The 144,179-nt window shown below is 40.1% G+C and overlaps 1 protein-coding gene and 1 pseudogene across 2 annotated transcripts; one reads left to right on the forward strand and one right to left on the reverse strand.

Annotated features, from left to right (window-relative positions):
- Positions 1-3,035: 3,035 nt before the first annotated feature.
- On the reverse strand, positions 3,036-3,300 carry LOC147826200 (Nuclear RNase P; annotated as a pseudogene).
- A 15,714-nt stretch (positions 3,301-19,014) lies between these two features.
- Rnf182 (ring finger protein 182) lies at positions 19,015-75,091 on the forward strand. 2 transcript variants are annotated; one of them, XM_087181794.1, is made up of 2 exons: positions 19,015-19,240; positions 72,015-75,090. In XM_087181794.1, the coding sequence occupies exon 2, from the start codon at positions 72,222-72,224 to the stop codon at positions 72,963-72,965; it is 744 nt and encodes a 247-aa protein (XP_087037920.1). In that variant the 5' UTR covers positions 19,015-19,240; positions 72,015-72,221; the 3' UTR covers positions 72,966-75,090. The 2 variants fall into 2 exon arrangements, with proteins under 2 accessions (XP_087037920.1, XP_087037919.1); XM_087181793.1 differs by lacking the exon at positions 19,015-19,240 and adding an exon at positions 19,583-19,670 and having other exon boundaries at positions 72,015-75,091.
- Positions 75,092-144,179: the final 69,088 nt, after the last annotated feature.

Consider the following 144,179-nt stretch of genomic DNA (forward strand, 5'->3'; position numbering starts at 1 on the left):
TAAAGTTGCCATTTCTCATTTTTCTTGTTTGATTCAACCTACACTAGACTTTTAAATTTACCTCAAATTGGCAGACCAGATAAGTGAAAAACAACGTGTGTGTGTTTTGATGAATCAGAGAGTACATTTTCTATCTTTGAAGAGTATGTTTGGAGGCAGCACTTGTAAATGTTTTATACTTGTTTGCAAAGCTGGGATAAATATTTCAGGACACAATTGAGCTCCTCTCATTAAAACCCATTCTCTTGCCTCTGTATGCAGAAGTTTCTAGTTGTGCAGAGAAAGTAGTATTAAAAATAATTGTGAAGATCCTAATTCCATGGCAACTGTGACAAATGGAATTTTTCTGTTATAATAGGTTTTGATGAGCTTAATTTTAAAGACAATGATAATTTTTGTTATTAAAAACCCGTTAGCTTAATTTGATCTTTGTTTTTTAAAACTTGCTCTCAGTTAAAGGCTTTAGTGAACTAGACAAATCAGAATATATTTTTCAAACCAGTAGCACAATCTGAATCACTATTCTCAGTTACATTTGATGATATTTATTATAGAGTCTTTAGATAGCCGAAATCTCCCTTCTTACATTTCTGCATACTCGGAAAAGCAGTGAATAAGTCAAAAGCTCCTTTGACGCTCTCTGTAGAATTATATTTAAATACGCAGCAACAATTGGGTGGAATTTTAATTTCTCTTTGGGTCACTTTTGACATTCTACCGATAGGTGGCAGCAAGTGATCGAGCTCTTAAACCATGAGGCAGTCTAGAGTCCTTTGCAGGCGAATCTCTCCCAGAACTATGGTAAGGGGAAGAATGCAGAGAAGAGCAGATCACGCCCAGGGAAGGGCTTCATCCAGTTGACTGACGTGTGGCTCTTCTCTTCAGGTCTGGAGAACTTTGTTCCCTTTGGATTCTTTTTCTGAGTCTTAAGAGAAGAACTTCAGCAGCATCCAAAAGATGGGCTTCCAGGGCAGACCTGGAGCTCAGGACCTCTCTGGATTGCTCAGCACCCTCAGCAGCTCTGAGCATTCTGACACGAAGTTCTTCTGGAATCTCAGCCTCGTCTACTTGATTCCTGTGGGTCTGGAGTCCAGTTCTCTTCTTTCTCAACCTTCCAGCATATGGTACCATTGGGCAGCCCATACCTTAAGTCCTGCTGTGCCTCACTTTCTCCATGAGGTTGGAAAGTCAACCTGGAGATGACTTGAAAATAACAGCAAGCATAAGCCAGTTGACGGGGCGCATATACATTTATTCAGTGTTACTCATTTCCCTAGGCTTGACTGAATATATATCATCTCATTTACTCCTCGCTACAGCACTATAAATTGGATATTGTGAATCTCACTTGACTAATGAGGACATGGGAATAAATTGATTTGTTCAAACCCACAAATCCAGTTTCAGCTACTTTGACTAGTTTAAGGAGGCTCTTTCTTGGAATATGGTAAGACTGTGAGCTTCTCAACCATTATGTCAGATTACTTCCATGTGCATTATACAAGATATAAATGGTCCATATCCTTGATGACTTTGCAGTGGAAGGCCTTGCACACATGAAAATGACCTCAAGGCAGCAGAATTTGAGAAAACATAAGTTATGATATTTGAGGTCTTTGGAAGTCAGTGGGCTAAAAGGATTGTCATAGTGTTTCTAAGTTATAGTGAACTGGATCCTCAGCCTCATAGGAACCTGGATCTCAATCTTGTCTTAGAGTATCTTGGTGGCATAAAGTCTCTGAAAGCACCAGCAATAGACATTTTATAAGAATCCATAGTTTACTAATGCCCAATAAGCATATTCAAAGATGCTCAGCATTATTAGTCATTAGAGAAATGCAAATCAAACCAAAAATGAAATACTACTTCATATCAGCTAGGACAGCTTAAATAAAAAGTCAAATAAAAACAAATGTTCTGCCTCCCAAGTGCAAGGTCCCAAGTTCGATCTCTGGTACCAAAAAAAAGTAGTATAAAAACAAATGTTGATGAGGATATGGAAAAGTTGGAACCATTGTGCACCACTAGTGGAGATGAAAAGATGATGCAGCTGCTGTGGAAAATAGCCTGGTGATCCCTCAAATGATTAATCGTAGTGTTCCGAGAGGATCCTGCAGTTCCACTCATAAGTTTGTACCCAAGGACGTGTGCATATATGTCCACACAAAAATTGAATGTGAATGTTTTTGGAGCATTATTTATATTGCCCAAATGTGGAAACAACCCAAATGTATTTCAACTAGTCAGTGGGCATATCCAGACAATAGAATATTATTCATCAATAAAAAGACATGAAGTTCTGATTTATGCTACAATGTAGATGAACTTAGGTTAAGTTAAAGAAACCAGTCACCAAAGACCACATGTTATAGGATTCTCTTACATCAACCAACCAGAATAGACAAATCTGTACAGACACAGAGTAGATAGATTAGTGATGACTCAGGATGGGGTTTAGGGGGTGTGAGAGGATCATGGCTAAAGGATATGGAGTTTCTTTTTGAGGCAATAAAAAGCTCTAGAAGGCATCATGGTGATGGTGGCCTATTCTATGAATATACTAAAAACCATTGGATTATACACTTAAAATTGGTGAATTACATGGTGAGTTATGTATCAAGAATGCTGTTTAAAAAGAAAAAAAAGAGGGCTGAGGATTTAGCTCAGTTGTTCTGCCTCCTGCCTCGAAAAAGGAAAAAAAGAATCCAGAGTTTGTTATAGCTGCTCACGTAGACCTTATTTGCCAGGTACTATTCTAAACACTCTGCACACGTCAATTCTCAATCTTCATAACAATCACTTTGGGTACGTTATTTGACCCTGTCTGTTTTACAGACAGGGAGACCAAGAATGGAAACTTTTGCTCAAGGTTGCTTTGTTTGGGAGAGAATGTGCTAGAATCTCTTATGTGGAACCAGAGAGGCTCCAGAGTCTCTGCTGTAACCCTAGGCCACACTGCCGGGGAGAAGCGATGGCTGGGTACAGCCACCTAGTGAAACCCTCCCTCATGCTATAGATGGACAAATGGGGCCCAGCCAGCACAGAGCCAAGTTTACTGTTCTGGTCTGAACCTCTGTCCATTGCATCACATCACCTAGAGGCCAAAGGGCTGTTAAGGACATGTTCACTTACCCACCATGCCCTCACACGGAGTCCTGCTCTCTGGGAACTGGCCTTCCTCAGGCTCAGAGAGGACCCTGTTAGGGCTTCTGTTGGCCCTAGTCTCAGACCTTTCCAAGGGACATGGTGGAGAGAGACATGACACACTCAGCTTGTAGCCCCACTGATGAGCTTCCCTAAGGACATATTCAGACACACACACACACACACACACACACAAACACAGGCTTTTTTGGTACCGGGAATCAAACTCAGGACCTTGCACTTGTGAGGCAGGTGCGCTGGACAGTTTTTTTTCCTTAGAATTTATTATTATTGTTTTCAAATCTGGAAGACGACTTAGGTCAAAATGCATAGATGGTAGTGGGTGGGTGTTAAAATGAAGAAAATGAAGTGGCAGATTACAAAATTGGTTAGGGATTTGGGAATTTTAGAGGAAATGTGAAATAATATGAAAGGATATCCATGAAATATTGCCTGTTTCATTCTTCATTTTGTATACCAGAAGATTTCAAGGGAACTAAATTGCAGGAGGATCTTGCTTGAAGTTAGAGTGATTCTTTTTCGTATGAGAATTACAGGTTGAGTATCCTCTATCTGAAATGCTTGGGATCAGAAGTGTTTAGAACTTTGAGTATTCCCAGAATTCGGAATATTTCCATACACACAAGGAGCTATCTGGAGGATGGGTTCCAAGTTTAAGCATAAAATTATGTTTCATATATACATTATGCACATAGCTTGAAATTCATTTTATATTATATTTTCAGTAATTCTGGGCAGGAAATGAAGTTTCATGGTGTGGAATTTTCTGCTTATGCTGTCATGTTGGTGTTCACCATTGTGGAGATTTGGGAACATTTTGGATTTTGGATTTTGGATTAGGGATGTGTGTTCCCCTTCTGCTTCACAATTAAATCTAGAGAGGGAGTGAGTAGACAGTAGTCAGTGGAGAAAGACAGGAAAACAAAAACAATCCTTATGTTCTATTAAAGTGTCTTAAAGTCATAGAAAATCAAAGAAAGCCTTCGGAATTAGCATCCGGTCAAGTTCTCCACCTTGTTCCTCCCACCAGCTTCTGCACAGAGCTCTGACAGCTTTGGGACTTCTCCTGTCTCTTTGCAACACTGGAAGTTGGTTGTTCCAAGGTCTTCTGAGTTTTCTTTGAGGCTGAGCTATCTTTCTGCTCGTTGGCATTTTAGTCATCCCGGAATCGCTCAGTCACTCTCTTCATTTCCATCATGTCCCTTGAATGCTGCAAATGGAACACAGCTTCAAAGAGCACGCTGATATTTGTAGTCTTACATGTGGTCTGTGGCCTTGAAGTTTTCCCTCAGGGGAATTTATTTCTCTGTGGACAACATTAGATTGCAATGTCTTCAAAAGGACATTGCTGGTCAGTGTATGACTCCAAGGCATGGGGTGAGAGCAAATCCATGCAAAAGCAGACAGAACAAATGTGAGATGAGAAAGAACAACAACACAAACTAAGGAGACAAGGAGGCATCCTGTGAAGCAATGATAAAAGGTAAATGGCAGCTGCAGTCAGCCTAGGAGGAAGTGATAAAGGTTGGGTGACTCCGTTTGAATGAAAGCTCATGGTGATGGACAGATTAAAAGGAATTTTCCCACAAGTCAAGATAAGCCTCCTGGGCCAGTAATTATAAGTGAGCTACTGTCTGATTTAGCAATCAACATGAAAAGGATGAATATTGATAGCCTTTCAGCTTAATTTAAGTAAATGTAAGATAAATGTTTTCAGTAACAGTGTAAAAATATCCAGGACAATAAAACAAGCTAAAGATTTCATCAGGTGGAGAATCTTGGTCTTTTCTATTCAACCTTTCATCTTCATCCCTCTTGATTATAATATTGAAAATAATAATTTCAACAGTAGGTTATGATTGTAAAGTGACTCAGTTTGGATTAATCTACATACAAAGTCTTTCATTTACTCCTGTAAGGGCTGCTTTGCTGTCTATCAGGATTTTCTGGGGACTGAATTGGCTGGGGAATGGCACACAGCACCTGGCAGGTCCAGGGGACTGCTGGGACAACACCCATTTCCCCCTTCTGAGCCCCAGTGCTTCATTTTTTTTTAGCCTACAAAGTGCCCAGCCCCAGGGCACATGTAATTGGCATATGCCAGTCACGGTTTCAGAGTTTTCTTTGAACAATGATTGGCCCAGGGATTAGCATGCCATCCAATTCAGTCTATGGAGACTTTTAGCCACTGAAGGGATCTGGGAAAAATGTTCCTCCCTGGTTAAAGGAAGTATCAGGATGAGACACGGATTTGGTTGCATTATGTCCTTCTCTTTGCATATAGCTGTATGAAGACAGAAAGTTTGCAGCCTTGCCAGTCATTTTGTACTCATAAAGGGGGCTATGGCCAGCTGACCAAGAACAAAGCAGAGTCTTTGCTTATACGCTGAGCTGCTAGAATTGCCTCCCTCTGGATGTCTTGTTTTATAAATAAACACTTATTATTGGAATGGCTTTTAGTTCATTCTTTCCTTCCTTGTAGTTATAAACATCCTACCTGATACAAATACTGTATAACATTTTCTCCACGAATGTGAGAGCAGCCAACACATCCATCCAGGGTATATGCAGTGAGTTTGTCCCCCTGTCCCCAGAGGCTGAGCTGGCTTCCTGCTGCCTGGCATTTCAATCATCTGATTTTGTGCACACACATTTGAGTTTTTAACAAAGTCTGTGAAGAGAAAAGAAAACCAAATTAAGTTTACTTAAAGAAATTGATCCTGTAAAATCCTTTTGGAGTAAGAGCTAAAAAAACAAATGTGTCTCCAGTGCTAGGGAGTACAGGGCTGTTAAACAGGGCAAAAGTCCAAGAAAGGAAAAAACCTCCCACAAAAGAAGCACACTTGAGTAATTAGGGACTTGGGAAAGAAAGCTCAGATTGCAACTCCAGAGCTGTGCTTTTGTGCCAGTACGAGCACCTTCGGAGCAATGAGGCAAGTTAGTTTCCAGGCCACGTTTGATAAATTGGCACCTCTTTAGATTGTCGGTCACCTAAACCCCCAACCAACCAACCACACCTCCCAGTCAGTACAGAAAAACAAAACAAACCTTTGGTGCACATGCACTCTTGTTTGACAGCTCAACATGATGCCACTGCAGAGATGCTGGTGGAGCTTACACCCGGGGTGGGAGTTCCATGGAGAATGAAATACTTGACTAATTGATTCAACAAACTAACTTCCAGTGGGGGACAGAACCACCATGCTAGGGGCAAGATGGATTTTAAAAATAAGACATCAAACTCTGGTGTAGGAGTTTTTATTTTTGACATATACACTTACCACTCTAAGCACAAAATATGAGGTTGTGTGTGTTATAAGAGAGGCGGAAAATTATGTGCTATGGGTGATTCCACATGAGAGAGATTCCATCTCAACATAAGGATAAGATTGCTTTATGGAAGTATAAGCTTTGACATGAGCTTGGAAGGGTGTGTTAGTTACTTTCTTGTTGCTAGGACAAAATACCCAACACCCACAACTTAAAGGAAGAGAGGTTTGTTTTGGCTCACAGTTTCAGTCCAATGGGTGACTGGCTCCAAGGCAGAACCAACATGGTGGAAGGGCATGATGGAGGAAAGCTATTTAAACCATGACAGCCAGGAAATAGATGGAGAACGGAAGAGGCACAGATGAGAATATACCCTTTCAAGTGGGGCCCCCAGTGACCTTCTGACCAGGCCCTACCTCTGAATGTGAGCCTTCTGAGGGATATTTTAGATCTAAACCATAAGAAAGGGTGAGTAGTATTTGAACTTGGCAGAGAGAAAGAAAAATGATACTCTAAGCCAAATGAATATATCATTATAGAAGAACATTGTATTTTAATTTAGCTGGGCATGAAGACAATGTTGTGGAAATTATAGTGGGAGAAAACAAGTTAGTACCAAATCACAGGGAAAAGAAATCACAGAGTTTGGGAAAGTCATCATTCCATAGGCAATGTGGAGTTGTAGAGTGTTTAGCAGCTGGGCATAACATGTTCAAAACTGCTTTTTTGGAAGATCAAGCCAGCAACAATGAGTGGGATAACCAAAACCACATGCCTAGGTGAGAAGCTATTGTGATAGTTCAGGTAAAACACAGTCCTTAGTAGTTATGTTAGTTAGCTTTCCATTATGGTAAGAAATAGTTGACATGAATCAATGTATATAGTGAAAAGGTCTATTTTAGTTTACAGTTTGGAGGTTTTGGTCCATAACTAACTGGCTCCATTGATTTTGGGCCTGTGGTAAGGAGGCCAAACTGTTCAGCTCAGGAACAGGATGGAGATAAAAAGGAGGAAGAGGAAGGGTTAGGGTCCTACCATCCCTTTCAAGGGCACACCCCCAAGGAAGACACATCTCCTACTAGGCCCCACTTCTTAAAGTTTCCACCACCTCCCGACAGAGCCAAGCTGGGGACCAAGCCTTTAAAACATGGGCCTTTGGGGGACATTTCCTATCCACACTGTACCACTGGAGTTACAGAAATGAAAGCGAGTAGGAAGGTGTATTTGAAACCTAAATATGAAGGTGATAAAACACAGCTAATAGCTGAAACAGGGAGAGAAATTCACTCAATCTTGAGTCTATAATGCAAGTTTCTGAAAGGATGGAGCACTCTCCCAGCCTAAAAGTTTTGTTTTCATTAAAATCAAGCTGTCACAATGGCATGGGTCTTAGCGACACTGGATATCATCCATGGGAACCTGGACTGGGACCAGAAGGCTGCTTAGCTACCAATGCACTCCATTATTAATTACATTCAGCTTTAATATTTGCTAAGTCCCTTTGAAGGCAGTCTTATAAAGAATGTCAAAGAGCATGTGAGAAACAGTGTGTGTGTGTGTGTGTGTGTGTGTGTGTGTGTGTGTGTGTGTGATGGGTTAGCTCTGGGATACAATTCCAGCTCCTAAGTGGAAGAATCTGGGTTCCCTAAGGCCAACATGAAAATGACTGCATATATATCCAGAGTTTCCAAGGGAAAGTAAGATCTAGGAGGAAGAAGGGTCAGATTCAGTGAGGTCCTGGCTCCCAGGAAAGTATATTTTCAGAGCTAGGTTTTACTATCTTGCATTTTAATCTTATTAAACAAAATGAGCTTTCCTCACACAGGTCCTTGCAATCTGATTTTGCTACTGCCCTGATATCATTTCCTGCCACTAGCTCACAAACACCCGATGGAATTGAACCCTCAGAACTTGATACTCCAGCTCTGCATCTCAGCACCATGCAGCTGTTGCCTGGTCTACCTGGAGTGGCTCCCTTGCAGTGTTGCCTCAAGGGCCAGTGTGAACACTACCTTCTCAGTGCCCCTCATGGCCCCTTGTGTGATCTGCCTACTGCTATGGAGCACTTACCATCTGGGTTGTCATTGACTATCACTCCGATCTTCCTCTTTGCACACTGTCACCCCTCCTTCATCTGGCCTAGCCCAGAGATTGCACACAGAGGGGAGGCAACACTTACTGCAGGAAAGAATAAAATCTGGGGCTGTTCATCAACAGGTTAGTATGTAGTGAATTCTCCTTTCACGAATGCAGCCCTTCTCACATTGACAAATCTGTAGATGACATATTGGGCACATTCCCTGGCCTTCATCCATCCCCACGGATGATTTAGCTTCTTATATGTGTTCTGGTTCAGCATTTTCATTGATAAGAAAATTAAAACACTAAAAAGAGATTGAAGAAAAGAAAAATTATCATGAGGACATTATTTTATGGCCTCCAAGGGCAGGAAATAAGCAACATCTGGGAACCAGGAAGCTGTCTGTTGCCACCTTCACCCAGGTTTTTTGAGTACCCATTCCACCAGGTGCTGTTCTGGGGGCTGAGGACTCCACATGGGTAGGGCAGGTGAGTCTCTGTGGTTTGGGAGTTCACATTCTGGAGGTGCAGGGGTGAACCAGGATGACCCACAGGTAACCCAAAAGATGGTGAGGTTCATGAAAACAGTGCGACAGGTATCATGAGATCATGAGAAACCAGGTGCTAAAGTTCTCTTTGAGAAGGTGACATTATACCAAACAGCTGAGAGGTATACAGGAGACAATCTTGTGAACCCGGGGGGCAAGAGCATCCCAGGATAGGCACAGAGGCAAGGAACTCAGAAAGGAGTGCATTTGTTGTGTCCCAAAACAGAGAGCAAGCCTGTGAGGTCCCTGTAGGACTTTTTGGAACAAAAAGCTCTAGTTTGCCTCTCTCTCTCTGTGCTTTTGCTTGTCTTTCCCCCATGCAGGGATCAGCATGACATGCAGCCTAACCTCTGTGCATATCATGACATGGCCGCTCTGTCCACTTCTACCAATTGATCTCAGGCTCCTCTTTCAAGTGCGATAATCAGATTAGCCAGCTCTTCCCCCTCAGCAGAATCCTCCTTCATGACAGGCCAGACAGCAGCCAGGGAGTCTTGGCACTGTTCTTCTTCCTTATATCCTGGAGGAAGTCCCCTATCAAGACCTCTCTGCTTTCCCCTCAGATGCTTCTTTAATCTTATCATCATCATCTCCACTGCTACCCACCTCCACCTCAGTCTAACCCACAAAGGTCTCTCGCCTGATCGATTGAACTAATCTATTTGTGGGCTCTCCCTATCTACAGCTTGCTTGCTGTAAACTCATTCTCCATAAAATAGAGTGGTCTTTAAAACATTGTTAATGGAGGCGAAGGGTGGCCTCTGATATGGTTTGAATGTCTTCCCCAAATTTCACATATGAAACTTACTCCCCGCTGCAGCAGGGTTGCGAGGTGGGACTTTTAAGAGATGATTAGGTTGTGAGGGCTCCACTTTCATGACTAGATTAATGTCACCATCGTGGGAGTGGGTTGGGTTTCTGATAGAAGGGTAAGTTCAGCTCCACTCCTCTCTCACATGTGTGCTCTCCTGTCTTTCTCCTTCTGCCATGGGAAGATGTAGCAAGAAGACCCTCATGGGATGTGGGCACCTTGACCTTCTACTTCCTGACCTCCAGCACTGTCAGAAGTAAATCTATTTTCTTTAAATTACCCAGGCTCAGATATTCTGTTATAGCCACACACATGGATGAATACAGCCTTATTCATGGTGATAATGGTCCATATTTGGGGTGGGGTTTTCAGGCTCCACCTTCTTGTTGGGAAATTTAATACATCTCTGGGGATATGGAAAGTGAGATGTTGCTGATTTAATGGTTGTTTTTCTGAGTGGTACGTAGAGACCACATTTCTATTCTGTCATTTTGGGACTCAGTGTCAGTTTACTCTTTTATTGTGGCCTAGAAAGTGTGCCATTCTAATAACTATATTCTTTTTCTCCTTTAGCTTCCCCTTTTCTTTTGCTGATCACTTATCTGCACTCCTGTTATTAACCAAGGATTATTATTGTGTTAACTGGAGCTCTTGTTCTTCTCACTAGAGTAGGTTTTTCCTCAGAACAAGCCCACATCTGGGTATTTCTTGTGATCTGTGGCCATCTAGAAAAGCAAGGTGGACTGTTATCTAGATGGCGAGGCATCAGGGGAAAATGCTGCCATGTATTTTTCCTTTGACATGCTGCCTACCTCATCCATGAAAAGCCAGTCTGGTCACAATGCTCGGGCTTGCTTTTGATGGCACAGAGTTCTTCATTTACAGTGTTCAAAAGACATAGTCACCAAGAGAGCCTTTAAAATAGTTTTACTATTATAAGGGTGTTTACAGCACACAATTTCCCTTTGATATGTTCTGTAGCTTTTTGCTCCAATAGTCTCATGGCATTAGAGTCTCACAGAACCTTTGATCAATGAGCTTTACTAAATTATCCAATTCACATTTATAAAATCTTTACTGGCAATAAGGACAGGCCTTAACACCCTCCCTTTATACACGAGGAAACTAGAAACAAACCATTTCCATCCTGCTACCAGCTAATCTGCAGCTGTGTCAAGGGTCAATAAGCAAGTGAACTATGGATTTAAAATGGATAATACTGGAATTAGTTTACATTCTGTCACAATTTTTGCTACTGAGATGAAATAAGCTCAGATGCCGAAGGGCCCTGCAAACAGATGTGAGCTTCTCCTTACCAAGAAAAGGAGGCAATGTCTTACACTAACTCTCTGAATTTTCAAGACAGCCAAAAGTTAATTTATTTAAACAAATTTACTTGAACCAGATTAAAGTACATTAAAAGTTTACTTTTATGTGACCTGATCAATGTTAAATTAATACTTTTGGCTGAGCTACTCTGTTAGATCTCTCTGTAGAGAGCTGTTGGCAGAGAACTGTGATGTATTTCTTTAATTGTTTCCATGCCATTTTCCTATTAGGAAATCATATGTATATATTTTTCAACAGGCCACACAATAAACACAAGAAGGTAATAAATGATGAATAACATGCTTCTCAATCCCATTTACTTTCTACTGTATTCTCTGAAGTTTTCAAAGGACACATTTCTCTAATTAGAGGCAAAACTTCTCAACTTATATGTTAAATACCTCAGTGTTTCAATGTATCTCCACTATTGATTATTGACAAGATTTTTCATAATCCCTGGTTCAATAGCAAGGTTGTTTCAAAATTCATCTGTTCTATGTGGAATAGAAATGTTTTTTCCTGGTTCCCTCATCTATAAAATGAGGGTCTTGAGGCTGTCTTGTTCAGTCCTTTAGGCAATTATAAGACTGTCTGGCATCAATGAGACAGCTGCATATCCTTCATGTTCATATTTCTAAAACCATTAGGGCGTATCAGAGTCTTTTGCAAACAAAAATACCACATACAGAGATCATTTTGAGTTAGATAAAATTCTTATCACTTGGCTGCTGAATCTTTTATTTCTCTTAGTTACTAGGATGAAGGAATTGAGAATGCTAATTAGGTACCTCTTGGACTCTTTGAAGCAAATATGGTTTAAACTGCCCTCTATAGCCACAGATTATTGAGTTCAGGGGACCAATGTACTTCTTTTGAGCAAGGATGCCCGTGAGACATTGGAGCAGCGTGGGAAGGAGTGTGTTTTGCTCTATTGCAGGGATATGATAGTCAATATTTGTTTTTAAGAGCAGATTTGCCCAGAGCCGTGGAGGGCCATCAGGAGGAGAATAATTTGTGAGTTCCAAGTTTCCAGCTTCTATTGGCTCAGCCTAGGGTGTGCTTTCAATTTTCAAGCCTTCTGAAAGGCAAGAGCTGGGTTTTCTTCCAGCCAAATTTAAAAAATTTTCCATAAAGAAAATGAATTTTAAGACATAAACAAGTAGTTTTAAATGTGTTTTGAATGTGTTCATATCACTCCATTAAACAATGTCAGAACATGGCTAGAAGGCAGGGGCTGAAGGAGCTGCTACTTAATGAGGTTGTAATGAGGAAATACTGAAGCTTGCTTTCTTCTCTGCCTATCCTAAAATTCATAGCTTAATGGGACAAAACACATTTGGGCTCAAGATTTCAAATAAATTAAAAATATTTCTTAGAATAGTTGCTTTTAGTTTTTGATTATGTCAAAAAGTAAAACTTAAAACATGTTCTTTTTTCTTTTATTGAATCTTTAGTGTGTAGTGGTTAAGAATCTAGTAATTCTGCTAAGTAATTTGATATGGTGACCTTGTATATAGTGTGTGATAAATACCAGCTATGACTATGACTTATAATTAAGAAAAATAAGGATTTAGGTGGATAAACACCCAAATTATGAAAGAGGAAAATTTTTATACAAATGCTTCAGTAGGAATATATTCTTTTTGTTTTTGGTACCGGGGATTGAACTCAGGACCTTGAGCTTGTGAGGCAAGTGGTGGAACCACTGAGCTAAATCCCCAGCCCAGGAATATATTATTCACTTTACAATATTAAGGATTTGATCTTAATAAGTGGACCATAAATTTATGAATATTTGCTACATTTTTTTAAGCCTGAAAAATTTAATAGCTATTGAGATAAAATTATTATGAATGATGATGTGGTAATTGAAATGTTCGGTTTATTTTGCTCACTTAAAATGATTTAAGGAGAAATCCAAAGCATCATCAATACCTACTTTGAGAACCTGTACTCTAATAAAAGGGAAAACACAGAAGAAATGGACAGATTCCTAGATACATACGAATTACCAAAGTTCAATGAAGAAGATATAGAAATTCTAAACACCCCAATTACAATGAGTGAAATTGAAAATGTAATAAAAAATTTACCAACAAAGAAAAGCCCAGGTCCTGATGGCTTCACTGCTGAATTCTACAAGACATTTTAAGAATAACTATTGCCATTACTCTTTAAACTCATCAAGGAAATTAAAAGGGAAGCAAAGCTTCCAAATTCATTCCTGGAAGCAAGTATTACTTTGATTCCAAAACGAGGGAAAGACCCAACCCCAAAAGAGAACCACAGGCCAATCTCCCTAATGAATATTGATGCAAAAATCGTCAACAAGATACTGGCAAACAATACAAAGGGTCATCAAGAAGATCAGACACCCTGACCAAATTGGATTTATCCCAGGGATGCAAGGATGGTTCAACATTCATAAATCAATAAACATAATACACTATATTAACAGAGTCAAGGACAAAAACCATATGATCATCTCAGTAGATGCAGAAAAGGCATTTGACAAAAATCCAACACTCATTCATGGTAAGAACCCTACAGAAAATTGGAATAGAAAGTCTTTATCTCAATTTGATTAAGGCTATCTATGAAAAACCAACAGCCAACATCATACTAAATGGTCAAAAACTGAAAACTTTCATGCTAAAATTAGGAACAAGACAAGGATGCCCACTATCACCACTCCTGTTTAACACTGTTCTTGAAACATTAGCCACAGCAATTAGAAAAGAGAAAGAAATAAAAGGAATAAATATAAGAAAGGAAGAAGTTAAAGTGTCATTATTTGCTGGTGATATGATTCTTTACATAGAAGACCCAAAATACTCTGCCAAAAGACTTCTAGACTTAATTGACAGACTCAGTAAAGTAGCTGGGTATAAGGTCAATACTCAAAAAACAATAGCCTTTTTATATACAAATCACTCAAATCTCTCAATGAGAGAGAAATTAGGGAAACAATTCCTTTTACAATAGCATCTAAAAAAAAATGAAATATCTAGGAATCAATCTAACAAAGGAAGCAAAAGACCACTACACTGAAAACTATACCACTTTGAAAAAGGAGATTGAGGAGGATATAAGAAAATGGGAAGACATCCCTTGGATAGGAAGAACCAGTATAGAGAAAATGGTCATACTTCCAAAACTGTTATATAGGTTTAATGCAATGCCAATTGAAATTCCAACAATATATTTCACAGAACTAGAGAAAACAATCCAAAAATTCATTTGGAACCAGAAGAGACCTAGAATAGCAAAAGAAACTTTAGGCAACAGAGATATGGCTGGGGGTATTACAATCCCCAACTTGAAACTATACTACAAAGCTACTGTGATAAAAACAGCATGGTATTAGCAAAGAAACAGGCCTGAGGATGAGTGGAATAGATCAGAAGATACAGAAACAACTACAGATATGCTTAGCCACCTCATCTTTGACAAAGGAGCCAACCATCCATTGGAGGAAAGCTAGCCTATTTAATAAATGGTGTTGGAAAAACTGGATTTCAACCTGCCAAAGATTAAAACCATATCTATCACCATGCACTAAATTAAGATCAAAGTGGATTAAAGATTTAAATATTAGGACAGAAAACACTAAATTTGCTGGAAAATAAGTTAGGTAGAACTCTTGAAGATATTGGTATAGGAAAAGACTTTATGAACAAAACCTCAGTGGCATGGTAACTTACACAAAGAATCAACAACTGGGATCTTATCTTATTAAAAAGCTTCTGGGACTGGGGATTTAGCTCAGTGGTTCTGCTGCCTGCCTAGCAAGCACAAGGTCCCGAGTTCGATCCCTGGTACCAAAAAACAAAAACAAAAACAAAAACAAAAACAAAACAAAACAAAAAGCTTCTGCACTGCAAGAGAAACCACCAACAGAGCTAAGAGACAACCTACAATGTGGGAAAAAATTTTCAGCAACTGTACCTTAGACAAAGAACTACTATATAGAATATATAAAGAACTGAAAAAAAATCAGACCCCCCCCCCAAATTCAAAGACCCAATTCAAAACTGGGCATCTGAAATGAACAGACATTTCTCACACAAAGAAGTAAAAGTAGTGAATAAATATGTGAAAAAATGTTCAACATCACTGGTTATTCGAGAGATGCAGATGAAAACAACACTGAGATTCCACCTCACCCCAGAAAGAGTGGCTGCTATTAAGAAATCAACCAAGAACAAATGCTGGCGGGGCTGTGGGGAGAAAGGAACCCTTCTCCATTGTTGGTGGGAGTGCATACTGGTGCAACCACTGTGGAAATCAGTATGGAGATACCTCAAAGAACTAGGACTAGAGGTCCCATTTGACCCAGCTATCCCCCTGCTGGGTATCTTCCCAACAGAATTAAAAGAATCTTACAACAGCGATATATGTGCACCCATGTTTACAGTGGCACAGTTCGTAATAGCTAAAGCTTGGAAACAGCCCAAGTGCCCATCAACTGGAGACTGGATAAAGAAGATGTGGTTTTTTTTATAAAATGGAATACTACTCAGCCATAAAGAACGAGAAACTAGAGACATTTATAGCTAAATGGATGCACATTGGGCGATACTCTTAAGTGAAATAAATAGGACACACGTGTAAATACCGAATAGTTTCTCTAGTGTGACAAACTGAAAGTGTAATTAAGGATACACACGGATGGAATGGCCTAATAACATATTTTTTGGGTTGTCATTGTGTGTCATATGATTGTATTGAAATTTAAATTAGGGAGAAGTTTGGCTTATGTGGAGTCTGCTAACTAACTGGAGTTATTTTCCAGATCATTATTTGTTCAATGTTGGTTGTGGGGATCTTTCTGAAACAAATCACGTCCTCTGGTGTCTTGTTGGTGCTTGAGATGCTTTTTTAAGTTATATGGAAAAATGTTTAAGTGCTTTTCAGTTTTGTTTTGGTTGCGTTCTACTGTGTTTGAATATTATTGTGGTTTTTTTCCCCTTGCATTGTTCTTCTTTGAATGGTTTTAATTTTTTGTATGTGTATGTGTGTTTGATAATAAAGTTATTTTAAAAATTTAAAAAATGATTTAAAACACATCTTTGATTTGATGATGTTATAACCAGCTTAAGGGGGGAAGAATTACATTTTTGTGACTCAGTTGCAGTGCCAATCTGACCATTTAAAGGTAAGATTTGTTTTACATATACAGTAACCTAACTGGAGGTTGATAGAATAAATGAGAGATCCAACAAAGTACAATAATAAAAATAATAATAACCAAAATTTATTCAGCATTGCATATGGTCAGGTTAGAAAAGTATGTGCATTCATCTATCTTATTTTTATAACTCAATGAGCTAAGTCAATCATTATGAGAGCAGGACGGACTTATTTTATAGGTGGGTACACTGAGGAAAAGCTGTTTTAAATTGCTTGTGAGGTCATAGATTTGATAACTGGAGCTGGAATTCTGGCCAGATAATTTGACTTTGGTGTCTGTGCTAAAATCTTTTAAAAATATAACCACATGAGCTAATATTTATATATAATAAGAAACCAAAATTATTTAACATAAATTGCCCTATTGTGGCACGCTTATGAATTGGAAGCATTAATTAGATAAGTGTATTTGATATTTAGATGTTAAGGAGAATAGCTAACTTTGGCTTTCTTGACCATATTTAAATACTAATTCTAAAATGAAGTTGTCCAATATGCCACATATATAATTCAAAGTTTTCTAGTAATTATGTTAAAGTAAAAATAAGCAAGTGTTAAAATTTTAGTAATATATTTTATTTAACCCAATATATCCAAAATATTACTTTAATATGTAACTAATAAAAATTATTAACAAGATATACTTTCAAAAAGTCATTATTTCTAGTCTTCAAAATCTGTTGTGTATTTTGCACTTTCTAAAGATTGTTCCAATTAGCTGGTGGTCACTTGCTAATTTACAGGTGTCTAATGGCCACTGGATTGGACTATGAAGCACCAAACAACTTTTTTAGGAAAGCAAATTCATTAATCTCATTTCAAAAATGATGAGAATAAGAAAGGTGAGTTATGCACTCACACAGTCATTTCTAACTTTTAGTATCTTCATCTGAGGTTAGGTAACTGTACTGAAAGTTGACACTTGCCCTGTTGGCATGTGAGGTTACACATTTTAGAATGATGGTTTCCTCACAATCTTAATTTTTTCTAAGAGACAGAATGCAAGCAGACTCAAGATAAAGTTAAACCTCAGGGCAAAAGTGAATGTGTAGAGCAACCCCTCACAGAAAAGGGCAGGACAAAGTGATTAAGGAAGTCACTAAGTGGGGAACCAAGGCAGAATTTCCCAAACCTTCAGCATCCCAGGGCAGAGGTGGCCAACTCAATGGCCCTTTTCTCTTCTGGATTCAGTTCCCAACCAGGCAATAATACATAGGTCAATGCACATTTATAAAGAGTCTTTGAGGGAAGTTTCTTTTGGGTCAAGGTTTGGGACGCTCAAGAGCATCTTCTCTTTCAGACCTCCCTCACTCCACAGACCAGCATTAATACCTCCCCAAGGGCAGTCAGGACCCACTGACCTCCCATTGGCCTCCACCTTTTAAAGGTCCTACCACCTCTCAATACCACATTGGAACCAAGCTCCTAGCACACAACGTTTGAGGGACAAACTGTATTCAACCCATGGCACTATCTAGATTGATATCTAGAAAAATTTTTATACAGATTGGGGTCACCCCACACACTTTCCTAACACCCTCAATTTTCTTTCAGTAGAAAACCAGTACCTTTCTACGTATTTTATTCTTTTCAATGTATTATATGGTATAAATGTGCCAAATTTATTTAACCATGTCACTAATGGTGGGCATGCAATTTGGTTCAAATCTTTACTGTTACAAAACTGCTGCAACATGCATCTTCCTATATCTTTCATTATACCCTTTGTGCTTTTGTGTAACAGATCTCTGAGATAGCTGAGATAGCTGGGGGAAATGTATATGCAGTTTGAATTTTGAAAGCGTCTTGACAAATTGCTTAATGGCTTATCAGAAAGATATCTTTCACTTGACTTCATCTGGAAGTACCATTATTCTCCCTATAGGAAAGTGGAGGACCTTTCTGAGGAATGAGCTGTTTCCATTTTCTTTCATGAAATGGATTTTAGATTTTCCTTGGTCAATATGTGTGGCTTCAATTGCTAACAACATTGTTCTGCTTTGTGGATTCCCCAATAGATAGCGAGCCCAGAAAACATTAGCCATTTAGGGTTTTATTGTAAGTTACTGACATTCCATTGGTGATTCACAAATGACAGAAAATTAATGCTCCCAGAGCTCTAACAGAGGACACTGTAGATTCTGGGTTCAGTATCTGATCTTTCAAGAAAACATAGTAGGCAATGATGACTCACTCACTCACCCCATGGTAGCTGCCCTCCAGCTCTGACCTTTAAAGGAAGTGTGGCCCAGGGTCAGCTGGTTTTTTCCCTCCTCTCCAAAAATTTCCTTGGGAGAGGACTGGACCTCTCTTCTCACCTTGTCAAGGTGAGCATCTCTCCTCTCCAGGACCACGGCCTGCATTACATGGCTGGTCCGTGGCACAGAGTCACACTCAGTGCTCATGGCAGACGCTTAGCAGTCACGGCCAGTCACCGCCGAGATTCATACAACAGCCTGAATAAAAGTTGAGTTTTAGCTTTTGGGGTTCAAGAGTATGCTGCGTCCACAGAAAGCCCTTTCCCCCTTCTCCTCCGGGAGACCCCAAAGGACAGGTGCACCGGGTGGCTGGCGCGAGGCCAGGCCCAGGGCGTCGTGCTGGGTGGCAGAGGGCGGAGGAGGGGAGGAGGAGCGCGTCCCTTGGCAGTCCGGCGCGCGCTGCGGCAGCGGCAGCGGCGACCGGAGCGCCGAGTACCAGTTGCTTAACACTTTATCACTTTGCACTGCTCTTTCTTCTCCCGCAAGTGAATTTCCGCTGGGAAGGCGCAGCTCCCTAGGCGAAGGCGTGGTGGGTGACAGGGCTTTGCAGCGTCCGCTGCGGAGCTCAGCGCGCCCCTCGCGTGGAGGTAAGAACCGGCCGGCCAGCATCCCTCCCGCCAGTGCCCTCCGGGCTGGGAGACCTGCGAGACGTGAGCGAGACCGAGAGGGGAGTGTCCGCGGCGGCGCCGGCTCACCGGGGCGTCCCTGTCCGCTCGGAACACCCGGCGGCCGGGGAGAAGGGCGGGGAGCCGCGGGCCGGGCAGGTGCTGGACCCTCGTGTCTGGGGTCCGCGCTCCGCCCCCGGCCCGGCGGTTGCCATGGTGACGCAGGGTCGGCGCACTGGAGACAAAGCCGCCCGCCCGCCCGCGCTCGGCTCCTCCTCCTCCTGCTCGGCGGGCGCCTCCCGCCCCTCCCCTGTCCCTCCCTCCCTCCCTGCCAGGCGTCGCCGCCACCCGAGCGGCTCCGGCTCTCTCCTCCTCCTCCGCCGCCGCCGCCGCCGCCGCCGCCGTGGACCAGGTGAGGCGCGCGCGCCCGCGGCCGGGGAGGGGTCGGCGGGCGCCTTGGGGTGGGGTCGGAGGGGCGCCGGCGCCGCCTGCACGCGAGCCCCGGAGGGGCAGATCCTCGCCGGTCCGGCCCGCGCCGCTCTCCGCGCCGTCTGCACCCCGCGGCCTCCCCGCGCCCCGCAGCCCCGGTCCGCGCCAAGCTCCGGGCGGCAAACTTCGCGCGCGGGCATCCGCGTCCTGGGCAAGTTGCGGGGCCGCGCGGCGGGACCATCTGGCCTGGGTCCTCAGCGACGGGGAGAGTGAAAATATTTACCTTTGGACTTTAGTGTTTCCTGTCTTACTGTCTTTGAGGATGGGATGGGAACAGAGCGAGGGAACCACACCGGACATTTTTACACATTCTTGAAAAGTCAGCCCATTCGGATGCCGGTGGCTGAGCATTTGGAGGTGGCTTCTGAAGTTCGCTTGGCTTTTGACTCTGAACCACCTTTATCCTCGGACGGTGTCTTGCACCTGTAATTGACTGATGGGAAGGGTAGCCCGCTTCCCCAGCCAGCAGTACCAGAGTTCACAGCTGGACAGGGACTTTGTTGGTGAGGGTGCTTGGCGCCCAGGCCGTTGCTATTGTTTCTGGAAGGTGTTGCGTGCATGCTTTGAAGAACTGCGAAATGCCTCGGTGTTTTTCCGTGTGAGGAAGCCAGCCAGAGCTCCTGGGAAGGCAGGTAGCCGGGCGGTATTTGCATCAGTGTTTATGATGTGGTGGAAGACTTGGGTGCAGTTGCCAAGGGCATTCGGATACTGGGGGGGAATTGTCCAAGTTATGGGTCCACCCTCCTTTCTCAGTGGCCGCAAGCCTGGCGATCATTTCGAGATACTTAGTTTGTTGCACACACAAAGAATAAATTAAAAATGTAATTGTGAAGACTTGTTTGGGGGTAGCTAGAAAGGATCTTACCTGTAATAATATGAACGACAGAGAATAGGTTCATTTTCAGAAATACAGCTGATCAATTCAGACAGGAACTTGCATATCAGTTAATATGATTTAATTGGGAGAACTGTCATATTAATAACTGGAAAATGATCCAACCCATTAAATTATATACTCAGTTTAGAAAAATAATGTATGTGTTGGAATAGGTCAGTTAGAGAACATTATATGGAATGTAAGTAATTATATTTTTGTTAGAAGATAGCTAGTCAAACAGGGGCACTGATCATTTAAAATTATAGTTAAGTTGATTAGAATTCTGGATATTACAGCTACTAGAGGTGTCAGCATAGAGTGATTATCCAATATTCTTCTTTCCTCTTTGGGGATTTCAACACCTGTTAGCTTGCTGATTACTAGGCTCCTAAGTCTATTCATATTTACTAGGAATTTTAAATAATGCCACTTCATTAGAAGATTGTATTGGAAACTAAAGGATTTAAGTTGCCACAATTTGCAGATTATTTCACAATTGGGTTCATTTTTGAACTGAATTTTACCTTCAGAGTGATTCATAGATGCTCAGCTAAATACCCTTTGATGATGGTAATGAAATGGTACATTGATTAAAATGAAGTAGATTTGTTTTGAGAAGATAACCAGGAGACAAAATAAGTATTTTCTCACTTGGGCATGAAAGGCAATCCGTATATTGAAGCGTAGGCATATTAGATAGACTCAGAATGTAGTTTTTTGTTTTATACTAGAAATAAATTATTTTTGTGTTCTTTCTAAGGTACCAAGAGTACAGCTGGATTCAGATCTTTGTTAGAAAACCTAACATTCAAATGCAGGGGTGCTGAATATGCTTTCGGCCAGATGAAACCCACACTACTAGTTTTAGCCTAAACATTTATGTAGAGGCCCTTAGAATAAATGCTGAAGAAGGGAGATAACCCATGTTAATTTAGCACAATGAGGACTCATGTTTTGCTTTTGCTGCCAGCTCACACAGGCACAAGATTCACTATAGTTCAGCATTTTCAAAGATATATCATTTTCTACCGAAAAGTAAAGTCATTAAACAGAAATAAAGTCATGTATGCACTGCTTTGTGGTAGTGGTTTAATTATAAAGGCTCTGAAGCATGAAATGAAGCTGTGTCAGTGCAGTGAATGACAGTCATCTGGCATGTTTATATGTGTTACTAGCATTCAGAGGTATGTGCATAACCAGATAATACAAGAAAAAAACACTATGGTATCCATAGTATCACCTTCAGAAATGCAAATGGAAATGTGCTCTATGCCTGTGGTTTAGATTAGCCACCTGGTGGAAGCAAGAAATGGTCCTACACATCCTCAGTTATGGAGGAGTAGACGTTACTTTCTCGGTTTCACAGAAGTTCTCGTCTTTTCCTGCATTCCTAGGCGTAAGAGTCTTAATTTTATGAAGGAACGCTAGTCCTAATTTTTTATATAAGTGGTACAAATGGTCTGGAAGTACTCACCATAGTCGTTGTTCTACTTGCAGAATTCAATTTATCAAGCATATCCAAAGATAGAAAACAAGCCAAGAAAGGCCCTTTAAAAATTTTGGATTAACATTATATTTGTGCCATTGAGAGTCAGTTTTTTGTCTGTATATAAGCCTGCATGGGCAGCCTAAAGCTACTTAAGCTTCTGTTTGCTCTTTCTGGGTCAAAATTCTGTTTCGATTTCTAGTTGCACTGTGATAACATGATTACTGGTTGATAATTTAGCATGTAGTGCAATGTGTTGTAACATTTATAAGAGTACATTTGTGAAGGATGATTTTTTAAAAATGATTTCTTCATTATCTGAACTCTTAGGATTAGATTTGTGGCTCTGGAGAAAAATGGGAGCCTGAGACCACAAGGAAAAATGCTATAAATATTAGGTATTGTTAACTGACCTGCTGTGCACTGTGGGTATTGATCATAACCATTGTGCTGAGAAAAAGGCACGGAGACACATGGCCACGGTGACAGGAAGTGGTGTGTAGTGGCAAGGATTGTTAATAATGATTGATAGAGGTTGGGAAAGTACTGTGGGTGTGTTTCATTTTTTTGTGCTCTCAATTAAAGTGAGGGTGAGATGTCTTTAGCCCTTTTGTAAACCACAAGTGCTTAGGGGAAATGTATACATTTATACTTGAGTGATATAAACATAGTTCAAGGTAAATGATTGGCTCCATTATCTGCCAGTTATTTACAGTAGTTTTATAGTATAGTTTTGGACATCAGTCAGTAAATGTTTGCCAGTTGTTTTCTTCTGTATGCTCCATGTTATATGATGAAAGTCATCCTGAACTCTTATGGTTGAGGAGTTACTTGTTTTGTAACTGTTATGATTATTTATAGCTCATTATATACAACATCCAAATTTTCTCCTGTGCTTTAGGGAAAAACTTACTTGTTAATTCCATAATGCTTTAAAAAAAGTTTATATCCCAGAGCTTATTTAAAAAGAGTGATTTGATTAATTTGTTTCTCAACCAGAAAAATGTTAAAAACTTAGTTTGTAATGGTGTGCATTTAAAAATGTTATACTCTTTTAATACTTCACATTTTAGACTTTCACAGAGGTGGTATGGTGGACAGAAAAATTTGGGATCCTGTTGGGTGATTGATTGCTTATTTCTCTGTGTCTTGAACTAGATCCCTGCTTACCTTATAGTCAGTTGAAAGTGAAAACCAAAGTTAAAAGGTTTTAAGAAGGGAGATCAGTGCTCATTGAGAGCCTGAAGGCTGCAGGGCGAAGGGAAAGGAGGGAAGACTCTGATGGCTCTAATCATCTCTTAACACCTTCAGAGACTCCCAGGCGATTAACCAAGGTCTGTTTACCTAAGTGGGTTTCTGACGCTGGCCATTCCCACAGCAGGGATGCTGGTCCTGGTGGCAGACATTTACTTTTCCTCCCAACTGAAATGTGACTCCCTGGAATTGTGGTTTACATGTACTTTGAATATTGTAAATCAGAAATTAAGGCCCAGAACAAAAGTTTTCCATGTAGGTAATGGAATCTGATTGGTCAGATACACAATTAAGATAATCGAGACAATAATGCAACTATAAAATAAAACTGTGCTTGTCGAAACTCTGTTTGATGTATTTGGTGAGGAGTTGTGTTTCTGAGTGCCAGTTGATTGTGAACCATCTTCCCTCTCCTCTAACTATAGTCATTCAGGGCAGACACAGCGTTTTACACAGTTTGATCACTATGTGATGTGTCAGGCACAGTTATATTGAACAGATGTTTACTCAAGCTCTTGCATTATAAATCTACCATAAAAGGTTTCTGTATGGTCTTATCTGGCGTGTTCTCTTATTATATATTGGCTTCCTGAAACCATGTTTAGTGTGATTGCAGTCATTTTGATTTCCATCTTTTTTCAGTCAATCAGGAAATCAGTCAGTCCCTTACTAGTGTTTCCTGTGGGACAGGCGCTGTTCTAAGAACTTTACATTTATTTCTCACAGGAACCCTAAGAGGGAGGGTGCTGTCATTATGCTTATTTTATGAATAAGAAAACCGATGTGATTGCTTTCTGTTATGTTAACCTAAAGGTACATAAAATATACTGCCAGGATTCTGGCTTTATGTCAAGCAATTCAGGCAGCTTTATTTTCTATTCATTGATATTTACTAAGTATAGAGGTAATGGCACTGATGATTATGCTTTGACTTTTAAAAAATCTTATTTTTCTCTATTCTTTTAATACAAAGAAACAAACTCTAAAGTGATAGAACAAGACACATAGAAGTATATTGGGACATGTACCAGTATTTTTCTCTGTATATAGAAAAGATATTTCCAAAGGTAGTCGATCTTTTCATTTATTATGTGAATTCATAGATTGAAAGAATACACATTTCTTATCGTGCTATGTACATGTAAATATACTGTATCTTGGAAATGTTTGTTGATTGGCATTGACTTATGGGGCTCCTCAGCCTGGGCTCACCTGTTCTTCCCTTGGCTACCTCTGACCTGTCCTAAGGAGTAAGTGATACTTTTTTCTCACTTTTCCTTCCTGTACAAAGGAACATCTTTGTTTTTAAAAAAGGACTTGTCAGGTTGTGTTTAAAAAATAAATACAAATAGTACAGCCTGTAAACTTCTGAAGAATAAGAACTATGCTCCATTTATTTCTAGTACCAAAGAAAAGGTGGGCACAAATATATATTCCTCATTATGTAATTAAGTGTTTTATTTTTCAGTGCTGAGGATCAAACCCAGGACTTTGCACATGTCAGGTTTGCCTTCTACCACTGAGCTGTGTTCTCAGACCAAAGATCATGTTTTAAGCCATGTAAAACTATGATGTTTGAATCTAGTTCTGAGGTCATTACTGTTTTAACATCTGAGGAAACTGGCTTAAGCTCCTTGTAGTAGCCGGGAGTGGTGGTGTATGCCTGTAGACCCAGCACTCCAGAGGCTGAAGCAAGAGGATTGCTGAGAGTTTGAGGCAGCCTGGGCTGCATAGTGGGTTCAAGGCCAGCCTAAACTACATAGGGAGACCCTGTCTCAAAAAACCAAAAAACCCAAAAGTTTTCTTATAGTATTTTTACTTCAGTTATCTAAATTTCAAAATGTATCATGAGGGCACTGTAAAATTATTTTCAGATTTAGTTATATGAAGTATATCATTAGAAATCAAATATCACAATTTTATTTTCAATTTATTTGGATTCTAATCCTCATGTCTTCAAAGGTTATAAATAAACAAAAAACACTAGCTAGCTTAATTTTATACTGGCAGTTATGATTAAGCTTTTGATTATTCTAGTCAGAGGGAGCAGAAAATGGATTTTCCAAAATAATTTACACTGTCTTTTTAATGTTCTTAGTATTTTAGCTGCTATCTCTCACCCCCGCCTCCATAATACGTTTTCATGGTCTTCACAGAAGAATGATTAAGCGTTTTAATTTCAGGGATCTTTCTTGTTTAAGCTCTATGAAAAGTAGGATTAAATATGAGACAGGTGTCCATAACGGTGAGTAATTAAGCATAGTTCTGTAGGTTCTTTTAATAATAAGTATTATAATAGCTTCCCTTTATTGAGCATTTACTGTGTGCCAAGAACCCCAGTAAGTGTGCTACACAAGCTGTTTTGATCATCACAACAACTCTTTGTTTCCTCATCTATAAAATGCTAATTAATAGCTTACCCAAGACTGCACAGAATAATAGGTCAATATAATGTGATTTGTGTGGATGCCCCACAGTCTGACGTCGACTTTGATTGCTTTGTTGCTTATCAGCAAAGAATGCCTTCCTGCTGCAGGGAAGATGGTTGGTTGTGACTGTCTATGCTTTGGAAAGAGAGGCCATTCTGGGCTACCTGGCGGGCAGATTCAGAATGGCAGGTGTGGTCACCTTAGAGGGAGCAAGCAGCTCGAAGGAGGCCACCAAAAAAAGGACATCCTTGCTCACACTTACTACTGCATATGTTGGGTGGGGTTTGGGACTGAAAGAGGAAGGGAGCCCTCGTCCTCAAATCTCTTTTTAGAATTGAAAACAAAGTTAAGTGGAGTTATCGTTTATCCCCCGAATTGAGTTTATTTTGTACTGTGCCCTCTATTGGGAATTAACATAGAGAAAGGCTCTCTGAGGTAGCGTAGGAGGAAAAGAAATGAAAAGTAGCTCAGCAAATGTCACATACCCCTGGTTAGACTTCCATTATGATAGAGTCCCTTGTTTTAGGATGCTGGAGGTCTGAGGTTTGGGGTCAGGATGAACTTAGAAGTCTTAAAATAAGCTATTTTCATGTGGGTCATTCCAGCACAACATGGGGTTTTCCTGGAATTTCTGGTACCAGACTTTCTTGGTAGCTCCTGGGAAAAAGAAAAAAAGAGACTTTTAGTTAAAAATCTTAACAGCATGCAAAACTCTCTTTTGTGAGCACCTAGTTATTTTTGTCACGGTGAGTCTTTTTCATGTTCAAGGGCAATATGAGAAGCCAGGCTGCCTGGTTTTGAATCCTGGCTCCGCCTCTGCTTGGGGGAGCTACTTAATCTCTCTGTGTGTGAATACTTAACACCCTCCTCACCCCCAAATCCATACATCAAAACCTTATCTCCCCAAGGTATTAGGGGTGGGGCCTGTGGGAGTGATTAGGTCAGGAGGGCCCCACCCTCAGAATAGGATTGGCGCCCTTGTTAGACACCAAAGTGTCAGCTCACCCTTCCTTCATTGAGGACGCAGTGAACAGTGAGATGGTGCCCTCTTGAACCATGAAGTGGGCTCTCACTCAGCACTGAATCTGCCAGCACCTTCATCGTGGACTTACAGCTTCCAAAACTGAGAAAAATGTTGTCTATAAGCTGCCCAGTTTATGGTGCATTGTTATAGCCATTAGAACAGACTAAGACAATTAAAAAAATGGGGAAAATGGTACTGCTGACTTCACTCAGTTGTAAGGATTAAATGAGTTAATAGTTATAAAGTACATTGGTTATTAAGGTAAGATCTGTGTACAGAAAGGAAATTAATATTTAATTTATTAGTAGTAAAAATAAAAAATTGGTTTTCTTTAGGCCTTTAAATTTAAAGGCCTGGAAGTATCTTATTCTATTTAAATAGCTGGTAAATATGAATAATCACCTTCACTTTTTCTTCGACCAGTCTTTGACTCAAATAGAACAGATTGAAGTATTCAAATTATCAGCTTCACTTATGAATTTAAACCCTTAAATATTTTAAATTGGATATATAAATTTAATATATTTGATTTTTTAATTTCAAAAAATCATGGCTATATAGGGCAGATTTATGACTCAAATAAGTGAAATCTTCCTAAATATTAGCTCAGATTCCTTTGAATATTCCATCACTTACAGAATTAATATTGTCTAGACACAATCAAGTACTCTTAAGCATTTGAATCTAAATAAATCACATGTCTAAAATCTTTCACACATTTCACACTAGAATCACAAGACTAATCTGTCAGTTTAATGGTAGTTTCTTTTAAACATTAAAAACATGACAATCATTTATAGACTGTACCAATTAATATAAACTATATTTCTCAACTTTTCTAAAAAGTGTTAACATGAGTCTAATTTTTTTCTTCATCTCTGTATTTAATTCTAAACATTCTCTAGATTGGAAAGATACTTACTCACTAAAAGGGAAGTTTATCGTCTCAAGCAAGCTGCAGGTGCCATTGCATTTGACCCTTACTTGTCATACCATTCCACACGGATTTGAAGTTGTTGCTTGACCTTTTTATTAAAATACGCCTACTTGCTGGTCACAGATTTAAGGCTTCAATGCAGCATGTGGGCTGGATACATTGTGGGTAACTCTTTCTGTGACACTGGTTGACAGACTGTCTTTTTTTTTTTTTTTTTGGTACCGGGGATTGAACTCCGGTCCTTGCGCTTGCGCAGCAGGCAGCGAAACCACTGAGCTAAATCCCCGGCCCGACAGACTGTTTGTTATAGTCACCGTAACAATGCGTGACTCCAAACCATCCTTTCAGATAGTGTTGGTTTTTTAATCTTTAGACCAATGTTGCCCAATATGTAATTTTAAGTTTTGGGTAGCCATATTCAATAAGTAAAAAAGTAATTTCAACAATAGATTTTACTTAACCCAATATATCCAGAATAGCATAATTTCAACATGTAATCAATGTAAAAATGATTGAGGTAATCAACAGTCCTTTTTTTTTTGCAGTCTTCAAAATCTGGTGTGTGTTTTATATTTAACCAAATATCTCAATTTAGGTACTAAGTTTTCCTCAGTTAAAGTGAGATATAAAATCTCCCCAAACACTAAAGTTGTATTTGAAGGAAAAATATTTTGCATTGCTTCACCTTGTAAATTTATTAAATTAAGATTACAATTTTAGTTCTTTAGTTGTGTGATGCATGTCAAGAGCTCAGTAGCTTGATGTGGTCTGTGGGGTGTGGCTCCAGATGACAGATCACACTTCGTCCTCAGTTCTCCCATCAGCTCTAGGTTGGGCCCCCACCGCTGTTCCAAGCACCTCTTCCCACTCAGATGGAGTTTGCATTCCTCTAGCTCACAGTTCTGTAGTAGTTTTAAGATATCTAATTGGTTTCAAAGTCATTTTAATGTCATTTCATTAGATCCAGTAGTCCATACTTATTTTTCTAAGCAGCTCTGCTAATAACCTATTTTTTGTTTGTTTCCAACCATTGCAGGTACACCCGGGTAAGCTCATATTGCATCTGACTCATAATAAGTAGTTTGCCATTTAGATAGGATTGTGAAGACTTAAATGTAATCCCCGTGTGAGCGCAAATGCTGATGGGCAGTCTTGCCCTATCTTCCTGCTCTCTTCATTAACCTGCTGTCCTAGACTCCATTTCATGTCGTCTTTTCTCTCCTCAGCCTGTACCCTCCTCCCTCCCAACCCCCTGCAGATGGTTTTGCTTCTAGAGAACTTCACAGATCCCCACTATTTCTGAGTCCACCGCACCTGCTTCTGAGTCCATGCACATTACCATCTCCCATGGGACCTGGCGTGGTGGAGCTCTTCCCCGATGCCTCCTGCCCCTCTTGTGTATGTGCACCTTCCCCTTTGGTCCGTTCATGAATAATGATCTTTCTGTTTATCAAGTTTTCTCAGTGATCAGATCTTTTCCATCCGTTCCCAAACTGCAACATTATAAGCTATAATGCTGCTCATCTTAAATACACAAACACAAAAAAACCCCTCCTTGAACCCTACATTTTTTCTTTAGCTTTTGCACCATTTCTCTGCTCTCTTTTACAGCAGTTTCCTGAAGGTATTTTCTATGCTTCTCTTTGCTATTTCACTGCTCCTAATTATGTGTTCATACTCCCTACTCTGTTGAAAGTGCTCGAGAGTGACCTCTTCTTTGATATATCCAGAACAGTTATCAGTCTTTGTCTTACCCAACCTATCAAAAACATTTAATAGTTGGTCAGTCCCTTCTTGAAAGAGTTTCTTCACTTGGTGAATATATTAGTTATTGCCCTCGTGATGCTGTGTTACAAATCCCCGTTCAACTCAGTAGCTCATGTTGAATTTTGGGCTCATGGTAGCACACGCCAGCTGCATTTCAGCTGATTTAGGTGAGCTTGGCTGGGTGATGCTGCTCCAGACTGGGGTTTATCTGGCATTGCTCCAGGCCGTGGATTGGGTTCAGATCTGCTCCTTGTATATTTGTTCTGGGACTCGGGCTGAAAGGACCGCAACTACCCTATAGGGAATGCTGTTGTTGTGGCAGATTATTAAAGTAAAAGAGTAAAGTCAAACCACGTAAGTACATCGGAGACTTCTTTCATCCTACCCACTAACATTCCCGTTGGCTCAGTAAATCTCTATCCCTATTTCCTAGGTCATCTATCTTGTCTCATGACTTTACTATGGTGACAAATTTTAAGTTTATATCTCCAGCTGAATCCTCATCCCTTAACTCCACATTCATATGTCTACTCTGATGTCTGTATATACACCCCTACTCAGTACACACTAAAAGGAACTCCAGACTCCCTGTCATTCCCAGTGGCAACTTCGGTCTTTTAGTTGCTTAGGCCGCAAGTTTGGAGTCATCCCTGGCTTCTTTTTTCCTCCTTATCCTTCAATTCAAATGTAAATTTGTTGACTCTATCTTCAAATTTGATAATGTCTTACCACCTCCACCGCTGCCACCCTAGTACTGTCTAGTACCATTTCTCCTTTGTTTTATTGCAGGTACCTTCTAACTGGTCTTCCTGCTCTGCCCTTGACACCCACAGTCTGTTTCCTAGAACAATCTTTTTGAACTTTAAATAAGGTACTACCAATTCCTTGCTCCAAAGACCCCAGTGCTGAAAGAAAACAAAGGAGGAGGTAGAGGAGACAGGAGTAATTTGGTTTCCATTTTAGAAATATTCTTCCATGTAGAGAATGGATAATAAAGGGCAAGAGTGGTAGCAGGGAGACTTGTTAGAAGCCAGTTGCAGTGGTCCAGGTGAGAGATGCTATTGGTTTGATATAATCGTCACTTGACTGCAGGTCCCTTGAGGGCAGAGATAATATCTGTTTTTGCTTAAATTGTATTCCCAGTGTTTAGTCTTGAGTCTGGCACCAGGAGGTGCTCAGTTATCTGGTACTTGAATCTCTACATAAGCATCATGAGAAGAACAATGAAGATGTGGTCCTTGTATGTTTTTTACTGTCAACTTATTGTTTTCCTTAAACCACACATAGAAGATAGATGTTATGTGTTATGGCCAAAAAAATTATGATAGCTAGTAGGAAAAATCTCTCAAAATCAGTGTACCAATTCCTTTATTCAAATATTTAGATTAGAGTTTTCTAATTCTTTCACTCTGATTCTTACAGCGGAAACACCACAAGCCACATACTCTTAAGGGGAAGATATTTTCATGGGAAATCTATCAGAGCATGTTAATTATAACCATATGATGTTACTGAAGCTGTTGAAATTGTTAGGGTTTCTTAATCATGATAATGTATAGGTAGAAAATGTGTGGGTTACTCAGCATATCTGACCTTGAATACATACAAAAATGTTTTTAAATTTTAAATTTTTAAAAAAGCCACTTTCCTGTGATTCATTTGCGATTCGAGATTTGGTTGTATTGGGGCATTAGAAAAGAACCATGTTGTTGATTGAGACAGTTTTGGTAAGGGACTAGCAACATGACAAATTTAATATGTTTCCTTTCTGTCTATATAGACAATGATAGAATATTTTGAAACCTTCAAAAAATTTTATTTCCACATTGGGGCATGTAATTCAGAGAAGCTCATAGCATTTTAGAACACAGAATTATATCTGGAGTTAGATTCAATTATTCTTTGGTCTGCAATAGATTTAAATGGTTTGATTATTAACCTCTATGTCATGGTCAATTTTTCTGCCAGATAAAGTCATTTAAAAAAGGAGACTATTTAGACAGCTCATATAGAAAAATCTCTCATTGTGGAGAAGGAAATTTCTTAAGTAAATGCGTTTAGAGATTCTTTTGACTTTATTACCTTATTTATCTTGTTAGTACTTTCTTAGCATTCATTATATGTTAGGGACTCTGCCGGGTCCCAGTGGTGACCCAAATCAGATATAGCTGCACTCTCTTAGAGCTCTCACAGCTATAGAGGTGCCAGATAAATGTCATTGTGCTAGAGTGTGAGGTGAGGGGATAGGATGCTCATGGAAGCACAGAGGAGAGGCGTCTAGAGTATGGGATCAGGTATGGGATCAGAGGGGTGAGTGGGTGAGCAGGCACAGAGGCAGGAATGGGGATCTGTGGGCACCAGCAGCGTGCAGTCTGTTTTACGGAAGGGGGCTTCTCCTGGCGAGTAGAAGAGCTGGGACAAGATGGAGTGGGGGAGGGGGAGAGGGAGAAGGGAAGAGTAGAAATGTGGCTGTTAGAGGTAGGCAGAGGTCAGATGAGAAAGTTGGTGAACTACTTTAAGCAGGGGAGAGTATATGATCAGATTTGAGTTTTAGAAAATCGCTTTGGATGCTGCATGTAAACTTAAAAGATTCTTTACCTGTTTTCTATTGCACGTATTATGTATAAACGTAAGAAAGCATTACTTTTCAAGTCAGCTTTGTCATGGAAGGTGAATGCATACAGAAAAGCGCGAGATCATAAAGGCTCAGGTTTTCTGCCTTTGCACAAAGTGACCCCTGTGTAACCTCTATGCACATCAGCAAAGAGAAAATTACCACCACCCCGAAACCTTCCATTGTCTTTTTTTAAATCACAGTGTTACTGGCAGTTTGAATATTGGCCCTATTGATTAATTTTACTTATTTTTCAGAACTTTTATACAAATGGAATCTGACAGCGTGTACTTTTTGTTGTGTGTATATGATGTCTTTCACCAGCCCTTTGTTTGGGGTATTCATCCACATTGCTGGGTGGAGGCATAGTTTAGCTTTTTGTCTCTCTTATCTCAACGTAGTATTTCATAGTTGCAATCATAATTTTAAAATCTATTTATGGCTAATAGACATTTCAATGGTTTCCAGCTTTTCTTTCTTACAAATAGTGCTGCCGTGGAGATTTTTACATATAAATATGTGGACATTTCTGCAGAGCACCACCTAGCAGCTAAAGAGCCTCTTAGTGTACATGTAGGATTTACTCTGATACTGCTGCAGTGACCCAGAGTGGTTGGGTATACCAATTAGATTCCCAGCATCCGTGTATAAAAATTGTAGTTATTTCTCATTCTTGCTCATATTTACTATTGCTGTTCATTGTGGTGGGTATAAAACATTATCTCATGGTGGTTTTTATTTTCCCAGTAAATGATATTGAGTACTTTTTCATGTATTTTCTTGGCCATTTAGATAAATTGTTCTGTGAAATACCAGTTCAGATTTGTTTGTCCATTAAAAAAGTATTATATTTTTCTTAAAGGTTTTTATAGAGTTCTTTGTACTTTTTATGTAGAAGTCCTTTGTCAGATACATGTGTTCCAATATTTTCTCCCACAAACTGGCTTGCTTTGTAATCTTATAATTTTTTCCTGATGTACAAACTGTTTAATTTTAATGAATTCCAATTTAAGAATTTTTCCTTTAAGGTTAGTGCTTTTTGTGTCTTAAGAAATTTTTGCCTGCTTCAAGGTCACAAAGATGTTCTCCTGGGCTATCAAGAAGCTTTGCTTTTTCACATGTTCACATTTAGATCTATGATGTCCTTGGAATTGATTTTTTTTTTTTTGGTATGGTATGAGGTAGGGGTCAAGATGATATTTACCTATGTAAATATCCTGTTGACCCAGTGTTACTTATTGAAAACATCACCATCTCTCCCCTGGATTGAGGTAGCCCCTGTTTCATATGTTAATCATATGTTTCTGGGTCTTATTTTGTTCTTATTGGGCTACTTGTTTAATAAAGTGTCTTAAGTTTTCATAGTACTTGTATCAGATATGTACTCAAAGTTTTTCTTGATTTTCTTTTAGCCTGTTCTTATTCCATTTGCCATATACGTTAGAGTCACACGATCAATTTCCACATACACAGAGACTGAGATTTTGATCAGAATTGCATGGAAGCAGTAGATCTGTTTGGTAGAGTTAACATCTTTACAATATTGAATCTCCTAATCAATGAACACAGTACAGATCTCCAGATAACTAGGTTGTCCTTACTTTTTCTAAGTAATCTTTTGAGTTTCTTCCTGTAGCATTCTTGCACACCTTTCACTAGATTGATTCTTTTTGTTACTGCAAATGACATCTTTTAAAACTTTACCTTCTAATTATTTTGCTTGTATAAGTAAATATAATAGATTTTCATAGATTTAGCTTGATTCTAGAGATTTTGTTGCTTTCACTTCTTTTTTTTTTGTACTGGGGATTGAACTTCGGACCTTGCGTTTGTGAGGCAGGTGGCAGAACCATTGAGCTAAATCCCCAGCCCTTCACTTCTTAATCTTTATACTAAAAACAAGATTATTGGGTTTTAGCCTGTCTTCTTTTCAATATATACATTCAAAACTCTTTTTCTCTTTTTAAAGTATTGCTTTAATTTTTATTTTTCTGCTCAAAATATTTAAAAAAATGTCTATTTTTTTTCTTTGGGCGATAAGTTCTTTAGGTATTTATTCCTCAATTTTAATTATTTGGGATATTCTAAGGATCTTTTCATTGATTTTTAACTTAACCCAACTACTGTATTATCAAAGAACATAGCCTTTGAATTTTAATCTTTTGGGAAACAAAGCTTTCAGTTTTTTGATATTTTTGAAACATGTTTATAAACATATTTTTGAAACATGCTTTATAGCTCCAGTATGTAGGAGTACTTGAATAGACTATAGAGTATATTCTGTAGTAGTAGGCATACATTTTATATAGGTGTGTTGGGTCAGATTTATTAATTATATTGTTAGACTTCCTTTCAACATTATTTGGGGAGTCTGATTATTCTGTCAGTTTTGAAAAAGTTAAGCTAAGTCCCTCACTGTGAGGATGAATTTTTTCTTTTTCTTTTAAAAATTCTGTCAGTTTTTATGCATATTCCAAGGATATATTGCAGATACATATACATTTGTAATTGTTATCACTTCTTGTTGTGTTTGACTCTTTTATTATGAAATACCTCTCTTTATTCTCCCAATAGTTCTTGACTTTTCAAAGTCCAGTTATTCTTTTGGTTAGTGTTTGCATGGTACAGCATTTGACTCTTATTTGTTTCTTTTATAAGCAGCTCATAGTTGTTTTTTATTTATCTCTTCTGACAGTCCTTGGAGTATCTAATAGTCCATTTAGAGTAACTGGTAATATATTTGAACTTTAGTTTCCATCTTACCATTTGCTATTTAATGGTCCCATCTGTTCCTTGTTTCTCTTTTCTCTTTTGTTGCCTTTTTTGTATTAATTCACTATTTATCGTTCACTTTTCTTCTCCCCTGGCTTGTTGTTCATCTTGTGACTCTTTTGACTGCTGTTGTAAGAATTACAGAATCTACTCTTCTCTTATGAATTTACTCTCAATTAGTTCTTTAGTCCATTCCCTGATGATGCAGTGTCCTTAGAATACTCTGACTGCATAGAACCCTGGATTTTCTTTTGCATTGTTTTTGTCACTTATTTTAATTTCACAAATGATTAAAATTATCTCATTATGCTCTTGTCTTCTATTCAGTTATTTTTATTTTATTTTACTATATCTTTATGGAGGTGTAATTTATATATCATAAAATTTACCCATTATACTGGCACAAATCAGTGATTTTTAAAAAATTTATAGAGTTCTGACAAATGTAGCATATTTATGTAAAATAATAATAATAGGAGAAGCAAAGTGCAGGGTAATTGAGATCTGTTCTGTCTTCACAATTTTCTATAAATCTAAGACTATTAAAAAGTTAATTTTATTTAAAAAATCTATAGAGTTCTGAAATTATGACAGCCTCATTTCAGGACATTTTCTGTTGAGTTCCAAAGTCCCCTTCTACACATACATTTTAGACAGTCCGTGCTTCCACACCTCACTGTAGACAACTACTGTTTTTGTAAATTTGCCTTTTCTATGGATTTTTACATAAAGTCAATTATACAATGTGTAGTCTTTTGTCTGGTGTTTCTTTTACTTAGCCTAATGTTTATTGAGGCTTATGAGGGCTGAACATATGTTGTATGGATTGTTATTTTGTTCATTTTTATTGCTGAGTAGTATTCTATTATATGGCTATATCACAGTCTATTTATCCATCATCAGTTAATGAAAATTGTCTCCAGTTATTAGATTCTATCAGTAATAGTGCCATTAAAGGGCCGGGGGTTTAGCTCAATGGTTCTGGCGCCTGCCTTGCAAGCGCAAGGTCCCGAGTTCAATCCCCGGTACCAAAAAAACAAACAAACAAATAGTGCCATTAAAATTCATTTAAGTCATTTTGTAGATAGGTATTTTTAGTTTCTCTTGGGTGTTCCTAGGAGAAGAATTGCTGATTCATATGCTAGAAATGTGTGAAAATTGGTGAGAAACTGCAAAGCAATTTTCCAGAGTGGCTATATTTTATATTCTCATCAGCTATTTATGAAGCATCTAGTTTCTTTACATTGTTATCAACAGTTGACTACAGCCATTAAAGTAGGTATATAGATTTCAATTTGTGATTTAATTTGCATTTCCTTAATAGCTAATGATGTTGATTAGCTTTTTAATGTACTTTTAGCCACTTGTAAGTTTTGTTTGAGAAAATGTTATCCAAATGTTTTGCCTACTTTTAAATTGGGTTGTATTCTTTTTGACTTGTAGGAATATTTTATTTATTCTGGATCCAAGGTCTTTATTAAATATATGATTTCTAAATATTTTCCCTGATGTATGGCTAGTCTTATCATTTTTTTAATAGTGTCTTTTTCAGGTCATTTTTTTTATTCATACATGTTTGTAGTACATAATTTCTCCATTTTTTGTGTGGAGTTGATCCATGTACGTAACGCATCATAATTTTCTTTTTTATCCCTTTTCCCTCTCCCTTACTCCTTCCCTCAATACCTTGATCCCCTTCCCCTTTGAGAAAGATCTATCTTCCTACTTCCTGTTATCTGCCTTTTACTTTGCTCTTTATTTATACTTTGGGTTTTTTATATAAGAGAAATCGTGGTATTTAAGCTTATTGTTTGATTTGTCTCACTTAACATTATGGTCTCAACATGCATCCATTTTCCTACAGATGATTCAAGTTATCTTTCTTTATGAAAGAGTGGTACTCCATTGTATGTAAATACCACATTTTCTTTATTCATTCATCATTCATGTTAATGGACATAATAAGTCGCTTCCAAGATTTAGCTATTATGAATTGTGCTGCTATAAACATGGATATGCATGTATACCCATACTATAATATGATATCTTTAGCTCCTTGGGGAAGATACCTAGCTGGGTCAAATAGAATTTATAGTTACAGCTTTTTGAGGACTCTCCATACTGATTTCCATAGTGGTGGTACTAGTTTGCATTCTCACTGACAATAGAGAAGGGTTCCTTTCCCCCTGAAGCCTCACCAGCATTTTTTATTATTTGATTTCTTGATGATGGCCATTCATTCTGGGTTAAGATGTAATCTCATTGTCATTTTAATTTGCAAATTTCTAAGGTGCAGTGATTTTGAGCATGTCTTCCTGTATTTATTGGCCATTTGTACTTATTCTGAGAAGTATCTATTCATTTTTGTTGCCCATTTTTGATTGGGTCTTTTATTTTGGGGGAGTCTAATTTTTTTGAGTTCTTTATATATTCTAGATATTATTCCTTTGTCTGAGGAATAGCTAACAAAAATTTTTTTTTTCATGCTCTATGTTCTCTTTTCACTCTGTTGATTGTTTCTTTTGCTGTGCAGAGCTTTTTAATTTGGTATAATCCCATTTGTTCATTCTTGGTGCTATTTCCTGTGCTATTAGGGTTTTGTTCAGGAAATCTTTGCCTACACCTATGACTTCAAGAGTTTTACCTATTTTGTCTTCCAGCAGGTTAAGTGTTTTTGTCCTAACATGTAGTTCTTTGATCTGTTTTGATTTTAGTTTAGTACATGGTGAGAGATAACGGGTCTAGAGTCAGTCTTCTGCATGTGGATAGCCAGTTTTCCCAACACCTTTTATTAAAGAGGCTGTTTTTCTTCCAGTGTATTAGTATCTTCTTTTGAAGTGCAAAAGATTTTAATTTTGATGAGGTCCAATTTATTAATATATTACTCTATGGTGTGATTTTGGTGTTATACCTAAGCACTTGTTGCCTAATCTGAGGTCACAAAGTTTTCTGTTTTGCCTTCCAGAAGTTTACAATTTTAACTATTGCATTTACAGCTATGATCCATTTTAAATTATTTTTTTGTATATTATATCAGATAAATGTCCAGTTTTACTTGTCTGTCTACATTTATTTGCATATAGGTATTGAATCATTATCCTGTAGTATATCTTGGAAAGACTGATTTCATCAATGAATTGTCCCTAGCATCTTTGTTAAAAATGAATTGAGAATCAATGTAAGGATCTATCTATCTATCTATTTATCTATCTATCTATCTTTCTATCTATCTATCTATCTATCTGTCTATCAATCATCTATCCATCCATCCATTCGCATGTTCATCCTTCTTCATCTTGTATCACACTGTAGCATTATATTTAAATTTGAAATTTGTTATTGTAAATTTTCCAATTTTGTTCTTTCTTAAAGTTGTTTTGATTAATTTAGGTCCTGTAAATTCCCATATTGCTTTTCAGTTTGCTAATTTCTACTAATCAAACCCAACCCAGACCAACCCAGCCCAACACAGCCCAACCTAACCGAACTAAGCACCTGTTGGGATTTTGATAGAGGTTGTATTGATTTCACATACCAATTTGGGGGAGTTTTAGTGGTTTTAGGTTTTTTATATATTTTTCTTCAGGCATTGTGATAATTATGTGCTTTCCTCTTTATTTCATTAATTTATTACAGTAGTTGATTTTTGAATCTTAAACTTTGTTTTCCAGGGTTAAAATCTCACTTGTTTCATGTGACATTTCTTTTCCTATATTGCGAAATGTGGTTTGCTAGTACTTTTCAAAAGGACTGCTATGTCTGTGTTCATGAAGAGTGTTGGCCTGTAGTTTTCTCTTACAATGATATCTTTATCTAGCTGTGGAATAAAGTCAAAACTGAGCTCTTAGAATGAGTTGGGAAATGTCCCCTCCTTTATATTCTGAAAATGCTTGTGAAAAATTGATTTTATTTGTTCTCTAAATATTTGATAGAATTCATCAATGAAACAATCTGTGCTTGGGCTTTGCAGCAAGATTTTTTTTTTGTTGATTCATTTTTTTTCCTCTATAGATATATTCAGATTTTCTACCTTTTAAGAATTATTTTTGGAGGTGTTGAAGGGAGGGCAGGGGAAGGGGGAAAAAATAAGAACCAAGAGAGTATGTAAAGGTGCATATCTCCAATGATGAATGTCATAGTGTATACCTAAAATGTACCAATAAAAGGATATACCCCCCAAAAATTATTTTTGGCAATTTGGAAAATTTCTAGGAGTTTTTCCATTTCATTTAAGTTATCTAATTTGTGGTCATTGAGTTGTTCATAATATTCTTTTATAATCCTTTTATTTATTCCACTAGTGATGTTCCCATTTTATGTATTTTTATAATTGGGTAATTTGGATAATATGTCTTCTTTTATTTTCTTGGTCAGTTTAACTAAAGGTTTGCCAATTTTATTTTTCTGTTTTCTATTCATTGATCCCCCAGTCTTATTATTTTCTTCTTTTGGCTTGCTTTTGATTTAGTTTGTTCTTCTTTATTTCATTAAAGTTGAAGTTTAGGTTACTGAAGACCTTTCTTTTCTAATTAGGCACTACAGTTATAAAATTTTGTCGAAGCCTTGCTTTTACTATATCTCAGTTTTATGCTTTCATTTTCATTGAATTAAAATGTTTTAATGTTTTCTATTTTTTCTTTGGTTCTTGGGCTTTTTAAAAAAATGTGTTAATTTCAAAATATTTTAATATTTACTCAGGTTCTTTTGGTTATGGATCTCAAGTTTAATTCTGTTGTGATCAGAAAATATACTTTGTGAGATTTCATACTCTATTGAGACTTCGTATGTTTTATTCTGAACAGTTGTTCCATGTGTACTTGAAAAGAATATATGTTCTATAGTCATAGAGTAGACTTTTCTACTAATATTAGGTCAAGTTGATTGACAGTTGTAAGTGCTCAGTATCCTTACAGATATTTGGTCTAAGTCATCTATCAGTTATGGAGAGTGAGACATTAAACTCTCCAACTGTTATTGTGTATTTATTTTCTCACATCTGCCAGATACCACTTTTTGAGTTTGGGGGTTATATTATTGGTTGCATATACATTTATTATTAATATTATGCCTTCCTTCTGTATGAATGGGTTTACCATTATGAAATTTCCTTACCTCTAGTAATATTTCTTGCTTTACAGTATATTTTATTTGATACTAGTATAGCCATTTCTGTTCACTTATGTTTACCATTTGCCTGGCATGTCTTTCTCTCCTTTAACTTTCAACCTATTTGTGTGTTAGAATCTGAGGTATGCCTCTTGTAGATTACATCTATTTCACTTGTGTTTTCAAAGTCCAATTAATGTCTGCCTTTTGAGTGGAATGTTTAATTCATTTACATTTAATATAATTATCAATATGATTTTACATCTGTCATTCTAGTATTTGTGTTCTGTATATTTCCTATTTATTTTGTACCTCTTCTTTTGTGTGAACTAAATGTTTTTAATGGGATACTTTAATTTGTCTGTTAATTAAAAAATGTTTTTCTTATTGAAAACATAATTAAAAACTTAGCAACTAAGAAAGCCCGGGTCCTGCTGGCTTCACTGCCAAATTCTGCAAGACATTTAGAGAGGAACTACTGCCACTATTGTTTAAACTCTTCAATGAAATTGAAAAGGAAGCAATACTCCCAAATTCATTCCTGGAAGCAAGCATCACCTTGATCCCCAAAGCAGAGAAAAACCCAACCTAAAAAGAGAACTATAGGCCAATCTCACTAATGAACATAGATGCAAAAATCCTTACTAAGATACTGGCAAATAGAATGCAGAAGATCATCAAGAAGATCATACACCCTGACCAAGTGGGAATTATCCCAGGGATGCAGGGATGGTTCAACATATGCATATCAATCAATGTAATACACTATATCAATAAAGCAAAGGACAAAAACCATATGATCATCTCAGTAGATGCAGAAAAAGCATTTGACAAAATCCAACATGCACTTATGATAAAAAACCTACAAAAAATTGGAATAGATATTCTCTACCTCAATGTGATAAAAGCAATCTATGAAAAGCCAACAGCCAGTGTCATACTAAATGGTCAAAAACTGAAATCCTTCACACTAAAATCAGGAACAAGACAAGGATTTCCACTATCACCACTCCTGTTCAATATAGTTTTGGAAACATTAGTCACGGCAATTAGACAAGAGAACGAAATAAAAGGAATAAAGATAGGAAATGAAGAAGTCTAATTGTCATTATTTGCAGATGACATGATACTCTATATAGAAGACCCCAAGAATGCCATCAAAAGTCTTCTTAGATAAAGGACTACTATCTAGAATATATAAAGAACTGAAAGAAATCAGACGCCCCAGATTCAAAGACCCAATTCAAAAATGGGCATCTGAAATGAACAGACATTTCTCAGACAAAGAAGTAAAAGCAGCAAATAAATATATGAAAGAATGTTCAACATCACTGGTCATTTGAGAGATGCAGATGAAAACAATACTGAGATTCCACCTCACCCCAGAAAGAACGGCTGCTATCAAGAAATCACCCAGTAACAAATGCTGGTGGGGGTGTGGGGAGAAAGGAACCCTTCATTGTTGGTGGGAGTGCAAACTGGTGCAACCACTGTGGAAATCAGTATGGAGATACTTCAAAGAACTAGGGCTAGAGGTCCCATTTGACCCAGCTATTTCCCTGCTGCGTATCTTCCCAAAAGAATTAAAAGAATCATACCACAGTGAATAATATGCACCCATGTTTATAGTAGCACAGTTTGTAATAGCTAAAGCTTGGAAACAGCCCAAGTGCCCATCAAATGGAAACTGGATAAAGAAGGTGTGTTTTTAAAAATAAAATGGAGTACTACTCAGCTATAAAGATTGAGAAACTAGAGAGATGTATAGCTAAATGGATGCATATTGAAGCCATACTCTTAAGTGAAATAAATAGGACACACATGTATAAATACTGAATAGTTTTTCTAGTGTGAGAAACTGAAAGTGTAATTAAGGATTAAAATGATTAAAATGAATAATTGATAATTTGAAATAGAAAGAAAAGGTCCAAAGGGGTAGGGGTAGTGGGAGGGGAAGGCGAAAGGAAAGAAGGGAAAGGAAAAATTATGAGGAAAGAAAAAATATGGAAATGAAGTCTGTGTAAATAAGGAAGGGTGGAGGGGGTGAAGGGTGCACAGGTAATGGGGAAAAAATAAGAACCAAGATACATCATGTACAGGTCCAAGTATCCAATGATAAATGTAAATGTATTGTATACCTAAAATGTACCAATAAAAGAATTTAAGGAAAAAAACCCCCCAAAACCAAAAGTCTTCTAGACTAAATAACCAAATTCAGTAAAGTAGCTGGATACAAGGTCAACACACAAAAAACCATAGCTTTCCTCTACACCAACAACACATTCACTGAGAGAGAAATAGGGCAAACAGTTCCTTTCACAATGGCATCCAAAAAACTGAAATAAATAGGAATCAACCTAACAAAAGAAATCAAAGACCTCTACTCTGAAAACTATAGCACTCTGAAAAGAGAGATTGAAGGCGCTATCAGAAATGGAAAGACATCCCTTGCTCCTGGGTAGGAAGAATCAACATAGTGAAAATGGCCATACTTCCAAAACTACTATATAGATTCAATACAATCCCAGTTGAAATCCCAGCAGCATACTTCACGGACCTTGAGAAAATAATGCAAAAAATTATCTGGAACAAGAAGAGACCTAAAATAGCAAAAGCAATTCTAGGCAACAGATATATGGCAGGGGGTATCACAACCCCCAACTTGAAACTGTACTACAAGACTCCTGTGATAAAAACAGCATGGTACTGGCAAAGAAACAGACCTGAGGACCAGCAGAACAGATTAGAAAATCCAAAAACAACTCCAGACACACTCAGCCCCCTCATCTTCAACAAAGGAGCCAAACACCCTCACTGGAGGAAAGATAGCCTCTTTAATAAATGGTGCTGGAAAAATTGGGCTTCAACTTGCTAAAGATTAAAACTAGACCTATATCCCTTACCATTCACTGAACTAAAATCAAAATGGATTAAAGATCTAAATATTAAAATAGAAATGCTGAATTGGCGGGACCAGAGGTTAGGTAGAACTCTTAAAGACACTGGTGTAGGAAAAGATTTTATGAAGTAAACCTCAGTTGCCCGTGAACTAGCACAAACAATCAACAAGTGGGATCTCTTCCTATATTACAAAGCACAGCAAGAGAAACCACCAACAGTGGGATGAGACAACCCACTATGTGGGAAAAAATTTTCATCTGCTCTTCCTCAGACAAAGGTCTACTAACTAGGATCTATAAAGAACCTTAAAAAATCAGACCTCCCAAATTTAAAGACCCAATCCAAAAATAGGCATCTGAAATGAACAGACATTTCTCAGACAAAGAAGTAGAAATAGCAAATAAACATATGAAAAATGTTCAACATTACTGGTCATTCGAGAGATGCAAATGAAAACAATGCTGAGATTCCACCTCACCCCAGAAAGAATGGCTGCTATCATGAAATCAACCAATAACAAATGCTGATGGGGCTGTGGGGAAAGAGGAACCCTGTTCCATTGCTGGTGGGAATGTCCACTGGTGGAACCACTGTGGAAATCAGTATAGAGTTATCTCAAAGAACAAGGAATGGAAGTCCCATTTGACCCAGGTATTTCCCTGCTGGGTATCTTCCCCAAAGAATTAAAAGAATCATACCACAGTGATATATGTGCACCCATGTTCATAGCACAATTTTTTTCCCCATTAAGTTTATTGGTACATTTGAGGTATAAAATACAGTTACATTCATCATTGGGATCTTGTACCTTTACATGAGTATCTTGGTTCTTATTTTTTTAGCCTTCCCCTGCCCTCCCTTCACCCACTCCAACTCCACCCTTCCCTATTTGCAAAGACTTTGTTTCCATTTCTTTCCTTTTCTCATATTTTTCTTTTCCCTTCTTTCCTTTCCCCTACCCCTCCCGCTATCCCTACTCCTTTAGACCTTTTCTTCCTATTACACAATATCAATTATACATTTTTAAAATCACAATATCAAGATCTATAAAACATTACCACAGATTTTATAGAATTTAAAAGGATATAGAAAGCATATTACAAAAATCTTTTTTGAAATAAGTTTGACAAGGTACTAAGAAGTACCTTGGGAGACAAATTAATGAAACTGACTCTGGAGGAAATATAAAATTTGAATAGCACCTATTAAAAAAGTATATTCCTAGCTTGAAAGCCTATCTATACGACAACAATGGGCTCATATAAATTTTAACTGATAAATTATATCAAACATTTAAAGCAGAAAAAAGAAGGAACACTTCTCTCATTTTAGGAAATCAACATAGTGCTAATACTAAAACTGGATAAGGATAATAGAAGAAAAAAGTATAAACATAGATAAAAATTTGTTGAACAAAACAAAATATTAGAAGTCAGATCTGGCAGTATGTGGAAAGTGGTTTTATTATAGGGATGGCAGTGTTGGTTCAGCATTGGAAGATCCACCCCCAAAAGTCATCATTTTAACAGAGGAAAGGAAAAACCCATATGATCCTTTCACTAGTTGGAGAAAAAGTATTGGACTAAATTCTACAGTTGTTCATGGTAAAAACTATCAGGAGACTAGAAGTAGAACAGAACCTTCTCAACAGATTAAAGACATGTACTCCATACTTCCTCCAAAAATGCCTTATATGAATGGAGATGATAAAATGCTTTCTCCCTAAGGTGGGGAACAGGGCAGATATGCGTACTTTTCATCTGTCCATTAAACTTTGAAACATAGGCCCAAAGCAAAATAGTCTGGGAATAAAATGACACAATTAGGATAGGATTGGCAAGGTAGAAGTAAAATCTTTTTATGCAGATGAAATGATCATCTACAGAGAAAATACTAAGAAATCTCTAGGAGTCCCTAGGACTTATATTTGAATTTAGCATGATTAGAAAACACAAAGTCTATATAAAAATTCAGGTCTATGTATATTTGCTATAAATGAAGATTTGGATGTTGAAATTTAAAAGTTACGTAGGAGTACAAAGGACCTTGAAAAGTAAAAAGAAAAAAAAACAGTGTTGGAAGACATTTAGTACCTAATTTTAAGACTTCTTGTAAAGCTACAGTAATCAAAGCAGTGTTGGTGTAAGGAAAGACATATAGATCATTGAAATAAAACAGAATGTAGCAATAGAACCACACATATACGGTCCACTGAGTTTTGAAACATTATTTAACATTAACATTTTATAGAATATAAACTCAATTCAAGAGCCAAGGAAAAGATAATGTTTTCAGCAAATGGAAAAAAAAATGATAAATGAGAGTCCATCAAAATTTAGAACTTTAAATGACATCGTTAAGAAAATGAAAAATAGTCCTTAAACAGACAATATTTATAATGCATATAAACTATGACCAGAATATATGAAGAACTCCTACAGCTCATTAATAGACAACCCAAAAAGTAGACACAAGCACTTGATAAATAGCCAGCACAGAACAAGGAAAGGTGTGCAACACTAGAATCCGAAAAATACTAATCAGTACAATAACAAGATTGAATTATACACTCATTAGGGAGATGAAGTTAAAAGTTTTTTTTGTTTGTTTGTTTTGTTTTTGGTACTGGGGATTGAACTCGGGACGTTGCGCTTGCGAGGCAGGCGCCGGAACCACTGAGCTAAATCACCGGCCCCCTTTTTTTTTCTTGGTACTGGGGATCGAACTTGGGTCCTTGTGCTTGCAAGGCAGGCCGCAGAACCACTGAGCTAAATCCCCGGCAAAGTTAAAAGTTTTAAAAGAACAAATGTCAGCTTAGGTGTGAACCAGTTAGAACTTTCTAATACTGCTAATGTGAATGTAAAATGATAAAACCATTTTGGAAAACAATACAGAAATTTCCTGTATTACTGTTAAGAACCAACAGTTCTTAAGTTTTTACTTAAGAGTAATAAAAACATGTTCGCAATAGATTTGTACATACAAGTTGGCTGTCCATTATCTGAAATTTTTGGGAACAGAGTGTTTCAGATTTTCATTTGAAATCCACTTGATCTGCAAAGAGGATAGCTACTCTTGCTTTTTTTCGGGTTCTTGTCACATGGAGTATTGTTTTCCACCCTTTAACTTTCAGTCTATGAGTTTCTTTTTGAATTAAATGTGTTTCTTGTATGCAGCATAGTGTTGGATCTTGCTTCTTGACCCATTGTGCAAGTCTGTTTCTTTTGATTGGTACATTGAGACCATTGACATTGATGGTTATACATATTGACTCATCATTGTCATGACTTTTTCTGTTTCTTGGATTCTTCCCCTTTGCATTTAATTTCTTGTTGTGCCTGATGGATTCATTCTGCTGGGCTTCCTGGGGTTGTGATCCTCGTTGTCTTTTCCTAAGATATTGTCTAAAATGTTTTTGAGTGCTGGTTTGGTATTCATGAAGTTCCTAAGGTACTCTTTGTCATGAAAGTATCTTATTTCTCCAACAATTTTGAAAGATAGCTTTGGGGCTTGAAATATGTCACTCCATGCTCTTCTTGCCTTGAGGGTTTGCATTGAGAAGTCTGCTGTGAGTCTGTGGGCTTTCCTTTGTATGTGATTTGTTTTCTCTCACTGCTTGTAGAATTTTGTTCTTCTGTTGGATTTCTGGACTCCTAACTATTATATGCCTATGTGTAGATTTTTTTTTTTTGATTATGGCTACTTGGAGTCCTATATGCCTCACTTATCTGTATGTCAAGTTCTTTTCCCCTCCTTGGGAAGTTTTCTGCAATCGCTTGTGTGAACAGTTTTTTAATATCATCTGAACTCTCTCCTGTTTCTTTACTGACTCCAGTCAGACTTATGTTATTCTTCTTTGCATCATCTAGCAGCCGCTGGATTGATTTCTCGTGATCCCTTACAATTTTAAAGAAATTTTTCTTTTCCTGGTCACTAATAGCAATCTCATCTTCTGTATCTGAAATTCTGTCCTCACATTGGCTCATTCTGCTGCATAGACTTTCAGTGGAGTTTTTAATTTCCTGGAAATCTGTTTGTATCTCTTTTATGGATTCCATTTGCTTCCTATGTTGGGATTCCATCATGTTCCTCAGTTCCTCTATTTTTTTATCTGTGTCCTCTCTAGATTTATTAATCATGTCTTGCACTATGGGCACAATCTCTTCTGTTATCTGGGAAATTATTTTTGATTTCATTTTTTCCATATCCTCTTTTGTTGCCAGTTCATGGCGTCCAGGAGGTTGAGTATCAGATTGTTCCATCTCATTTCCTTTTGGGGTTGTTTTAGGTGATCTGGAAGTCTGGTTTTGAAACTTGTTTACATGTCTTCTCATTTCAATGAGGGGGTTTTGCTCCTGGCACCCGCGTGGCTCACCTCCTCTGTGCTGGCCGGGGTGGTACGGCGGCCTAGAAGCCTCCTCCTGTTGTGCGCTGGGAGCCAGCACAGTTTTTAATAGCCAAAACTTGGAAGCAGCCCAAATGCCCATCAACTGGAGACTGGATAAAGAAAATGTGGTGTTTTTTTTTCACTAAATGAAGTACTACTCAGCCATAAATAATGAGAAATTAGAGACATTCACAGCTAAATGGATGCACATTGAGGCCATACTCTTAAGTGAAATAAATAGGACACACATGTGTAAATACCGAATAGTTTCTCTAGTGTGAGAAACTGAAAGTGTAAATAAGGACTAAAAGGTATAATAGATAATGTGAAATAGGAAGAAAAGAGGGGAAGGGGAAGTGGGAGGGGTAGGGGAAAGGAAAGAAGGGAATGGAATTAATATGAGAAAATGGAAAAATGGAAACAAAGTCATTGTAAATAGGGAGGGGTGGAGAGGTTGAAGGAAGGGCAGGGGAATGGGGAAAAAATAAGAACCAAGAGAGATTATGTAAAGGTGCAAATTTCCAGTGATGAATGTAACTGTATTGTATACCTAAAATTCACCAATAAAATTAATAAAAAAAGTTTTTCTTGGGTTTTTTTAGTTATTGCTATAAAAATACAGTATGCATTTTCATTTTTAACAGTGTACTTCAAATTAATAATAATTTAATTCCAGTGGAATACAGAAACTTTGTTTTAGTAGGTCTCCTCTTTTCCCTCCTCTGGATTCTTATTTTCATATGTATTACATCTATCCATGTTTACAAGTAAGCAATTGCATCTGTGTACATATTTAGTATTTAAGGTACTCTTCATTTCTTGCTGTGGATTCAAATTAATGACTGATGTCACTCTTTTTTAACCTGAAGGATTTTTTTTCTCATTATTTCTTATAAGACAGATCTGCTAACACCAATTTCTCTGTCTTCAACTGGGAAATGTCTTTTTTATGTTGAAGGATAGTTTTGCTCCATTGCTTGAGAGTTATTTTCCCAACACTTTGACTATGTCATTTCACTGCCTTCTGGCCTCCAGTGTCTCTGTTGAGATGTCAATGATTAATCTCTTTCGATTCTGATGACTTTTCTCTTGCTACTATCAAGATTTTCTTTTTCTTTATGTTTCAACAGTAGACAATGATGTGCCTTTGTGTGGATCTTTGTTTATCTTAATTTGAGTTCATTTATCTTGTAGAGCTATACATCATTTTTTACATCAAATTTGGAGATGTTTTTGGCCTGTACATTTAAAAATTGTTTTCTGCTCTTTTTCTCTCTCTTTTATATTGAGTTCTCACTACATGCATGCTGGTAAACTTTATCGTAAAAGTCCTTTTTTTTGGTTTTTCTTTTTTCTGTCTGTTCTTAAGATTAGATATCTCTAACTTAATATTACTCATTCTTTATTTTGCCATCAGACATGTACTACTGAGCACCTCTGTTGAATTTTTTATTTCAGTTATGGTAATTTTTCAACTCCTGAATTTCTATTTGGTTCTTTTAAAATAATATCTTTGGCCGGAGATTTAGCTCAGTGGTGCTGCCGCCTGCCTTGCAGGTGCAAGGTCCTGAGTTCAATCTCTGGTACCAAAAAACAAAAACAAAAAAAACTTTATTGAGATTTTCTATCTGTTGAGCCATTACTGTCATACTTTTCTGTAATTCTTTCAATTTATAAAAAAATCATTTCTTTTAATACTCAAATGAAATCTTTGAAACATCCAACATCTGGGTAGAATCAGAGACAGGTTTTGTTGGCTGCTTTTTTCTTTGAGTACAGTCACATTTTCTTGTCTTATTTTGTTTTTGTTGAATACTGATATTTTAAGTAATATATTTCAGCAGTTGCAGGTTGTGATTTATTTACCTATGAGAGTAGAGGTAGTGGTCGAATGGTTGTTTTATTTTGTGTTTACTTACTTAGGTACCTTAAAGTTTTGAAGCCTGTCTCTTCCATAATGTCCAGCTGTTGATATCTATGCTCATTTTTTTTCCTAATTTAAAAATTTTTCTTTTTTTTTATAAAAAGCTTAGCTGCCTAGGGCTCTTTCTGGTGTCTGCATAGCTTGAGGGTGAGCCACAAATTGGCAGAAGTTATACTCAAATATCTCAAATCATTGAGGCTCCCAGTGTTTATGCATGTACTTTATGGGTGTTATCTGCAAATTTCAGGCTGTTTCAAGTCTTCTTGTGTTTTCTTCCATTGTGTTGCATTTACGCACATGTTCATGCTGTGCTGGCCATGCTTGAGTGAATGAGATTGACTCACTCTAGTCTCTCCTATATGTGTTACCCAGCTCTGGTCATCCTTGACTCTATGGAAAGCTTTTCAAGCCTCCTTTGACAATCTTAACATCTGGAACACCAGACAAAGCCCTGTCTCCCATCTGACTAGTCTGTGGCTTGCACCCAAACATGATTGTAATTTGACTGGGACTTCTGTCTCTCGGTTAAATTGTGACTGATATTCTCACTTTAATCAGCAACACAAGTCAACCAAGCTTTCTTGTCAGTGGCATTGAAGCTGCTGGTTTTCATAGTCTGGTTTACCTTGGTTGAACTACAGCATGGAAGGCAGGGGGAGCATGGAGTAATAGGAGCAGCCCTAGGCAAGAGCCTTATGGCCTTGTGTTAATTTTACCCAACGTTCAGTAATTTCCATGAGTAAATGCTGCTTAGTTTGTTGCAAGTGGTATTTCTAGAGTGCTGAAATAATTGTTCTTGACAGTTTTGTCTAGGTTTGTAGTTGCTTTGTATGGGGAGAGGATTTATCAACCTTTTTACTCCATCATCATGTCAAGGTAAATCTGTTCTAGTTATTGTATTTTTGAGCACTACAATTCTGATTCTTTTTCTTTTAAAAATAGACTGCAGGTCTCTGCTAAAATCCTTAACTTGTCATCTGTTTTCTTGAGCATATTAATTGACGTTCTTTTAGTGTCCATGTCTGATAATTTCAGTGTCTGGATCACCAGTAGGTCACCAGTTTTGTCACGTTTCTCCTGACTTTTGGTCATTTGGTTTTGTTGCTCAACATATATGGTATTTCTGATAGAATGTCAGACAGCATATTAGAAAAAAATGTAGAGATTCCAGATGTTGTCTTTCTTCAGAGGACCCTTAATTTTCTTCTGAATGACAGAGTAGGGGTCTTTTTGATCCAGTCATGGTTTGAAAATGTTTTGTTCTGGATTTCATTCTTTTTGAGGACTAATTTACTTTTAGGTTTTCTTTTCTTTATTCCTAGGGCATAGCTTTTTAGAGATCCCAACTGAAGACCCGGGGTGTTTGACCTAAACTGTACCTTCGTTGCAGCCCTGTAAACTCCCCAAGTCTCTATTTAGTATTTTAACCTCGCATATGCACCCCCCCTTTTTTGGCTTTCTAGCTGTTCTTGTTATGTCACATAGGAATCTTGAAAGGAAATATGTTGGTCTTGCTCCGTGCTTCCCTTTTCTTTGAGTTTTGGTTGTTCTAGGTCTAGTTGCTTTGGTAAATCTGAATTCAGCAGTTGAAGTTTCTAGTATATTGGACCAACATATTGGAACTGCTGCATTCTTCTTGGACTCAGGCTCCATGTGTGTACAGAAATTTCCAAATTCTTTTATGAGAAAAGCAGCAGAGAATAGAAAGTTCCCTTCAGTGCACTCCCTTCTTTTCAGGGCCTTGACCTCTCTAGTTCTGGCTGCTTTGGTTGCTGACCAATGATTTGGATCATTTTTGTTTTTGTAAATTTTTTGTAAAACTTTCCTTCATGAAAAGGTTGATTTGATATAAGCTATTTCACTCCAAGTGGAAGTGGAACTCCAAAACATTCTTTAGTGTCATTACTATATTTGACAGGTTGAGAAAGATCTTTGGTCATGCAATTTTTTTTTTCTAAATTCATTTCCTATCTTGGAATAAACAGACTCTTCCTTATACAGTGATCAAACAGGAAAAGTACAAAACATTTTGCATTTGAACTATGGGAATTCTCCTCAATATATATTAATAAAGGCTAAACTGTTCTATATAAGAGAATAAACTTATCTGTAGTATTATTATAATATTGGTCTTTGAAATGTTTTCTTTTGAATCTGCTAGCTCTTCATTGCTTCTTACAGTAAGATAAATATGTAAAGCAATTTTGTGAAAATATAATGGCTTAAGTGTAAATCTTCATTTGTAATTTATGCAATATTGTGACCACTTTTAATTTAAGGTTATTATTAGGAAAAGTAAATATTTAACTTTATTCATCAATATCAAGTTATTCTTAATTTTTTTTAGTGAAATAGTTCAGAATGCTTAATTTTTATGTCTTTAACATTTAATACTTCTAATTATAATATAGAAAGTAAAAAGCTTATATGAAAATAGTTCATAAAAATTATTGTATCCACAGGAATTACCTTCGTCCATTCTGATATGCCAATGTTATACTGATATTTTGCTGGGTAAATAAAAGATCTTTAATTATTAACCCTAAATTATTAACCAAAATATATTAAGTACTTTATTTTCTGTATAACACTGTAGTAAAAAACCAATATTATAGTGAACTATTATGTTGATTTTTGAATTGATGTAAGCCCATAAATTGAGCCTGTACCATTTTAAAATAATTTTTTTTTTTTGGTATCGGGGATCGAACTCAGGTCCTTACACTTGTGAGGCAGGCGGTGGAACCACTGAGCTAAATCCCTGGCCCTAAAATAAATTTTTTGTTTAAGGTAGTTTATGAAATATACATTATACACATATTTTACACTGAAGAATGAAAAAAAATCAGATGCTTTCTAGGAACATAGAAAAGAAAATCCTTTTTTTTTTTTTTTTTGAGACAGTGTTTCACTATGTAGTCCAGGCTGGCCTTGAACTCACTGCAATCCTCTTGCCTCAGCCTCCCGAGTGCTGGGATTACAGGCCTGCGTCACAATGCCCGGCTAATTATTTGGTAGATTAGTTGATAGAAAATGAGCCTTTGTAGTGCTTTAATTATTTAATAACATGAAGGGAATACTAATGGCTACTTCATAGATATCTAAATAGTGAAAGTAATTAGTGCAAGTGGTTAGGAAAGTAGTTCCTAAATTATAAATTTAAAATTATAAAAGAACACTTTTATTCATCCCAATATGATACTATCCCTGTTAACATGATGTATATCAACACCCTTGATGAATTATAGCACAGTGTACAATGTAAGGCATTGTTACTAGGCACGTGGATGTTGATCCTGCTTCATAATCCATGATTTTTTTGGTAGATATAGAAATAGGGCTTTGTGCAGTAAATCAGTTGTGCTACTGCCAGTAGAATTCTGCACTGTTGCCATTTGTCTGGCTGCATTGTAACTGCTGTATTTTGTATACATCTGTCCCCTTTACTGCATTGCCAGCTCTGTCAGGAAGATAATGTCTTAATCATTTGTAGCTGGAGGGTACCTGGCACATGAGCAGTGTCTTAGTCATTTTTCTCGTCACTGGAACAAAATACTTGACACCTACAACTTACAGAAGGAGACCTTTATTTTGGCTTATGGTGATAGTCAGTAGTCAGCTACCTTGAAGGCAGAAAGGCATGGTAGAATGCCTCGTGGAGGAAAGCTGCTCACATTTTGGCTGCCAGGAAGCAGAGTAAGAAGAGAGAGGCTGGAGAAGGAGACAAACCCTTTCAGGTCACGCCCCCACTCAGTTACTTCTACCCAGGCCCCACCTCCTAACAGCAGGTCAGTTGTAGGGCCCATAATCCAGCCACCTTCCCAAAGTCCCACCTATGAACACACGAAGCCTTTGGGGGACATTCTGATCTAAACTGTAACATTCTGTCCTGGCCCCCAAAAGACTCAGGCACATCTCTTTACGCAGTATGCATTTAGTCCCTCTCTAAAAGTTGCCAAAGTCTTCAGAGTTCCAGCATTGCTGAAAAGTCCATGTCCAAACTGCTGACATCTCCAAATCTTTCCAAACCCCTCCCACAAGCCAGTCTCCAAGACTTGAGGAGCACATGTTCAGGCAGTCACAGCAATGACCCCACTCTCGGTACTAAAACCTTTCTTAGTCACCAAGACATAGTACTCGATACCTACAACTTAAAGGAGGAAGGGTTTATTTTGGCTCATGATTACAGTTCCTAGTTGGCTAGCTTCAAGGCAGGAAGGCATTGTAGAAGGGTCGGGCAGAGGAAAACTGCTCAAATTGTGGCCTCAGGAAGCAGAGAGAGAAGGGGGAGCCAGGGAGGAAGATGCTCCCTTCCAGGTTATGTCCTCAGCGACCTGCCTTTCAACCAGACCCCACCTCCCAGCAAGTCAGCTATATCACCCCTGTGATTCAGTCACCTTCCAAAAGTCCCAGCCATGAGCACTTGAGGCCTTCTGGTTTTGATCCAAACCACAACAGGAAGTATTTAATAAATATTTGCTAAGTAAATAATGCTAAATAAACATTTTGCACCAGACACTTGTTGAAATAGCAAGACAAATTTTATTCAGTACTAGTGCAATAGGGCACAGAGGTCAGCATTAGCAGAACTCAGCTCCCCCTACACAAAAGACAGGAGACCTTTAAATGCTGTGTGTGCTAAATGCTAGGTGTGCTGAAGGAGAGGTACTAATGAATGCTAAGGGGGGTTAGTCTAAGTGGGTAGGCAATCTGTTTATTAATTGGTGTTTATTTGAAGGAGAAATAAACGTATCTTTAAAAGAAGAGGTAGTTATGCAAATGGCTCACTAAAGTGAGGCTAGTATTGTGGAGAACTGGGTAATAGGAGAGATATTTCTTTTTGTAAGATAGAAGATTTATATTTCAAAAGGTCAAGGAAAAGATTTTTAATTGCCAACTAAATAAATGCTCTAGAAAGGGGAGGTCAGAGACCTACCAACTGGTGTTGGTTGGAACAGACAGTGTTACTTGAGCAGCTTGAGTTTTCTCAGGCAGACAACCTGAGGGCTCTCAGGGACATCGTGGGACGCAGCGTTGAGATGACAGCTGTGCTAGTGTTTGTTCAAGTGTCTCAGTGTGGGTGGTGGATGAAATGGTTTATGCTGGCAGTAGTGGTTCTTAAAAGGAAAGATTGAGACCTGAGAAGAGGACTCAGAGAAGCCACGTTGAAGTTTGGTCAAGGAGAGAATCTTTGTTTTTTGGGGTTTTTTTTTGGTTCTGGGGGTTGAACTTGGGTCCTTGCGCTTGTGCAGCAGGCGGCGAAACCACTGAGCTAAATCCCCAGCCCCATATATGTTATTTTTGCTTAATCTTTCCAATAAACCTGTGAGATTAGTGCTATCTCCATGTTACCACCAAGAGAGATGTTTTAGAGAACATGTTCAAGTTCATCTCATTAGTGATTGGTGGAGTTGGGATTCAAACCCAGGTCTTTTCTTTGATGTCGAAGCACCATTTTCTTATGTTCAGAATGTATTTTATTATTGTTATATAGCAGTATGCTTTTGTTAGAAGAAATTTACATTAATAACAGTTAATGTTGATAAGCTGCTTACTGGTACTAAGAAGAAAATTTACCCAGGGGAAGTGAGAGAGTAAGAGTGACACGAGTGCTTTGCTTTCTCAGGGTAGAAATGCACTCAGCTGTCACTTGAGTTGCTGCTGACACCCCAATACATATGGAAAAGCTGCTCCTCATCACAGAGCCTGTGATTTTTGGAGCAGGAAGCCCGTTAGCCATCAAGCTCAGAGTCTTAATTTCTCGGAAAAAAAGCCATGACCCAGAAAGGTTAGGTGATTTACCCAAGTGATTTACTCAAGATCCCTGAGCCTGTTCATTAGAAAGAGCTGGGATTGGTTTAGCCACAATTAGTGTGGCCTAGTTTCGGGTTTTGCCCTCAGACTTCACACAGTGCATTTATCTGGTGTTAATGGCCATGGTGCTCACCGTGTGTCTTACACTGTCAAGAGTCGGAGCTGCCCTCCAGGGAGATGAGGGCAACTCAGCAGTGCACCTAGCAGCCCGGGCGGTGGCTTAGCAGAACTTTCTGTTTCAAGCAGTTCTGTCTGAATCCACCACTCTCTTCAGAGGGACCCTCACATTGTATGTTAGGCAAAAATAAAGTAATAGCAGCAGCCGCAAAAGAAACATCACAGAGGAAACAAACCCCTAAGAAATGTTTGCCTGAAAGTGTCCACTACCACAGTTTTAAATCTCAAAGGTGGGAGTGCACCACTTCTCTTACTTGTGCCAGTGCCTAATGCATTATGCCATTTTGACTGGTAAACAGTTGTACCTTCTTCTTTCCTGATTGTTTTCCCTCTGTCACTGCTGTGCCTGAATTTCATCCCAACGGTTTTCCTCTGCCTGCGAGGCATTCCTTTCCTTCTGGTCACACTGGTGGATTCCTGGGGTGGAGGCTGTGTGTGGCTTTTCAATCCATGCAGCCACTCAGGTGAGCTGTCAGGAGGACACAGGGCCTAGGCCTTCATTAGCTATGAACATGCATGCATGTGTGTTTCTTAGAGCGCTGGAAGAGAGCGGCAGAGCACTGGGCGAAGATGGGAGTCTGGGGGCTGTCAGAGCTGTCCCCACCGAAGTCATGGCACTGGGGGAATGGAATGGAGCCAGAATCTAGCGTTTCGCCTTCATGGACTCTTGGCACGGTTACAAGATGGGGTAAATAGAGCCACTTAGAGAAAGGAAATCTCTTCCTCAGGAGAGAAAAGTAGCAAGTCAGGAGATATTAGCTATACTGCAAGAGAATGTTGAGCAGTGAGAATGAGGAATGCAGGAAGGTGTAGCTGCCCCTTCCCTAAATCCCCTTGGTGCCCTTTGCAGTAAACCATCAAGTGCTGTAATAGCAAGGCTCCTTAATGGCTCCACTTTTAGACTGTACTTTTCTTGAAGGTTAGGGTTATCACCATTACCAGGGCCTGTGTTATAGAAAGTGTTCAATAAATATTTGGTTAATGAACGAATACGCATGGCAGATGAGCATGGGAGAGACAAAGCATCCATGAACACAAATGTTGGAAAGTAGACAGAAAGTTTTGCTGGTTTTTATTTTTATCTTTTTATTACGGAATAATTTTAAATATATTCAAAAGTAGAGAAAATGGTATAATGAGTCTCTTTATCCTAATCACTCAGCCTCAACAATGATCAACATAGGGCCAATCTTGCTTCATTTATCTGCCCCCTCCCCACTGAATTATTTTGAAGCAAAGACCAGATGTCATATTATTTCATCTGTGAATACCTTAGTATGCATCCTTAAAACAATGAAGAGACTTGTCTTAGAAGAAATTAACCACAGCACCATTGTCACACCAGAGAGCAACCCAGTAATTCCTTACTATTACATTTATGATTGGTATTCAGATTTCCTGTATTGTCTTGTTAATATTTTTCCTAGTTGGTAGGTTAGACTCAAAATCCAAACATTTGCATTCTGGGACGATATATGCATTTAGTTGATAAATCTCTTAGGCCTCTTAGTCAATAGGTTCTACCCTTCTTTTTTTTTCCTTGTAGTTTCATTATTGAAGAAACCAAATCTTTTGTTCTGTGGAATTTCCCACAGTCTGAATTTTAACAAGTTGTGACCCTTAGTATAGTTTTTCTGTCCCCTATATTTTAGTGCACTTGGGAAGTAAGGTTTGATCAGATTTTCAGTGTTGTTGTTTTGATGGTGCTGGGGGTTGAATCCAGAATCTTTCACTGAGCTACATCCTTAGCCCTTTTAAAGTTTATTTTTAAAAAAATTAATCTATTTAGTAACAGGATCTCACTAAGATACTAGGTTGCCCAAGCTGGGCTTGAACTTGGATCTTCTTGCCTCAATTTCCCAGAATTCTGGGATTACAGATACATGCCACCATCCCCAGCCAGGTGGTGGTGATATGTACTTACTGCTGCCTGGAATCAGGAGACACGTGACGCCTTGTCCCTGTGTCACATGAAGCATCATCAGTGAACACAGTATTGTTGGCCTGATCTATACGTTACCCACTTCCCTATCTGCCTTTTCCCTAGAGGTTTTAGAAACCACTGATAACTGTTGCCTAGATCAAGAGAAGGCAGACTTCTTTGAAAAGCTAGCTACTAAATGTTTTTGTCTCTGAGGACCATGTAGTCTCTCTCATTGCAGAAGGAAAGCCGTCTTAGACAATATGTAAGTGATAGGGTGTAACTGTGTGCCTGCACAACTATTTACCAGATCAGATTGGGCTCGCTAGCACTTACCAATGCCTAATCTAGATCATTTCTTTTACTAAAGCTTGTGAAATAAGATTAGGATTCTGCCATTCATTGTTTATGAATTGAAATGCTTCTGTAAATTCAAATTTTATCCCATTACCTCAGAGATAAAACAAATCAAATTGTGTATAAAGGAAAGGCAGAATTAATTCTTGAGTTTTTTCCTTTATCCATTTTCAGAATGAATTGCATTCTAAAAAACTGATCTTCCAAGATTGATAAGTTTGTTCTTTAAGCATCATCACGAAGTCATGACTTTATGGCGTATTTGATGTTTCAACCTTGTGCGTGCCAGGAGTGGTCCTGTGGCAGGTGACTGTTAACAGGCACACTGCAGCCATGTGGCCCTTCTGAGGCTTTCTGCCCCAGGGCAGAATGATTTCCCTGGCTCAGTTACACTGTTATTATGCAGTAATTTAGTAGTCTCTGTCTGCACCTCTAAAATCAATGATGCTACAGTTTTCAGTTTTATTAGGTAAGCAAAATATTGTTTTTCAAGTTAAGAAATTTGATTATTTCCTGCAGTTTTACCTAATTTTAAATATCTATTAACTTATTTGTCACTGTTAAGCAAAATTGACACTTAAAATTTCATAATGTACTGTTACTTACTTAGCCTGTTGTCTGACATTTGATGCAGTGCACTTTGGTTGTTCATTAGCGCCAAGTGGAAAAAATTGATATATTTAAAGAGTCTAAATTTAACATTATTGTATATATAAAAATGCTGTCTTCTGATTTATTCATATTTCACTGACTGTTCAAATGTTCTCCTAGTCTCTTTTCTGTGATATTCTAGCTGCTCACATTTTCTGGCCTGCATTTTCTTTTGGCCCTTCCAAACTTTCACCCAGAACACACTGTAGTCTGTCTCCCCTCAGATGTCTGTGGCTACATGTAACCTCTCTCAGAGGTTCATGTTATTGACCTACTTGCTACTTTGACACCTCTTGTCATGTTTCTTTCTTAGGTTGGAGGGTTGACCTATGCTCCTTCATCATCTTTGATTCCTTCCACACTTTTCTTTTCCAAACCCATTAACTGTGTTCCCCAAGTCTTGTTTGTGTCCTCAGCACTGTTACTTTCTCTCTTTAAACTCTTGGGGAGCCAGTCTTATTTTCATGACTTCAGTTATTCTCAGATGCAGATGAATTTTGGAATTTCATCTCTAATTCTGAGCTCTTGCATTTTTATTTCTATATTTATTATCAAGCATAAGATGTGTAAACTTCTTTTTTTCTTTATAACTCAAAATAAAAGCCAAGACAGCAGAGTGCATTTCTTGAGGTATTGTCTAAACATCTTCATGTCACTCGTGGAGCCCTGGTTGTTACTTGATTGATGAAAAAATTTTGAAGATGAATTTAAAGCCTTTCAAAAGTTGTTGCCTTGCAGGAATCTATTTTTAGTTTTTGCTGCACCATGTTTTTGCTTTGGTCTAATATTTACTGGCCATCTTAGCTGTAGTCTACATTTATGCATAGGGTAATGTCATTTTCGTCCGCAGTGGACCACATATACTGTGGTGGTCCCTTAAGATGATGATGGAGCTGAAAAATGCCTGTCAATCCCACGACACGCTAGCCACCCTAACGTCCTAGTGCAATGCATTACTCATGTGTTTGTGGTAATACTGGTGGAAACAAAGCTACTGCACTGCCAGTCCTGTGAAATTATAGCACAAACGAGTACAGCAATGATAGAATAAACAACAGTGTTACTGGTTATGTATTTATTATGCTTTTATCATTATTTAGAATATATTCCTTACCTTATAAAAGCTTACCGTATAACAGTCTACCATGTTGCACTGGTAGCAGCACTGTAGTCATTCGTCTTATGTTTCTTGCATTTCTTGACTATATCAAAGGCCACATGAGTGATCTCCTCATCTAGAATTGTGGAAGTGCCCTTTCACATGGTCCCAGAATGACAAAAATTGTCTAACAACAGTTTTCAGAATGTGTCTCTGTTAAGTGACTCGTGGCTGTACTCAATATGATTCTTTCTCTGTATGCATCTTAGCTTTCTACAAGTTAAATTTTGCTTCTTTCCACAAAGATTTATTTGTGCAGACTAATTCTAACTATTTTCAATGATACCAACAGCTGAGCTGTATTTGTCTCAACTATAAAAATAAGAACTTTTAAAATAAGAACTTCATTTATAAAAATTTATAAATTCATATTTATAAAAATAATCCAAACCCAGCATACATTCCCTGGGCTGATGAGAAAGGAAGCAATTCTCTTGAGTTTGGCTTTTGGGAATGGAGTGCTTGCTGTGTCTGTCACACAACAAAATCATTTAACCTTCATGTGTAACAAATATAAAGCTATCTTCCCTAACAGTCTTCTTTTTTTATATAAGTATCGTTTTTGTTCCATTTAACAAATTGCAGGTTTTTACTTTATCCTTATCTTCGCAGTTGAATGTGTGTCAATCAATCACACTCCATTATGGAGCTATGTCGTGTAGTGACACATTCATTAGGATTGCCTTGAAAAGGCCTATTGAGAAAAACCATTCAGAGTAAATAAATTCAATACAGTTTAATCTCTGTTTCTTTTGATTAATCTTGGATTAGGTATATATTAAATGTGGCGGAATTAGAAAGTGATTTTTTTCTTTTAGAATTCTTGTGCTCATTATTAGTTGAAGTGCTTCATAAATTGGATTGGTCACAGTTTGCTGAGTCAGCACACAGTTGCCTTTGATGGCGTAAATTTACTCCATTTTGTGAGATATTAATGTTGTGGAAAAGATGGTATATTCTTCAGAATTATGGGAACTGAGCAAAAGTTTTAGGAGTCACAAAATGAAAAATATTTTGGTTTGTGACTTTGTTTTTATTTTACAATACTATTACAAAAATATCTGTCTAGCTCTTACTATATTTATAATTTTGTGAAAGGTGTCAACATTGAGATACTGCAGTGATAACTCTTGCTTAGTATGTAAACATCTAGAGAAAAATTAAAAGCTTTCAGTACAAAGTGTACCATCTCAGGTTGATATCTGGACACTTACAGAGACACTGACCTCCTATGGTTTTATTCTCTGATTTATATTAATCAATACCTTTGATAAGCCTAAACTGGAAGCTGATTGTGAAAAAATATTTATCAAAATGAATCTTTATTTGATTAAGATAAAGTTGGAATTTATTCATTTGTTCAGCATGCATTGATTGAGGTCTTCCTGTATGCTGTCTATAGCTCGTGACTCTTTTTGCATAGTATGTATTGATTAAAGATTTCTTGCCAAGTTCAGTTGATTCAATATATCCTTACAGAAATTTTAGGGTATTAGATTTTTAATTTAAAAATCTAAACTACAAGATATATCTAAGGGTATTTATCAAGACAAAGTTCTGACTTCAAGTGTGTGTGCCACTGTAGGTCGGTGAAGGGGAGGAGTGTTGGAGACAATCCAGCATATTTACTTACATGGTGGCACTTACTGACATCTACTCCATACTGGCTTGCAATAGGCTCTCGTGCTATACAGTAAACAACATATCAGTTACTCTAGTATTCTTAAGAGTTTACATTATAGTGGGGAAATTGAAAACAAAGAAACAGTAGTTAGATTGGGCTTGTGGAAAGTTGTTAGACAAGTAAACAAAGTACTGTCATAGAAAATAAAGGATAAGAGATTTCAAAAATGAGCAAGTTAGGGAGGACTTCCTGGAGGACTTTGTATTTGAGATCTATGAGAGAGAACAAGCTCGGTATGACATTTCATATTAGGAACTAGCCCAAAGCAGGAGAGTGGACTGTCATGAAACTTAACAAAGACCAGGGTGACAGGAAGGCCAAATGGACAGGGGTTCAAGATAGGGTGGAGGGAAGGCAGAGGCCAGATTGTACAGAGCCTTGATATATGGAGTTTGGGTTTTAATCTCTATTGCTGGAAAACTACTGAAGTGTTATAAGCCGACAAGGAATATAATCCAGTTTATATATTTTGAAGCTTAGTTTTGGCAATTGCAAAGAAAATAGTCTTCCTTGTACCAAATTAGGAGCAGAAACAAATTAGGCAGTTTTGTAATGAACAAGGTCAAAAGTTGGGTTAGTTAGAACGTTGGTAATGGGGATGGAATGACAACAGAAGACTGGAGACGTCTTTTGGACATAGGATTGACTTGGCAATGGAGTGGAGGTGAGGGCATGTATAATGTAGACTCAGTGATGACTGTCAGTATGGGGCCTGGAAAACTTGAGCTAATGGGAGTGCTGCGTGTTGGAATGGGAAGAACCGTTTGGAACATGTTGGGGGTGAGAGGTAAGGATCGAAGCTTAAGTCTTAGACATCTTAAATTCCAGGTATATGTGGAGGAGGAAAACCACTTACATCACAAGCCAGGGTGCAAAATCAGAGAGGATGGAGTGGAGTCCCACAGTCTCCTCAGAGGGCACAGCCCAGCCGTCCAGGGACCTCCCACTGGGCCCTGCCTCTCAGTAGCGCTGCCCTGGGCACCAAGCCTTTAATGCATGGGTCTTCAGGGACATTCACCAGCCACATGTAGCAGTTGATTTCTTCAGACATTTTATTTTATTGTCAATAAGTTTAGAGTTTTTAAAACCTTGACCAAGGAAAATGGTAGAGGAAAGAAATAATAAGGGAACGAGATTAAGTTAATGAAAGAGGGCTCAAGTCAGTTTTGTTAATTTAGGCTGTATCCTTATTAACTTGTGATCTTCTTAAATTATATCTTTGTTTGGCTCTTTCAAGTAAAGAGTAAAGTACCAAGAAAACAATGTAAACTTAGGAGATTTATACATTATTTGTTAGTGTCATATATATAATATATGCAAAATAAAAAATGACATTTTCCTCTCAATTCATCAGGCAGTAGAAATTACTGCAATATTGCAAAATTGATAGATTTTGCTTCCCTGACTATCTGTAGACAGAAAACCAGTATACTTTCTGAATTTGTGTTTAATGCATATTCTTTCTGCCACCAGTTTAGAATGCTTGAAGTACTTCAGAAATATGAATGAATACATTATTTCTAAATTTCTAGTAGTAGTCATCTAGTGCTTATTTATGTGAAATATTTACATCTAAGTGATTTCATTGACTCCTCACAGCAACTTTGTGAGGCCAGTGTTATCTCTTAGTTCAAGACCACATTTTAATCAAGTCAGAGCCAAGTCCCAAATTTGAGTTTCCTAACTTAAGATGCTATGTGCTTCCATCTCAAGATTGCCTGCAAGTCATGGTCACGCTCCTGGTCACACCCAGCATCCTGAAAATGAATGTGGAGACCTAGACATAGTATGAGAAGACTCATTCTTTTCTCCCTTACTGATTTAAAACTGCTTCAAATAATGCATCAGCAATTGCTACTCATGATATATATATATATATATATATATATATATATGTATGTTCTTTAGCATCAGTTCTAAGAATAATTTCCAAATTGGGAACATAACAAGCCTGAGAACTTTATTTACTAATTATATTTGGGTTTTAAACATTGTTTTTTGTTTGTAATGAGTTTCAGACCATTGCATAATATCTAAATTTCTAATGATACTTTGGTCCCAATTCAGAAATTTCCAGAAATTAGTTTTGAAGTGAATAGTTTTCATTAATTTTCTAATTATAAAACTAAATAAAGAACTGAGTTTACAAAAAAAATCTGTTATCCGTGCCAGGCATGGGTGAGGCAGAGGGTCATCGTGAGTGTGAGAACAACCTGGGTTGTATAATGAGTTCAAGGTCAGCCGGAAATACATAGCAAGTCCCTGTCTCAAAAAAGCCAGAATAATTTATAATAATAATAAAACTTGTAACTGAAAAATATGATTTTCTAGTTGAAATTGAAAACATAATTTTGATTTGGCTTCTAGTAAAGATTTTAGTTTTATAGAACAGATATTTGTTATCTCTGAAACTTTAAGAAATATCAAAACATATATATATATGATAGTTTCTCTCAAAACTAAGCTAGATCATTAATAGATTATGATTCCCTGTCAAATTAAACTGCTTGGTCTTGGAGGAGGGGAGAAGTAAGTTTTAATCTTTGAGGGAGGCTTTCTGGAATTGGTCCTCATGGTACCAGGCACCTGTATGGCTTACTGGTGTTGCAGGTTAAGTTTTTTTAGAAGCAGCCATTGTAGCTGGGGATTTAGCTCAGTAGTGCTGCTGCCTGCGTCAAAAGCTCAAGGTCCTGAGTTCAATCCCCAGCACCACACACACACAAAAAGAAGCAGCCATTGTCCTTCAAGAATGAAGTACATCTCATCTTAAAAATATTTTGAGTCTGTTGCTTTAGGATTTTCTACTTTCTATTATTGCAGGAAGGATTGTTTTAAAATGAAAAGGCATAGCACAAGCCTTACTTCTGAGACTATCACTTATATAAAATTTAAATATTAGTAATTTCCTGAAAGGAAAAATGATAGCTGGGACTACTATCAGAGACAGATCAGCATATCATTAGTAGTAGTTATTAACAGTAACATGACCTAAGCTCTAACAGAAGCTGACTTCTGAATCTCTACATGGAAAAACTAGACTTTCTTGAGAATAGATGCCACATGTGTGTTTAAGCTTAATTTGAGACCCAGGTGCCATCAATAATAAGATTAGGAGCATGGGGTTTTGTGAAAGAGATTTGACATTAGAGAGATGGCAAGTGTGTATAATTTATCCATAGCTGAACTTAGAAAGCCAATGTTCTGCCTTGATATTCACAAAGAAGGATGGTTTTATAAGTGGTAGAATCATTCATGTGTTATTGGGGATGGAGTTATTAGTCAAAGAATTTAGAATGTCATAAAAACTGATGATCAAGAAATGAAAATGTTTGAAGAATGATGCTCCATTTGGTCCTAAAAGAAATTGAAAGTAGAAGCAAGCCTTTTATGTCTATCTTTAACAACAACAGAAACCACAGATAATAAACATAATAATATTTTAGCTTGCATCAGTTTTCTTTTCGCATCAGTTTTCTTATGAGAGAGTTCTTGAAATTTATTGCCCCATCATCTTGAGCATTGTTTGTGATATTTATTTTCTGGGATGGGAGAGATATCCAGGAAATGAAGGTGGAAATTTGGCAGTTGTGGTTTCATAGGGAAAAAAATGTAATCTATCCTGTTAATGCCAAACTAAAATGGTTGATGAACTCTGTGAGCATGATAAAGACTAAATGAAACTTGTACATGAAATATTTTGAAGAAACTGAACTCAACCTAAAATCTATATGATGAATTCAAATGGATATTGAAGTAATACAGAATAGAACCCTAGATAAGCAAACAATAACAGTGATGGTGCTACAGATTTTGTTGTTAGCTCTATTGTATTTGAATTCCTTTTGTCTCAATTTTTTATGTCGTCTTGAGAAAGGTGCTTACTATCCAAAGGCATGCTTACATCTGTGAAGATTGTTATTGCCCTTTATGTTATGGAGCTTATGCAGTGTTTTCAAAACTCTTGAGCTCTTTAGAGAGATTTTCTTAATTAATAGAAGTTATAATAAAAATGAAAAAAGTTCATGCCTCAAAGAATATGTAGAAACCACTTTGACCAATGATTTGTAACACAAACAAATGAAAGTGCTACAGGGTTGGGTGGCTTCAGAATTTCTAAGGCAGTCTTTTTATAGTAAGAATGGTACTTATTGCTAAATGAGGAAAACAGTTTCAATAGCCAGAGAATGACTTTGGATTAGTTTGGAAAGAAACAGTGGCATATTTGGTTACCTACTGTCACAAAGCAAACCATGTGAAAACTTAGTGGTGTCAAACAACCGATATTTTATTTGCTTGTGAGTCTGCGTGATCTTTTGGGCTGGGTGGGGTGGTGCCCTGCTGGTCTCACTGGGGTCACTCATTCACACAAGCTCGTGCTGGGTCGTGCAGTTGAGGCTGGGCGTCATAATGGTCTTGTGCACTTCAGTGGTGTTGGTGCAGGGTTTAGCTTAGGCTCCTCTGATTTCTCACCAGCAGGAAATGAGCCTGGGATTTTTACATGGTAGTCTCTGGTTCCCAGAGAGCAAGAGCAGAAGCTGCCCAGCCCTCTGGGCTCAGGGCTCAGATCACCCACGGAGTTGCTTCACCTTTGTTCTATTGGTCAAAGCAAGTCCCAAGGCCAGCCAGGATTTAAGGATGGTAAAGGATTCCTCTACTTTGGTGATGGGATGAAATAAAGTCACATTGCAAAAAACACTTGTACAGGGCTGTTGAATTATTGCTGTCATATTTGTAAACAGTCTACCACACTTGTTAGGGGTCAGGGCAAAGCATATTTAGGTAAAATGACATACTAATAAATTTAAATTATGAAATAGAAGAATTATATAATGAAAAATGAGAAAAGAAGACCCCAGGCAGTCCAAAGTCTAACAAGAAATACTCTAAGCAGTTTAAATTTTAAAAAAATATATGAATATTTTTAAAAATAGAAGAGCATGAAGAACTCTTATCTAATGCCTAACTAGTATATAGAAATATAACTCTCTGAATTAAAATGTAAAACTTGAAAGGCATGATTTAGGAAGAACAGTCAAGGAAAAGTAGAAGGATTCATATACCTGGCTGTCAGTTTGCTATACAGGAAAGGAAGCAAAACAGTTCTATGAAAGGAAGAATTCCAACATATGGATTATAAAAATAGTTATGAACTTAGGAATAAATATCAGTTTTTTATTCATCTTTATGTAATAGTCACTAAACGTGATTAATAGTATTGCCAAGGTTCTTTCCAAATTCAACTTTTATGACAACTTCCAGTGCTTTCCATCCGGATAAATATCTGTGAAAAAACCCTCACAGGAACTGTAGTTCATAAGGATTCTGAGAAGAAATCAAGCTAAAGGCTCATTATGCTGCTCTTATCAATTCTACTCTCCGTCTACCTCTCCTGACCCAAATCACTCCTGAAACAAACAGACCCCTGAGCACAGATGAAACCCTAAGCTTTGTGGAAGCTGACGGTGGGGAATTGGAAGCAGGTAGGAGGTTGCTTCTGGGCTGGGAGGGTACTGAAGACTGGCATCGGGTGAGTTTCATGGGAGGACCAGAGCACATTATATGGTGTGCTGAGGTGCAAGGTTGGAGGACTCCCAAGAAATCACCCTCATTTCAATGTGTGTGTGTGTGTGTGTGTGTGTGTGTGTTTTCCACAAAAGAACAAGGAGAAGAAGAACTAGATTGGGTTGAATTCTCCCTTGGGCTTTGGAGCAGAAAGGCTTCCATTGCCTTGCAAAGCCCTGGCAGCACCACCATGCTTGTCTTGCTAGACCACTCTGCTTCCCACTACCCAGAACTGCAGTCACTTAGGTCTTCCATCAGTCAGACCAGAACTGCAGCAGTATAACAAAGAAGAATGCCATCATAGCCAATGAGAAGGGTAGACGGAACACATGCTTCAGACTGGCAGCTGGAGACAGATGTCAACCTGACAAAAATAGTAAGAGTACATAAGGAGATTTAAATGCAATACAGAAAGACTTTCGAGAGATGAAATACAGTGCGGGATTTTCCAATGAAACACTCCAGTAAATGAATTGAAGGCATTGTTGAGTCTTGAGACTTGAATTGATAGCTTTGTTGGTCAAGTGGCAGAATCTGAAAGTGCAAAGCAAAATATAAAGCAAAATGGAAATCACAAGAGAAAAATAGATCCAGGAAGTAGAACATGTGAGTAATAGGAGAGCCAGAAAGAGAAAAAGGAGCAGATGGAAGAAAGGCAATAATTAGATAAATATAAGAAACAAATTTTCTGAGCTTAAAAATCAAGACTTGAGTCTGTAAATTCAAATGACTCATTAAGTTCCAGGCAAGATTATGAAAAAAGACACCTTTGCATGTATTGGAAAAGTTCTTGAACTGTTAGAAATAAAGAACAAAGTCTTAGAAACTTCCAGACAGAGCTAATTACCTGTGATGAAAAAGTATCAGATTAGCTACAGATTTCTCATTTATAACGCAGGATGCTGGAGACAGTGGAATAACTTGCATAGATCATGGAGAGAAAAAGCCAGCTTTCTGAAAACCCCATACATAGCCAAGTGACTGTTTCCTTCTCTATGTGAAAAAGTTCATTCTTATGCAAGAATTTAGAGACATTACCATTCTTTGACAAAAATACTCAAGAAAATAGTGCCAAACAAAACGTTAACCAGAGACTCAAGATGATGGAAGATAACAAGAGGGAAAAATTTCAAATTTAATTAAGTAGCTCAAATGAGAAGGAAAGTGTAAGTTCCCATACAACAATCTTAAACATACATAAACTGGATTTTTCCCCATTAAAAATTTGACACTGTCAGACTAAGTTAAAAAGGGGAATCCAGTTATATGTTACTTATAGAAATATTTGAAAGGAAGTAATTGAAGTTGAATATCAAAGAATGGATAAAAATCCTAGGCAAATGCAGAGTCAGTAGAACTATCAACAGTGGGTTTAGACAAGGTATTTAAGTTCAAGACATAAATAAGGAAAGAAAATATATAGTAATAAAAAGGAAAAATTTATGCAAAATAACATAGCCACAAAATCTGTAAAGTAAAACTATGAGAAATGTAAGTTATGCTGAGACCCTTTAATAAAGCTCTCAGCTGTCTCTGCCTGTAATAACCTTGTACAGAGCTTAAGATAGAACAATGAGTAAATAAATGTTAGATTTAATAGATATACTGGAATCTTGTCTCTCTTGACTGAAGAATGTTCCTTTCTCAAATACCTAGAAAAATTGACCTTATACTTGATTAAAAAGAGGAATTTAATAAATTTAAGGGAAGAGATTTTTATAGATCTTATTCTCTGATCAATCCATTAACATTAGAAATAAATAAAAGGTAATACAAAATTTACTATTTAGAAGTTTTATAAAATGCTCTTTGTAACATTTGTATCAAAGGAAAAAAATCAAAAGTCAAATGATAAACTATCAAGAAATCAATAAAATGAGCCTAACTTATCCCAAAACGACAGAGGCAAAGCTGTGGCCAGTGGAAAATTTAGTCTTTGGATGAATTTATTACTTACAAATAAAGACTGTACTTTTATTATGAAATAAAAAATGAATGACAAAACAAGTTAAAATAAATTGGACTAATAAAGAAAAAATGAAATTAATGAAATAAAAATAGATAAATACATTAATAATTGGCTATTGTGTGGATTTGTTTGATTAGAAAATTAATATAGTAAAAAATTTAGAAGACTACAAGTGAGAAAAGGGACATAATCAGAGGTAAAGGAATGATTCAGAAAAGATTAAACAGTATAAAATTTGTTCAGTTGTGTGGCAAATAATTTGAAAAACCAGAAGAAACAAATTTTTTTCTTTGCCAAATATAAATCTAAATTTGACTCAAGAAGAAATGGAAAATTTGAATAAAACAATAGTCATGAAATAGATGGAAAAGTAATAAGATCCACTCATGAAAATGACAATGGGATCATAGGGAATTACAACTGAGTCTTATGTAACCTTTAAAGAACAAATAATTTTACCATTATTTAAATAATTTCGGAAGATGAAAAATACTGAATTTATAAAATAAGCACACATTTAATACCACAACCCAGTAGAGTGCCAAAAAAGTATAGAAACCAATTTAATTTTGAATATAGATGCAAAATTTTAGATGAGTATTAGCCAGAAGAACCCATCACTGTATTTTATGACCCAACTATGGCCAGGTGGGGTTTATTCCAAGAATACAAGACTATTAAGGTTCTCTGAGGGACTTGTAGAGTCACAGTGGGACAGGTGAATTTTGTTTTTCAGCATCTGGTAGCCTGGCTTCTCAAGAGACACTGTCTCCATGCTGTTTTCTGCCACTCCAGGCAGAGACACGTGTGGTGGCTGCATTGCCAGGGATACTGCCAGAGCTCAAGGCTGTCAGCAGGGCTGCCCAGCGGTGCCCATCAGCTTCCGGTTGATGGAGTGGGTTTGTTGGAGTTGGCCTTGGAGCTACAGTTGGTGTTCTTTTGATTGGATATTTGAACACTTGTCTTTTCTTTGCATGTTACTAAGGAGCTCCTATATGAATTTTTATAGATATAAACATTATGATCATACCACACTGTATCTTAATGAATTCAAAGGTCTGATGGAATATTTCTGTGAAAAAGAAAGCTATTTCAAATAACAGCTCAATATTGTTAAGCAAATATTTCAGGTTCTAAGAATTAGCAGCTAGAAATGGTGGCTGGACCAATGTAGAACATTTCTCCTCTTCCTCTAATGGCTGGAAGCTTGGCACAGAAAGTAGGAATGTGGCCAGCTGACTGTCAGATGCTGACAGTGTAATGTGTTCTCACACAAAAACCTTTGATGGTGTTTGTATTTGTCTACTCTAGATTTCTATCCCTTTAGATACAATTCTGCTTAGTTATCCTCACTGGCTGTTTTACCCTCTTTTTCTCTAATATTGTTATGGACAAATGTGCTTTCAAACTTTCTTTTCCTTTTCATACAACTCTTCATACCTTAGTTCTTTCCATGGCAATGGGGGTGATTGCTGCTGTTAACTCACTACTGTGTCTTCAAGATGCCTGAATTTGGAAAGGCATGAAGCTGAGTGGGAAGAATCTGCAAAGAGAACGTAGTATTGGATATTTCATTTGGATGAGCTTCTGGTCTGTGTGTGGCTACAAGGGGGCTGGCTGTATGAGCACTGTAACCAGCAAGGCATGAATGGAAGCTGTCCAAGAAACAGGTCACCAGTGAGCTGCCCAGGCCTGGGGACCATTCTGTGAAGGCAGCGAGGCCCAGGGGTGGTGACTGAGATAAATCACCTTGTTCTTTGGCTGTCATTTTGGAGATGTTCATTCCATAGAAGGAAAAATCAAACCTAACCAACATCTTTGTGTAATCGTATGCAAGACACAGTCACATTTTGCAGTGACATGGACATATATATCCTCAACACAGTCAGGTTCAAGAATGAGGAAAATACGTAGGGCACATGGAAGGAAAGGGAATAGAAGAGTTGATATTTGTGTCTATATATCCTCTTTTATGTGTAGCCTAGATACAGTAGATATTAGCTCATGGTGACAATTTTGAAACATAGGAATTTATGTATAGTAAACTCTATTTTTAAAAATTCTACCTAAATGCCTTGGCTTATCGCCAGAGATTCTCTTGATTGACTTTCTTTTGCCACAGTTGTGCATAGTGCCACTGGTATCCATTATACATTCTTTTAGAATAGGAAATCAATTTAAAAATTAGCTGGTCATAAGAAGAAAGATAATGTGTTTACACAAGTCAGCTATTCATAAATTTAAAAATTGTCCAAGCTTAGCTACCCACTACCTCTTCTCTGTTAATGCAGTGTGATCCATACCAAATTTTAAATTCTGGCATGGTTGCATTCCACTTCCCAGAAATGTTATGACAGCCTTCTGCTATTATTGCTTGGGGTGTGCTCAGAAATTCAAATACATTTTGATATTTTCCAGGCAAAGCATAATTTAAGACAGATTTACTACCCCAAACACCACATATATATATTCAAGCTAAATGAAACTGATTTGGAAGATTCCCATATTGCTGCTCCCTTCCATAATCACTGAAAATTGACAGTTGATTGTGCACATGAGCAGTCAACCTCCAACTATTTGGCCAAAGCCAGTGATAGTAATATTGCTGTTATTAGTCATGAGACTGAAGCTTGCATTATGCTTTCTCTTTACCATAGAAAGATGGTTTACATGAAATAAAATAGGTGCGTAGGTGAATGTTGAGTATTCCTTGATAGCCACGCAGGAATCCTTCCTGTGTGGAGATATAACTGAGCATGTGTTACCTGTGTTTTCTTCTCTTTCTCAGTAATTAGATTGACTTGTTTATAGTGCTTATGTTGGAGGCATTATGCATTCTACCTTGTGTGAATGTGTATGCAAAACTATGGCTTTCAAAACCAGCATTGAAACAGAAACTTTGAAACTGAATAGCCAAACCAGAAAGACATTTATGTGACAGATTTCTTTACACGGAGAAGGTGAAAGCCGTCTGCTCCACTTAAAAATGCTCTCGTCTCTCAACACACTTTCTGAAAACACATTATTAACCTTTATCCTCAAGACCCTCTTCTTTTTTCTGTTTTCTGGTACCAAAAACACTTGTAAGCTCTATTTTTTAAAAAAATTTAAGCAACTGTTGTTTACCCCGCTCATTCTCTGAATTAGTCTATATCTGATGTGTATCCCATTCTGTTTTCCAAAAGGGTGAAATTTCAGAGAGAAAAACTCTTCCACCTGAAAGACACTGTAGAGCACACACTGTGCAGTGTACTTCACACCCATTAGGATTTTAACTCCTTCTGATCATATTTGTGGACCAGAACAGCTAAGCGTGGCGAAAACACTTCCCTGTCCTGGGGACAGGTGGGGAAAGGTGTGAAAAGATGAAGGGATTTAACCTGTTAAGTCTGTTGCTTCTAATGCTTGAAGTTCAGAAAATCCCATAAAGCACCTTTCAGCAACACCTTTTCAATGAGCTGCTCACTATATTAGAATCTCTCTTTTTCTTTGCAGACCCTTCATGTGGCCTTTTAAAGATGCATTTGAGACAATTATAAGCAGAAGCTGAGAATGCCTGGACAGTTTCTGGTTTTTCCCACCACTCTTCCAGCCTTTCCCCCTGCCTGCCTGGTTCAGATGATATGATTCTCAGTGGGACGCCTTAATCAAAGTTGTTCCTCGGCTGGACACCTCTGCACGAGACTGTTTCTGTCACTCAAGATGGCCAGTCAGCTGCCCGAAGACCCTGCAGAGGCTCAAGTCTCCGACGAGCTGGAGTGCAAGATCTGTTACAGTCGGTACAACCTGAAGCAGAGGAAACCCAAAGTGCTGGGGTGTTGTCACAGGGTCTGTGCCAAATGCCTGTACAAGATCATTGACTTTGGGGACTCCCCACAGGGTGTCATCGTCTGCCCTTTCTGTAGGTTTGAGACATGCCTGCCAGACGATGAAGTTAGTAGCCTGCCTGATGACAACAACATCCTGGTAAACTTGACTTGTGGAGGCAAAGGGAAGAAGTGCCTGCCCGAGAACCCCACCGAGCTGCTGCTGACCCCCAAGAGGCTGGCCTCCCTCGTCAGCCCTTCCCACACGTCCTCCAACTGCCTGGTCATAACCATCATGGAGGTGCAGCGAGAGAGCTCCACGTCTCTGAGCTCCACTCCTGTGGTCGAATTTTATAGGCCTGCAAGTTTCGACTCTGTCACCACTGTGCCTCACAGCTGGACTGTGTGGAACTGCACCTCCCTGCTGTTTCAGACCTCCATCCGGGTGTTAGTGTGGCTGCTGGGGCTGTTGTATTTCAGCTCCTTACCCTTGGGAATCTACTTACTAGTGTCTAAAAAGGTCACCCTCGGGGTTGTCTTTGTCAGCCTCGTGCCTTCCAGCCTGGTCATCCTCATGGTGTATGGTTTTTGCCAATGCGTTTGTCATGAATTTCTGGACTGTATGGCACTCCCTTCTTGATCAATATGCAAAATATGGAATTTGACACATATTGTCATGTTTGAAGTTAATTGATAATTTATATAATTTACATTCTTTTATGTTCCTAATGATTAGCGTCCGTGGCATCAACAAAGGCCTTGGCCATATGTTTCTGGTCTGTTTTCTATTCAGGTGTTGACTCGGTGGGTGAAAGTGTTCTGTACTTAGGAATTAGTAAAGAAGCAAAGCTGTGTGAGCTCAGTCTTTATGGGCTGTGACAGCCATGAGACTTCCTTGAGCAGGGGCAGCATTTCTCAAGGCCCCTCCAGACGGCCCGAGAGTGAGGTGCATGGTGAAGGAGGAGAGGTCTTTGCAGAGATTAGGATTGCGCTGATTGCTCCTTTCACAGTCATGGGGAGTCTACATGGGGGGGTGACACTGGAGCAAAGTTGCTCCACAACCTGAGTTTGTAGTCTGTGCCCTCATAGTCTGGGTGTTGGAACCCCAATCTTCTTCAGGTGCTTTCTCTGAAGGTAATGTCGCTGTGAGATTGCTGCTCCTTGGAGACACCTGTCCCCTCTGGGCATTCACCCCTGCCAAGAGGACACTAGGCCTGTTCCCTTGGGTAGTCTCATTGAATACCTGTTTTGGTGTATTACTAAGGAGAATAGAAAACATTGATCAATTTGCATCAAAGTAGGCTTCATGGCAGAATAAGTCCACTTGTCTTCCCTCCATGTTCATTTCCCTTTCTCCTCCAGCTTCTCTGAAAAGAAGTGAAGAGAATGAACTTCTTGTAGAACAGTTATTGTTCATGGGAACTTCCATTTGAATCTTTCCTTAAAACATCTTAGTTTTGCTTTATTTTTAACTACCTTGCTCATTCACCCCTTGTCCCACCAAGGTTCCATTTAAATTAGCTGCTGTAAATTCCTAGTTTAAAATATTTTATTAGGATTTATTTAACTTAATCCTACAACAGTTGGGGGTAAATTGTGACAGTGAAAACCCAGAAACAATTAGTTCATGGGTTGAAGTTTTGAGAACCTAAGTTTTTTGTTGTGTTATGTGCAGAACTGTGTGCTATAGAAAGAAATCCAGGCAAAGCAATAGCCAGGGACACTCGAAACTGACACCTTGCTGGAAAAGCCCCTTCAAGGGAGGAAAGTGGAGGTGGCAGAGTGCAACTTAAGCATGTTATTACCCTTGTTGTAGTTAAGTCAGTTTGGGAATAGATTGACGTTCTTAAATTTATTTCAAATAAAAGCATAAGCTATGAGACCTGAGCTCATGGACTTTTCAGGATGTAGGGGAAGTTGAATGTATATGTTTATGAGAATGAATTGTCTAGCAGATTTTAGGTTTGGGAGAATAGAATATTTACAGAAATTAGGGGAGAAAAGCTTTTTAGTCTCTAAACCTCATCACTAATGATATTAACATTAAATATTTATAACTCTTAGAAAAGGGCATCACTAAGGGTACTTTAACTTGTTTGTGATAAAGTATTTGTTGTGCAAAATAGTTACAGTGGGCCACTTCCAATCTCCTTATGGAGGAGAAATTGATATTTATCTTGAATAGCAGTTTGATTTTATTTGTGTTACTATTAACTCTGAGAACACGTATGCCCTTGGTAAGTATGAGGAGAAAGTTTATGTGGGGTATGGTCCAATGAATTTAAGCCCCAAGATATAGCTAACCACGTTTATAAGTCCATAAAATCTAGTTTTGGTAGCACTGTGAATGCATTTTCCAGAAATTCATTTGTACTTTGAGTAAATATAATGTTTAGGAAATGTTTTGTGGTTTGGATTTATATATTTATAAGGTTTTTTAAAAAAATGCCTCATTTTGTCGGAAATGTAACATTGAGTAATATTGGTGACCTATATGATGAGATTTCCAGAAGGCTCTGGACATGGGTACCATGTGTTTTACTTATTTGTATAAAGTCTGCAGTGCTAACTGTGTGTATCTGTGTATCACAGCGGTCTTTTTCTTTAGTTGGCTTGGTTTTAAAGAGTTTTAAGTGTATGACAACAACAATAACAGAAAATTCATCTTTATGCTATTGAATGGAAAAAGGGCAATGCTTTAATATTTTATTCACTGTGATAATGTTTTGTTTGTCTATTAAATTTGACTAGAAGTTTGCCTTCTTGAGTTGTGGCTGAGATTCAGTTATTACTCTGGGCCCCAGGTTGACTTTAGATAACTATAAACATGAACTTTGAGAAACATTGGTTAAGCTAATAACGTCTTTATCATACGCATAAAGATTTCAGAACCTGTGACAAAGCTAACCTGACCCATGGCACTTCCAGAAGGCCTTCATCTTTTGTTAAAAGTGGGGGACAAAGGCCGGGGATTTAGCTCAGTGGTTCTGGCGCCTGCCTTGCAAGCGCAAGGTCCTGAGTTCGATCCCCAGTACCAAAAACCAAACAAACAGAAAAGTGGGGGACAAACATTAGGGAAGGTGAAATAAAAATATTGTCTTTATAAATACATTTGTTTTCAGTTTTGATTTATTTGATTTGATTTCAATGTTTTGCCTAGCTGCTCAACATAATAGAATCCCATTTATTTGGAGAATACCTTACTTTATGTGGTCTGGGAAAATTTTTTAAAGTTACTTGGTATTTTGTTAAGCAAAGTAGAAACAATTCAAGAATATGTACCTGTTCTATGTTAATCAAGAATAATGATTTTATTCACTTCTGAAATCTTTACCTGAGACGGACAGAAGCAGGTTCAAGACAGCAAGTGGCTGTGCCCTCATAACTTTACGTGAGCTGGGCTTAACCACGGAGAGGCCAGAAAGTGATGAGCACTTGCTGGGTTGTAAAGAGATAGGGGTCTTCTGAGGCACCTGGAAGAGATTTCTCAGTATCTCACCCAGGTAGACCTGAAGCCATGAGGACCCTGGCATTCATAGGCCAGCTCGCAGCGTGCCCTGGGCACAGGGGAGCCTGGAAGTGGGGAGTGGAGGTGCACCCATTCTATTCTGTGTGGGTCGACAGTTTGGGAGCCTTGCTCCTTTTGCATACTCCGCTTGGTAAATGAATACCTCAGTTCTTTTGAAGCACCATGGAAATACCACCTATTATCCCAGAACTTTCCTTGAAACCAGTGATGGTATTGGTTACAGGGATCCCTAAAAGAGCTTACCCATTTGCTCTTGCAGCTTGAGTTGTGTGTACTTTCCACATCTTTCCCCTTTGTTGGGTGTGTTTTGCTCTTCAGTGCCCTGTATGAACTTTCATTCCTGTAGGTGTAGTCTTGAGTCTTTCCTCACAAGTTTTCTTTATTGCAAAAGATTTGTTTAAAAACGTGGATAACTAAGTGTTGAAATTTAAGTAAATTCCATGTTAGTCCCAGAGGCAACACTGATTCAGCCCATTTCCTTGTGTCATTTAAATCTATGGTATAATCTGAACCTAACTGTATTCACTGTACATGTATTTATACTTCTAATTTGAAGGTGCTTTAAGTTTAGGAAAAAAATAAATTAAATCATGTCCTGAATATTGTGTATACTAAGTTAGTTGTTAATGTATTTTTAAAAGTGGTTGAAGCTTGATTTAATTAAAACATTCAATTAACCGAAACAATTACTCTACATGCATTTTAATTAATCAGGAGTTTATTAGATTTGCCAACTAGTAACCTTTTAAATTGAGATGATTGGGATTTCTTGAGAAGAAAATGTGCTTGACAGCTGGTTGTGTTACATCTTGGGTTTTTTTGTTGTTAAATTCTTTTATTGGTACATTGTAGGTATACAACACAATTACATTTCCTCATTGGGAATTGTACCTTTACGTAATGCATCTTGGTTCTTATTTTTTCCCCATTCCTAGCCCTCCCTTCACCCCCTCCACCCTTCCCTATTTACAAAGACTTTATTTCCATTTTTTCATCTCTCATCATTTTTCCTTTCCCTTCTTTCCTTTCCCCTGCCCCTCCCACTACCCCTACCCCTTTGCACCTTTTCTTCCTATTTTACATTTTCAATTATTCATTCTAATCATTGGTACATTTTAGGTATACAATATAATGACATTCATCATTGTAAATTTGCACCTTTACATAATCTCTCTTGGTTCTTATTTTTCACCCTTGCTCAGCCCTCCCTTCAACCTCTCCATCCCTCCCTATTTACAAAGATTTTGTTCCTATTTTTCCATTTTCTCATATTAATCCCATTCCCTTCTATCCTTTCCCCCAGCTCTTCCACTTCCTTCCCCTTTGCCCCTTTTCTTCCTATTTCACATTACCTATTATACATTTAGTCCTTATTTACACTTTCAGCTTCTCACACCAGAGAAACTATTTGGTATTTATACATGTGTGTCCTATTTATTTTACTTAAGAGTATCGCCTCAATGTGCATCCATTTAGCTATAAATGTCTCTAATTGCTCATTTTTTATGGCTGAGTAGTACTCCATTTTATAAAAAACACAAAAACATTTTCTTTATCCAGTCTCTAGTTGATGGGCATTTGGGCTGTTTCCAAGTTTTAGCTATCACAAACTGTGCTGCTATGAACATGGGCGCACATATATCACTGTGGTATGATTCTTTTAATTCTTTGGGGAAGATCCCCAGCAATGAAATAGCAGGGTCAAATGGGACTTCCAGTCCTAGTTCTTTGAGGTATCTCCATACTGATTTCCACAGTGGTTGTACCAGTCTACACTCCCACCAGCAGTGGAGCAGGGTTCCTCTTTCCCCACAGTCCTGCCAGCATTTGTTATTGGTTGATTTCATGATAGCAGCCATTCTTTCTGGAGTGAGGTGGAATCTCATTTTCATTTGCATCTCTCCAATGACCAGTGATGTTGAATACTTTTTTCATGTATTTATTTGCTATTTCTACTTCTTTGTCTGAGAAGTGTCTGTTCATTTCAGATGCCCATTTTCGGATTGGGTCTTTAAATTTGGGAGGTCTGATCTGTTTAAGTTCTTTATAGATTAGAGATAGTAGACCTTTGTCTGAGGAAAAGCAAGTGAAGATTTTTTCCCACATTGTGGGTTGTCTCTTCACACTGCTGGTGGTTTCTCTTGCTGTGCAGAAGCCTTTTAATAAGAAAAGATCCCACTTGTTGATTGTTTGTGTTAGTTCACAGGCAACTGAGGTTTTGTTCATAAAATCTTTTCCTACACTGATGTCTTCAAGAGTTCTACCTAACCTCTGTTCCAACTGGTTCAGAGTTTCTATTTTAATATTTAGATCTTTAATCCATTTCAATTTTAGTGCATGGTGAGAGATATAGGTCTAGTTTTAATCTTTGGCAAGTTGAAGCCCAATTTTTCCAGCACCAATTATTAAAGAGGCTATCTTTCCTCCAGTGAGGGTGTTTGGCTCCTTTGGCGAAGATGAGGTGGCTGAGTGTGTCTGGCATTGTTTCTGCATCTTCTAATCTGTTCCACTGGTCCTCAAGTGTGTTTCTTTGCCAGTACCATGCTGTTTTTTTATCACAGTAGCTTTGTAGTATAGTTGCAGGTTGGGGATTGTGATACCCCCTGCCATGTCTCTGTTACCTAGAATTGCTTCTGGGTCTCTTCTTGTTCCAAATGAATTTTGGGATTGTTCTCTCAAGGTCCATGAAGTATGCTTCTGGGATCTCAATTGAGATTGCATTGAATCTATATAGTAGTTTTGGAAGTATGGCCATTTTTACTATATTAATCCTTCCTACCCAGGAGCAGGGGATGTCTGTCCATTTTCTGATTTCATCTTCAATCTCTCTTTTCAGAGTGCTATAGTTTTCAGAGAAGAGGTCTTTGATTTCTTTTGTTAGGTTGATTCCTAGGTATTTCAGTTTTTTGGATGCTATTGTGAAAGGAATTATTTGCCCTATTTCTCTCTCAGTGAGTCTGTCATTGGTGTAGAGGAAAGCTATTGATTTTTGTGTGTTGACCTTGTAACCAGCTACTTCACTGAATTTGGTTATTAAGTCTAGAAGACTTTTGGTGGAGTTCTTGGGGTCTTCTATATACAGTATCATGTCATCTGCAAATAATGACAATTTGACTTCTTCATTTCCTATCTTTATTCTTTTTATTTCTTTCTCTTGCCTAATTACCATGGCTAATGTTTCCAAAACTATATTGAACAAGAGTTGTGATAGTGGACATCCTTGTCTTGTTTCTGATTTTAGTGTGGAGGATTTCAGTTTTTGACCATTTAGTATGATATTGGCTGTTGGTTTTTCATAGATGGCTTCTATCAGTTTGAGGTAGAGACCATCTATTCCAATTTTTTGTAGGGTTTTTATCATAAGTGCATGTTGGATTTTGTCAAATGCTTTTTCTGCATCTATGGAGATGATCATATGGTTTTTGCCCTTGACTCTATTGATATAGTGTATTATATTGATTGATTTTCATATATTGAACCATCCCCGCATCCCTAGGATGAATCCCACTTGATCAGGGTGTATGATCTTCTTGATGATCTTCTGCATTCTGTTTGCCATTATCTTATTAAGGATTTTTGCATCTATGTTCATTAGTGAGATTGGCCTATAGTTCTCTTTTTCAGTTGGGTCTTTCTCTGCTTTGGGGATCAAGGTGATGCTTCCTTCCAGGAATGAATTTGGGAGTATTCCTTCCCTTTCAATTTCATCGAAGAGTTTAAACAGCAGTGGCAGCAGTTCCTCTCTAAATGTCTTGTAGAATTCAGCAGTGAAGCCATGAGGGCCCAGGCTTTTCTTAGTTAATAAGTTTTTAATTACATTTTCAGTTTCATTGGTTGATATTGGGTTGTTCAGAGTTTTTAGGTCTTCTTCGTTCAACTTTGGTAATTCATATGTATCTAGGAATCTGTCCATTTCTTCTGTGTTGTCCATCTTATTGGTGTATAGGTTCTGGAAGTAGGTATTGATGATCCTCTGGATTTCTGCTGGGTCTGTTGTAATTTCAACCTTTTCATTCTTAATTGCATGGATTTGGGCCTTTTCTTTCCTTTTTCTGATAAGGTTGGCTAAGGGTTTGTCAATTTTGTTGATTCTTTTGAAGAACCAACTCTTGGCTTCATTGATTTTTGTATTGTTCTCTTAGTCTCCATTGCATTGATTTCTGCTCTGATCTTTATAATTTCCTGCTTTGTATGAGCTTTGGGTTTGTCCTGCTCTTCTTTTTCTAGAAGCTTGAGGTTGTTTAATTGGGCATGTTCTGTTTTCCTAATATGCGTATTCACTGCTATGAATTTCCCTCGTAAGACTGCTTTCATTGTGTCCCATAGATTCCGATATGTTGTATTGTCATTGTCATTTAATTGAAGGCACTGTCTGGTTTCTTTTTTAATTTCCTTTGTGACCCATTGGTTATTCAGAAGTGTGTTGTTCAATTTCTACATGTTTATGAAATTTTTCGAGTTACTTTTTCTGTGGATCTCCAATTTCATCGCACTATGGTCTGATAATATACAGGGGATAACTTCAATTCCTTTGCACTTACTTAAACATGTTCTGTGTGTGAGTATGTGGTCTATTTTGGAGAATGACCCATGTGCAGCTGAGAAGAATGTATTCTGATTTTGTGGGGTGAAAGACTCTGTAAACATCTGTTAAGTTCATTTGTTCAAGAGTTCGATTGAGTTCTAGTATTTCATTACTTATTTTTAGTCTAGTTGATCTATCTATTTGTGACAGTGGGGTGTTGAGGTCCCCCATTACAATTGTATTAGTGCATATATGACTTTTCTGTTTTGTTTTTTTTTTTTGGTACTGGGGCTCAAACTTGGGTCCTTTGAACTTGCGCAGCAGGCGGTGAAACCACTGAGCTAAATCCCCAGCCCAGAATGGTTTTTGTTGTTGTTGTTGTTGTTGTTGTTTGGTACCAGGGATCAAACTCAGGTCCTAGTGCTTGTGCAGCAGGTGACGAAACCACTGAGCTAAATGCTCGGCCCCGTATATGACTTTTCATGTCTGTTAGTATTTTTTTTATATAGTTGGGCACACTAGTGTTTGGTGCATAGATATTTATGATTGTCATCTCTTCCTCTTGGATTGTTGCCTTTACAAGGATGTAGTGTCCTTCTTCGTCTCTCTTAATCAGTGTTGCTTTGAAATCCACTTGATCTGCAAAGAGGATAGCTACTCCTGCTTTTTTTTGGGTTCCTGTCACATGGAGTATTGTTTTCCACCCTTTAACTTTCAGCCTATGAGTTTCTTTTTGAATTAAGTGTGTTTCTTGTATGCAACATATTGTTGGATTTTGCTTCTTGACCCATTCTGCCCATCTATTTCTTTTGATTGGTGAATTGAGACCATTAACGTTGATGGTTATAACTGAAATGTATTGACGTCATTGCCATGGCTTTTTCTTTTTGTTGGGTTCTCCCCCTTTACATTTAGTTTCTTGTGGTGCCAGATGGGTTCGTTCTGTTGTGCTTCCTGGGGTTGTGATCCTCAATGTCTGTTCCTAGGATATTGTGTAAAATTTTTTTTGGAGTGCTGGTTTGGTATTCACGAAGTTCTTAAGGTCCTCTTTGTCCTGAAAGTATCTTATTTCTCCATCAATTTTGAAAGATAGTTTTGCAGGGTACATCAGTCTGGGTTGGGGGCTGTTTTCTTTTAGGGCTTGGAATATGTCACTCCAAGCTCTTCTTGCCTTGATGGTTTGTGTTGAGAAGTCTGCTGTGATTCTGATGGGCTTTCCTTTGTATGTGATTTGTTTCTTTTCTCTAACTGCTTGTAGAACTTTGTTCTTCTGTTGAGTTTCTGGAATCTTAACAGTTATATGCCTATGTGTAGATTATTTTTGATCAAGGCTATGTGGTGTCCTATATGCCTCACTTATCTGTATGTCAAGTTCTTTTCCCCGGCTTGGGAAGTTTTCTGCCATTACTTCTGTGAAGAGTTTTTTTATGTCATCTGCACTCTTGTTTCTTCATTGACTCCAATCAGTCTTATGTTATTCTTTGCATCATCTAGCAGCTGCTGGATTGATTTCTCACGTTCCCTTATAATTTTGAAGCAGTTTTTCTTTTTCTGGTCATTAATTGCAATCTTATCTTCTATATCTGAAATTCTGTCCTCACATTGGCTCATTCTGCTGTGTAGACTTTCAGTGGTGTTTTTCATCTCCAGGAAATCTATTTGCATCTGTTTTATGGATTCCATTTGTTCCCTCTGTTGGGATTCCATCATGTTCCTCAGCTCCTCTCAGCTCCTCTCTAGATTTATTAATCATGTCTTTCACTAGGAGCACAGTTTCTCCTGTTATCTAAGAAATTATTTCTGATTTCATTTTTTTTAGTTCCCCTTTTCTTACCGTTTCAGTGCGTCTAGGTGGTTGAGTATCAGAGTGTTCCATCTCATTTCCCTTTGGGGTTGCTGTAGGTGATCTGGAAGTCTGGTTTTGAGACTTATTTACGTGTTTTCTCATTTGGACTGGGGGTCGGGGTCGGGTGTGCTGTTGGCGCCTGTGCGGATCACCTCCTCTGAGCTGGGAGAGGTGGGACAGGGGCTAGGAGTGGTGGTAGGGATGGTGGCCTGGAAGCCCCTTCCTGTGTGCCAGGAGCTGCAGGACAGAAGGCAGCCCAAAAGCCCTTTCCTCTGGGCTGGGAGCAGCGGGAGGGATGGTGACCGGGAAGCCCCTTCCTCTGGACCAAGGGCAGTGGGACAGCAGCTCAGAAGCCCCTTCCTCTGGGCCGGGAGCAGCGGGACAGAAGACGGCCCCAAAGCCCCTTCCTCTGGCCTGGGAGCGGCAGGAGGGATGGTGACCGGGAAGCCCCTTCCTCTCTATATCTTGGTTCTTTCAAGAAATGTAAAGAAAGTTTCTTCCTTCACATCTGTTTACCTGAGATAGGGGGTCTGTCCTGAACCCTAACTTCCAGAGTCATTGCTTTGTGATAAAGTGGGGGTGAGGATGGAGAGAAGAGAGCCAGAGGCTAAGGTCCCAAGGCTGAAACTTTGAGTGCTCAGTAAAGGAGCTGGGAAAGGGAAGGAAGAGGAGCAGGAGCCAAGATAGGGGAGGGGTGGGGGGTGCGACTAGAATTACTAGATAAACACAAATGGAAACAGATCGGTTCATAAAAAAGGGTTCCTAAAGCTTGTTTCATGGAGATTTTCAAATCTATGGAGGAGTCCAGAGAAGTGTGCAGTTATCACCCATTGACTCATCGCTTAGAGTCCACAGTTAACCTTCTGCCATATTTGTTTCTTCTCATAAGTAAATATATGCTGTGTAATTCTAAATTTAGCATTTCCACCCTAATTCTTGCCAAATACAATCCCAATTTAGTAGTGTCAGTCAAGAATTATCTCTTTGTGAATAGATGTATTCTGGAATAAGCTCAGATAATTCTGAGAGCTGGCTTAATGTTAAATTCCTTCTCAGTAGTTTAAAATATGTTAGCTTTTTATTGTTCCACATTTCCAGTCAAGAAAACTTATCTTCTAACAGAATTTTAAATGAATTTTAATTATTTTAGCAACACTTTAGCTATGAAATGTTATTTTTAATGCTAGATAACATCATTAGTCAATAAATGAACATCTGGTTTTGATATGTGTGGAACCAAAACCTCCCACACTCCCCCTGCCCCATGTTCTCTGATTTCTTTAAAGCCATTTATGGAACAACCTGTGTGCCACTGCTACCATCATCCACACCTCCTGCATAACACATGCACACACACGTATATAAACACTCATGCACACATGGTAATTATCCATTCAAGTACTATTTAAAACTATGTTTGTGGCCACTAATGACTACCTTTATGGCTTCCCATAGATCAGTGTCTTCAGCTGCTTGTCTCAGAGGGACTGATTTCTTCTCATAAGGTTGTCAGTCTTATTGAGCAATAGAGATTATCCTAAGTGATGGACCAATTGTTGTCACAGCTTCTGTTTGATGTGATTTTTTTCAGTATTTCAGCTAGAACTATGTATTTCCATGGTTAAATTTATAATCATTACAAATTTTATTTTTGGTCGGAGTGTTTATAACATTATTTCCAGCCTATAATTTCACCTACTCTAATCACCAGCAAAAAGGGAACAAATAACATAGCCTAATTTTTGTGGGCTTTTTCTGTTGCTGGAGAGGAGGACAGAGTGAAGAAGTGGTCCTGGGAGACCAGAGAATGCTACGTTCTGTTCTTGGAGCTGGGGAAGGAAATTGCACTGCTAATTACTTAACCCTGTTCCCCACTTAGGGCTTTGTGTCCCAAATGGGAACCTTGCCAGATTTTTTGATACAAAATTTACAGACTCATTATTTTCACTCGTGTTATTGCCTACCTGTTGTGCATAAGATACAAATATTCCTTGACTGCTTAAAATGATGATCATGAATGTCACACCTCCTTGGAAAAATGTGAAGAAAATTAGGGCCTTTAAAAGGAAGATCTCACTGAAGCAGTTGTTCCCACATATATGATGTGGAACACGTCCAAGTAGCAGGTCCAAGAAGGGAAGACTTCCTGCTGTGTGTTCAAGAAGCTAAGGAGCCTGTGTTGTCCTCTCAGAGATTTGTGTTGGGCATCAGCACCGGGCAGTGGCCACGTCAGTCAGTTAAAAAAACCTGCTTAGAGGTTTGGTTTAAACCATGGAATTCTTTCTCAAGACATCTATTAATATTTTGTGGAATTAGTGTTCTGTGGAACACATTTTGTGAAATCTGCTTTAGAGAGTTGATAAAACCGTCACAGTATAGAACCTGACTACAGATGCCAGTCACTGAACCAGTGAATGAATTAAAAAAGACCACCAAGAAAGAAGCCACAAAAAAACACTGGGCCCATGGGGAATGGCAAGAAGCAAAGGGGAAAGGAGCAGGCTGCCAGGAGCATGGAATGCAAAACATCATCAATCATTTCACTTGTTTTCAACTGGAACATTTTGCATTCTTGTCAAAGTTTTATAGCTTTGTCCCTATCACCTACATCAGCATCAGACCTCTACAAGTCATCACACATAGAGAAATATCTAAATATATGCCAAAGGGAATCTCAAGTGGACTGGTTAAGTACTTGTTATTTATTTACTGAATTATTTATTGGGCCTATGAAACTCCCACAGTTAATTCTCGAAGAGTGGAATCCAGTATTCCTATGTTTGGAAAACATGTACCAGATTTAAAAGGATTTTTTTTTTGGTACCAGGGATTGAACTCAGGACCTTGTGCTTGCAAGGTAGGTGGCAGCACCACTGAGCTAAGTCCCCAGCCCCAGATTTAAAGTTTTTATCATCAAATGTTAGGGCTAGATTTTTTATAGGTCAGAGTGTATACAGATGATAAAGCCAATGCTCAGGAATGATTGAAAAAAATCACATGACAAAGACTAGAAATAGGTTCTCATGAACCATTGAGGTCCAGGTCTACTTCTGAGTCTGCACTGGGGTCCTGTACTGTCTAGCCTCTTAGTCAACTTATTTTTTTTAATAACTTTGATTATCAAATTATGGAAAACAAAATATGCAGCTGGATAGGTAATATTTTATCCCTCCCAGCTCTGTCTAGCTGTAAAAACATGTAATGAAAACATGAAACAATCATTTGAATTATTTGTTCTGTTGAAGTAAGGTCGAAGCATTTGGGTCCTGAATACTTAGATGAAGAGCTTTAGCACACACATGCAGACAGGTGTAATTCATGAGGAAAAGGAAGAGAAGTGAAAAATCAGTTCATGGGTTGTCACTAGGATGACTAGGACCCGGAGACACTCCACATGTGTCTTTCCTTATCACTGCCACTCCAACTTAGTGCCTAACCTGCACAGTAGCAGTTATTTTGGAGGCAACTTCCATGTACAGTGGGGCTCTGTCCCCTCTGACCTTGCCAGCATCTGGAATCATCATATCTAGAAAGATCCTGTTCCAAGGCCCTGTGCCTGAAATGCCCAGGCTCCTACTACCATGATGGAGCCCCTCTCTTTCCATTCCCCATGTTCTCACCACACTTTTGTCTTAGCTACTTTTCTGGTTTCTGAGACAAAATACCCAACACCCAAAGGTAAAGGAGGAAAGTTTTATTGTAACTCATAGTTTGTAGTCCAAGGCAGGGTGGCATGGCAGAGGGGCATCACAGAGAAGAAACAGTTCATGGCAGGCAGAAGGCAGCAAAGCAGCGAAGTAGCAAGCCGCAAGCAACCAGCAAAGACCTTCTTTTTGTCTTATATTCCATCCAGACAACCCACCCAGGTGGGTAGCACTCATATGCCGGGTGGAGCACCCTTAATTCTACCCAGAACTATGCCAAACCGATCAGTGAGCCAATTTAGTAATTACACACCCTTGATCCCAGCATCACACACTCTAGATACAGTCACCTCTGAAAAGCTCCACCTATGACTGAATGAAGCTTTGGGGGACATCTAGACACAAGCCATAAAATCATTAATACCCTTGATTTGCTCACTTTTTGGCTCTTACTGTTACAAGTATACTGCTTTCTCAAAGGGACTTATTTTTTTAAAAGTAACTTCTATTTTATCAAAATTATATATATATATTCACAGTATGAGTTAAATAGTACTAAGGATATTTAATTAAAAATAAATGCCTTTATGCTGGGCATGGTGGTGCATGCCTGTAATCTCAGCACTTGGGAGGCTGAGGCAGGAGGATTGGTGAGTTCGAGACCAATCTGGGCTACATGATATATTCAAGGCCAGCCTGAACTACATAGTGAGACCCTGTCTCAAAATTCCAAAACAAAAAACAAAAAATAAGATGCCTTTAACCCATCTCTCCTTGTCCTAAGAGCAACTTTGTACTCTTAAACTTCCCTCCCTTCTTCCATATTTCTGATAATTGTATTTATAATTTCTTAATTTTTCTCATAACTTTAGTCTTCATCTATTGATACTCTATTGTGTAAGACAAGGACTTAATTTTTGTGTGGCCTTACACACACACTTCTACCCCTTAAATCTTCACAATATACCACAATTTTTGGGTAAAACCAACTTTTGGTGCTTAGATTCTCATGACTATGCCATCTTGCTCATAGCTGAGATTACAGTGTATTCCAAATATATTTTCTTTCTTATACTGTACAACTTTTTGTTTTCCCTGGAATTGTCTCATTTTAAAATCTACGTAGATTTCTTTGTTCCTAAAACTGAAGCGTCCTCAGAGTCACGGATGATAGAGAAGTCTTTCCTTCCGGTCAGAGGTGTTAGATCCCCTGCCAGTTCCCCCTCGTGGAGGCAGCCCTCCTCAGCCCTTCACTCTACAATCCAGATTAGTTCCTTTCTGCACAGCTGCCATCTGGGGACTTCCTGTCATCCTGGGAATTCTCAGATCCCCTTTTCTTGAGTCCTTTGCCATCTTTTCCTGGGTTTATTCATTTTTAAATAAAGCATGTTCTCTGACAGCTTGCTGGGAAAAAAAAGATGCATGGAGATAAAAATGTTAAGACCTCACATGTCTGAAAATTTCTTCTAGCCCAAAGCCTGATAGATGATTTGGTTAAAAATCAGTCACTCCCTTTGCCTTTTGACCCCCATTTTGCTGTGGAGAAGTTCTAGAGCATTCTAATCTCTGATTCCACGTATCTATTTTATTTTCCATTTTGAAAACATTAGGATCTTTTTATCCACAGTATTTAAAATTTCACAATGAGAAATTATTATGTGGCAGTTTTTCATTCATTCAACTGGCACTCGGGGGGACCCTTTCCCTTTGGAAGTTCCTGTGTCTCAGTTCCTGAAAGGTTCTTGTATCTTTTTTAGAAAGCAAATTAGCCTCCCTTCAGTTTTCTCTCTTCTAGTTTCTGAAACTCTGGTGGATTAGCTTTTGACCCCTATGCATCGATCCTCTGATTCTCTTTTCTCTCCTATTTATCATCATTTTAAATGTTTGATCTGATTTCCAAGAATTTTTCTCAAATGTGCGTGTGTCAACATTTCTCCTTAATTTTGTTGTGTTTGACATCATTTTAAATACTTACAGTGCTTTCTTGTCCTCTGAAAGGTTTTTTTCTCTTTTGAATGATATTCGCTCTATGTTTTCATGAACACTTTGTCGTCTTGTGCCTCAGTGAGAACATTGATTCTCAGGTTTTCATGGGTTTGTTTGCTCCCCGTACTGTCTGTTACCCCTGAGTTAGTGTGTCTGTTCATTTTGGTCTCTGTCTTTCATGGAGAGCCATCCCTCAGTCCCTGATCTTCAGCTCTTTTCAGTTTAGTGAGGAGCTAAATAAACCCGTGGAATCTCTGTGTGCATGGCCAGGCTTGTGTCACCTGTGGGCCCCTAGGGAGGATCCTACCTTTTAGTTGCCGGGTGCTCAATTCTCACTCTGTCCAGGACACAGAGGACTGGATGCCAGTGTTTACCAAGCTGAAGAAGGGGGTGTCTGGCCCCCTGTTGTTTAATGCCTGTGTGCAGAGGCCCCTCCCCTGCACACTCAGGTGTGCCTGGTGTCTCTGAGGACAGAGCTGCTACAGCGTAGCAGGGCAGGGAGGAACAGTTGCCTGGCTGCACAGAGCAGACAAGACGACTGGGAGATTCATCTCCTCTGTGCCACCTCTCAGTGACCTGGTCCTGCCAGATTCAGAGGTGCTGGGGCCTCTGATTCTGAGGCTTTTCCAGGATTCTTCTGCATGAATTAGCTCGCGTCTTCCTGGCATCTCTTACCCTCCTTTCTACCTTTGCACTTGCACCTACCATGATCGAAGGCTTGGGAGCAGCTCTCAGTCGGGTGTATACTCACTGCATTTATTAGATGGGATGATTTAAAATGAGCTCCTGTTGGTCCCAAGAATTTTTGGATTTTTTTCTTATCATGTAGTTGAAGTATTATACACAGTGTAATAGGAGTTACACATTTTCACAAAACATATGCAAAGCCATGTACTGATTCTACCCAAAGCGTGGAGGTACAGCTGGAGTTCAGAATTATAAAGGAGGTACATACATCCTCACTAGCAATCACTCTAAAGTACAGGATTCTAAATCAATGGCTGTTAATATCATCTCACTGTGTGAGAGTATGGAACATGTGTAGGGGAGCCTTGTAGATTTTTGTTTTAAATTCACTTTAACATTTCCTATACTTAATTTAGCAATGGAAAAATGGTTGCCGGTTTAAAATTTATTTTAAATAGAATTTGCATAGCCACGAACAGAAATCATTTTCTTCTTTAACTGAAGTCTAATAAACATGCCATGGCCCTAAGGGTATAAAATAACTCTCTAGCAGAAATGAGACGTAACACTTAGAGTGATTAATGAGCTCATAATCTGAAAATCTCAGATCATCAAAGTCTCTATTTTTCTTTGAAAAGGTTTATTGTGGCCAAGTTATTCATCAAAATCTATTTTGCAAGATGCTGACACTGTTCTAATATGATGTTCCGAAATAATTAAACATCTGTCAGGCATTATTTGTTTTCAATTATTCAGGTAAACGTGAGACTGGAGTCGGCTGTCTGTACAAGTATCTGACAATAGTGTCTCAGCCAATTCTACATAACACTGAATTGTAAAATTATGACATGCTATACATTAAGCAGTAATGAACCTGAAGTGATGTACTCTGTTGAACAACAAAGTAGCCTGCACATTTTAAGTTATGTTTATGAACCACAAAATCCTAAGGAATCTGAGGGCTTATTTCCTTCCTTCCTTCTCTCTCTCTCTCTCTCACTCTCTCTCTCTCTCTCTCTCTCTCTCTCTCTCTCTCTCTCTCTCTCTCTCTCTCTAAAACATGCAACAATTGTTTCCAGAATCTGGACTACAGGGAATACATGATTGATTCTTTCTTTCATTTTATTTTTATTAGTATGCTTTTGCGCTGCATGATGATTACATTCCTGTGTGGAGTTGGGACATGTGCATAGCACATCTTAATTCTGTTTTTCATTCCCTTCCCTACCCCTTCCTCCCATATTCTTTCATCCCTTGGTCCCCTTCCCCTTTGCAAAAGACCTATCTCCCTATTTCTTATTATCTTTTATTTTGCTGTTCCCTTTCTTGTAGCATCTGTTTATAGAAGCTCTGCAATAATAATACAAAGATTTACTGAGTGCTTACTATGTTCCATATTCTGGGCTAACTGCCCTGAATGCATTAACTCAGCCAATCACTATAGCAACCTGATGTTCCTCATCTAGCCGCTAAATTCAGGATGCTAGCAGGTGAAAAATACAAGTTTCCTTTTCCTAAGCCAGCTCTATCTACTCCCTAGAGGCATTCCCTTTTAACCATGTGTGTTAACCTATCTGCTTCGCACAGTGAAGCCAGTAAACACCGATTTTCACCTCTGAGGGAGGAGGTATTTAACTCACATACTTCCCACTTACTCTCCACTCAAGTTTTGTTGGTTATGTTATTTTAATTCTTTTATTCATTATGTTTATCATGTAAGTAATATATGTCAGTGTTTGATCTTATTTCCTATGGCTGGCAGTTTCTCTCTGTCCTTCAAACCCTGGTTCTGAGATCCCAGCTTGTTTTAATTTGGGGTGGAAACCTACTAATGCCAGGCTTGCAAGCAACAGTAAATATTTTTAAATAAACATTTTTTATCCTAGAAAAGCTTTAAATTTATGGAAAGAGACAGAAGATGCTAGAAAGAGTTCCCATATACCCCACACCCAACTTCCCCTCTTATTGGCATCTAACATTAATATGGTATACTTGTTACTATTATCCAGTGTTAATATATTATTAACTAAAATCTACCTTTAAATTTTCTTAGTTTAGTTCTAAGGAACAAAATTTTTTGTGTTCCAAGATCCCATTTAGGGTACCACATTACATTTATTTATCTTGTCAGTTTTGGCTGATAATTTTTCAGACTTTCCTTGTTTTGATGACTTTGGTAGTTTTGAGGAGACTGGCCAAGTGTTTTATGAAATGTCCCTCAACTGGAATTTATCTGATACTTGTCTTGTGATTAGATTGGAGTAATGGGTTTTGGGGACCAAAGCACAGAGGTAGAGTGCCATTTTCATTACATTCTATTATGATACATCCTGGTTAATGTTGGCCAATCACGCGGTTGCCATACTGTGGGCCTTTTTCTGTCTAAAGTTACTCTAGTCATTTTTCTTTCTATACTCTTTGAGGGTCACTATGAGCAGTCCATGCAAAAGAAGTGGGGACTTGTGCTTCACTTCCCTGAGGGCATATTATCTATGTCAGTTTTTAGAATATTTCTGTATGGGAGATTATTATGGTTTAGATCTAAACTCTCCCAAAAGTCTCATGTGTTGGCAAATGATTGGATCATGGGGACCCTGTACTTACAAGTGGATTCATCTATTGATAAGCTCATCAATAAATATGCTGTTAGGAGGTGGAGACTGTTTGGAGGTGAGTCACTGGGGAGTGACCTGGAAAATGTGTTCTGACCCCTCGCTCTTCCCTTCTGTCCCTGATTCCTAGCTGCCATAAGGTAAGCAGCTTTCCTTGAACGTGTCCTTCCACCATGCCGTTGCTGCCTTGGAGCCAGCTAACCATGGACTGAATCTGCGAACCAGAGTAGACCTCTCCTCCTTCAAATGTCTGGTATTGGGTATTTTGTCCCAGTGATGAGAAAATGACTAAAACAACCATCCAAAAGCATGCAAGGCATTTCTTAATCCAGTCAGGTTGACAATCACAATTAATGGTCACAGGTTTGTATATGTGTTCATTTGGGGGCAGATAGATATCCAGTTGTTCTGAAATAATTTGTGTAAGAATGCTCTTTCTCTATTGAATTGTCTCTGCTCTTTTTTTGAAGATTGGTTGGTTGTATTTTTGTGCCTCCATTTCTAAAAGAAAATTTTCAATTTTTCAACATTAGGTATGATGCTACATGTTGCTTTGTAGATACTTCTATCAAATTAAGGTAATTCCCCTCTTTCCTTTTTTTTATCATGAATAGATCTTTGATTTTGTCAAATGTTTTTTATGAGACAGTTGATAGGGTTATATATTTTTTTTCTTCTTTAGCCTGTCAATATGGTAGATTATGTTGATTTTCAAATGTAGAGCTACTCTTGTATACCTGGTATAAATATCACTAGTTGTGGTATATAATTTTTATACATTGTTGGATCTGATATACTATTTTTTGTATCTATGATTATGAGAGATATTCATCTGTAATTTTTTATGTCTTGTAATATCTTTGTCTTGTTTTGGTATTAGGGTCATGGTGTCCTCACATGACTTAGGAAGTGTTTCCTTTGCATCTATTTTCTGAAAGAGATCATGGAGAATTGTTATAATTTCTTATTTAAATGTTTGATAGGCTTAACCAGAAAACCATCTGAACCTGGCACTTGCTTTTTTGGAAGGTTATTCATTATTGATTTATTTTCTCTAATAGATATGGGGTTGTTCAGCTTATTAGTGTCTCATCATGTAAGTTTTGGTAGTTCTGCCGAAAACTGGAATTTTGTATTGTACAAAAGGGACTGGAATAAACAGGCCTTCAGTGTGAGAATACAATCTGGCTAACATTAATGATTTTAAGAATAAACATATGTAATTAAAAGCTGAAAAATGCAAACTGCTAAGGACTTCCTATTATCAATAAGATTTAGCAAAGGTCTCCACATTTTTGCTTCAACCTAACTTAAGTCATCAAATAATAATGTTACCATCATTTGTTGAACATCTACAACTTGCAAGTGTATAACAGTGACACTACAAGGTCAATATAAGTATCTTCATTGTATAAATGTGAAACAAGGTACAGAGAAGTAATTTTTCCATGGTCACATAGATATAAAATAAAAGCTAGGAGTGGATCTCATGTCTGCCAGGTTCTGAATCCCTTGATTTTGTTCACTAGGCCTCAACATATCATTCTTTTCTTCTCAAGCCCCCCCCCACCCCAAACTTAGTATCTCTTGCTGTCCTCCTCAGAGTGAGTTCCTGTCTCATTTGTAACAGCAATGCGATAGTCAACTAAAACATAATTTAACCTGTTATTCCACTTAACAAAATTTTGGTGTTTGTGCCAAATTGATGGACGGGCTCTGCAACATCACCAGTGACTCCAGACTTGTTCATCCTTGTGTTCTGCTATCTGCATTATTTTGGTGACATCTCCCATAAGGTTCACTAGAAGATGGGTTAGCTCAAAGAAGCATCTCTTTCTGGAACAGGAATCCAAGCAGAAAGGGAGTGGGGACAAAGACAACAAAGTACCTCTCAGAATCTGAGTGAGCAAAAAGGATCCTAAACTCATCTCCAGATCTCTCCATTGCAAAGATGGTGGGATTGCAATAGACACGGTTTACTTCCCAGAAGTGAACTCATTGCTTTCCAAACAAAAGCAAGGATCTGAAAGCAGCGAAGAATGGGGAGTGAGTTGAGGCAAACCTTAGGATTTCCCAGATCCTTTGTCCTTTAATGTTCAGATAAAGTGTTCTTCCCTGTCCTGCCTGTCTTCTTACCACCTCACCTGCCATGATCTCTCTGCGTAGAATTCTCACAAATATCAATCATATCTACTTACGATTAGCCTTCAATTGTTAACTAACCAGTACTATGAGTTTCTTTCCTTCAGAAATCTATTAGAAGTGTCTTGTGAATAAAGGCTCCCTCCTATGTGTTGCATTGCTCTTGTGTCCAGTATGTGGTGAGCTCACACTAATCATTTGCATGAAGCACAGAATGCAGCAGGGGGAGCAAACCCTCTGATGGGATTCATGCTTATTGTCCTCTATCTCTTGGATATCTGGATACCTTATTCCCCTGTTCCCACATACAGAAAGGGAAGGTTTGAGAAATTAGTAGGTATGCCAGGGATTTAGCTCAGTGGTTCCACTGCCTGCCTCGCAAGTGCAAGGACCCGAGTTTGATCCCCGGTACAAAAAAAAAACAAAAAAAAAATTAGTAGGTAGTTTTGAAAATGAAGAATATTTAAAATTATTTTGGTAATATGTACATGATGTGCAAAATGATGACAATAGAAAAATTTTAAAATACAGCTTGATCATTTGAGGTTAAGAGAAGTGTTAATTCATGGGAAAGATAGTTTAAAAGACTTCGCAATATGGCACCTTTTATTGTAACACACTAAACCAAGAAAGGGAAGAAGTATTTTCCACTCATCACTCCCATGATAATATCTGACACATTGAGCTAATGGTATCAGTTAAAAAGAAATATTAAGGATCCAACAGACCAAGTCGTTGGCTGCAGAGCTATGTTTTGGGTGCTAACATGTAACTTCAACTTCTCATAATTACAAGCATGTATTTAAATTGGTTGAACCAAGAGTGCAGAAGGATTCTGGGCTGTTTCAGAGGATAGTCAATGGGCTAGAGAAAAAGAGCAGGAAGACCTTGATATTGGGTGGGAGACAGTGCTGAGATAGCTCACTTCCCATGTAGGTAATCCTCAAGGTCTCCCAGATCGTCTTCTTTTAATGCCCAGAATCCGAGCAATCTGCTTGGTGTTCATTTCTCATAAGATCATACAAGATACAGAAGGTCATACTTCTAGAAAACACATAACAATTTTGTTCACCAATCCTAAGGAGAAAAATCACTTATTACTGCTCTAAATCAGAGAACATACTAGATAATTCATATACATCAGTCTTCTGTAATTCTAGCAATAGACGTCGTTATCCCATTGTCCTGATGGAAAAATTGATGATGCAAATTGGCCAGTGTTACAAAGCAGGCGCAGACCTGAGATTCTGTCCCATAGCTGGCAGATTCTAAAACCTGAGTTCTTTCCCCCAGTTCTCCTATGGTCTGGATCAAGCCACAGTTCTGACCGATTTAATCAGAAACTCTAGGGTTAGGATGTAGAGAACTCACTAATTCCAGTATGCAGCCAGATTTGAGACTCAGTGTCTTAAGAGACTGATTATGCAAAGGAGGATTGTTTGAATTAGGATTTATTAATTTTAAATTTATTACATAAGGCACTGTGGTATGGTGAATTAAACACTGATTTGGTGGTCATCTTGCTTTTGGCTTAGGAAGTCATAAATAAAAAAGTATTGCCTTGATGGAAAAATGCCAAAAACAGCATAATGAATGCCTGTGAAGCCACCTCCTGGCTATCTCCAATCTGAATCAAATACAAAGTTGTGCTTTATTAGTTTTTCTTAATAACTAACTTTGTACTCCCTCCTGACCCTGTTATCTTTTCTCTGTAGAGAAAAGATATATATCATTTATCATATTTATCATTCCCTTGCATAGTTTCATTCTCTGTAATATGTATGTGTCAATTAAAGTACATATGGTTTCTAACTTTGTGTAAATGCTCCATATTCCACACAACTTTATGCAGTGTGACTGGTTTTGTTGTTTCATGTTGTGTTTTTGAGATTTATGTTGACATGGGGGTGGTGTACCATTTCATTGCATGTCCAACGAATTATCTACTCTGCTGCTTAATGGACATTTGAATAGTTTCTGATTGTTTTTCATTAATAACAAGAAGAATATTCCTGATCACATGCCTCCTTGTGCAGTTGTAGGGATTGCTTTAGGAAATACATTGAGAAAAAGACTCATTATTGGATGGAGAGGTTCACGTGGCCTCTACTTTACTCCATTTAGCCAAATTGCTCTTTGGTGTAGTTTTACTTATTTTTTATATCTTCCAGCATGAGCATAACCAGTTTCTGTTTCTTTATATCTCTAACAGTCCTGGGTATTATCAAATTTTTAAGTTTTACCAAACTGATGGATGTGAAATGGTTTAACTGCTTTACTTTGCATTTCTCTAATTATTAAGTGATTTCAGCATTTTTTTCATATGTTTATTATCATTTCATATATTTTGCTCAGTTTTCTTTTGGGTTATCTTTTCCTTGTTGATCTTCAACATATTTTTATGATGCCTATACTAGTCTCTTGTCAGTTACACATACTGCAAATATTTTTTGCAGTTTGTGGCTTATCATTTCAATTTGTGGTGTTTAAAGGTGAACAGAGGATTTTAAATTTGATGCAGTTACATACATTGGAGTTTTTCATTATGGTTTATAATTCTAAAAAGCTTTTTAAAGAAATCCTTCTGTACTTTGAGGTCATAAAGAGGTCTGTATCCTTTTGTAAAACTTTAAAAGTTTCTACATGGGGCCGGGGATTTAGCTCAGTGGTTCTGCCGCCTGCCTTGCAAGCACAAGGTCCCGAGTTTGATCCCCGGTACCAAAAAAAAAAAAAAGTTTCTACATGGAGGTATTTAATCACCTGGAGTTTATTTGGGACTTTATTTTTGCATAAAGAGAGGCAAGAATATACTGAAGAAACAAACTATCCCAAATCTCAGAATTTTAATACATTTATGTCTGCATGTCCACCATGGCTTTGCAGGGGTCTCTGCCCATCATAGTTTCTCAGGGTCCCAGGTGGACGAAGGCTTATTTAGATTGATTTGCCTCAGTGTTGGCTTCCCATTGCTTCAACAGAACACCTGACAAGAACAAGTAGGAAAGATTTATTTTGGCTCACAGTTTCAGAGGTTTCAGCCCATGGTCACTTGGCTCCATTGTTTCTAGGCCAGTGGTGAGGGATACATCATGGCAGAAGGAAATGGTACAGAAGGCTGGTCATCTCATGGTGGCCAGGAAGTATCGAGCCAGAGCCTAAGTTGGAGGGCTTCTTCCTTGTTCCTCCTTTGTTCTATCTGGGACCCCAGCCTCCTGGATGCGGCCACCCGTGTTCAGGGCAGGTCTCTCTCCTCAGTTGGCTGTCCCACATGCCAATCATCTATGGAAACACCCTCACAGACACACCCAGAATTGTGTTTTACTAATTTCCTAAGTGTCTCAGTCCATGCAAGTTGACAAAAAAAATTTATTATCGTGGCCTCTATGGAGGAAGGAATGTGGTGAGTCACACACTGTTGCTTGGTTCTGCTTGAGAGTGACACATTATTTTTCAGATCAGTTTCAGTGGTCAAAGTTAGTCATGTGACCATGTCTAACTTCAGAGGGGACGGAGAAGTGCAGCCCCATCTTGGCCCAGGAAATAAGAGACAACTGCAATGTATGGTGAACAGCACTAGTGACTACTCATCACTTTGAAGTAAGAAATTAATTTAAAAAAATCATCCTTACATCCTTATTGATTTGTATTGTCACCCCTGTCACACATGAAGTCTTGAAGGTAGTGTGAGTTTATTCTTTCTTGCACCTTTGTTCTAGTTGTTCAGTTTTGTGATGATACAATAGTGTTTTAATCACAGCAGGTTTACACAGTCATTAATCTAACATGTTGCAGTGAAAGACTTTTCTCCTTGGTCATTTTCTTCAAAACTGCCTCAGCTAGATATGATCCTGAACTTTTCCAATGAATCTCTAAATCAGTTTGTCAAGTTTCATGAGTCCCTCTAGGATTTTGTCTAGTGCTCATCAGTAAGCATATACCAGTGTCAGATCATGAACTTGAGTCCTTTCAATTCCCATATGAAGAAACAGAAATGTTAATCTGCACTGCTGCTGGTGAGTGAAGAGAGAATTGTCTTGCTGTCTCCCCAGGTTCCTTCAGTACAGGGGCCTTGTTTCTATAGCTTCTGCAGTTCCCACCATGGGGCTTGCTCAAAGTCAGTATCACTCAGTAAGCATTTATTGGGTTTAACTGGATGTGAATGTGTGAAACAAAAACTCTAGTTGCATCCAGCAGAAGGGGGCTGGGTATAATCTCAATAGCACCGGTAGGTGAAAAGCCAGAATCTGCTTCCTGCCTCAAGATGGCTTGATCTCTCCACTGGCTATTGGAGGGAGGCCAGAGAATTTCTCATCCAGCTCCACAGCCAAGCACTCTGGAAATGAGGTCTATTTGCCACCTCTTCCTAAGCATTGAGCTCTGATGATGAGTCATTTGGCCTCCAAGCATCTTCCGGCTACTGGCTCCTTCGAATTAATTAGCTCCATCACTGTAGTTATTTGTCCCTGGGGACACAGTTGGTGTATACACAACAAACACTGAATCAGACTGAAGAGGAGATTGCAGCCATCTAGCTTTCAATCCCTTCTGAAATATGGCTAGTGGAGGAGAAAAATGAAACATAACAAAGAAGATGTCTCTCAGATCCCCTTGACAACTCTGCTGGGATCTCCCCATTTCCAGTGTTACCCTGTGTCTCACAGCTCAAGTTCCTTCCTTGCCCTTTTGTAGCAGGAAAGGAAGATGCTGTGCTTCTGGCTCATGCATTGTTCTGCTTATGACTCAGCCGGCCAGCCTGTTAGCATTGATTTGTTCTTGGTGGGCACTGTGGGGCAGCAGGTCCAGCAAGTTCTAGAGGAAAGCGTGAAGTGGGCTCTCACTTCAGCGTTTGTATTAGCAAGGCCAGAAATCAGAGACAGTTTATTTCCATTTAAGTACCTGGTACTTTGGCTGCCTCTGGACGAATAATGGTGCCTTGCCTAAGGGCTGAGATGCCGATACACACAGACTTTTGTACACAGCACGTTTTGTCAAAAGTAAAAGTAAAAGTACACCTTAACAGGGAAAATAAAAAATGGTGAAGCTTAATTAACATTGACATAACGCTTCACACAATGATGCACTTGGAACTCTTTTGTGATGGAGAGCATCGCCCCAAGAACAATGCGTTCCCATGGCTGGAAGCGTGCCATGGAGACTGTTGGGAGGGATTTGTCCCCACTGAAACTCATGTTGAAATTTGGCTGTCATCGTAGCAATGTTGGGAGTTGGGACGTTTCAGAGAGATGCATGTCTTTTTCCCGAGACTGGGTTAGTTCTCTCAGAAATGGATTAGTTTGCATGAGAGTGAACTGTTAGAAAGCAGGTCAGCTGCCTTGCTCCCACCTTCTGCCTGCACCTGCTTGCCATTCTTGTTCACCCTCACACCGAGTGACACAGAAGGAGGCCCTCTCCAGATCTATCTCAGACTTCCCAGCATTCAGAGCTATGAGCTAAATAAACCTCTTTGTTTTAGAAATTACCCGGTCTCGAGTACTCTGTTATAGCTACAGAAAATAGACTAGAACCTTGACCAAAGTGATCCTCTAGCCATTACTGAGATCTCCATTACATAGGACGATGTGTGAGATAGCTTCTAGGGTCCCTTCTGTGTTGGATTCCTGGGATTGCTGTAACAAAGTTCCAAAAATTAGGGGATGAAACAATAGAGATTTATTTTCTCTTACTTTTAGATGCTTGAGGTATGAAATCAAGACGTGATGGGACTATACTTTCTCTCCTGATGCCACTGGGGAGAGACTGCTCCAGGCCTCTCTTGGCTCCTGGTGATTCCTTGGTGGTGGTAGTGCAGCTCCAGTCTTCACATGGCATTGTCCTAGGGCCTCCGACTCTCTTTCCTTGTTCACATTTAAGACCCAAATTTTGCCTTTCTGTAAGGATACCGGTCCTGTGGGATCAGGGGCCACTCTACTCATACGACCTCATCCTAACCAATTACATCTACAACAGCCCTATTTCCAAATAAGATCCATTCTGGAGCTCGACATATGAATTTTCAGGGGACACAAATCAACCCACAATCCCGTCTAACTCTGTGATTCAATCCACCAGATTAAAGAGACATGAGTCTAGTTAAAATTGATGCCCACTTTTAGTTATTGCTCATCTAACTCTGGTATTCCCTTTGTCTGGGCTTGAAGAGAGCACATTTTTTTTCTTATCCCAACTCCTTCCAGAAGTCCTGTCACTTACCAGAATTTCCTCAACTCTGCAAAAAACTAACTGCCTACATCCTTTGTGTTCCTTTGGCAAGAGATTCCTTGCCTTGATTGTACATAATTGAAGTATAATCTACCCTTTAGATCAGCAATTAACTTGATTTGCTCAATAATTCCTCTGCTTTCTCTTTGTCTGCATTTGGCAGCTGGAAGCTCTAGCCTTGTCTTGGTCCAATCTGAGGGGAGGATGCTTATGTTACATTTTGCCTTTTGAACCTCAGTGTGTGCATGTGTGGATGGTCCCTTAATGCCTGTCTCATATTCAAGATTGAAAACAAACTATGCAAACCTCAGCAGTACCAGAACATTGCTTTACAATCTCTACCTGCTCAGAATGGAATTAAACTTTGAAACAAAAGCATTTAAAATGTGATGAATGATTCTAAAACAGACAGACAATGACAAAAGAACTACTTACGGAAAAAAAAGTCTTGTCTATGGAGTTTCACTTGTAATAATGAGAATATTCTTATAATGTTACAAGGCATATAATCAGTAAATAAATGTGTATGTGTAGTACAATTTCAACTGTGGGAGAAAACAGAAAAGGCCTGAAATGACTTAGAGTGATGTGTTTACAGTGGTTATCCACTGGTAATAGAATGTGGGTGATTTCATTTTTTTCTTTATACTTTCCAGTATTGTCCAGATGCCTTTCAAGCAGCCTGTGTTTCTTTTGCCTTTTGTCTTTCTTTTGTTAATGAAAGCATAGCTTATATGTTCCTGCTGTGCTGCTATGGAGCTCGGTTGTCCAATGGTTACTCAATATTGGTTGAATAGCTGTAGAAGAAATAGGGTTTGGACTGTGGATTTTTGTGTGAGGAATGATGTAGAAAGTGCATTGCACTCATTTTCTTATCCAGTTACACTGCAGTGCAGATCATATATGATATGTAGGTCAGAATGGATTTTGCTCAGGAGCTCAAGTTTAGATGCAAATGGGAGTTTAGATTGAAAGCCAGAAAGCTGCTAGAGATGAAGGCCAAGTACACAAGCTGGTGTCTTCCAAATGATCTTGATCAAAGAAATTGTGCTGCTGGAAATCAGTGAACTGGAGGAAAGTAGGCAGAAGGACATGGGAGAAGGGAACAAGCCGAGCCATCTGACTGCTCACAGAGCTGCAAAATCAAAGCCCAGAGCAGGCGACTTTTTCTTATTTCAAATTCTAGGGTGGAAGTAAAAGTCAGCACACATCTACAACCCATTGCCAATCTGCATAGCAACAGAAATAGGTGGGGCTCCCAGGTATGCATGATGATCCATTGAGAGCTTTGAGGAAGACATTTGTTAGCTGCTGCAACTTCTCTCAGAAAGACTTTCCGTTCTTGCCCCCAATGACTAACAGTTTTCCATGAAAAACTGACTGGAACAGGAGGAAAATGGAACTTACTCTCATCAAGATTTTTGTTTTATAATCTAAATGGAGGACCCAGGTTACTTCCAAGAATGAATGTAAGCAAATAGCCCAGAGCTCTCTGGTGGTAAATTCTCAGAGCCGCAGCAAGAGACTCATGAGATTCCATTAATGATGATGGAGGCCTAGCCTTGCTCCTTGCTCTACCTGAATGCTTACTTTTATGCAACGTAGAAGCAGCAACCACAAACACCTGCTGCCCTCCACCTAGGGGAAACATTTCCAGTAGAAAGTTAGGTTCTTCTCTTCTGTCACTCTAGTAAGAACTCATCCGTGGAATTTCTAGGCTCCTTTACACAGAACATCTCAGGTTTACTTGGTCCCAAACATGAGATGTATCTCATTGCATTCCACAGTAGGTAAGTGAAAGCCCAGAGCCTGGAACATAATTTGCACCTAAAATTTGGGACAACAGAATGTCTGAAGCTCCGAAGCTCTGTGCTTAATTGAGAATTTATTCAGTGGTCCTGTTTTCTTTCTCAGACAGGAAAATATCCTTTCCATGTTCAAAAGGAATGAGAGTCAGCATTGGCTCTGTGGCCTCTTTGGGATCCCAGCCCCATTTGCTCTTCCTATTGGACGTGTCCTGCTGACACCAGCAGTTTCACACCCAAATCTGCCTTCACTGCACTTGTGACAGTGAGGACACTGTGCTTCCTACTGAACTGGAGTTTGAGACTCACACTTTGGCAACAGTTTGTCCAAATTCCTTTTCTAGACTTGTTTTTCTTTCAGTACAAAGAGATGGACTGCTTTATTTTGGAGAGTTCTGGAGCCATGTTTTCTCTGTACCTAAATCATGCCTAGGAGGCAAAATAGATGAGCAAGTACTTTGGGAAGGCGCTTCTGGGGCAGTGTTGAGTCATTTTCAGTTTAAGATGAATTCCATTCCCTCCTCCTACCCCCCCTCCTTCTTTTCCTTGCTCCCTCCCTACTTCGCTTTCTTTCTTTCTCCCCAGGAGTAAATGCTTTCTAGAATTCATGGCTCCCTTAGGGTGGAGGAACTGAGTTATTCTTATCTTGAAAGTTATCTTGAAGGTATTCTTGTCTTGAGTTATTTTTGTCTGAGTTTATCTCTTTTATTATTTTAGGTAGAGTTGTCCTGCCTCTTATTTGAATTTTCCCAATGAAAAAGTTATGTGCCAAGGATGCTTTCTCTCTGTATCCCCTACGAACACTATTCATGATCTGTTCTTGGTCACTTCCTTCATTGAATGCTTTGGGGAGTGGTTGAGAAGCCTGAACACTATTCATGGTCTGTTCTTGGTCACTTCCTTCATTGAATGCTTTGCGGGGTGGTTGAGAAGCCTCACAGTGGCTGTTTTCATCTTGTCGCTGAAAATAGTGCATTGCTAATAGTGAGTCCTACCATTGAGAGAGACTAAGTGTTTTCTAAAATTTCTTTTTATCTTCTTTTGAAAAAAAACTTGACAATTTTCTCCAATGTACCTGAGATCCAATGTTGACTTCATGATCTATACATGTTTTGACATTTTAGACTTCGAAACAACAGCAAGATTATCTCCTAGAGGAGTTTAATCAGTTATTACAGACTTTACCAAAATAGTAATTAGTCTTGCCTATTGAAAGGGGACTTCACAGATGGATAAAGCTTTGAGTCTTCATATGAGGATAGTACGGAAGAGGGATCAGAACTCTGAATTCCCACCTGGTGCTGCCAGTTACTACATCCATGTTCAGAGAAAGCCAGTGGCCTTTTCTGCCTTAGTTTCCCTATTTGTAAAAACAACCCCCCCCCAACAAAAAACAGGTCTCTTTCTGAAGTTCCATGATTGCCCTTTTTGTTTTTGTTTAATGGAAAGCTTTTTTTGTACTTTGAAGCATCTCTTTAAGATAAAGTCAGATAAAGTCTAGGAGTCAGTAACAAAAATTAGATTGACGAGCTTTTCAGCCTTGCATCAGAGTTCTCAAATTCTCATCATGACCAGAAAATTAGTACTCATCTGAACTGGGCACTGGGCTACCTGCCCCTTCTGTTCTCTATGAAATGTGCCATGGGGATTTGAGATAGCATTTTTCTGAATTTCTTCTTCACCATTTATAAACTGGCCACATTTATTTCTACCTCTCCCCCATGAAGCTGTCACTTGTCTATTGGGAGTGCTTTAAAAGGATCTGAGATGATTACGGGAAAACCTGTTTTCCTATTTGATTGTTCATTTTCCATTTTACAAATTCTGTGAGCTTGAGAAAAACAAAAGGCATACCTTTATATCTTTTTATTACTAGTCTTATAAACATTGGTATTGATAAGAGCTAATAGCCATTAGCTTGAAACAACCTGCTAAAGATGCTTCTGGTTATGGAATATACCACATCGCAAGCCAGAGAAATAAATCCTGGAATCAATTTTATTTTTTTAAGGAGAAAAAAAAATCTATCAGTAGCATGCCAAATGTGGACATGTGTATGAATTAAATGCAATTAATTAATTACTTTGATGACATTATGGTTAAGACCGTTAACCTTTCTACAAAATGGCACCCAGATTTAAGTAATGCAAGAGATGGCATTGGCTCATTTTGAATATGGCAGCCAGCCTTGAATTTTTTGCTGCATCTGTTTTCAGAGATGTCTTCATTCCTCCTGGCTGCTTCTTGGAGGCACAGCACCAGCCAGCAACATGTCCAAGCCCATCTCCCAGAAAGTCCACAACCCCCAGATGCTGCCACTGCTGTCTCCTCTGTAGCACTCTTGTGGTTTTGTGCTGCCAGCTGGATTTCCAGAGCCCTTGCTGACCACACTGGGACACACTGCAGAGACACAAGTTCAGTCCAATACAAGCCCTGCTGTGATCTCCAATGAATACCGCTGTGTGTGAATGTCCTCCAGAAAATGAGGCTTTTTGGGGAGAGATTTAGAGGCTTCCCTGAAGTAAGAACAGAAAGAAAAAAAATCTTACAAGAGTGGGTCTTTCCTTCTTCATCCTTAGGCCCTTTAGTCTACTCTCATTTCCTGCTACACACAATGAATTATTAATAGTTAAAAATCTCCCCACACGCCCCTTCACAGCTTTGTGTCCAATAACCTACAGCTATCATTAGGAATGGTTGTGTCCTATATTACAGATACACCTGGCCCTCAACAAGGGGTCAGGTGTTCCTGGAGACCGCAGGTGACTACAGTAACCTGTATGAAGAATCAGCCCTTGTTTGCATAGGACTGATGTTCAACAGCTGAATCATATACAGAAGCAGATGTGTCGATGGAGGTGGTAATGAATAGGACACAATAGGTGTGTATTTGTTTGTTGCCAAGGAATAGTGAATTCAGTAATAAACCTATTGTACAAACAATTTTAGTTAATATATACTTGTTGCTGCAAATGAGCAATAATAATTTCTTACCGGTGTGTAGAATTTTACAGGTTACAAAACATTCCAAAATCTCTGTAAAATGAATAGTAGACAAGAACTGATTGTGCAGTGCTTTTTAGCAATAACCTGCATTCACACAGCCTTTGAAGCTCAGCAGTGCTCTGGGTCTTTATCACTGTTGAATCTGTGTTCTAATCCTTCCAGACGCATTTTGGGTAAACATATCCAGTTGTGTTGTGGTGTGGAGCCTGCATTTCCAACAATACTAGCATCAGCTCAGAATTAAACTCCATTTGTTGTGTCCTTTTTTGGACACATGTTGAGGACCTGCCAATCCTCAGACTTTCACTTGCTCATTTGATTGAGCCCTGAGTATGCATTACGGTTTCTTTCCAGCTGGGGGCAAGGTTACCCACCTTTGGAAGTGTTCAAGAACAAGTATGTTGTACTAGTCAGATGTTAAGGGAAGATGAAAGGTTGTTCTAGGTAGCTGTGGTGGAGCCTGGATGTTTACTCGCCAGCCTGTTTTCTCTTCTTCCTGGATATCAACTAGACCAGCCTTCCCAAAGCTCCTTGCTATTTTAGACTTTTATTTTCTTAAACTCATTGAGATTTCAGGGTTTGTTTTAGCAGCTCACAGTTACCTTGCCTAATACAATAACCTTTAAGCTTCTATCCAACATTGAAATTTGAAGATTATAAATCTTGAGAAACAACACTCAGTTTCGATTATCTGTGGCTTTCTCGCCACTTACATTTAGTTGGATCTTCTTGTGTTTTTATCCCCTTCTGGGTATTTGCAAGATATCAGTTTCCCCTTTTATGTTTTTGTAGAGCTTTGGATTCATTTATGGACCAATAGATGGCTAATCTGGGTTTAGCCTCACACAAATACACAACTGTATTATTAGTCAGGGGTCTCCTGAGAAACAGAATCAATAGGATGTCTATGCCTATCTATCTATCTATCTATGTATGTTTCATGGATATTGGCTCATGTGACAATGAAGGATGAGAAGTTCCCTAACATGGCATCTCCAAACTGGAACCAAAAAACCCAGTGGTATAACTCAGTCCCTGTCTGAAGGAAGAGAACTGAGAGAGCTGATCTTCTAAGTTCTGGCCTGGATGCAAAGAGCTGAAAATTGGGAAATTAGAGACCCTGATGGTATAAAACTCAGATTGAGCCCAAAGGTCTGAGTACCAGGAGCACATGTATCCAAAGGCAGGAGAAGACAGACGTCCCAGCTCAGAAACAGAGAGTGAACATGCCCTTCCTCTAGGTGCTTGTTCTCTTCAGGGTCTCAAAGGGTTGAATGATGCTAACCCACATCTGGGAAAGTGAACTTTACTAAGTCTACTGATTCAGATGCTAAATCTCTTCTGGAAAGCCCCTCACAGATAACACTCAAAAAGATTTTACCAGGTAGTTAGGCATCTAAGCTGACACATAAAATTAAGCATCACACAGCTTGAACGCAAGCATGCTGATTATGCATTTTAGCCTGCTGTGGTTTGCCACATGGGTCTGGGGGTAAGTGGAGTGCATAGGGCAAAGCCTCACCTGGAATCAAAGATGATCTGGCCTTGGGATGTGATTACAGATGGAGTTTGATGGAGCAGAATGCAGGGCCCAAAGTGGACTCCAATCAGGGATGGTGGTATTCAATAGATCATGGTGGAAAAGTTACTGGCAAACTCTGATTTCCCCAACAATACCATGGTATTGAACAGCTTTCCATTGCTGTAATGAAATACCTGATATGACTAACTTGAAAAGAGGAAAGGTTTATTTTGATTTATAGTTTTGGTGTTTCCAGTCCATGGCTGGTTGGTGGTTCCATTGCTTTTTGGCCTATGGTGAGGTAGCACATCATGGTGGGAGTATGTGGTGGAGGAAACTTCTTGCTTCATGGTGGCTGGGAAGTGAAAGAAGGAGATCAGCATCCCACAGTCCCTTTCAAGGGCACACCCCCAATGACCTAAAACCTCCCACACGGCCCCACCTCTCAAAGGTTCCACCACTCCCAATAGGGCCAAGCTGGGGACTAGCTTTTAACACATGGGCCTTTGCGAGACACTCAAGATCCAAACTATAGCAACCACTACAGCTGACTTCTCTTTCCCTTTGTGTCTTCTCACTGTGGAAGCCAAATAAGCAAGCGCTTAGTGACTCTCGTGTTCTTTTGGCATTTCCGAGTGGGCCTCTAATACACTGCACAATCGATAAATAATTAATGCAAGCAGAGAGTTCTGAACTTTGGAGTAGGACTTAATGAAATTTATTTTTAATGGTAACTCATTATTGATAAACCAAGGGAATCAACTTTAATTAGCATAAACCTCTTTCTGAAAAATTGGGTGTTGGTTTTAGAATAAATTTGAATTGATCTCTCAAAGGGAAAGTCATTTAAAGTGCATCTTTCTGAAAATTCCTGGATTTGTTTTCAAACCCTTGAAAAATAATTATTATTATCATCATTGTCATCATCATCATCATATCAGATGTACAGTCATAACAAAGGCCAGAATTCTTATTCAAGAGGTTGAAACTCTTGGCCAAGACCTTGATTTTAATTAATTTACTATGCTGGGAATTGAATCCTGGGCCGTGTTATGCTACTAGAGTCCTCTACCACTGAGCTACAACCCCTGACTCTGCTTTTTAATGTGTATAATAAGGTGTGATGACTGGATCAGCTCAGTCTCCCATCTGGTGGTCGTGTGTGTGTGTGTGTGTGTGTGTGTGTGTGTGTGTGTGAAAGAGAGAGAGAGAGAGAGAGAATAGGAGACTTCATCAAAAGCCTTAAGATATAACCATTTTAGTCATATTTATCAGTTACTCTTAGTCCAACCAATGTGTGATTATATTCTAATAAACAAATATTTGTGCTTTACTTAAATTAGAAATTTGCATTGTTTGAATGTATTTATTTACCTGCAGCCTTTTCATGAAGTACTTCTCATGTAGAAAAAGATTATTTTACTAAGCAATGAAGGTGAGACAGGTTTTCAGCTGTTCTGTGTGATACGTGAGGGTTTTTTCTCTTTTTACTCAACTCTTTGATGTTGTATAAGTTATTCACAAATACCAGTTGCTGTTGACATCCAAACCTATAAATATATTTAGCACAATACACCAGAGGCTGGAACGTAAAGCTTTTAATTAATCTTTAGGGGATGGTCTAAGGTCATAGGTTTAAAAAAATTAGAGCTGAGGAGTTCCTGACCAAGGTGACATATGCATTTTCTCCTGAATTTTACTGCACCGGTGACCTCTGATCCACAGACACAAGGCAGTAGATTATCTATTTTTAAACTGTATTTGTGTACTTTGAATGGCCCAACACAAGCTTGCCCTGTAGAAACAAGATTAGAACATCAGTTAATCACAATGGTTAGTTTGAAATTGTACATGCCGTCAGCCTTAGGCAAGTGGTGAGAAGTGTGATCCCTCCCTTCTGACATCTCTCCTTACTCAAGGAAACCCCATGTTCTGCATCCATGGTCTGGGGTCCCCAGCTGTACCTGTTTTGCAGGGTGCAAGGAGCCCTATCTTTGCAGGCAGCCCTTCTGCCCTGCTTCATTTCACCCTGGATCCAAGCTTACCCATCAGGACTCGCAGCTCTTGCTATTTTCCAGCATAACGGGCATTCTCAGTTGAAGACATTGCACTAAATTCTACTCTGCGGGATGCGTTCATGTTCCTCCTAAGTACAGAAGCCAAGATGGAGGTGAGAGAGGTCCTTGATTCACCCAAGCAATGCACACATGGGAGAATCCAATCTTTTCCTGCTCTCATACTCCTTTTTCTAAAAGGTAGTTTCTTGGAATTAACTCCTGTTGGCTTGTTTGCTTCCAGACTCCTTCATTGCTTAGATCTAGGCAGAGACCAAATCCTGTTAATGGCTGTCTTTCTGATTTGATTGGAAGTTCCTTGAGAACAAGGACTGTGACTCTTTCCTTCTGTTTTCCTATGATGTCTGGAATAATACCTTACCTTCCATGGACCCCCAATTGATGGTGTGATATGCTTGATTGATGGCCTGGGAATTTTGGGATTGAGGGAGCTAGTTGGAAAAGAAGTCCATGGCTACTCCTTTCTTTCTGTGTAACCAAGTCCCAGTCTGTGTGCTCATGATAGATGGAGAGTCTTTTGAACACACAGCAGTACCTATTTCCCTTCTGGTCCTGTGAAATAGTGTTATCACAACGGCACCAATTAATAGCATATAATTCCCTCCTGTAATCTTGTGTACTGGGTAAAGAAGGCGTAAAAATGTCAAGAGTAAATGAAAGTGATTTTGCTTGCTCTGACCTGAATCTGGTTAGGAAAGAATATCTTCTTTCCTTTATTACTTTTAAAAAGCAGAGTTGCTTTCATAATAGAGACATTTCTCGAGATGAGATACTAGAGATCATAAAGCGGAGAAAGAAAATGACTCAAGTGCTTTATAAGGGACAGTTTATTGGATCAATGCCTCTTTGTCTTATTACTCTGTGTTTTCCCAAATGGCCTGTAAGTGATTCTTGAATCACTGTGATCTCAGTCTCAATAGCAAGAACTAGGATATATTAAAAGCTTTGGCCTGAGCAGTGAGTGGCTTGTTGTTTATCAAACAAGGCTCCTTTACCCTCTTTGCTGGCATTTCTAGACAGTGCTTTATAAGTCATCAATTTGCTTTTTTTCATCTGAGCAAGATATTCCCTGACCACCTCCTACCATTACACTGAACTGATGCTTGGTTCTCTTTTGTATTTTTCTTAGCAGTTAAAGTGTTGTTCTTCTGGAATGTTTCCATATTTACCTATGCACCATAAGAATAAAAATCAATTATTTGAATACCTGCTATTTGAATGAATGGATGGTCGAATAATGAATAGTCATGGTTCTTTGAGTGGCAAACAATAATTCAATTGTCTTAGGTTGTTGGAGCTGCTACAACAAAATAACTTAGACTGCGTGGTGTATAAACAACAGATGTTTATCTTGTAGTTTTGGAGGTCCGAGAGGTCAAGGCATCTGTCTAGTGAGAACCTACTTCCTGGTTCACAGAGAGTCCTCCTCTCATATGTGCTCATGAAATGGAAGGGGGAAGGGGTCTCTTTGGGGTACTAATCCCATGAATGAGGCTCCACCCTCGCAAGCTAATCACATACCAAAGGCCCCACTTTCTAAAACCATCACCTTGGGGGTAACCCCAGGATTTTGGTGATCAATTCATATAAGTTCTGATGAGACCTAAACATTAAGTTCATTCTACCAATTTAACTTGTTTTAAGCATAAGAGAAAATATTGGCTCATGTAATGGGGAAGCTGTAAGGATACTTCTAGCTTCAGGCAGGGCTGGATTCAGGGATTCAAATTCTAGCATCCAGTCTCAATCTTTCTCTTAATATATCTGAGTTCTGCTGTCATCTAGATTTGAATACATGAAAACTCTGTCCATATAGAATAATAATAAAGTTACGAAAGTTTCTTGGCTAGGATTTCTTAATGTTGGTGCTACTGACAATTTGGAATGGATAATTCTTTGTTGTGTGGGGCTGTCCTGTACATCGTAGGACATGTAGCATCTTTGGCTCTCAGGTATTGAATGGCAATAGCACTACCTTACATTGGGACTACTAAATATGTTCCCTAAATTTCTACCTGCCCGGTAGGGAGGCAGTACAATCCCTGATGAAAGCCACTGCTCGAAATTGACCTTGTACCCATAGTTGTGACCCCAGAGAAAAGGGCACGACTGTCACCTAGTCTCCATATCAGTCTTGAAAGTGATTCTAATTGGCTGTGCATGGATTGTATTTCTACCTCTGGACCAATCAGTGTTTAGTATGCTGAAGGGATTGGGATATTCTGATTGGCCGATTTACAGTTATCTAATGCTGCATAGCAAATAACTCCAAAACTTGATGTCTTATTTACTTTCTCATTGTTGGGACAAAATATCTGACACCGTAAGTTAAAGTAAGAGAGGTTCATTTTGGCTCACAGTTTGAAGAGGCTTCAGTTCACAGTCAGCTGGGGCACAGCAGAGGAGAAGCACTTCATGGCCTGGCAGTGGGAAACAGAGCAGCATCAAGGGAGAAGGAAGGAGATACGACTTTCCAGGCCATGCCCACAAAGATCCACCTCTTCCCACCAGGCGTCACCTCCCAACATCAGACCCATGATCCAGTATCACACACCCATGACCCAGTCACCAGCCAAAGCCCCACCTATGAGCATGTGAGGCTTTGAGGAGACATCTAGATATAAGCCATAACATCTGGCAATCTAAAACATGTATTTTCTCTAACAGTTTCTATGGATCAAGAATCTGGGTTCAGCTTAGTCCAATCATTCTGGTTCAGGTTATCTCACAAGGTGGTAGTCAAGTTGTTTACCAGGGATTCTGTCTTCCCAAAGCTCAACTGGGGTCTGTTTCCAAGCTCACCCACATGACTGCCTTCAGTTTCTCACTGGCTGCAGGACATCTTGTCATGTGACCTCTTCCCAGGCTGCCTGACTTTCCTCTCCACGTGGCAGCTGGCTTCCTCCAGAGTGACATATCCCAGGAAGAGAGGAGAAGAGAAGAGAAAAGAAGAGAAGCCAAAATAGAAACTACAGTCTTGTATAACTTGATCTGGAAGTGACATACCATCGTTTCTACCATGTTCCACTGGCCACAGAGACCAGCTATGGAACACCACAGGTGGAGGCTACACAGGGTGTGAGCACAAGGAGGCAAAGTTGTAGTCAGAATCTCTTTCTTGGACAACAATGGCACAGGCCATGCTCACCACCGTGAAAGAAGCCAAGGTCACGGAATGACAGTGCTGGGAAGTCAGAGAGGGTGGGGGTGGCATTTCCCAAGAGAAAGTCAAGCAGTGCACACAAGATGTAGATGTCTACCACAAATGAATATCAAAATGCACTTCCTCACCAACTCACTTGAGGGACTCTGGGTAGGTTCCAGTAAAAATAGTGCTGTGAATTATTTCCTTCTGTTGATTATTCATTTGTCCTTTAAGAATCTTTTTCTACTGGAGACTGATGTTCCTGGTCAGCACCTTTAATTGTGCAAAGCCTTTCACAAGCAATTTGACTACTGATTTATAGATAGGTTTTGGAGATCTTGGGAGGAGATCAGTATTTGAGTGTTTGTCTCCCATAAATTGCTTCTGACAACTGCTTACTTTCCCTGAAAAGTTCTCATTTCCTTGTCACTCTTCAGTTTTTAGATTTATAGCAGGGTGGGAGCATCAACTATGCCCCACATGTCTCTGCTAGGAAGGAGCAAGGGTACACGTTTTCAGCAGCCCCAGGAAGAGAGGACTGTTTGAAAGGAGGTACCTTGATTCTGTACATTGGAAGAGATTTTCTGTAGTTGGGTTCCCCAGAGTCTATGTGGAATAAGTAAATGCTGTTTTCCCATTAGGGATTAATGGCATATAGAGGAAAGGTGATTTTTACAACTTCAGTCTTTGGTTGAAATTCTGCCAGCTACTGAGCCCTATTGACACCCCACAGCTCCCAGTAATGAGAATCCACTCTTTGTCTTCCCATATCCTTGCCAAATGAAGCTTCCCAGGTACCGTATAACTAACACCCAAGATAGCTGATTGAAAATGTGGCTTCTTTAGAACCTTCCCCCAAAGCTTTAGAAAGTAATGATAACAATGTAGAAGATGAGTGACTCAGAAGATGGATTAAGAAGAAGTCCTGCTGGGGTTTAATCACACAAATGGAGCAATTGCATCCCCTTAATTTATCAACTGATGAAAACAGAAATGCTAAGTGTAGAATCTTCTGTTGCTTAAGCTTGATTTCTTACATAGATCCTTTGTGTCTAACTGGGTGCCCTACCAACAGTGAATATTTTGTGCAGTGTAGGAGAAGGCATCTTTGACTCCGGGCAGCTCAGTAGATCACCCAGCTGAAACCAAGATTTATTGGTCCCTGGGTAGAGGGTTCTAGGAATGGAGCCAGTGAGGCAGGGTGGCAAAGGCGTGCGAATCTATGCACTGGACTTCTCAACTGGATTTCAAAAATGACTAGCCATTTGAAAATGACATTCTTTCATATTTATTTTGTTCCTGAAAATTCCTACCCATCTCAGTCCATTTTCTGTTGCTATAACAAAATACCTGAGACCAGATAATTTATAAAGAATAGAAATTTGATTCATAGTTCTGGAAGTTGGGAAGACCAAGAGCAAGAAGCCAACATGTGCTCAGCCTCTGGTGAGGGCCAATCCTCACTGCATCAGAATGCCGTGGAGGGTGTCCCCTGGTGAGACAGAGCACGTGTGCCAGCTCAGATCTCTCTTCCTTTTCTTATAAAGCCACTAATGCTATCATGGGGCCTCACCCTCGTGACCTCATTTATTATAAGCAACTCCCAATATCTCCACCTCCAAATAGCACTGACATATGAATTTGAAGACTAAGATTCCAAAACATGAAGCTTTGGGGGATATATTCAGACCATAGTGTCACCCCTTTAACCTTCCAGATGACTGAACAGGTGAGAGTAGAGAAGGTGAAGAAAAATACCATCATTACTAAATAACTGCATTTCCAAGGCAAACCTAAAGGGAGGGAAAGGAAGGAGCCAAGGGTATTAAGTTGGCTTTCTCAGCTGCTTCTCATTAGGCTTGATGTTTTAATTTTATATTTGTGATACCCAGAATATTTGGGCAAAAGATTACTGGGAGCTAGATGGATCCCTGGGATGTGGGATTGGTCAGGGGTGGGATCATCACCGGAGCAGTGAATGGGGCATGGATGGCCCATATATGTGTCCCTCCTATCCCCAGAACTCAGGCTCTGGCTGCTCTGCTCAGCCACGTACCTCCTGTTCTCCCATCCTGGGTGACCAATTGACAGGGCTTGGGAAAGGTCAAGGTCTCAAGCGCTGGGCTCAGGGTTGGAGCCTGTCCCTGGCTCTTAGGGGACAAAAGCCAATATTTTATTGCAGTTGTTTTCAATCAGTCTTATTATTTTTTGGAGGGGGGTTTGTAATGTTCCAAATGCTTTTCATCATAGTGAGTGGGGTGGGCACTCAACATGGCCCCTGGAATTCCCTGCCACCTGCAGTGTCACTGGTGGAAGTGGAGCACTGAGAAATTGCTGTGTGATTATTCTCAAAGAGGTTGTACCTCAGCAAAGCGTTGTGAGGCTGCAGGGAGGCAATTTATCCTCTCATTTGACCAGGTTTTTGTTAAAGGAAGAAAGGCAGCAACTACACGTTGGAATGCAACCTTTAGGGAGTAAACAAAATACTTGCCTTTCATTCATTTTCGTAATCTTTTCTGCTAGGTTTCTCCCACCCCCTTTCTTTATTTTTTAAAGGGAAAAATCATTTTGTTGATTTTCCCCTCAAGTAAAGACTTCCATGGAAGAAATGTTCCGGGACTTTTGGTCCTCTGCCCTTCTGACTCCTCCCCAAGCTCTGCTTTAGTCTTATCAGCCGGCTGCAGCCCAGGGTGAAAATAGTCACAATTGGGTCATTGCATAGCTTCATTTCTTACTGTTTATTACGTGGGATGAGGAATTGTTTGTGAGATCCATGCTTCTGTATCAGGTACAATCAGCCGCCTGGTGTGGGGAGTACTCCCTATCTTGAAGGAATAAGGAGTCTTTAGATGAGAACCTTACTTTTAGCCTTACCCAGATACTTCAGAGTCCTCCTAGCGGAGCGGCACTTCTCAGAGGGGAAGTTTCTCCGTCCTTCTCCAAGCTGGTGAGGGATCCGAGCAGCTGGATTACCTGAACTGAGGGCGGCCAAGGGCTTGCAAAGCCGGGTGTGACTCAGCTTCCCCCTTCTCTCCCTTTCTTCCCCCTCTCCCTACTCTTCCTTCTTTCCATCCATGATATATCAGGGTGTTCTAGTGGAGCTTAAATTCTTTTTCTTTTTTCCTGAGAGCTCCCAATATGGGAAGGAACTGGTTGGTTTATTTTTTAAAGCTGACTATAGTGCTTCTGTTTCTCCAGAGAGAGAGAGAGGTGTCTTCATTAATTACAGAATAACATTTTAATAGGCCTTTCATTATGAAACTCATAAATCCAGACCATCTTCTGGAATAGAGTGGCTTGAGAGAAGGATCTAAATAATTTGCAGCATTAAAATGACTTCACTGGGGGCAGATTTGCAAATCTCAGATGATTTTCCTTAAGAAGCAACACTTTGTTTCTTGTCATGGAACTCTCAGAAGTATCTTCCCGTACTCAAAGTTGTAGAGACATAGTTCTTTGGGAGCTGAACTCATGACCTTCGAGCAGAGTCTAAGGAGAAGGATCACAGTGGAGACCTTAGAAGACTTGGCCCCTGGGCTCTGAAGCAGCCAAACCCTCTGCATACCTTTGTCAAAACTTGGTTAATCACTACAGTGCAGAGGTAGGATTAATGGGTGCTCCAGGGTTCAAGCTTGGGGAAAGAACTAGATGGCTGATGAGGTGGCCTTCACAGTGAGGACAACATTCCCTGGGGGTATTGACAGAGCATAGGGCCTGAGTCACTGTTGTCAGGGCACTATTGAACACGAAGGATGGAAGGGTCTTATAAATTTACTTAGCAATCCCTCACTCTCCTAGGTGCATAGCAAATCACCCCAGGGCCACTGGCTCAGGTTCTTGGCTAAAGGAAACAGAGAATGTCAGCCTGCTTCACCCTCAGACAGGTGGCCAGTGTCTTTGAAAGCTTCATGGGGTGGGTAGACTTGACCTGGGACTTGGACAAATGAGTCCCTGTGATGCTATTCCCAGAACACCCTATTACTAATAGTTTGCACTCCTACTAACACTTGATTATAGATTCTTCTTTTTCCACTTACGTCTCCCTCTCCCCAGCCACAGTGAAGCTCCCCAAAGGCATCCCTCCTCAACAGGGTTTCCATACATACCTGTGGAAGAGCAGCCATGCCTAACCTCCTGCGATTCCTTTTCCACAAGCCAATTTGAGGCACAGCAGAACCATGGCTTAGGAACTTGGGATTCTAAAGTTAGAGAATATCAGAGTCGTCAGCTAGGAATCAGTCACACCTCACCAAGTCTAAGACCCCGAGAATCTACCTGATCCTCATTTTTCTCCAAGGTTCTGCTAAGTCGGCACAGGTGAATAATCTGAAGGGGGACAAGATGATCCCCAAGAGTGTGAAAAATGCCTCCTGTTGGCAGAAATTGTCCCTTGCTGCATAAATTCACACCAGTGGGAAACACACACACCATAGTTGAGTTCATTGGTTTTAGAGTCAGAAGGATCAGGCTTGGAATCCTCAGGGTATTGGTCACTGGCCATGTGACCTTGAGTGACATATTTTACTCATGCACTTTTTAGAACAACTGAAGAAGAAGTGTTATTGTTTTCATTTAAAAGCAAGGAAAATGAGACTTACGGAGGTCATGGGAGTAAACTGCTTAGCACATACCTGTCTCCACGTCCAGGATATGGTCCAGAGTTCTGACTCTGTTATCGTTGCTGCCATTGACCTTGGGCCTGGGGATTTCCAAACATATATTAAGAATTTGCTGCTTCTGGATAATCATGATCGTGACATAGCAATGTCTTACATTTATACAACCCTTCAAATCTTACGAAGTACTTTAAATTCCTTTTTCTCGAGAGGGTGGTGCTTGTTTAAGGAGTTGGTCCTGGAGAAATAGGTCTTGGCTTCCCAACAGGAAATTGATTTTTCTGTTTCAAGAAAGAGACGGGCTGCCTTTCTCTTTACAAACCCCAGTGCTTCCACTGTGCACCATCAGCCAGTGGTGTCTTGGTACCAAGCCCTGGGATCGCCCCAGCTATGTTCTCTCCATCTTAAAGCCCCCACCTGGCCCAGGCCAGACACCCCAAGACAGGCAGTGCTGTGGGGGCCCTATGTTGTTCTGTATGCAGATGAGGAGGGGCTGGGCTTGTAGAACTTTCCCAGAAACTCCAGTTCTCTATTCCTGACCCTAAGTAGTTTACTGATTCATTGCTCTCTTTCTGTTTTCCAAGTGGGTTTAAAGGTGTCCTTCTCCCTCCAACAGATGTACCCACCAGGAACCTGTGACTTTAACTTTATTTGGAAAAGGTGTCCTTTCAGATGTAATTAAGAATCTCAAGATGAGATCATCTTGATTATTCAAGTGGTCCAGTGAAAGTCTCCTTATAAGAGACAGAAGGGGAGAGTTGGACACACAGAGGAGAAAGAAGGGGGAGGAGGAGGAGGCAGAGACTGGAGTGATGCAGCCACAGGCCAAGGAACATCTGGAGCCACGAGAAGCTGGAGGAGTGGGGACAGATCCTTTCCTAGGCCTTTGTAGAGAGCTTGGTCCAGCTGTCACTGTGACTTGGGAGTTCTGGCCTCCCAAAGTGGGAGAGAACCAATTTTTATTGTTTTAAGCCACCAAGCTTGTGGTGATTTATTACAGCAGCCCGGGAAAGTAACACACCAACACCAATACACACACACACACACACACACACACACACACACACACACGGTGGGGGAGGGGGAGAAAAAGGAGGAGGAGAGGGAGAAGGAGAAGGAAGAGGAAGAGGAGGAGGATTTATTACAGCAGCCCAGGAAAGTCATATACCAACGAAGACACACACACACGCACAGACACACACACGGGATGGGGAGAAAAAGGAGAAGGAGGGAGAGAAGGAGAAGGAAGAAGAGGAGGAGGAAGAGGAGGAGGAGAAAATTTTAGGTAGGGGAAATACTGAGGATTTTATGTGCACGGAAAAGTGACACCTTCCCTACTGAGGGGGAGGCCGCTGGAACTAGCTTCTCCCCAAGGGCTCTTCTTTGCTCCCTCTACAGGGTTGGAGAAAGGCTAGTGGCTTTATTCAGCTATCTGAAGCACTTCCCCCATTTGTATTCCCTCTGCACACATCGTTTCTCTCCATCACAGAAGGGACTTGCCAAGCAAAGCCTGACATTTTCCAGTTCTTGGGCCTGTGCCTGAAATCAACAACCCTCCCCAAGAAGGGCGAACAAATCCCCAAGATGTCAGCACAGAATTCCTCAGGCTGCCTTGGCCGTGACTTCCCCTTCGCTCCCGGAAGCCAGTGCAGGAGTCTCAAAGCTCCAGTGTTAACAAATAAGTGCTCACTGAGCAGAATATTAAATACAGTTGTTCCTCCACATCCGAGGTTCTGCATCCCCGGCTCAACCTACTGCAGATTGAAAATGTTTGTTATAAATGGAATCTGTACTTCATGCGGAGAGAATTTTCTTACCATTATTCTCTAAATAACAGAATGTAGTAACTATTTGTGTGGCATTTACATGGTATGTGGTAGCACAATGATCTAGAGATGATTTAAAGCATATGGGAGGATGTACATAAGTTCTGTGCAAATAATATGCCATTTTATTTCTGTAAGGAACTGAAGCATCCAAGAGCTTTGCTGTCTCCATGGGAGGGGTGGGGAATCCTGGAACCAATCTTCTGTGGATCCCCAGATGACTGTTTAACTGAGTGGCCCTACTGGCTTTGGGAAAGTTGAGTTTGGAGTGGTCTTCCTTGCCCAGGATGCTCAAACTTTAAGAAAGGTTAGATGAAGGTTATGGAACAGCTTGGTGTCTATTTTCTGGTTAAAATTTTAGCTTACCTGGAGCCCAGGTGACTTCACAAAGTCCCCTTACCCAAGGTGGGTCTAAGTTTTACATGACTGGGCACACTGCCCTGTGCAGCTGAGGCACCTTTTTGGTGGACCAAGCTAGGTGAAGCACAGGGAAAGCAATGCTTGCTTTCTTTACCTTTCCTTTCCTACTCATCTTCTCCACACACCTGTCTAATCCTACAATTTTCTTGTCAGTTTTAAGTCTCAACACAAGCAGACTTTTGCTTAGGTTTATGGAGTCTAGGCTAAGCTGATATCAGTGCTTAATTCTCCAAGTTAAAGCTGCTTATCCTCCAGCCCTGTTGGCCTGAATTTGGCTGGGAAGCCAGCAGTGGGGAGATGTCAGAGTGGGCTCCTTTTCTAGGATTTCTTCATTTCCTGTTTGATGCTTGTCTCCTGCTCCCCAAGGCTTGGTCTACAGGCTGAGGTAGAGGAAGAGAGGAGACAGGAGATAGAGAAAATGCCATCCTTGTTGCCTTGGAGAGGGGCGGATACCTAAGGGCTGGCTCTGATCATGCTGGGTGGAGACACTGTCCCCACTGTGTGGTCACAGGTGCCTCGCCTTGGGTTGGTCATACTGATACTGCTCTTAGCTGCTTCTTCCAGAGGTCCACTGCTCACATGTTCTGTCTGTCTGTCTGCCTATCTATCTGGACTGAGTCTTATATTGCCCAGAGTGGCTTTGAACTCCTGGGTCCAAGAGAGCCTCCCGCTTCAGCCTCCTGAGGTGCTGGAGCACTGGTGCACACTGTGCTAGCTTTGTAGCCTCTTCCTTCATGGTAATTCCTGCCATAGGCAGGCCTGTCGGGAAAGCCCTTTCCAAACAGCCCATGCCTCACGCCCCTCTGCACCCCGTGGAGAACTCCCCTAGCCCTGACCTCTGCTCTCATTTTGCTCTACACCAAGGGAGCCTCACAATGCTTCAGACTTCCCTTCTCAGGATGCTGCAGGCAGGGCCAAGCACCTGTCTGTGTGGAGGTCTCCCAGAATCCAGGGGCCATGTCCCATTCTGCAAGCAGTTTCCTGGAAGGAGATCCCTCTCTTTGCTGACACTGAGGAGACACACAGTCCTCCAGGCCACCAGGGATCCTCCTTCAGGCCTCCTCCCAATGGCTCTCACTGTATGCACAGCCCAAAGGCCGTCCAAGGCTTGTGTCCCACACTCGGCTTGGGCAGCCCTGGGAGGTCCTCCACGGAGGTGCCACTCCTTTTGCAGAGGGTAGATGTGCTCGCTGTCTCTTATCTCCTCTGTGGGGAGCACAGAGGACTCATGGAGTTCGCTTCAGAGCACTCTCAACTTCTCTATCCTTCATCCCCGTCCTCATTGGCATTCCACAGCCCCTATAGGTACTGCTCCCTGGTGCCCATGCATTCTCCTTCAGGACACTATAAGCTCCTCAAGGGACAACGGAGCTCCAGGCCCAGGGCTTCAGTCAGACTTGCACACACTACCACATTAGCATCTCTGCTTTTTTTTTTTTTTTGGTACCAGGGATCGAACTCCGGACCTTGCACCTGTGAGGCAGGCGGTGAACCACTGAGCTAAATCCCTGGCCCCACCACATTAGCATCCATGGTGTCTTGCCTGCTGTGGCTGCTTCCGACTTCAGAGGGAGGGCGGAGCAGATCAGATCCTTGGGAAGAGGAATGAACACGGCACCTGCAAGGCCACTGTCCTCCAGAGGTGTGAGGCCTTGTGTGCTCCCAAGCCCATTGGAGAAGACACAGGGTCCCTCTGGGGAGTGCTGTTTGCAGAATGCCCTAGTCCACCCCACAGGAGGGGAGGCTGATTTGTCTTAATAACAATACTCTGACCCCAATCCTTGCCAAACAATGTCCTGGGGCTGGGAAGGTCCATATGGTCAGATTGTCCCTTCAAGATGAGTGGCACTGTGTTTAAATAATTCCTTTGCCATTTCCAGCAGAGGAGCATCACCTCCATCCTACCTAAGTGGCAAGGCACGTGGGGAGTGGGAGATAGGAAGAAGCATGGGCTATCACAGGAGACAATACTTGCGCTCCTCTGTCCCTAAGTGGTGACATTTGACTGGAGTACAGCATGCAGGTGGGGCATTTGGGAGAGGGGAGGCTTGGGGACCAAGCAAGAGGCCAATTATGGGCCTCCTTGTTGGTCCTGCCCAGAAAGCTGACAAGATTTTAGGCAGGGAATTGGGAGGGATGAGCATTAAGTTGTAGAAATACTCAGCTTCGGGTATCAGTGCCCCGTGGCAAGACAAGCTAGAGGCAGGGACACCAGGTCAGTAGGGGGCGGGGGCAGAAGTCTGAGGAGCAATGATGAGCTTGGACGGCAGCAGTGGCAGCGCGACACAGAAAGTAGGCCCTGGACAGGGAGGCGGGGGGTGAAGCAGCAGGGTGAGGACTCTGTGTAGACAGCAGGTAAGGGAGACAGGAGTGTGGCTTGGGCTACTGGGTGGATGGTGGTGGAATTCTCTGGTGTGGGGGCTGGGAGGGCACACGGTGGATGTACAGGTGCACAGTGTGATTTTCTTTTTGTTGGAGTCCCCACCCTGCCAAGAAAGGTCCTGGATCCCCCATTCCCTAGATAGCCCCAACTCCCTCCTGGCTCCAACTCCTCCTGTTTCACTAGAGAACAGCATACTTGTAGTGTAATTCTCAACACTAACTTGGCTTTTGTTCCTTAGCCAGAGCCCAGTGGGTTCAGCTGCCTTGAGACCTGATCATCTCGGTACTGGCATGGTCCTTGGTAAAACAGCTCCTATTAGCTGTGACTTTCACCCACTTTGAATGGAAAATGACTGTTTAGGTCTATAGAATGGTTGTTCCCATACCGATTCAGCCCCAAATCTGCCATATGGGGATATAGAGCCCAATTGAAGGTCTGATTGTCTTGTTTAGTTTTTCTCTTTTTCTTTGATACCTTCGCTATTTAGAACAAAGTTTAAGGATTTAATAACCGAAGAAAACATCACCTGTCCCAGAGGCTGGCTAGCCATCAACCCCATTATCTCTTCTGGCACACGAGGAGATTGCATTTCCAAAATTCCGTTGTAATTAATCTGGAGCCATACGACTGGGCTTTGGCCAATGGAATGGGGCTAGAAAAGCTGCTTCTAGGCCTGGCATGAAATCCCATGTGCAGTGGTCTAGGCTCTCTCTTCCCTTTGTGTGGCAACTTTCAAGGCCACATGTGTAAGATGGTGGCAATGCAGCTGGAAAGAGTCAGGTTCCTGAGTCGCCTCCTGGAGGACAGCCACCAATATGCTTTGTATGTGCCTCGCGTGAGGAAAAAGCCCACACTGTATCAAGTCACTGAGACTGGGGGTGGTCTGGGTAGGGCTATTTAATACACTAATTCACCATCAGAGCAAGGTTTTCCTGTAGGATTACTCAGGCCTCTCTTCTGCTGGTTTTCTGTACTGGAGCTTCCCTGCTGGGGCCTCATGCTGCTCTGAGAAGACAGCACACAAGCTCATCTTTCTCTAGTAAATCACATCAGCCTCTCACCATGGCACTTTGAAAATAGAGTACATATTGTATCTATTACACACACACAGAGACTTACTTCCATAGCTAATTCTTGAAGCACGTACTTGCTGACATGCACATACTGGAAGAAAGGTCATATGTTCTGCATCACAGTAAGAAAAAAAGTGAGTGGAAAAAAATCTTCAAGCTTCTCAGCAGAACTGGTTTTCAAAATTGGAAGCAGGAAGATGATGGTTTCTGGGGTATGTCCTCAAGCCGCCGCCACCCCGACTCAGAGCTTGTCTTTTGGGGACAGCGACTCGGTTATTTATCACCATCACCAAGGGGACAGCTCGGTGTTTCCATTGTTCCCAGATCAAAGGCCACTGTGTAGGCAGTGGGCACACAAAAGTTAGGATGACACTGCAAGTGGGTTCTGGAGAAAGCAAAGCCATTGCGCATGTAAACAAGATACTGGAGTTGCAATACTTGGCCCTTTTGTTCTTTTCTAAGGGAAGGAAGTTAATTTTGTCACCACTAAAGGTTTTCAGGAAGTATTTTCACCAGAATGGGTAAGGGATGGGGGGACCGATTTCTATGAAGGGCCACTTAAACTACAGGAAGAAAAAATATCAGGGAGTATAGGATTCTTTAAAAAATTATTCAATATCATGACAAAATACAAAAGCTCATTATTTCTAGTTTATTGCCATTGAAGAAAAGTAGAAATGGTGCTGGTGTATAGGAGAGGGGAGTGGCAGCTGCTAAGTTGAGACAGAAACACAGAGATGAAAAGGAAATCAGAAATGGTGGTGAGAGCTCCCTCCCTCCCTCCTTCTCCCTCTGTATGCACATACACACATACTCATAAAACCGTAACTCACATTTTGAAATGAGAAAATTATCATCTGAAACTCCTCTAAGAAGTTTTACTTTCTCCCTACATTCTGGAAACCACAAGTATTCTGGAAACTTGGTCTTTTTCTGATAAAAGTTTCACATTCAAAACACTCAGCTACCCGTTTTTAGCTCACCCGCTTATCTATAAATGAGGCGTGGTATTCTTTATTTCTAAGTATAAAGCCATGCTCTCTCTTTGTGGTTTTTAAAACCTTTTCAGTCTGACATCAGAAATTTGAGATTTAATTTTTGGTCATTGTTATGGAAAGGCCTCTCCCCACATCTGGATTTATGCTCTGTCCAATGAAAGTTAGTTGGGGCCAGAGCTGACTCATGGTTTAGAGCTGCCCGGGCTCAGTTTAGGGTTATGTTTTGCTTTTGTTTTTAAATCCAGTGTCTTTCAATAGACCTTAGGAGAGGAACTAGCAGGCCTGGATTCCAATTCATTAACCATTTGGGTGCTCTTGGCCTCCAACTTTGCTGCTTTGGATTGAATGACTCTTCCTGTGATTTTCTGGTTCTCTGAAGATTCTCATGCTCCGACTGACCCTTAGCTGAGCAGTGCTGCTTTGATTTGTGGGTAACCTTTGCCCTCTTGCTCTTATCTATTTCCCTTTTTAGCCAGTGACACCCTCTGCTCCTTGAATATAGTTTTCTCCTGCAGAGGAAGGTCAGAGATAGAGGAAGCTAAGCCCTGAGCCCTGTGTTGACAATGAAGAGCTTCGGTAAAAGGTGTGGAGGAGGGATATGATTGTGTATTAGTCCATTTTACATTACTATAATAAAATGCCTGAGGCTGGTAGCTTTATAAAGACAGATGATTTATTTAACTCACAGTTCAGGAAGTTCAAGGGCGTACATCTAGTGATGGCTTTCTTACTAGCAGAGTCCCAAGGAGATGCAGGGCATCACATGGGCAAGAGACAAGGAGCATGTGTACCTCCTCTGGCCTCTTTGCTTCTTGTGAAGCCACCATGGGTCCAATCATGAGGGCTTGACCTTGGTGGTCTTGATTAATCCTAATCACCTCCCAAAGGCCTCGGCTCTAGATGCCACAGCTGGATTAAATTTCCACCCTCTTTCTACCTCAGACCAATTAATTTCAGCACACAAACCCTCGAGGGGAAATGTGCTAACCACACCCAAATCGTGTGACATATGGATTCAAACTCCATTTTTGTTAGATTGTTTGTGGATTTAAATTTTAAAATTAATTCAATCCAGTATCTGGTAAAAATATTAAAAAATCAGCTACATTGGTTGACATCATTAGAGTTAAACTGCATTCACATGGTCTGTGTTTAACTTCTCCATATAGATAATCACATTGTTGTATAATTGTTTGCCTCGCACAGCCAGGATATTGGAGCATCCAGGACATCAGTGGAACTGAGACTAGAATCCTTCACTGGCTTCTGTCATAATATACTCAATATATTATGCATTACATGGAAGTCATATGCACTTAGTATATTTGTACCTCTAAAATATTTAAATAAAGTGTTCTTTTTTTAAAAAAAAACCTTTATTATCAAACACACACACATACAAAAATTAAAACCATTCAAAGAAGAAAAGTGCAAGGGAAAAAAACTACAATAATATTCAAATACAGTAGAACTCAATGAAAACAAAACTGAAAAGCACTTGAACATTTTTCCATATAACTTAAGAAAGCATCTCAAGCACGAAAAATAAAGTGTTCTTATATGAAAGAGGTTGACTTCTTGAATTGATTTTTAGAAATGAAAATGCATATCACAAACATGTTTCTTCCATTATCATTTGAAAACAAACGGTCGTAGTTCTTGCTGCCTTGCCAGTTGTGTGGCCTGCAGCTAGCAAGCTGGGTCAGGTTAAAATGAGAAGCCAAAACATTTTTTTTGGTTCTCTATGGCTGGACCATGTGTATTCTGGGGTACTTGTACATGGCAAAGGTGCTGTACTTGCTGTGTGTATCCACAGATCATATTTCAAATTCTGCACCGAATGAACTTATCAGCAGCCTTCTCCCATCTCATCCATTGGCTCTGACAGATCTATCCCCAGCTGGTGCTGACTGCTCCCTGCAGTGCGTGGAGGTCATTAATCTTGTATGTTCTCTTACGCTGAGGTTTTTTTTTCCCCCTCTTTCTGAGATTTTTAAAGCAGATCGCTCCTGTTTCCACTGACCTTTGGAAAATTTGTCACGTGTCCCCCTTTAAACAGGTTGTGTAAAAACCAATTACTTGCATATACCTGGGGTCATGGGGCACTAGTTCTGTTGCCAAGGTGCGGGCCCCAACTTTGCCATTCTTCTTTGTGTCAAAATCAAAGCGAGGGCACCACCAACTGAAGCATCTATTATTTAGCATCTGAGGAGATGCGCTGGAACCGTTCTCATTAGTGATCCTTCTCCAGGGCTGGTGAAGTAACTTCATCTTGTCTCCAGAGCTTCATTGGTAAGGAGCCAGAGACTACAGAGTTGATTGCCAACAGTGACCCGGAGTGCAAGGCCCAGCTGCTACTGTGGACCTCAGTGTACTTGAACCTTGACGAGAGGAAGTCTCTCGGCTATGAAGAGGAAAAGAATTGTGTCCACACAAGCAGAACCCAGAACAATGGAATTGTCTAGCAAAGACAGGTGTTCAGAGAGATATCAATACTTGCCAAATGGAGGGGAGGCTATACAAAACCTGACGGTACACCTAAGGCTTAATAAGCACTCCCTTCACAGTGGCTGCTTATTTGTTTTGTCCTGAATTATTTAGGGAGTCATTTCAGCTGCCTATTTTATTCTACATTTCCATTTTCTCTAGTAAAACAGCTTTTGCTTGGTATAATTATTTAGCAGTGGAAAGACACACTGTTTATTGAATGTTTACACTGCTTTTCACCCCACGTCAAAGTCCTTTGTAGGATTAAAAGTAAGTGATGATAAAACTGCAGAGAAAAAGGCTACACACTCCCATCAGGCTTAATCCTCCATCAAAATGCCTCTCTTCCACATTTCACTTACCAGAACCTGTGAGGCGGGTGTGGCCTTCCTGATGCCTCTTCTATGAGCTCCTGCAAGCCCCGACTCCAGTGCATTTGGTACAGGCACCAAAGCTAGAGATTACTTTACCACTTCTCCAAATTCCTCCTCAATTCATTCCCAATGCTCACTCATGACAGTTCTTGTGGATGCATCCAGTCACTGACACGGCGGCTCATTCTCTCATTTCTGTCTTCTCTTCTTTGGGATCTGACCAGAAGCACTGTGTGGTCTCTGACTGTGAAATTGGACTAACAGCCTTGGCTCTATTCAGACCATTCCTTCAGGTCATCGTTCTGGTAATCATTGGCCCTAGACCCTTCCACACCACTTCTTTCCCTTGCAGCACTGGTTGTACCAGACTCAGCCCAACTCTTTGAAATGGACACAAGGCCCAATTACTTAGATTAAAAAGATAATTAACAACCAAATGCTCGTGATTAAAAAAGAGTTCAATAGTTCACTGGAAAGAGTCCAACAATGTATATGAAAGCCCTTGTTGGTCTTTCTACACTTTTAAAATATTGCTGTTACTCATAAAGGCAGTAACAAATGCAAGTAGCTGCTGTATTTAAAAATATTTGGGTTTAGCTGGAGCAGGCATTTCTGTCTGGCTTGGGGACATGGAGGCAGGGAGAGATACAGCCTCATCCTGACTTCTGAGCTACTGCAAGAGCAGTCGAGCCTGTGGTGGGGGTGTGTGCTCCTGCGGGTATACACAGCTCTGCTCAATGCTGGGAAATGTTCCAGGGACCAGGGCCAAAGAGGAGAATCGGATATGCAAGGAGCTTGCACTCATGGACCTATTTTATACTAGAGGAGGAAAGAATGAAGAAGCAAGGGCAGACATAAATAAGGGTCTGGATGGTCCTCAGCAAGGGTGACTGAACGCCCTTCATCAGCTGACTCCCCCTTCTGAAATGACACCCAGTGGGGCCCTCTACCTTCAAGCCTTTCCCCCATTATGCCCTCATACAGAATCCTACCATGGACGCAATCATTTGGGTTTGCTGGGTCTCATTTCCCTCAGCTATTAGAAGAACGGATTAGATTTGATCTTTAAGACCTTCTTACCTCAGCCAGGAAAAAATGGGGCATGCCTGTAAGCAAGGCACTGAGGTAGGCTAAGGCAGGGGGATTTCAAGTTGGAGTCCTGCTGGGCAATTTAATGAGGCCATGTCTCAAAATTTAAAACTAATAAAATAAAAAGGGCTGGAAATGTAGCTCAATGGTAGAGCATCCCTGGGTTTGATCTCCAGTACCAGTTATTTAAAAAAATCTTTCTTACCTCTATGATTTTGAGGCTATGAGAAACTGAAGAGAGTGAGAGGGGAACAAAGATGGACCCCTCCAATCCCCAGGTCTAGGAAAGTGTGTGTTACAGGTGGGATTTTTTAGCAGATATTTTAAAGGTTTTTTTTTAAGTGAACTACATATTTCTCCCTCTAACTCACCACTACCCTATTAGTAATAACAAACAGAACAGAAAAACCTAGTGCATGACATTGGGCTGGAAGGACAGAATAAAAGTGACGAGTACCTGCTGATTATAGTTCTTGGCATCCTTCTCACGGTCACCATTGTCATGGTGACCACACATGGAGCTACTGTGTGCTGGACCCTGTGCCGTGCAGTTGCTTACACCATCTTTCTTCGTCCGTATTGTAAAAGGGACCAAGTTTCCATTTCGAATTAAGTAAGTGCCCACAAGTGGGAGAGCTGAAATCAAGCCAGGTCTAGACATCTGAGGCACTCTTCTTGTCTTAAGTATATTATGTTTTGCTTTTGTGCAAATCCTTAGCAAAAAGATGTTTATTAATTAAGCCTTAAGCAAAATACAACTATTATATTTTGCTTCCTCAAGGAAAATATATATTTTACTATTGTTCAAATCCTTAGTGAAAAGGTGTTTATTAATTTTACCTGAAGGAAAATCTCCCTTGGTTGAGAACCACTGCCCATTCCAAGTCTCCGCTTCCCCTCTCTTTTCCTATTTCCTTTTCTTTCTCTTCACGCTGTGTGGTAGCAATGCACTACACACATGTGTTTTCTGTCTCTCTCACTAGAGTGTACAGTACTTAAGGGTGGGGCTTTCTTTTGTTCCATGCCATAACTCCAGCCCTGAGCCTAGTATCTCATCCATCATACCTGCTCAGGAGGCTGTGGAACATGATGAGTGAATATGATCAGTGCAAGGAGACAAGATCGGAGAAAGCCGAACAGATGTAAGACCCTGAAAAGGAAAGAGTGAAAAGTAGAGAGAGCCAGAGAGAAGACCCCAAAGGGCCAGAGGCCACAAGACCTTGCATGAGGAAATGCGGTGGGTGGTGAGGCTGCCGGCAGCTCAACGAGCCTGTGGCTGGGGAGAAGCCCTGCAGCTTTGGTTGGCTATTGTTCTGTGGCAGACAACAGATCTTCTTTATTGAATCTCTTGAAATTTACCTTTGGATATGCAATAAGTACTGTGAATCCACAGGCCCCACATTCATAGACCTAATCGATCACAGATTGAAAATATTCTATAAAAATGCATCTGACCTGAACATGGACAAACTTCTGTCTTGTCATTACTCCCTAAGCAGTATTGTACAGTAAACAACTATTTACACTGCATGAGATTGTATCAGGTGTTATAAGTTATTTAGAGCTGATTTGAAACATTTGGGAGGAGGTAAATTGTTGATGTGCAAATGTGACCCCCATTTATGAAGGGATTTGAGTGTCTGTGGATTCTGGAACCCCTGGGGATTCTGGAGCCAATTCCTATTGGATACTGAGAAACAACGATACCACTTAACGATCCTTCTCCTTTGGGCAATGAAAGCAAATTTGTGCCCTGGCCCTTGTTGATGATAGACCTCCAAGAACATCCGACCATGTCTGGAAGAGCAAGAGAAACCCATTTCTCCACCAGGAACCCTAGTCATGCAATACCAGTGACACTAAGCCAGCCTCAATTCTGCAGGTTGGTTTTCTGTAGGTTCATCTTCTCTCCAGGGAAGCAAGAAGGCCTCAAGAGGCTGGTAACAGAGGTGACGTTAATGACAAGGGTGTCACAGTGCAATGTTTTAATGACCAGAAACCACGGCTTCTTCACAGTCATTTCTGAGAAAAGAGTTACTTTGCTTGTGCTCCACTGGTTCATTCGTTTACATCAAATGAGATGATAATGGGTGTGAAAATGTTTGTTAAAGCAGAGTTCCAGCAAAACGTGTGTGTGTGTGTATGTGTGTGTGTGTGTGTGTGTGTGTGTGGAGGGTGACACTATTGCCGTAAGAGGAAATGTCTGCTTTCCTGTTAATGAGGCTTTGAACGGGTGCACATCAAAGTGTTGGTTGGCTGGGAACGTGAAAAGGGCTTGCGTGCACCTTGGGGAATGGATTCTGCCCTGGTTACCAGTGAATCCTTTCAAGGAAGGAAGCCCGGAGCGCGCCAGCTTTCGCTTCTCGAACTTTCCAGATGGGGCGCCACTGAGCTAAACACAGAGACCTTCCAGGCCTCCTCCCTGCTGTTAGGACTGGAGAATTCCTTGGGGCCAGGAAGACTCTGTCTACCAAGATAGCCTTCTCATGTGTGCACAGGCAACAGAATAAAGATGCGGGATGTCGGGAAGGCAAGCTGGGGTCATGCTGACGCTGCTTGAATTTTCTGACATACAAGTACAGCCTTCCTGCCCATAGAGTGGTCACATACTGTAGTGGCCTTTGATGATATTTTCCTACGCAGTCTGAGAAATACAGAATCTACAAACATAGATCAGAAACAGATGCTTTATGTTCAGAAAAGAAAAAGAACGAAAGGAAACAAAATTCCCTGGCATTATATAGACTGCCAGTTTCTTCTATGAAATATGGTTTTGGTAACAGGTGCACTATGTAGGCAAACAGAAGCATCAAAAAAAAAAAAAACAAAAAAAACCAAAAACCTCCTCCTGGTTATAATGCCCTTCGTTTTCCAAAGAAAATCCCTTCTCTGAAAATTCTGTCAAATAAGAACTAGGAAGTGGTTAAAGTCTAGGTTGTACAACTTTTTATGCATGGCCTAAAATCTCAGTTCTGCAACTTGTTGTGGAATGAGGCCAGTTTTGCCTACCACCCTCTACCACTCAATAAAGTGATGAGTTTGGCAAAAGAGAGTTTATTCATGAGGTGGCCGAATGTGCAGGGGAGGGAGCTCCAAGGCTCAAATCTGCCCCCCTCAACCAGAACAAGGCTTATGGGCACTTATGGGGCAGGAACAGGTGGGCCAAGGTGTGGGGAGGCGACTGGAAGTGAGAAGTGGTGTGAACAGTGGCATGCACATGTGTGGGCACCGTGGCTCTTCCATGTTCAGGAAACGGCAGTGTCCATGTGCTGAGGCTGGAGATGTGTCATCCGCTGGATGCTGGTGCCGGTCCAGTGAAAGGCTGCCAGTTTCAACTGGTGGAGCTACCTCCAAAGTTCTGAAAAACTTAGGCAACCGTTGTCCTTGTCACCAGTATGTCAGCAGAGGTGTTATCTATAGCAGAGCTAATAGGAGTACACTGCTTATCTAGGTGATCCCTAAAATTGGAAGGAAACACAAGTGTAACTAAAAGCAAGTGAAGCCTGAGGGTCTGTTGCCAATCAGTGGAGGCTCCTTTGCTGGGTTTGGATAGAAATCACGAATTGGCAACAAAGTGCAGCTCTGCTGGCGGCTCCAGGTTTTGAGTGCCAGTAGCTCTCAGCTCCTAGTGTTATGGTTTTGGATCCTAAGTCACTGGTTACTGCGGCTGCTGAATGGCACAGTAATTCAGCCACTGCTCCCTGCTGCAGGTACTGGAATTGTTCACAGGTAGCAGCATTTAGGTCTCTTTCCTTTTTTTTTTTTTTTTTTTTTTTAAAAAAAATACGGTCCTGGGGATTTAATGCATGGCCTTTGTTCTGAGCAACATCACTAGCCCTTTAAAAAAGGTTCTAAGTCACTAAGATGCTCAGGCTGATCTTGAACTTATGATCCTCCCGTCTCAGCCTCCTACAGTGTTGGGATTATAGGTGTGTACCACCAAGCTAGGCTTTATTGCTTTGTTCACTTGGGACAGGACCTTCTGAGTTCACACTACCCAAGAAATAAGTCACATTTACAGGACCACTGGAGGAAGGTTTTATTTTAACAGAGCCAGTGCTATAGCACAAGGGATCATTATGTGACAGAGAGCCCTCCTAGTCAAGGAGTGAGAGGAGTAGTGCTTTATAGCAGCCACAGGCCTATGATTGGTCCAAATTCAAGCCTGCTGATTGGCCCAAATTGTTCTAAATTCAAGCTTTTTGATTGGATCCTACTGATTGGTCCAAAATCAAGCCTGCTGTGGCCAAGGTAGGCATCTACTGGAGTGGATGCCTGAATCCACAACAGCACAGCTGAAACTGTCAATCAACACACATTCCCCTTGTGGGCATCAGAGGAAAAAAAGAAGATTGGGCTATTTCTGGTCCATCTCACGTCCATTCAGGTTTTTCCTTGATGCCACTTCCCTAGCCATTTTCTGAAACTGTCTGAACCTCTATCATATAAATAAAGTGGGTCTAAATATCCACATTGTAAATTAGGAGGAAGAGGCGGGACTAAATAGTATATTGTGTGAATAGTATAGTACACAATGTTAAACAGAAATTTCATTAAGCCATTATTTTGGACTAAGCTTCTGCACTGGGCCCCCACCGATCCGACTAAAAATCAAAATGGAGTCACTTATGCTAAAGTTCTACACCATCAAGCTAAAAAAATCCTGTTTATGTGACCTTTCAAGAAACCAGAAGAAACAGTTTCATGAAATAGCAGCAAATGTCTCAGTTTCAACTGGCATGCTGGGTTTTAATCCTTGCACAAAAGCAGTGACATAAGTAACCTCATGTTAGCCAATCAGTTATTTTTCTATTGTTCTGTTTTCTTACAAGGAAAATAACTTTGAAATGACCAAACCACTTTTTGTTTCAGTTTTTTTTTCTTGCAGCCCTTCTCTGTCCATAAATCTAACCTCTTCCTCTTAGCGTAGTGAAGTACTTGTTCTATTCTGTGGAATGAAGTGTTGGCCAGATTCTGGGACAAGACAGAGAGTCAGTTATGAGTTTTAAACAACATTGTTGTCATGTTGTCTTGGGACAATAGAAAGTACTCAGAAAATGGTAGAGATTCTTGAAATTATTATTAGCTTCAGTGTTGGATGTGTTTTGGTTTTTTTTTTTTTTTGTCTAGTACCTGTAGTCAAGTAAAGCTAGCAGGCAACATTAATGACTCTGGGAGATGGTTGTAGATGCCAAACCATATCACTATTAATCCCAGCTACTCCAGGAAGAGGGCAGCCAATTAAGAGGGTGTCTGTTAGACACCAGCCCAACCACCATGGCAGTAAACAAAAATATATGTTTTGAGCTTTTCCTATGTGTGCTAGACATCATGGGAGACATGGTTCTGCAGAGAACCATGTTTGTGCTTGCAAGGCAGGCGCTGGAACCACTGAGCTAAATCCCCGGCCCCTTGAAGCCTTCTTAATGTCAATGAAATCAGGTACAACCAGATATCTACTCTGGATTTTAGAACATTTTAACAATAGGGTCTGCTTCAGTTTGGTTCTTAAATGTGCCTTGAAGGACCATGTGTTAGAAGCTTGGTCCTTAGCTTGCTGCAAATGAGACTTAGTGGAACCTTAAGAGGTGGGGTCTGGGGGGAGGTTTAAGTCATGGGAGGACCTTTACAGGAATGTTGGGATCCCAGCCTTCCTCATCCTCTCTCTTTCACTTCCCACCCCATGAGGTGAGCAGCTGGCTCCACCACACCCTCCCTGTCACAAGGTGCAGCTTCACCACAGGCCCAAAGGGCAATGGGGCCACCCAACCATGGACTGAATCCTCTGAAACCCTGAGCTAAATAAACTTTTCCTCTTTTTAAGTTGGTTTATTTCATATGTTTTTTTCAGTAACACAAAGTTGACTAACACAGGCTCAGTGCTATCAGTTGGGGGTGGTAAAAAAAATGTGATCTCTAATTCTGTCTCTGACCCTGAATATCCAGCCAGTTTTTCCTAGACCCCTTTCTCTCAACAATTACTTTGTTAGGACCTGCATTCTGTCAAAACAATTGACTCCCTCATGAATCAAATCATTGGTTAATTCAGTGAAAGGAGATAGTTGTGCCAACTTTCCAAATGAACTGTCTTGAAGCTGTGGGGAAGTAAATAAATTCTTACTTCTGTGGGAAGAGCTCATTCATTCAACCTCACAGTTGACTCCTGGGAAAAAAAATAATTTTTTGTCCCAAAACTGAACTCTGCCCTACTATTATGCTAGATTACTGGTTCTGCACAAGTAAGGAAAGAAAAACCTCAATGTAGAATTCTTATTCTCAACATAGTATTTCTTTATTTAGAAGCTTTTCCTGGTTGGGAGGTTGTTGAGCAATCTACCTACTCGGCAGTTGTTGGGGTTGTTTTCACACTGCTGAGATGAGATGAGATGACTGCTGTGAGTGCCGCATCAGAGAAGTTGGTCTTGCTCTCAGCCTTCCTCTGTTGGCTGGAATATGGAGCCTTCTTTCCAACAGCAGCTTCCTTGAGGATTGAAGAATAGTGACCCATGCTCACAGCATTCAGTTGGCATATTTTGCTCATCTGGACCAACATAAAGGCCTATTTGGACTTCATATTGACAAATTCTTATTGAATGCACCCTCTTCACTCCTTACCTCACCCTCACACTCTGCCTAATTTCTCTTCTTTGCACTTGTCTCATCTGACTACTTGTTTATTTGCCCTTTGTCTGTCACCCTGACTAGAAAGTGCTATGGTTTGAATCTTGAATGTCCTCCAAAGGCCCATATGTTAAAAATTTGGTTGCTAGTCTGTAGTGCCAATGGGAGTGGTGAAACCTTTGGGAGGCGGGGCCTAGTGGGAGGAAGTTAGGTCATTGGGGTCATGTCCTTGAAGGGGATACTGAGATCTTGCCCTTCCTCCCCCTGTTCCTTTCTGGCTACCAAGAGGTGAGTAGATTTGCTGTACCACCTGCTCTCTGCCACAAGATTCTGCTTTGCCATGAGCTCAAAAGACTTGGAGCCAAATGAACAATCTCTGAAACCATGATCCAAAATAAACCTTCCCTCCATATAAATTGATTATCTTAGACATTTTTCCACAGTGATGGAAAGCTGACTAACTCAGGAGGTAAGCTTCATGAGATCCAAGACTTTATGTAGTTCTCTGCTGTATCTACAGACCTAGAACAGCTGGCACTTAGCAGGTGGCCCATGGATATTTGATGACTAAATGAATGAGTACCAAGCACACCTAAGAATTGGGTACAGTCAGAAAAGACTTTTTAAAAACGCTAAGATTTTGATCTTTTAGAAGATCACGATCTAGAACAAATGGACCAAAAATGACTGCTGACAATAGTGCTTTATAATAGGGAGGAGACTGGCCATAGGCAATCATTCATATCTGTCTTCACTATTTGAGGATATGCCTGTGGAGAAAAATCAATTTATTGAGTGATATTGAGAGCAACTGATAGAAGAGACAGGGTGAGATTTTTGGCTTGATGACAATCTCAGACTTGACTTAAATAGTTTTGGAGTGCTTTGAGTATCACCAGAGATGCATAATCATAGCTTGGAGAAACTTCTGTCAGGAGAATGCAATGACCCCCCAAACCAAAGTGTTTTAAGAACTCAGTTTCCTGAGACTCTTCCTAGACATACTGCACCAGAATCTGCAGGGGGGAGATTCTCTTCCCAGGAACCTCTGTTTTTAATAAGCTCCCTGGCAATTTGTAAGCAGCACTCTACAGAAGGATGCTGGGGAATCCCTGCAATGGAGGACTCAGGAGTCAGAGGAGCATTTGGAGTGAATGATCTACATCTCCTAATCATACGGCCTCATGGTTCCAGAAAATCATAGAGGATCCTATCGACTAAATAATGGTAATGACATTTGTGTAGTCTTTTCTAGGATTTTCATCCAAATAGAAAACCAAACCAAGGGAGTCAGCCTAGGAGCCCAGCAGATGCTTTAAACAAATATGGAGTAAAAGTCCGTACATTCTCCCATCCTTCAGGGGTAGAAATGACTGGACTTTAAATTCCCATGTGCAAATAACCTACCTTCCAAACTGCTGTATTGTTGTCCAGCTTGTAGTGATGCATTCTATTTATCTCATCCCCAATAGTTAGAGCCTGGAAAAGAAAGTGAAATAATGGGCCAGCTTCTTTCAGAAGAGTTACCGATGGAAAAAAAAAGTGTTTACTGAGGCCACTGGAGAGCATAAAAATATTTTTTGTTCATGCCACTCCATCCCACCACACTATGGCCCGATTCTGGTTATGTTCTGGACCTTTCTATTCACTGCATCAGTCTTGGGTGAGATTTGGCAATTAATATGGGGAATGAGGAAAGGTGTTGAAGGTCAGTTGCTCAGCTCTTAAGGCAAATAACTTTTATTTAGGAAGTTGGACATGGAGAAGTGGGGAATTCCTAGTACAAGTCCAGCCTGTGTTGATCATCCACAGTACGTGTTCATCAAATGCTAGCTATTGCAATGGTTATTTATTGGGTATAGAATTGGAATGCAAACACACAGTTGAACAATCTTGTGAGTCTCCTACTCTCAGGGAGCTCAGAGTCTAGATGTGTTGACATAATCACAGCCAAAGTGACGTTAGAGGTCCGTCCTTGATGCATGTGGCAGGAGCATGTACAGAAGTGCTGCTCTCATTGTGTCAATGGGGTTGGTTACCTGTACTGCCTGGGTCACTAATATATCTGGGCTGAAAGACATAGTTGCCTTTGTTTGTTTTGAAATTGGAAGGAGGAAAGACTTATGCTTGGGTTCCAGGATACTGAAGCGAGGGACAAGTGCATGGAGGGGAACACATTGTGTCCTTCTTGCCTTGCCTGGGAGGCTGGCTCTTCAGAGAGAGGGTGTACAACAAAAGGTGAAGGAGGCTCTGTCAGATTCAGCGTACACATACAGTAGTGCTTTGGGGTTCAGGTGATGTGATAAGCTACAGGGTGGGAGGAGAGCTGCTTCCCCATGTGCTGCCACATACCAGTGCAGTGCCAGAAAGCAGAGGAACCAGGAGGAGTTGAGTTCTGACAAAGACAACAGATCTTGGGCAGAGAAGGCACACTTCCTCTTTGTATATCCAGGGAAGACCAGGACTGAAGTTGCTGAGCACAATCATGGTAGCCTTTGGGGACTCAGGGACAACTGGGGGTTTATTTGAGGGTGAACTTAGGTCTCAGGTCAGAAGGTTAATGAACTAGTAAGTCAGGTAATTATTTTGTATCACAGGCTGAGAAAGCCATGGCCATTTTTTTTTGAGACAGTCTCACTGTATCATGCAGGCTGACCTTGAACTTGCTATGTAGCCCAGGCTGACCTTGAACTAAATATCCTCCTGCTTCAGTCTCCAAAGATGTGCACCACAAACAATGCTTGGCCTTCTTGTACGTTCTAGGAGCTGAGAAAGGTGCCAGGAATTCATGAGAAGCTGGGTGGATGAAGGCAGGGACAAATGCAAAAAGGACATGAAGGACGAGGAGCTTTCTAGGCTGACACAGGTCAGTAAGCATGTTGAGCATCTCCGTCATGCTTCACCAACTTGTCCCTAACACCAAGTCTCAACCCAGCGCCTTGTTGCACCTTCTAGATATGCAGCAGACAAGCGGTATTTTCATAGGCATACCCAGGAAGTCCACTGTGGACTGCTGGACCCATGATTGCCCACTTGGTCTTAGGTAGGGCTTGGAGTTGGCCTTAACTGCTGAAGCAGGACGAAGGAGAATGCCTCTGCTTGTCTACGTTCAGATCACAAACTCATATATACATACCTAGGAGGGAGTGATTCTTATTAAATACTTATTAAAGGGTGTTGTTTTCCCCTAGTCCCTCTTGCTGTTGCCATGGCCAGTGTGCTAGGCTGGTTGATGGTGTGCAGGATGGGGGGCAGAGGACACTGGACCCCACACAGTGCAGCGCAGATGATTCAGGGAGCTGAGATGAAGGGACCAGCAGCTCAAGGGCCAGAGAGACACTGGAAGGCTGGGCTTGAGCTGGTTCTCCTGGGGAGCCTTCAGTGATGCAGTGTGACAGAGCATGCCACGTTGGTCTGTGTGTTGCTGTCAGGAAGGGGTGCTTATCTTGATCAAAGATGTCAAGGAGCTTGTGACTCTCGGGCTGCCAGTGTGAAGCATCAGGCCTGGGAACTCGGCCCCACCTTCAATCCGCTGCTATCTGCACAGATGGGACCCGGTGAATATCTGCAAAGATTAGGAGCTGCCCTCTGTCCTGTTGGTCCTCTGTCTCTTGGGTTTGGGGGGACACAGGTAAAGAAAAGGTATAGACCGTGGTGACCAGGATGATCGCTCCCACAGGACTACACAAAAACAAACAAATGGTAGAAGTGAAGGGACTTCATTCCACTAAAGCAAAATGACAACCATCCCTATGCAGCTGTGCTGCCTGCCATGCAATCAAAAGATGTCCCCATTTCCCACTCAGCCTCCTTTCTGCCATCTGGCACCTGCTCAGGGGACCCTGGGGCTTTCCATCCTTGTGCTGACCATCCTGCAGATCCGAGCAACGGACCATGCTAATTTCCCTCACCTTGGGTCTGCATTCCTCGTATGTGATGTGTGGATGAATTAGAGGGTGCCGTGTCACCGTGCAAGCTGAACATCAGCTCGTTATGCCTGCCAAGAATCGGAGGCTCTGTGAAGATTAATTATTGGCTCTGCTTTTTATGTGCTCTGTCATTAGTCAGACATCTCTTTTGCTCTGAGAAGTTAATGCAAATACTTCATTAAAGCCAACCTTTCCTCTGTGTGTGTGTGTGTGTGTGTGTGTGTGTGTTTGTGTGAGACCATCCATAGTGTATTGTTTCTCAACACAGAGAGGGCACGGCACTGAGTGAACCGAGGGTGGGGCAGGGGGCTGGGCTCTGCCTGGGGAGAGGGCGGCACTGTGTGTCCCAGGTGTGGCTCTGAGACCTGTCCTACAGCACACCTGCCTGAAGACACTGGCAGAACCTGGGATGTGTGCATGGTGGCAGGCGTGATGCTTTCAGCAGGAGAGTTTCCACAGAACCTTCTTGCATTAGATTCAAGTGGCTTTCCTTCTGCTCTGCTATTATTTAATTAACTAAACCTAGACTTTGGCATCTCAAGAGGCAAGCAGGACAACCAGTATCCATGATGACGTACTTGGGCCTGGTTGATTGGACAGGTTGTATTGTTGTTGGAGGTGGGGACTGTCCTAGGTTCGTGATATCCCGAGCAAAGGACTGAGCAGGACACCGGAGGTAAAAGTGAGAGCATAGATGTGTTAGTTGGGATATGGTTCTCCGGTGGGAGTGAGCCAGTGACAAGAGCTCATGGCCCTGTAGAAGCCGGGTGTCAGAGCTTCCTTGTGGATTTTACAGAGAGGGAGCAGCTCTTTGAACTGGTGCTGTGATTCACTCCAACCAGGGACAGGGCTGTCTCCTCCTTTCTGTTGGAGGAGGAGTTTTTGCCTCTTTGTGGGCTTTTGAGGAGCTGCTATGGTGGCCCAATCCCCCGGATGAGTGGTTAAAACCACAATGAAAGTGAGATTATAATTAATTACAATTGAGTTGGGCTCACGTTTGGTTATTTAGGGTATTCTAAGGCACATACGTCCCAGGCATGGCCTCATTGTTAGAGGTGGGTGCTCTTTGCGGTTTCTAGGAAGCTTATCTTGGGTCCCTCAGAAACCTATAGCACATGTTCCCTCTTGTCTTTCTCGGCTGGGGTCCAACGGTCAGAACCGGCACTCTGTGGTTTTGAAGGCCCCTTCTTTTCTACTCTGGCCTTTGGCTCCTTCTATCCGGCAATTTTTCCTGTTTACCTCCTGCCTTAGTATGTTTTTGGGGGGGAGTGGGGATCATAATGTCTTTATCATGTAAATATTACATGAAGAAAACTTACATTAAGTATCAAAAAAATTTTTACTATCTGTACATTTTTTCTTGCAGTTCTTTTACATATATACCTTAAGACAAATTCACAAATGGTCAGTAAAAAAGTGACCTAATTAATGAAAAAAATGAAAAGTGACATCGTGACTAATAAAACAGGACTTGTCCTTGTCTTGGCAGATAAATATCTTTCCAAAATTATTTCAAGTCAGTATGTTTCTTGTTTAATGTTTTTTAGTAGAACGGGCAATGTTGTTCCCTTGAGTTGTTTTACAAATGCCAAAACCAACCAACCAACCAAACAAACAAACAAAAAGTTGTTAAAATTGGTAGGCAGAGCCAGGTGTGGTGGCACACACATGTAATCCCAGCACTGAGGGAGGCTGAGGTAGATCATAAGTTCAAGTCCAACCTGGTCAACTTAGTGAGACCTTGTCTCAAAATAAAAACGCCCAGGAATGTAGCTCGGTAGCCAGTGGTAGAGCACCCCTGGGTTCAATTTGCAGTACCATCAGAGAAAGAGAGAGAGAGAGAGAGAGAGAGAGTTAGTTAGTTAGTTCCCAGGCTAGCCCATAAAGCTTTTTAAATACAAACAATGCTGCACCACAGAGCTGGTACCTGCTCTCCAGGAAATGGTTTGTTCCTTCTGTCCTGGCCACTTTCTAGGTGAAAATGAATGGAAGAGACTAAGTCCAGTCCTGTGTCATTCATGCATTCTCTGAGGAGCACACACCCTGTCCCAGCCACTGAGCGAGGAGGTGAGGATGCTGAGATAAGCAGACCGAGTTTCTGCCCAGTGGGAGCCCACGGCTTAGTGAAAAAGCAGATGAGTGAATCAGCTTCTCCAGCACAGAGCAGGACCTCTGGGCTCAGGGTTGTGCAGGCTGCTTTGGGAGTACAGACTGGGTCCGGTCTGCAGAACTGCATGTGGTTCTAGAAAGAAGAAATCAAAGGAGGAAGTGAGGCGACCATACCCAAGCAGCAGTTCTCTAGTGGGTGTGGGTAATAGCAATGTAGTAAAGTAACCAGGAAGACATGTTTTGAGCATTTATTACCTCTATTTTTAATATAATTTAATTGTAATTTTTAATAATGGCTGTATTTAGCAACTGGCTTGCAAAACCCTGGACATTAACACTCAGCCCTTGTGAGCTCCAAAACACCACCACCACATATCTCTACATTTAGATGGGAAAGACTGGCTTCTAATCATAAAAGGCTGTGGCACTTGGCTGCTGAAGGGAAATTCATCAACAGGTGGTCACATGTGTGTGGAGTGAATGAAGGCATTTGGAAGAGCACCTATTGGCTATAATGAAAGCACACTCCTCTTTCTTTCTTTCTTTCTTTCTTTCTTTCTTTCTTTCTTTCTTTCTTTCTTTTTCTTTTCTTTTTTATTTACAAGATCATGTAACTGTAGAATGCCTACATTTTAACTAGCAAATACCGTTCTTACTGTCATCAGTTCCCCTTCTCTGCTAGTGTGATTTCCTACCCTTCTTCTAAAAGCCCGGCTTAGAGTTTGAAACTAAGCCCCTTCAATTTGATCCTACTTTGTTTAATTTGGAAGAACAACCCAGAACAACAGTAATTTTTGTGTGCAAGTAGGTTCCAGAATATGGTGTCATCTCAGGTGAACGCCTGCTAATTAGCTAGCAGGGAGCTGGCCTTTGGGGGACTGCTCTCACCAGCTGCTTCAGGTTGTTTACACTGTGAGACATTCACCTTTTTCTTGCAATTAGTGGTGGGGCCTTTACACTCTTCCTTTTAGTCACAAATGCCAAGCAACCTCCCCTCGTGCCTGCTCTTCTCCGACATGTTCTTCTGTGAGTGACATGTCCAGAGCTTAAGGATGCAGCAAAGAAAGGCAAGCCAGTGGTGTGCCAAAGTCACTTCTTTGCAAGCACAGAAAGTAGCCATCCGCCAGCCTCCACCAGGAACATACTGATGAGACAGTTCCTTTGTCATTCACTCGTTTTCATTTATTTTCACTCCCTCATCCATCTAATAAAGAAGTGCCAAGTGTGGAATCTCAGCAGTGTGAATATTTAAACATTTCAAAACCTTCATTACCCTTGCCTGTAGAAGAAAGGATACTGAGGTGTGATAAAAAATACAGTGAATGGGCCAGGGATTTAGCTCAGTGGTTCCGGTGCCTGCCTCACAAGCGCAAGGTTCCGAGTTCAATCTCTGGTACCAAAACAAAACAAAACAGTGAATGTCTAAATTTTAAAATTTTATTATTCATACATTGCCATTTCATCTTTCTCAAAATACTCCTGTAGCTTCAAATATCATTCTTGCTACTTTCTTTTTTTGGTACTGGGGATTGAACTCAGGTCCTTGTGCTTGCGCAGCAGGCAGCAAAACCACTGGGCTAAATCCCTGGCCCTCTTGCCACTTTCTGAAGCAGCTCTGGAAATCCTCTTTCATGAGTGTCTTTAGTTGTGTTATTGTGGCTGCCTCAATATCCTGAATTGATTCAAAATGTTGACCTCTCATGGTCATTTTGACTTTGAGGATGAGCCAGAAGTCACGCTGTACCAGGTCTGGCGAATAAGGTAGATGAAGACACATCATAATTTTTTAATTTGTTGTAAATTGCTATAAACACTTTGAATCAATTCAGGACAACAAGGAATCCACAACACCATAATGAAAGACACTGATGAAAGAAGACTTTCAGAGCTGCTCCAGGAAGTGGCAAAAATGATGGGATAAGTGTGTTGGAAGCTATGGGAATATTTTGAGGAGATTCATGACAATGTGTCTCTTATAGTACGTTTAAAAAATTAAACAATCATATTTTGAACACATAATCAAAACATATGTAGAAATAATAATGAAACAGAGAAGTAAAAACAAAAGAAAAATATTCATAATCCATAATTCATTCTCAAAGATATTTCCTGAGTCTCCTCACACTTTTTAGTGCTTAAATAGTAGTTTTGCAAATTGGGACCATATTTAATATAATGCTTTTAAAATTTAAAATTATATGATGAATTACAATATTTATTTTTTGTTTGTTTTTGTGGTGCAGGGGATGGAACCCAGGGCCTTACCTATGCTAGGCAATGCTGTACTACTGAGCTATATTTCAAGCCTGAAAAAGATTTACTTTTAATAAAGCTTTGGGGAAATATTCTTTTGGGCTTTTTGTCGTGATGCTTTTTGTATTCCTGGCCACTGTAGAAATGCAGTGCTGGAGCAGAGGGAATCTAATGGCCAGGGCAAGCCTTTCTGCTGAAGATGCTGGGCCTGTGATGATGCGATAAGACAACCTGAACCTTGGAAACTTGTCACTGGTTTTTTTGTTTCTTGGTGTCATTTGGATTCGAATCTTTAATGTTGGAAATTAGATAACTTAATGCGTGTGTCGGTATCATTTCCTGTAGCTTACTCAGTGAGTGGTAATAATATTTTTAAATGCAAATTTGCATTACCAGTGCTAAGAAGAATCTGAGAAAGGAGCATGAGCACCAGGTTGCCTCTATATTAGAGAGAACAGCAGTTTGTTGGGCCTCAGCCAGGGTGAAGGCAGCCAAGGTCAGATTCCTCTCCTGAAACAGCTACCCATTCTTACGTTGGAGACGTGTAGTTATAGCACCTTCCTTTGTCTCCGAGTAAGTCCCAGAGATGCTAAGATGCGGCTCTGAGCCCAGCTGCTCTCAAACACAATGTGCAAAGAAGGCAGCTTGGGGTGGGAGCAGGTTTCACAGAACAGTCAGGGGCAGGAGAAGGGCTATCCCCCACTCCACCTTTGTTCCTCCCATTCCACTTCCATTCCTGGGGTGACCGCAGCTCATTCCCACCATTGCCTCTCTCCCTGAGCTCCAGACATGGCCAGCATCTTCTGGATAGTTCTACAGGATGTTGCCTTCCACCATGAATGAGGATAAGGGAACACATGGTATCCCTGCACCACTAGCTTCCCGCTTCACGGTCCTCTTCTTGTGTCCTTCAGAGCTGTGCCTTTACCTCCAGGCCGGTTCATCCTTCTCTTATACTGAGTCTCCTCTCTGCCCCACCGCCACTGGCTTGGTTCAGGCCCTCACTGTTTCTCCCCTGCTAGCCCCAGGACCCTCAAGGTGGAAAGCCTCATTCATTTAAATAAAAAAGTTTTAATATAACAAATGGGGGGTTAGATAAATAAATTGTATTCATTCATGCAATGGAAACTTATCCAGGAAACAGCATGGATGAGTCACTAAGGCATTATGCTGAGCAAAACACTCAAGTCTTAAAAGGTTACATGCAGTATGATTCCATGCATCTGATATTCTGGAAAAGGCAAAACTATGGGAATGAAGTCCAGTGGTTGCCAGGGGCTGGGAAAGTGGGAGGATTTGATGACAAAGGGACAGCATGAGAGAATTTTGGGGGCACTGACAGTGCTCTGTATCCTCATTATGATTGTGGGTGCACTTATCGACATGTGTATTGAAACTCACTGCAGGTACACAAAAATAAAGACAGCAATGAGTTACAAATCATTGAATAAAATCAGAAACCATGAGTTCGTATTCATATAAATAAATAAATAATAAATATCTTCCCCAAAGTGCTAGTTAGAAAGGTGAAAGACTATAGGGCACTATCTGGTGGACCCCCTTAATGGAGTGATCAGCACGAACATCATCCATAGCATACAAAGCTGAACCATTTGCCATCTGATGAGCTGGCATGCAGATGACAGGGGGGAGACCTCGCAGGCTGTGACCTGTGCAATCCCACAGGGAAGTCCCTTGATTGGTTTCATGTTCTGCTGTCACTGTCTTAGAATTTTCAGTAATTTTTAAACAAGGGATCTGTCATTTCGTTTTGCAGTTAGCCCTGCCTATCATGTAGCTGGTCCTGCATACAGCAGCACTTCTGTGATATTCCCACTAAAATTGTGTGACCTGAATTTGATCATGAACATGAGGCAAAACCAAATTGGTGGGTATTGTACAAAGTCAATTATCTATACTCTTCACAGTCAAAGTCAGGACAATCTCTGGAAGTCCAAAGAACAGTTTCATCTTGGAGACTAAAGGCCCATGACAAGTAACTGCAGTGCAGGCTTCTGTCTTGGGTCCTTTGGCTACAAAGGGTGTCATTGGGACAACCACTGAAACTTGAGTGAGGTCTGAAGATTGGACAGCAGTGATGAATTAGTGTTAACTTTTTCATCCTGATGGTCACACACTAGATCACAAGTTCAAACCTAGCTTTAGCAAGACCTTGCCTGAAAATAAAAACTTAAAAAAAGAAATGTGGAGGATGTAGCTCAGTGTGAAGACCCTGGGTTCAATATCTAATACTGAGAAAAGAAGGAGAAGAATGAAGAGGAGCAGGTGGAGGAGGAGGAGGTGGAAGAGAAAAAGAGGAAAAGTGGAAGAGGAGAAGGAAGAAGGAGAAGGGGGAGATGGAAGAAGCGAAGAAGAAGGAGAAGAAGAAGAGGAAGGAGGAGGCGGCATAAAGCTAGAAGGCCAGTGAGACTAATTCGGAGAGGAGACATAGGAAAGTAGTAGGAGGAACAGTCGGGGATATAGTGGTGATTGAATTGAAGCTCCGGTGAGGATTTGGAGTTTTGTTCCCTGTGTCCTGGGAGACTTTGGAGAGTCTTCCAGCAGATGGGCTTAGTCACTTTTCTCATTGCTGAGACAAAATACTCAACATCTAAAGTTAAAGGAGGAAAGGTTCATCTCGGCTCACAGTGTGTAGAGGTTTCAGTCCATAGTTGGCAGGCTCCAAGGCAGGGTGGCATGGCAGAGGGCATCACAGAGGAGAAACAGTTCTTGGCGGGCAGAAAGTAGCAAAGCAGCAGCCTGCCCCTCCCTTTTATCGTTCTGGGCCACCTGCCTTTTGGGTGATGCCACCCACACCCAGAGTGGGACCCCCTTAATCCCAGTATCATACCTTTAATCCCAGGATCACACCCTTAATCCCAGCATCACACACCCTAGATCCAACCACTTCCAAAAAACCCCACCTACACCAC

Source organism: Heterocephalus glaber, unplaced genomic scaffold (genome assembly GCF_053883595.1).
Source record: "Heterocephalus glaber isolate CG9 unplaced genomic scaffold, H.glaber_assembly_v1.0 deba00001472, whole genome shotgun sequence".
In the NCBI taxonomy this organism is placed as follows: Eukaryota; Metazoa; Chordata; class Mammalia; order Rodentia; family Bathyergidae; genus Heterocephalus; species Heterocephalus glaber.

Coding starts and splice junctions, on each gene's coding strand:
- Rnf182 (XM_087181794.1), top strand. CDS start 72,222: ATGGCCAGTCAGCTGCCCGAAGACCCTGCAGAGGCTCAAGTCTCCGAC.